General features: G+C 41.9%; 2 protein-coding genes across 3 annotated transcripts; one reads left to right on the top strand and one right to left on the bottom strand.

Annotated features, from left to right (window-relative positions):
• Positions 1 to 21,311: 21,311 nt before the first annotated feature.
• LOC133928650 (uncharacterized) lies at positions 21,312 to 29,886 on the bottom strand. Of its 2 annotated transcripts, XM_062375072.1 has the most exons (3): positions 29,686 to 29,886; positions 26,395 to 27,744; positions 21,312 to 21,362 (listed from the first exon to the last, which is right to left on the bottom strand). In XM_062375072.1, exon 2 carries the CDS (start codon positions 27,740 to 27,742, stop codon positions 26,633 to 26,635), a length of 1,110 nt encoding a protein of 369 aa, XP_062231056.1. In that variant the 5' UTR covers positions 27,743 to 27,744; positions 29,686 to 29,886; the 3' UTR covers positions 21,312 to 21,362; positions 26,395 to 26,632. The 2 variants fall into 2 exon arrangements, with proteins under 2 accessions (XP_062231056.1, XP_062231055.1); XM_062375071.1 differs by lacking the exon at positions 29,686 to 29,886 and having other exon boundaries at positions 26,395 to 28,306.
• A 43,343-nt stretch (positions 29,887 to 73,229) lies between these two features.
• Positions 73,230 to 135,862, top strand: LOC133929732 (probable metal-nicotianamine transporter YSL3). The gene is made up of 6 exons (XM_062376519.1): positions 73,230 to 73,737; positions 73,917 to 74,083; positions 75,225 to 75,322; positions 75,419 to 75,553; positions 109,112 to 109,298; positions 134,682 to 135,862. The coding sequence occupies exons 1-6, from the start codon at positions 73,407 to 73,409 to the stop codon at positions 135,810 to 135,812; spliced, it is 2,049 nt and encodes a 682-aa protein (XP_062232503.1). The 5' UTR covers positions 73,230 to 73,406; the 3' UTR covers positions 135,813 to 135,862.
• Positions 135,863 to 144,179: the final 8,317 nt, after the last annotated feature.

Here is a 144,179-nt window from a genome sequence, read left to right as displayed (position 1 = left end):
CGTCGTCTCGGCCTACAGACCCGAGGACATGTTTTGCTCTTTTGATGTCTTCTCAATCTCTTTTCTCTCATGGCTTTTTGTATCTGCATCCCCATGTCTTGCGCAAACTGAGTACGGCAAGAGCCTCTACTAATGAGGAAACTCAAGCTTAGGGACAGCAGTGAGCTGAGAAGACCGAGTGAGAGAAGGGGTGTGTCTCAGATGGACCTAAGAACACAAGAGATCTTACCAGGATCAGGCCTCCTGGTCGGATAACAACCCTACGTCATGTGCTTTTGCTTATGGTGTGTATCAACTGGTTACAAGAGGAGTTTTTACATTTGATCAGAGGAGAAAATCCTTCCCCAGGGGTCTGCTCCTTTCACCTCCCCTGTGAGGCTTCTCTTATAGGGAGAAGGAGCAGGAGATATTACTACCCTGCCCCTAGGATATTATCCCACAACCACGTGGACAGGGGGGTTTTGGATCCTTCATCCTTGTACACACCACGTGGTAGCAGGGATATTATGCTTCCTACAGTAATACTACAGTTCACCATATAAATATTTCAGGCTGGGGCATTTCCCCCAACAGCAGTTGTATTAGCTTTTCCAGTAGCACAAAGCTACTAACAGGTAACAATAGAGCTATTGGAATACTAAAGATAATTTTCCACAGCAGAAGAAGAAAAACACAGCTGCTAGTAGATAACTCCGCACGATTAGAACAAAACAGATTCACATACCGTTATGTAATAATTTGGATCTAAGTTACCACGTGAAAGCACCAACAGCTGATGGATTTTGACTTGGTAGAATTTCTAGAACATCACCAATTTTATAACTGATGCCCTAACATTAGAGAAATGCAATTATCTTTCAATTTTTCAAGTACCACACTTCATAAGAATATTGTGAGAAAATTACAGAATATGGTACAAATAACATACAGAACATGGATCTTCCAATTCAAAGTGGTGAACATCTGTGTCGGAACCCTCCTTAGTCAAACGCCGATTTGTTATCTAAAAAGTGTTATCAACATCATTAGCAACAAAAGCTGAGAAATAAACATAATAGTGCTTAACAATCTATCATATATGGTCGTCACAGATGGACCATCAACACAATGACCATCACTTGCCCCAACCTCCTTGTTACCTGTCAAACTGTAGTCGATACATTCATCAGTTAGTTAATCTTAGACTTTTCTTTTTTCTTTTCAAACATCACACAACGCCAATCAAACCTATTGGGTAAAATTTTTTATCAATTTATGATGTAGAATTTCAAATTGAATTCATTGCTGCAAAGAGAGTGGTCAGCTTCTCACAGAAAAGTTGAGTGCTTAAGTGTCCATAGAAACTATTGGTTACAAATCCAATTCTAATTTTATACAAATAGCAGGAAGTTCAAATCATACCAACACTGCCATAGCGATTTAATCACAGGTATGCAGGGATTTTGGAGGCACATGCCTTTAACCACTAATAAATTCAGTGAGCACTCCAGATGGAAATTTCATTAAGCAAAATAAAGAGTACTCTAAAACCGACCAAGAAGTTCCATAGGAATGAATAATTAAGTACATATCCATGCTTAGAAATGGTCAGTAAGCTGAATTTCTTGATATAACAATTTCAATCAAAAGCAAAAAAGGTGAAACCGATAAATTAAATAAATTAAGATTAACTATTGATGACAAAAATAAAATCAACAGTGATTTAAGTATATATTGTAAGCTACATGAGTTCTTGAGACAACAAGCAGCTGCACTGAAAATTTAGAAAAACACCGGGTGGTTTATTTTAGATGAGTTCTAACATGGAGTAGCTAAACTAGCGAGTCTCGGCCTAACATGCACACATATATCATGTATTCGTAGCACTTATTGAAAAAGAAAGACACGCGTATGAATAACAAATATAAAAGTTATAATGAATTAAACAACCAATGGAACGAGTTTTTTTTTCATTGTGCAGTGTTTTACCTAATTGTTATATTCAATGTGCAAATTTGCAAATATCTATGGGAGCAAATATCCATAGTGAAAGTACATAAATAAGAAAAGTGGGTTATGCATGCATAAGACTCAAATACGATAAATGCATGCCGCGGAGGGGAAAGCACAAAGACATAGTAATAAAAATTAGATATTTCACAAGCATCTAGCTTAGGCTACTTAAACAAACTGTTTTGGTCGAAACCCAACGCCATGCCTTAAACAAGCATCTAGCTTAGAATGCTATTTTAATTTTAGAAGTCCAAATTGACAGCTTGTCCAGTTTGATTAATCAATTCCAATCTGGTCATGTGTGATCATAAACAAATACAATTACCCCTTATGAACAACACATGTATATGGTGTATTGATAAAAAGGTGGTATGTATTAGTCTAGCTATCAACAACATGCATAAGGCTTGGAACATACCTTGTGATTCTTCCAATGCTAGCACGTTCTTGGAACATATTGCAAGCTTTCGGGTAGTCACTCACAATGCTAGTATCCCTTCCAGAACTTTAATAACACTCCTTAAGTAGTTACTCAAATGTACTGCAAACATTAGTATATGAGGTTAGCGATAAAAAAAATTGTATCTTGCACAAAGGACCACTTATCTAATTGAGGAATAACATTTCCATGATGTAGACCACATGTACAATTTGGAACGTTTACAAAAATTCATAAGGGCAATTCATCAAAAAAAATGTAGCAGCCAAGAAAAAATTAATGCATCCAAGTCAAACTATCTCAAAAAGCAAAACTCAAAGGCTACATGTAAAATGTAAACAGTAGCTATCACATTTAATAATTCACAATATCTGGATTAAATTCTACAAGTATGCTGATAAAGTTTGCCCAGGCTGTACAACTATCTAAGAAGAAATTCAGCATTTGTTTAGCCCTTTACTTGTGAAGAATTGCACTTCACAGGTGTCAAGTGGAGAATTTGATAATCAAGAGCTGGAACATGCTCACCAGTTGCAAAAAAAATCGATGGCTAAGTTAGATTGAAATGACTAACCATAGCTGGCTAAGTTCTCCATCTTATCATCATTCAGGGCAGAACCATAGCTGGCTAAACTACAATAATGCATCAATCTGTGGAAAAAAAATTCAATTGAAATGACTAAATTGTTGGGAAAGTACAGAGGTTTTCATACATTGACACCAGCCTTTTGAAAATGATTTCTCATACATCTAAGAAATAAAGAGATATACATGTAAGAAATAAAGAGATACAAGTGAAGGTTATGATTTGCATCACCAAACCTAATGCTAAATTCATAGCCCCTGATGAACATAGAACAGGTTTGAAACTAAGTAAAGCTACCAATGCAAGACTCACAATATGCCATATTGGATTGATGCTAATCGATTTAAATCATATAAAAGCAAAGCAGATAGTCCAACAATAGACATAACATGAAACAAGAAACCTTATCATGCGGTTCGATATGCATCACATGGAATAGGAAAAGCACCAGGTATTCGATTGAGACCACCTTGCGATTCTAGTGCGGAGAGCAAAGGAAAATGGATTCTAGTGCTACTCACCTCGTGAGACGACCGGATGATGAGTACTCGCCGAGGCCGTCGTGGTGTTGCCCTTGACGCTGGGGTATTATAGGTGGCACGGAGAAACTGGAGGGCGGAGCTGGCGGTTGCGGTTGGGGCGCTGTGCAATGCGGTGTCTTCGGTGGTGATGGCGGCGAGGAAATCTCCATGGGCCCTCGACGGTTTGTCAGGGGGGGGGGCGTAGAAGGTGGGGGCCCTGGAGAAGCAGGGGACGGGGCTGGCGATAGAAGGCTCTCCTCCTTAGGACCACATGGTGGTGGGAAAGCTGTGGCGGCGTATGAGGATGGGGGTGGGGGCGATGAGGATGGGGATGGGGCGACGATTTTGGGAGCATGGTCGCAGGTGGAGAAGCCAAAGGTGAGGAATCAGGGAGAAAGGGGTGGGGTGGTTGCGCAGGTTGCGGAGCATGGGCACGGGCGTGCATGCGTAGTGACGACAGAGGAATCGAAGGAGGCAGAGGAATATTCGGCGGACGGAACACGCCTTCCTTCTTTTTTAAGTAGGAGAGATTATATGTATATAAATAAAAGTTGCTTGAATTTTTTGAGTGCTTATGTGTGCTTATATATATTAAAAGTATATATGCTATATATATGTGTGAATATATGTATATATATAAGTATAGGATTAGAGAGAGAAAAGACGAAATAGAAAAGGAAAATAGAAATGAGAAAGTCACCTCAGGCCTAAATCCAGTAAGCAGCTCACCCTCACCCTTCCTCCTCTCTTTCTCCCTTCCGGCCTAACAGCCTGAACCGGCTTGCTCTTCTCTCCCCTTTTCTTTCCTCCCAATTGGGTCGCACCCGGCCGACGCAGCCCAATCACCTGCGTTAGCCTAGCCTCCTTCCTTACCTTCTTCTTCCTCCAGCCCCCACCCTCCTTTGCTCCAGTTCGGCACACCGACGACAACAGAGACCGCACGAAGAAGACATCATGCCTGAGGCGGAGTATGCCTTGTGAACATCAAAAACCGTCTGCCTGACCCTTGGGAACGCGTGGCCCGCACTATCTCCCACCGACCTTGAGTTGAACTTGAGATCGACCTCGAGCCCAAATTACTGGCCAACTAAAGTCCAAATCGAACTCAAGCTCAATCTGCATGTGAAATCCTCTAGAAGATGGTATGTAGAGTCCATATGCCTCCGAGAACCTTTTGCCTATTTTATCTTCAAAGAAGCACATCCAAAGACGGACTTGTAACCCTAGTTGACTTGAATTAGGACTCTCTGATCACCGTGAGTATAAATAGAAGCCACCAACAACCTCCCTAGACCACACCACTTCATTTGCCCAACTAACCGAGGCGAATTAGCCATCGGAGCACGGCCTGCATCGAGCTCTGAAAGCATCTGCCATCACTCGTCAAGTTTAGGCCCCAGGAGCTCAACTCCGGCAATCACGTTAGAGCTGTGGATCTGCAGCCATCGATCGTGATTAGATGTAGATGTATCAGTTTGCTCAAATGGATGTAGATCATCAGATCTAGATCAAGCAGCTAGGACTTAATGGATCCAGATCCTCTGACTGCATGGCATAGGACTAGAACTCGAAACTTCTTTTGGATGTAAAGTTTATTTAGCACGTCAGTTATGTATCAAGAACTTGAAATTATTGAAAATTATATTTCAACTAAAATGCCTGTGTATGAGTTGGGAGCTCCATGAGTGTGAGATACTGAAAGCGTTTGATGACTTATCGTGTTTAGCCTTAATCGCTTCTCCTTTTGATTAGTTCAGGAGACATTAGTCACTATTCGGGGAGCATATTATGGTCAGCCTGAGATCTTACTTGAGTGGAAAGCGTCGTGGCCTTTGGGCACTCGAGAACATGATAAGAAATCTTTTCACAACTCCAAAGTTGCGACTTAGAACAACATCCCCTCTTATTGGAATCCACTTTTGTGCATACATAATATGTCCTTATTAGGTTTTAGTACCAAGTATCTGTTAAGCCCCCGACTGGTTATCTGGGAAGAGTTCTCGGATATGCAGTTTAAAAAATAAAAGGCAAACATGCTGGCCACATGGATTTAGATACCTAGATGGGATAAACAATGTAAATAAGTAAGACCTCATACTGCCCTTTAGCCATAGAAAACCTTTTCTAACTTGGGGTGCGCATTTGGGTAAAAGCACCCGTTAGTGGCTTATCTTTATGATACAGATGTAGACTTAGTACTAACACATAAACTTACGAAGCTAGTCAATGTTCCATGAGTTATTGAGGACTCAACCATCTTCCATTGCTAACCTATACGATGCATGATAATTGAATTCAACCACCATATAAGGACCCTCCCATTTCGAGGATAGCTTGTTACTATTATGTTGGTTCCGAACAAGTTGTAGAATGAGATCCCCGGATTGCAGGGTTCACTTTCAGACATTCAAGCCTTAGTAGCACTAGAGAGCTTGCTGATGGCATGCTAATCGTATTATCACTTGAGTCCTCTTTTCCTTGATGTTGTTGAGGTCATGCTCTCATCTTAGAATTTCATCTTCGTCGGCGTATAACTCGACGTGGGTAGATTTGACCTTTAGTTCACAAGGGAGCATAGCTTCAACCCTGTAGACTAGGAAGAAAGGTGTTTCACCCATTGCCTAGCTAGATGTTGTCCAGAGTGTCCAAAGTACATTCATCAACTCGAATGCCCAGGCTTTAGAGTAGGCGGATAAGTGGTTGAAAAGGTGGGTCTTGATTCCTTGTAGCATGACACCGTTGGCCTACTCAACTTGTTCATTTCTCTATGAATGATCCACTAACGTGCATCAAACCATAATACCTAGTCCTTCACAGTAATCGATGAAAGCCACGCTGGAGAACTGAGTATCATTGTCGGTGATGATCCTACTCGGGATGCCGAACCTTGTCATGATGCTCCTCATGATGAACTTCTTGGCTGACTTCTAGGTGATCCTCCCAACTGGCTCAACTTCAATCCACTTGGTGAAGGAATCGATTGCGATGAAAAGGAACTTGAAGCCTTTGGGGGCTACCGGGAAGGCCCCTAAAATATCCAGCCCCCTGTTGCGAATGGCTACGATAAGGAGCTCATCTGTAAGGCCTGGGCGGGTAGTGCACATGCCCACTTTGGAATTGGATGCTGGCGCATGTTTTAACCATCTCACTCACATCACTGAGGGTTCAGAAGGAAGTATGAGCTCTGCACACTCCTCCATGGATTTCTTCGAATCATTCTCTTCCCTGCTTTTGAGAGATGCCTGAGCATTCCATGAGCGTCTCTACAATAGAGGACACCGTCCACCAAGGTATACATCTTGGATCGATGGAAAATTATCACACCTGGTTTTAACGGCCAAAACCAGATGCGACTTATGTATTCCCAGGATGTTCAACACACATAAGGATATCACAGGTGAAGTAAAAAAAGCAATACTTTCTAGAATAAATGTTAAACTCTTACAGCAATTGACATATATTGTCTTCTATGAAGATATCATCAGCGAAATAGAAGCACTGGTGCCTAACAACACAGGAGGCAACTGACTGGGAGACACGCGTCTAGAACGTCACAATCTTGTCTTGATAGTTTTCAACATCTTCACTCACTCAGCAGCAGCACACATGTCGCATGGTATAGGGAAAATAGCAAGTGTGAGCACATGACGCGCTCAACAAGTGTGTGAAAGATAATGATATGTAGACTTATATCAAGAATAGGCTAACACATGGTATATTTGCGTAAATGTGAGTAATGAAAACATATTTGGACTCAAAAAGTATTAAACAATTATTAAGTGAATGTAACTCATACAGTGCAACACCCAGCATACAAGGCTCCCCACCTCGCACACCATAATCGTCCAATACTCCCTGTACTATAACCAAAACCATAACTAAACCCATAACCACAACCCATTAATCATGTGAGGATCCAAGTCTCTCATAACCATAACCACGACTGTTATAATAGTTTTTTACATTCTACAGAGATTGTCCAGCTTTCCCCACGAGTCAGTGAATTCTATGTTGCTGTGTTTGCAAGACACTTAATACACGCCAGTGGTGTGCTGTCAAGAAATCACTAAATGACATTGTCCAATAACCAGAGACTAATCCAGGATGCGTCTGCCCACTAGGTTTCACCGCCAGGATTTACATGAGTTCAACTCCTACGCAGAAGCCCCCTTTTATGCTAACACAACACACACTGGATAGACTCTAAGTAGTATGTCACGCCTTACCCATATCAGCTTGTGGTTGGTACGTTATTTCTTGGCTTGTTGCTCCACAAATAGGTCCTTACTTAGGTTACTTGAACAAATACTAAACCAACATCAGAACCATGACAAACATCAAAACCACTTTGCTCAAGGCCTAAGGTTCCATGTTGCTAGACCATTAAAAAATTAACGACCATTGTTGCGTAAGTTCATTAATCAAGATTATGATACTTCCCAGTATCACAAAAGCATGGCTAACCAATCTACCCACCAAAAATACCTAACCATAAACCACCTAGGTTTCAAGGGATGATAAGGGAAAATCTAGGGGAAACCCTAATATAGGTGACTACCCATCATATTGACAGACACTGCATGCAATTTTGTAAGACAAAACAGTTTAAATCATAGGTTCAAGATGATCAAGGACACTTGACTTTGACCCAATGCTACTCAGTGTTGTCGAAATCTTGGTCTGGAAGTCCCTCGATCTGCTCCGGAACGTTATTGACTAATCATGAGAACTATTGACAAACAACACAAAGGAAAATACTAAGAACAACATACCAAACATCATCAAAATACTTTAAGAATACTATGGTTGGATAGGGATGATTTTAGAAACATTTATATGCAAGAATCACCTATATCGGAGTTAAGATGAAAAGAGAACAGCTTTCGAGAAATGGATTAGACTGAAAAGGAAATGCTGATTTTCTGGAACTATCTTCCTATGGGAAATGCTTTACTGCACAATCACTATGTTAGACTTGACAATATTATTACGCAAGATTCAAGAAGTGTAGGGCAGACCAGACTTCACTGACTAGGCTAAGGAGAATGATGTGGCGCTGACTTGGCATGCTATGCAAGTACCATCTTAGATTAAAGAAGGGATACGGGGAGATCTAGTCTCGACCACGTATGATGGATCAAAAAGGCCGACGGTTGTGCTTCTAGGTTAAGGATACTACAGGTGACTCTATGTAGCTGTGGTGGTTCGGGTTTCGTCAGAGATGGCGATCGGGCGTGTGGCCACTGACATCGATGTCGGGCTTTAGTGGTGTTTCAGTGAAACGAGGGAAGCATAGCGTAGAACGCGGAAAGACTTACTCAGCGGTATGGTTGGTTTTGGAAGGGGTCATCCAAGATAGCGGCAAAACAGCGATGACTACTGCTAGGTTTGGTGGTGACCGCAAACAGATGCAGGAACGAAGACGCTCGCGTTCCAGGAGATTGGCTATGAAATTTGAGAAACCGTTTGAACAGACATGTTCATATATCTCGGGAACACAATGTTATGGCATAGTTTTAGGTAGATCATCAACTGAGAGGAAGAATAATCAACGGAGATGAGATGGGTGATGGCTGCGACGTGCTGTGGTTGGCAATGGCTTCCTGGTCGTGTCGCTGCATAAACGGGGATGGGCTCCTAGGGACACGTAGAGGATTCGATGGGACACTGTGATGCAGTTGGTGCATCCATACGGCTTTCAGATTGACGGGGAATGCGAATGCAAATCCGGTGCGTATGCAGAACGTGTGCAGAAACTGGACAGCGGACATGTGGACATTGATTCCGGTGGTTTGGCTGCTCTACTGGCTGACCTGGTTGGTGAGGGCATGGGGAACATCATGGGACATGCACTGGTGGAACAGCATGGCGAACGGTGCACTAGTTGGCCAGGAACGCCGATGCCAATCGGCTACAGCTTGGCGGTGTAGATTGAGTTTTGACCAGGGCTAGTGCTTGGCTAGGGACTTAGGATGATGTTAAAATAGTTGTAAGGGAGGAGAAGAAGGGGTTCTCACCTAGCTTTGATGGTCAATGAAGGAGGATTCGCGGAGAAGACGATGAGGTAGCGCATCAGGGGCGACGGCAACGGTGACTCTGGCGAACGGCGGTGCACGGACAGGGCAGGAGTGACTTCTAGGATTTGGTGGTATGGAATGGGGGTATTAGAGGGCATGCGACTCATATTTATAGGGCTAGGAGCGGCTGGTTGAGGTGGAGTCCAAGCAGAACACGAATCGGATTCGAGTTCGAGTCGGTTACGGTTTCTTTTTTTCTAGCTCTCTATTTCGAGGATGATATCTACATCGTCTGGACTCCAAATTGGCCATTTCTTGACTCTAAATTACAGTACTCGAAAAGATCTACAACTTTGGTATTCATTGGAACTTCTGACAACACCATCTTGATTTCCAAAAAATGCACCACAAGATAAACTATTTTAACTCGGACTTAACTGCGTAGTACTGTTTTAGGGGGCCATAACTCCTAGCTCCATTATCCAAAAGGGGACTTTGATAGGTTCAAATCGAAGCTCTCAATGAGACCTACAACTTTGGTATTGTCAAGATTTGCATTTGAGGCTGTTTTGGGATCCGAAACTTCATGTGAAGATGAGGCTGTCCAGAACTCTACAAAAATTTACAGATTTTATGGATCCTTTGTTGGGTCATCTAGAAGACATGGCTAAGGGTTTGGACTTGAGCAAGATTGAGGCCAAAGATACTTTAGGTATATCTAGGGTTTAGAAAAAACATTTGCAGTGAAATTTGAATAGAGTTTGAATTTGAATTGAGATTGGAGTGAATTTAAGATAAACGAAAAAATGAGGTTGAACAAGAATAGGAGTAGATAAGGAATTTGAATTTGGATTTGGGTAGAATTTGATAAACAGGAGAGATTGGCTTTAAATAAGGATTTGAATTTAACTAGAGAAGGATCAGGTATAATGAATGATTGAATAAATGATGAATTCAAAGACTTTGAATTCCAACCATTAAGATCCTTAACTTATTCACTACTGAGTTTTGTAAAAACCTTTTCAAAATCTTTTTCACTCAAAACACCAAAGAAAAAAAATGAACTCTAATGCATTTACCTAGCTCCTAACAAAACTAAGCATGCAATGCACACAAAATAATAACCTATATTGTTTAATTGATTAAGAAAATTGGTTTTAAACCTATTCTACTAGTGTAGCTATTCAATAATCTTAAAAATTTTAGAAATTTGAGAAATATGAAAATCAGGGTGTTACAGAAATCTACTCGGATAGTGCATCGTTAGTAGGAACAACTCAATCTTGACGACACTTGTAGATTGGATCCATCCATCCATCCTTGTATTCAAGTGAAGCTACAAGTTCCCCTGACTACTTTGGGAGCGTCAATTCCTGGTGATCCCTCGAGTTGGTATCTCAGGTTTAAGGATCCTGCAGGTACACCATTTGAGATAACAACTGATGTCACATCATAAATAACAATCTCAAGGTGGGTCTATCCAACATCATGTTCTTTAACATAAATATCCACATTATTTACCTGGTATCTCTATACTTATGATCTATGAAACGTGATCATCAATCAATACATGTGCTGGTCTTATGTATCATCACAATGATATATGACCAGGGATCGACTAAGAATAATATAATGATATAAACAAAGAGTTTCATGAACAAGTCACATACTTACCAATCAATGTAAACGATAGTCATTCTTGGAATAACACATTATTCAGTAGTACATGAACATAGACATGTTACAATCATCTCTATAATTGCCTCTAGGGCATATCTCCTTCAATCTTCCACTTGCACTAGAGTAAATCATGTAAGTATCTAATACCTATAACTCTCATGTGCGCCTCATGCTTAGGCCGTGGGAGTGGATTTGTCAACGGATCAGAAATACTCAAGTTGTGTGCACCTTGCATATCTTCACATCACCCCGATCTAAAATCTCTCAAATAAGTTGATGGCACTACAGTATGTGCTTGGACTTCTGATGTAACCTAGGTTCTTTGGCTTGTGCAGTGGCTCCACTATTGTCACAATAGAGATCCACTGGACTAAAAGCACTAGGCACCACACCTATCTTAGAAACAAACTTTCGGATCCAATCAACCTCCTTTGCAGCTTCAGAAGCTACAATATACTCAACCTCCATCGTGGAATTGGCCATCATTTCTTGCTTGGAACTCCATTGAGGCAAAACACAAAACCAGATTGCGATCTTGAATCGTCCTTGTCGATTGGGAAGCTAGCATCAGTGTAATCATTTACAATGAGCTCTTACTCACCTCCATAGACTAGGAACATATCCATAGTTCTTCTCAAGTACTTGAGGATATTCTTTACTGTTACCTAGTGAGCTTCAGGCGGGTTTGATTGGTCTCTACTCGTAACACTTAGAGTATAGGAGACATCTAGGCATGTACAAAGTATGGCATAGATGATGAACCCAATAGCCGAAGCATACGGGATTGCACTCATCCTCTCGAGCTCATCAGTGGTTGAAGGACACTAACTCTTACTGAGAGTGATGCCATGTGACATTGGCAAGAAGCCTTTCTTGGAATCCTGCATATTGAACCTTTTCAATACCTTATCGATGTATGTAATCTGGTTTAATCCGATTAGCCCTCTCGACCTATCTCTATAGATCTTTATGCCCAATATGTATGCTGCCACTCCTAGATCTTTCATTGAAAAACTCTTTTGCAACGAAGATTTGACAGCATCAAGCATCGAAATATCTTTCCCGATCAATAATATGTCATCTACATATAAAACCAGAAACACAAGTGCGCTCCCACTAGCCTTTTTGTAAACACAAGGCTCTTCTTCATTCTTGATGAAACCAAACCCTTTGACCACTTCATCAAAACAAAGATTCCAACTCCGAGAAGCTTGCTTCAGCCCATAGATAGACTTTTGTAGCTTGCATATCTTCCTAGTATTTTTTGGATTGACAAAACCTCCAGGCTGTGTCATGTACACATCCTCATTTTGGTTTCCATTAAGGAAAGTCATTTTGATATCCATCTGCCATATCTCATAGTCATAATATGCGGTAATTGCTAGGATGATCCGGATAGACTTTAGCATTGCGATGAGCGAAAATATTTCATCATAATCAACAACTTGAATCTGCCTGAAATATTTTGCCACCAATTGTGCCTTATAGATGCGAACATTTTCATCAACGTCTATCTTTTCGTTAAAAACACATTTGCACTCAACTGCTTTGACACCATCAGGTCAATCAACCAAGTTCTAAACTTTATTATCGTGCATGGATTCTATCTCGGATCTCATGGCTCCAAGCCATATCTTAGAGTACGGTCCCACCACCGCTTCTGAGTAAGTCTTAGGTTCATCATTGTCTAACAATAATATATCGCGCTGCTCTGTTGTTAGGAACATAAACCTCTCAGGTGCGTGACTGATCCTTTCTGACCGTCGTGGGGCTGGTGTCTTCACAACATATTTTGTAACATCCAATTGTGGTTCAGTAGGAGTTGAAATATTTTCTGATGGTTCCCGAATCTCTTTGAGTTGCACCGTGCTCCCACTGATGTTCCTTGAGAGAAACTCTTCCAGAAAAACACCATTCCAGGCGACAAACACTTTGCCTTCTTCCTAGTTATAAAAGTATTATCCTTTGGTTTCCCTAGGATACCCCACAAAGAAGCATTTATATGATTTGGGAGTGAGCTTATCAAATGTCAAACATTCTACATAGGCCTCACAACCCCAGATCTTAAGGAAAGTCAACCCGGGATGCTTCCCGATACATATCTCATATGGTGTCTTCTCTACAACTTTAGATGAAACCCTATTTAAAGTGAGCGCAGTAGTTTCTAGAGCGTATCTCCAGAAGGATAATGGAAGATTAGATTGGATCATCATGGACCGGACCATGTCCAACAAAGTCCGGTTCCTCCATTCGGACACTCCATTCCATTGAGACGTCCCCGGTGGAGTCAACTGTAGAATAATTCTACATTGCTTTAGATGATCACCAAACTCATGGCTCACCTCCACGTTCAGATCGTAGAAATTTAATTGTTTTGCCAAGTTAATTTTGTGCTTCATTCTGAAACTCCTTGAACTTTTCAAAGGACTCAGACTTGTGCCTCATTAGGTAGATGTAACCATATCTACTAAAGTAATCGGTAAAAATAATAAAGTACTAAAAACCACCTCTAGCGATAGAGCTCATTGGTCTACATATATCAGTATGTACAAGGGCCAACAACTCACTCGACCACTCTCCTTGACAGGTCAAAGCGCCTTAGTCATCTTTCCATGTAAACAAAATTCGCATGTATCAAATGATTCAAAATCAAATGAATCAAGAAGACCATCTTTATGGAGCCTCTGCATGTGTTTCTCATTTATATGACCTAAGCAACAATGCAAAATAAAAGTGGGATTCGAATCATTAAACTGAGGCTTCTTCATATTAATATTATAGACAGGGACATCCTCAAGATCTAGAATATATAATACATTCACCAATGGACAATTACCACAGAGCATACAATTTAAATCAATCAAACAACACTTGTTCTTTATTATGAAATCATATCCGTCTTCTTCCAAACATGAAGAAGAGATAATGTTTTTTTCCAAGGCAGGAATGTAATAACAATTATTTAATTCCAAAACTAATCCTGAGGGTAGCGATAAGGCATAAACACCGACGGCCAATGCAACAACTTTTGCACCATTGCTGACACGAGCATCCATCTGCCTCTCACACACTTCCTAGTCCTTTTCAATCCCTGCAACAATTTGCAAGTATGAACCATCGATCCGGTATCAAATACCCATGAATTATTTGGATGAGTAGCTAGATTAATTTCAATAACATTTATACCTGAAGTGGAAGTCTTACTTCCCTTCTTCTTCTTGAGTTCTTCCAAGCATAGCTTGCAGTTCCTCTGCCAATTGAAAGGCTTATTGTAGTGGTGGCAAGCATCAGAAGCAGCAGGGACAGCCTTGGACTTTCCAACAGGTTTAGCCTTTTAGTTCGAGACCTCATCTGACGCTTTAGCCTTAGCCTTACGCTTTCTCTTCTTGCTATCTTTCTGAACCATCATCACATGACTAGAGTTTTTCTTAATGTTTTCCTCAGCAGTTTTAAGCATCCCATGCAATTCAGCCATGCTCTTCTCCATGCTATTCATATGAAAATTCAAAATGAATGGTTCGAAGCTCGCAGGGAGCGACTGGAGAATTAGATCCATAGCCAACTCAGGACTAAGGGAAAAACCAAGTTTTTCCAGGCTCTTAATGTAACCAATCATCTTGATCACATGAGGACTAACTGGACTGCCTTCTGTCAACCTGCACACAAACAAGGAGTTTGAGGTGTTGAACCACTCGGCTGTAGCTTGGTTCTCAAACATGCCTCAGATTCTCACAATCATATCGTGAGCATCCACGTTTTCATATTGCTTCTGAAGCTCTGAGGACATAGTGGCAAGCATGAGACAGCTAACATCGAGTGAATCATTGGTATGCTTCTTGTAAGCCCTCCGATCAGCAGCAGATGCATTATTAGCCGGTTCATTACGATAGGGAACCTCTAGAACATACTCATTTTTCTCTTGTTTAAGAATAATTCTCAGATTTTATACCAATCAATAAAGTTTGTTCCAGATAGATTTTCTTTTTCAAGAATCGAATGCAAATTAAAACTGGAATTGGCGTTAATAGTAGGTGTCATGATCTAGAACAGAAATAAATATGCAAAGTTTAGCACTATGTTTATGTAAACCTTTCATTAAATAATTTAACAAAAGATACTCCTACTATATGTTTTGAAACCGTTTCACTATAACGACATATAGTCGAACAAGATCCATATTCAACTCGGTTCTAGTGAGCTTTGGCATCACTGCTAGAAACTTAGGTGACATAGGTACGCAACATCTTTCTAATCACATCCATGTGTGACTCTTGTTTGTTAGGTGGCATCGATTGCCCCGGCCCCAACACTATGCCCTAAAGCCTAAAACCGTTTTAATAGCTTTGTTAAGTAAACCAACATTATGCGTGTGGATGTCCGACATCCACCCTAACTAGTTACGATAAAAGATGGAACCCTGGTATGGCAGACCTACCAAACAATAATTAAAACCTAAGTAGGTGCAGCTATTGGAAGGTCATCAATTATTCTTAATTTTTATAACAGAATCTATTCTATCATGTAAACATATCCATCTCATAGAAAACATAAATAAAATAGCATGATAGGAACATAAATAAGCATCATAGGCAATCATATTAATTGTGACATAGTATGACCCCTTCACATGGTGATCTCTATCGCCATGGTCCCTCTCGTTCGATTCATCATACTTCGAGTCTTCATGGTTATGTATTAGTCTATTACACCTAATAGCACTAGACAAATTACATAAGAATATGAAGCATCACATGTCGGCACGCAAGCCGTTATACAATAATATGACAGCCTTGCGCTATAATTAACCATGACACACAGGTCATGAAAATTACAAACATGCATCACATACATAATAAGGCCATACTAGTCACAACATTCTCTGCAACAACGAGTTAAGCGTGGAATCGAATTCTAATGCCGCAACGTCAACATGTTATCTTTATAAGCCCTAGGCTCGGACAGCACTGTGGTCTTGATATGAAAACCTCTCAAAAATTCATATATTGTATCTATGAAATCGCTATGAAAATATCATCGGATTGATCATATCAAGCCAATTCCAAGTCATTCACAATGCCTCAATTTTCATTGGATCAATCATATTGATCATCACGTGAGGTTTTTGGAAACGATAACAACATGTACAACCTCGATCTGCTGTTCTCTCGACCACTAAGAGACACGCGCTGTTAACCCCGATGGTGATTCCAGCCGGTAGGGGCAAGTCGCATGCGTGGCTAGGTGGGAGATTAAGCTAATATTTTTTGTCGTATGGTTCCATTGACTCACACCTCATCCAATCCTTCACATGAACTGATCACTAAAATAATAGATCCAATCTATTACTACCACCATATATGACCGATCCATATAAAAAACTGTGCAAGATGACTCTGATACCACTGTTGGGGAACAGGCAGGCTACGCTACCATAAAACAATTTTTTTCTACCGCATTCACCTAGAAAATCATGCTAGTAGGAGATCATAGATCGTTACTACTCGACGCACAGTGGAACGAAAGAAGAGTTGGAGTAGACTGATCCAACGTCGTACGCGTCAAACTCCTCAAGCAGCTTCTCGATTGGACCCGCGTAGGTGGTCACGCTCCTCGACCAACTCCAAGCAGGTGGTCGTGCTCCTCGACCAACTCTGAACACATCGTGTTCAACTCGCCAAGAAGATCAGCGCCACAATAGCTGCAGTGCTTCTAAAGTATCCACACGTACTGGGCAGAAACGCCAAGCACCGATGTGCTAGCACTGCATGCGCAGCTAGGGTTTTGGGAGATTGTGTGGAAGGCCGTGGCTAGGGTTTCGAAGTGGCTTAACCCCTTCGCACGCCCTACCCACATCTCTCCTTATATAGAGCTCACTAATGGGCTCCCACATTGGAAGTCCTTTAGTTTCGAAAACCTTTTCCAAACTAAAATAATAGTGGTCCCTAGCTGGACATGTTGACTCCCGAGCATACACAAAAGATCATATTGGCTGGACCTTGATATATACATGCACTGATCCCTTCCCTCACGATACCAGTCAAGCTCAAGGCGAGATGCATGCCACCCTTGTGATAGCCCGACTATTCTTGATCAAATAGTGGATCCATCATGATTAACTCTTTAATCATATTGGCATGGCCATGTACTTTCTCAATCCAACTACCACGAGGGGCCCAGAGATATCTCTCCCGTTATCAAGGAGGGACAAATTCCATCTTGATCGCACAAACCCCACAACATGTTTCTTGATAAAACCGAAAACTACCTTTATGACTACCCAGTTATGGAATAACGTTTGGTAGCCTCAAAGTATGCCACTACACATTCTAGGAATCAATGAAAATCTTAGGTTTAAGGATCCTACAAGTACACCATTTGAGATAACAATTGGTGCCACATGATAAATAACAATCCCAGTTGTATCTCAAGGTGGGTCTATCCAACATCATATTCTCTAACATAAATGTCCACATTATTGACCTGGAATCTCTATACCTATGATCCATGAAACGTGATCATCAATCAATAATGTGCTGGTCTTATGTATCATCACAATGATATGCGACCAGGGATCGACTAAGAATAACATCATGATATAAACAAAGAATTTCATGAAGAAGTGACATACTTGCCAATCAATGTAAACGATAGTCATTTTTGGAATAACACATTATTCGGTAGTAAATGAACATAGACATGTGATACAATCATCTCTATTATTTCCACTAGAGCATATCACCTTCAATATCTGACCTCAAGTACGATGAATTTGTTTTCTAGCTTCCTCACCTCCGCAAGGTAATCTATGATTGTCTTATCCGAGGTTTGGTAATCCTTGCTTCACCACCAACTCTGAATCCCCTTTCATGAGAAGCGGTGGATACCAAGTGTAGAAGCTACTTGAAAACCAACTAGTAGACCCTCATACTCGGCTACATTGTTTGTTGCCGGGAAGTCTAGCTACAAAGCATATTGCAGTCTTTCTCCTCTAGGAGAGATGAGTATTATCCCAGCCATCGAGCCTTGGACCGTCAGCGACCCATCAAAGAAGAGAGTCCATACAATGAACATGTCACTGTGGTAGTTCTGGGGTTGATCGAGTTCTGTCCACTCAGTGACAAAGTCAGCGAGTTGTTGCAACTTGATTGCAGTGCAAGGGGCAAATCGAACGTCGAATTCCCCGAGCTCAGCCGCTCAATTGGTAATTCGTTCAATGGCATCTTTGTTGTGGAGCATCTCTCTGAGTGGGAAGAGTGATGGTATGGTGATCTTGTGAGCCTGAAAATAGTGTCTTAGCTTGCGAGACACCATTAGTATTGTATATAGAATCTTCTTTACTTATGAGTAGCATTACTTAGGACCATGGAGTACTTCCCTAACATAGTATACCTGAGCTCTGGCTTTTCTCTCACTTGTCGGGCACTTCTTGTTCCACCACTAATACTCCACTCATGGCATGTGGTCTGACTGCTATGCAGAGCAAGAGTTCCTCTTCTGGGTTGGGAGCGACTAGTACAAGGTGAAGAAATATACCTTTTGAGATTTTGGAATGCCTATTTAGCCTCTTTAGACCATTCGAACTTGCCATGTTGACATAGCAACTTGAAAAAAATAAGCCCCTAACTCCGAGATGGGATATGAAGAGATTGAGAGCTGCATTGCACCTACTTAGTTTCTAAACTTCATGTATTGACTTGGGAGGGCCCATTTCTTTGGTGGCCTTGACCTTGTAGGGGTTGACCTTGATTCCTCGGTACGATACCAGGTACCCAAGTAACTAAAAGCACACTTTTATGGATTCAACATAACTCGATGCTTACGTAGATTATTAAAGGTTTCTTGTAGGGAGATAACCCCCCCCCCCCCCCCCCACTTATTTTTGGACTTGATGACAAGTTCATCGATGTAGGCTTTGACATTTTGACCAATTTGGTCGTGAAGAGTTATTTGCATGCTGCATTGGTATGTAGCACTAGTGCTTTTTAACCCGAAAGGCATATTTACACCACAAAAGGTTTTCTCCTCACCCTCAGGACACATACTAATCTGGTGATAACTAGAGTAGGCATCGAGAAGGTTTGGATAGTCACACCCAGAGGTAGGGTCAACTATCTTATCTATTCAAGGTATAGGGAAGGCATCATTCGGGCAGGCTTTGTTGAGGACAGTGAAGTCCAAGCACATGCGCCTCTTGTCGTTTGACTTTTTAACCATGATGGGGTTAGCAAGCCACTCGGGGTGCACCATGTCTCTGATGAATCCTACCTTGAAGAGCCTCTTGATATCTTCCTTAATTGCTTCCTTCTAGTCGGAGAGGAACCACTGGAGCTTCTGCTTGACAGGCTTGGCGTCAGACCAGACAACTAGCTTGTGCTCAATCACCTCCCTAGGGATACCAGGCATGTTAGACGGTTGATATGCAAACACATAGATCTTTGCTCAAAGAAGGTTATGAGCTCAAGTTCCTATTTTTGGGTTAGGTTCGAGCTAACTCACACGGTCTTGGATGGCTCCGCTAGGTCCAGATGAACGGTCTTGACTTCGTCGTTAGACTTCATGGTCACTTTGGCTTCGCTGGTCTCCTTGTTGGGTTGGTTCTGTGCTACAATATTGAAGCACCGTTGTCGCAACATAGACCTGTATTGGTGCAGTCCCAGATGGTGATCACTCCCTCGGGCCCTAAAATCTTCACGCATTGTACGTCATCTCAAAATCGACCACGTTAAACAAAATTTTCTCCATTTGGAAGTTGTCGGGCTTCCTGAAGTTGATGGGGAGCATTATTTAGCTGATAGACCTGGCCAAAGATCTGGGTACTATGCCGTAGAAGGCCTGAGAAACTAGCTTGATGGAAGATAGGGAGCTCTGCTGTGTATCGAGTGCACCCATGAAGAGGATGTTTATAGAACTTCCTCCATCGATTGGGTAACCTTGCAGTTGTTGATCGTAGGATTGACCACTACAAAAAAGTGGCCTTGTCGTACGAAGTTCTCTGGGTAGTCGTCTTGGTCGAAGGAGATTTTGATGTTTGACCACTTGACGGCCTCGTGGTGTAACACCCCAGACACCGCGAAAGCCTGGAATGTTACTACAAACTACTCTACTTGACTTGCCAAAATTATAAAATTTCGGCAGCACCTCCTCTAAACTCGAGATAAAGCGGAAGCAACAACATAGATATAGGGTGCTTAAATAAAACCGCACACTAACACATAAGTATCCTAGCAAAACCAATGCATTAAGGCATTAAATTTTTGACCTCCAACAAAGTAAACTAAAACAAGTTTACCAACGCTAAGCAACACTAAGAGCTAAACAACTCCAACACTTGCATTATTATTACAACACCACTACTGCATTAATATGTGTGATTATAACATGTAGAAGTGCTGCTACTCCCATCCTGTCCAAGCAAGCAAGCATCAAGCATCTGGAAAGGTTATTAAGAGGAGTGAGATATAAAATCTCAGCAAGCAAACTGCTTTAACAAGATATTTAAACTACAAGTTCATTAGACATCGATTTAAAAGAGAGTAACAATAGCATAAAAACAAACCAAGTTAGACATCCAAGATTATCATAAACCTCATCTAAAAGATTAAGCCACATCCTCATATCTTCTGGAGAGGCATTCGCTTCTCAACATCCACTTCAAGAATAGGAAATAATTCAATTAAGTATTGCAAAATGCAAATGCATGTCCACTGCCTTTACACCCAACAAGGTGTAAAGCTGCACCGTACCCCTCCTCGGGTAACGTACGGCGCGTACCGGTACAAGTCGCGGCCAGCAAACGGTGACATATTACTTCATATGAGGTGCATATGAAACTGTAAATACCACATCACCTCATAGCCTTCATCAACCACATACACCACAATAATAACAATCTTCATGGATATGAGAGCCTAAGGCAACATAACCACATATAAACAAGTAATCGTGTCTCACCTCATCAAAACATCAATTAATCAGGTCATATTAATTGGATCATGGTTCTGAACATAAAATTTAGGTGGAGGTAGAATGAATAGCAAGTTAAAGCTAGAAGCAAAGCAACCTCTACGTTTACTTGCCTTTTTTCGATACAACCGACAACCTTCAAACACAATCAGGAGCACCACCACCTGATTATGAATCACACATCAGCAAAACATTCATACAAGCATGCACATACAATAGGAAACACGATCCTAACACCCCAAGCTGTCGCTCAAAAGAGAATCACAAAAACAGCATATACATCCTTCTACTGATAAAGCAGTAGGGCTTCACATTTTCATATCCTTTTTTTCTGCAACTGATATCATAGCAAAAAAATATACTTCTGGAAACTAAACAACACTGGCTAAATCTTTCGTGCAGAAACCATATTTTTATCAGGTCAATATGAGCCTCTAATCTGCTGTTGAAAACAGCATTGAAAACTGTCCCAAAAAGTCTGACAGAAAGCTTCACATTTTTCCCGTAATTAATACACAAATCCAACAATTCTAAAAAGTTCACAGAAGCTATAAAAATCCATTTTCTACCACTTTCTAGTTATAGCTTTTTGTATTTGAAGCACCTAAGGTGGCCAAAACACACACTGAACATGACTGAACTTTCTGACGATGAAACAACAGCAGCAACGTTTAAGAGGCCATAACTGGAGTTCTACTCATCCTATGACAAAGTTCTTTGCACCGTTGGAAAGATTATGAAACACTCTACAACCTTTCTTCAAATCAAATCCTAAAAATATTCCAATATGATGGCAAAAAAACTGGTTTGATCTACTACTGTCCAGATTCTTGACAGAGAAAATCAGTCAAGTTGAAACGATGATATATCTCAAACTACAGATGCTATGAGGGTAATCTCGGTTCCAAAAGAAAGCTATTGAAGTCTCCTACAACTTTGTCCATGGTGGGAAATTTGTTTTCGGAAGCTAACATGCCCAAAAACGATGTTGAACAGGGACTGCACAAAACTGACGGTATTCAGAATAGGGAGGAAACAGATTTCGACCAAACCTCAACCTAAGCCCCCTCTAAACTCGAGATCTAAACCACAAAAATCAACCCAAAAGGAGGGGATTAGGGTGGAGAATCCTCACCTAGGGCAACCACGAGCAACTTGACAAGAGCTCAGGATTTTCCTCTTTCTTCTCCTCCTTCTCCTTCCCTTCTTCTTCCCTTCTCCCTTTCTCCTCCTCCCTTGCTGCTGCACAGACCAACAGCTCCACAATCCACAAGATGCAGATGAGAGGGGATGGGGAGGAGCTCAGCACAAGAAAAATAGGAGAGGAATTCCTACCTGGGAGTGAGGGGCACCGGCCCCCTTCTTCCTCCTCCTGATCTCCTCCCCCTTCTTTCTTCTTTTCCCTTCTCTTTCTTCCTTCTACATGCAGTATAGAAAAAGGTAGTGTGGCTGCTGCTGTGGGGAGGGAGAGAGCAGGACTCTAGGGTTAAGAAGAAAAGGATGGTCTCTATTTTTTTTCTCTTTGAATCTCAAGCGTCCAATTCGCAGCTTCATGTTCCGAAGTCCGAAGATAACATGTGAGTAGTCAAACGGAATCGTTTCGACGAGCCCTAAGCATCCGTGGTCTCCGATCATCTATCCGAGTGATGGGTCAAAAGGTCAACCTTTTGCATCTTCTTTAAAATGTTCGATCAACACTTATTTATATGATTTTTGGGGCATTACATTCTCCCCTCCTTCAAAAGAATTCGACCCCGAATTCTACCATTCCATAACAACAAAACTTAGACCATAAAGTAGAACTCACCAGCTTCAAAGAGCTCTGGGTACTTCTTGCGCATTTGCTCCTCAAGTTCCCAAGTCGCTTCACGTTCTGACTGATTAGTCCATAGGACCTTCACGTATTTGATCATCCTCCTCCTCATGACTCGTTCCGACGAGTCCAAAATACGCATTGGGCGACACTCCACAGTCAGATCCTGCTCCACTGTTATAGGCTCGAGATCAATCTTATGCTCTGGATCCCGCAGATACTTCCTCAACATGGATACATGGAAGACATTATGCACACCACTCATAGAATCCGGTAACTGTAGGCGATAAGCCAAACTGCCAACTCGAGTTGTGATAGCAAAAGGCCCAATGTACCTCGGGCTAAGCTTCCCTGTAGTGCCAAACCGAACAACACCCTTTGTGGGTGATACTTTGAGGAGAACCTGGTCACCCACTGCAAACTCCAGCTCACGTCTCCTCACATCTGCATAACTCTTCTGTCGGCTCTGAGTGGCCAACATGTTCTGCCGTATCTCCCGCACTTTCTCGGCGGTTTGCTGAACAACCTCGGGACCAAGCAAAGCCCTCTCACCAGACGAATCCCAACACAGGGGAGAAACACACTTCCTACCATACAAAGCCTCATATGGAGCCATCTCAATGCTAGCATGATAACTGTTATTATAGGCAAACTCCACTAAGGCAAGGTGATCCTCCCAACTGCCCTTCCAAGAAAGGACACAAGCGCGTAGCATATCCTCCAAAGTTTGAATAGTCCGCTCCGACTGCCCATCCGTCTGAGGATGGAAAGCGGTACTCAAAGAAAGCTTAGTGCCCATAGCACTCTGAAGACTTTGCCAAAACTTTGACACAAACTTGGCGTCTCGATCTGACACAATCGACTTAGGCACACCATGCAATCTCACCACTTCCTTGATATACAAGGGAACCAAATCCTGAGCTGAACTCATCGTCTTCAGAGGAATGAAATGCGCGGACTTAGTGAGCCTGTCCACCACAACCCATATGGCATCCTGCCCACGAGGCGATCGAGGTAAACCAACCACAAAGTCCATAGTGATATGCTCCCATTTCCACTCGGGAACCTCCAGAGACTGAAGCAACCCTACAGGCCTCTTATGCTCGGCCTTTACTTGTTGACATACACCACAAGCTGCCACATACTTGGCAATATCCACTCTCATCCTCTTCCACCAAAAACTTTGCTTAAGATCTCTATACATTTTGGTCTCACTAGGATGAACTATATATGGAGTCCGATGAGCCTCTCTTAAGATATCTTTCTTCACCTCTGACTTCTGGGGCACACAGAGACGTCCCCTGAAACGGACAACACCCTGCTCATCAATATTGAACTCTCTAGGACTGCCCTCTGCAATCCTCTTACGAACCTCCTGTAGCAAACGATCATGCTGCTGAGCCTCCCGCACACGGTCAAGAATAGAGGATTGAATGAGCATCTGAGTCTCCTCACGAGTAGTCCCTGTCAAACAAAAAGATACACCCATACGATCCAAGTCTGCAACCAAAGGCATAGCGGCCTTAGGAACGCCTGTCCTGCTAAGAGCATCAGCCACCACATTTGCTTTTCCCGGATGATAATGAATCGTCAGATCATAGTCCTTAATCAACTCTAGCCATCTCCGTTGCCTCAAATTTAGCTCCTTCTGAGTAAAGATGTACTTGAGACTCTTATGATCAGTAAAGATATCACAGGACTCACCATAGAGATAATGTCTCCATATCTTCAATGCAAAAACCACCGCAGCCAACTCTAGGTCATGTGTGGGATAATTCCGTTCATGTTTCTTCAACTGCTTGGAGGCATAAGCGATTACCTTGCCATCCTGCATAAGCACACAACCAAGTCCAACACGGGAAGCATCTGTATACACTGTGAAGCGCTTGCCACTCTCGGGCAAAACAAGAATAGGGGCATTAACTAACTTATCCTTCAGAGTCTAAAAACTGGCCTCACAATCATCGTCCCATACAAAAGGAACACCCTTCTCAGTAAGTCTCCCATTGTTTTCTATGGTTGTAAATTAATAATCCTGGTCATCGGCTTAGCAATGATAGAGAAACCCTGCACAAAACGCCGATAATAACCAGCAAGCCCAAGAAAACTCCGAATTTCAGTCACATTAGTTGGTCTTTGCCATTCCACCACTGAAGCAACATTCTTCAGATCCACAGTAAAACCATGCTGATTAATCACATGGCCAAGAAAACTCACTTCAGAAAGCCAGAAAGCACATTTCTTCAACTTAGCATAAAACTTATTCTTCCGAAGAGCATCCAAAACAAGGGCGAGATGAACCTCATGCTCCTCCTCAGACTTAGAATAGACCAAGATATCATCAACGAACACCACAACAAAGATATCCAAGTACTCATGTAACATCCTGTTCATGGCTTCCATAAAAATAGCAGGGGCATTTGTTAGTCCAAAAGACATAACAACATACTCATAATGCCCATACCTCATGCTAAAAGCAGTCTTCCCAATATCCTCCTCCTTAATCCTTATCTGGTGATACCCAGAGTTCAAATCAATCTTAGAAAACACCTTAGCACCTCTTAACTGATCAAAGAGAGCATCAATACGAGGCAAAGGATATTTATTCTTGATAGTCACCTGATTAAGGCCTCGATAATCCACACAAAGCCTCTTGGTGCCATCCTTCTTCTCCACAAACAAAACAGGAGCAGCCCAAGGCGACGTGCTCGGCCTGATAAACCCCTTAGCAAGGAGGTCATCCAACTGCTTCTTCAACTCCACCTGCTCCACTGGAGCCATCTTATACGGAGTCCTATAGATAGGTTGCGTACCAGGAACCAACTTAATCTGAAAAATAGGCTCTCTTCGAGGAGGCAAACCTGGAAGGTCATCAGGAAACACATCAGGATAGCGGCAAACCACACGAATATCCTCCACTCGCAAAGCAACATCCTGACCATCCACCATAGCTAAGAGAATACCAGACTTTCGCGTCCAGCGGTCAGGGAACAACTGGCACAACAGCGAGAGAGAGTACTTCATAGCACTCCCTTGAAAAACCACCTCTCGACCAGATGGTGCCTGCAAAGAGATTGTCTTCCAGAAGCAAGAGATAACAGCTCGATACTGAGAAAGCCAATCCATGCCAAGAATAACATCAACAGGCTCCAAAGGAATCACCACGAGATTAGCAACAAAATCCTCATCCGCAAGGGAGATAACGCAACCAGGGCAGATAGAAAAACTGGATATAGAACCTCTAGCAGAACTGACCACAACCGCCCGACTAATCCTCTGCACAGAAAGACCAGCACAACCCACAAAGACCTCCGAAACGAATGAGAAGCTAGCGCCAGAGTCAAAAAGAGCATGTGCATCAAAAGAATCAACTGAAATGGTACCTGTCACCACATCTCCGCGCTCTCTACCGTCCGAAGAGGGCATAGCATATGCCCCGGGAGCACCAGAAGAAGAAGCTCCGGCAGCATGGCCAAATGGAGTAGAACCCCACGGTGTAGGCGATGCTGAAGAAGTAGCAGTCTGGGGCAGTCGAAATGCCCCAAGCTGAGGCGTCGAAGAAGCCATCGGTGTAGCAGGTGGCATCATTAGGTACTGCTGAGGGAACGGCGCAGGCAAGTACTACTGCGGTGTGGGTGTGGGCAGAGGCACCAAAGAAGGAGTAACGGCCATCATCTGAACAGTGCCACCAGAATTCGAAGAAGTCACTGGCTCCCATCGAAGCTTGCCGTTGGCATTCCTCCTGCAAACCACGTCCTTGTGGTCCTGACCACAGATAGAGCACTTGCCAGACCACCGGCACTCACTCCTACGGTGAGCATCTCCACAACGGAAACAAACCATCCCCATGCCGGGCTTAGGGATGGCACGGTACTGTGTAGTACTCCCCCCTGAAGTGCGAGAACGTCCCAAACTGCCACGGTAAGGCTGGTGACGCTGGAACTTCCTTTTCTTATGAATAGGACCACCAGAATGGCCCTTCCTATCAATCTGACCCTGTATTTGATCTCCACCAGATTTGCGCGCTTCCTCAGTGTACACCTCCTGCATCTCCACACCCAAGGCCTGCTCGACCATGGTGCGGAAGTCCACCACCGGAAAAGCACCCAAAGTGTGACGGATTGAAGGCTTGAGGCCCTGGCGGAACTGCCTCGCCTTCTCTGCCTCATCATGAGCCACATGCGGAACAAAACGAACAATCTGGTTGAAGCCCACCTCATACTCAGACACTGTCCTCCTACCCTGCACATAGCTATGCAGGTCTATCTTCATCTTGTCCAGAAAGGTCACTGGGTAGAACCTCCTCTCGAGCTGCCTGACAAAATCAGGCCAAGTCAACGGTCCATGTGCAGCCGTGTGAGCTGACTGCACTCCCTTCCACCAGATCTGGGCCTCACCCTTTAGCAACTGAGTGCCATAGCGAATACGGTCCTGAGCCAGCACATCGAAGACCTCCATCTTGTCCTCCACGTAGGACAACCAATCAGCGGCCTGAACTGGAGTGCCACTGCCATCAAAATGATCCAACTTCATCCCAATCCACTGGATTAAAGAAACACCACTAGGAGGGCCATCAGCAGCAATAGCACCCTGCTCCAGAATAGGAGCATCCTGATTCCTAGCCTCTCTCAACGTCCTCAGCTCATTCTGCATCGCCTGCATCGCCGCTAGCAGTTGTGCATTACAATCATTCGCTGTGGCCTGAGCCTGACTCCGCCTCTTAGGTGGCATAGCTGCAGCCACACAACAAACAAACCACACGCATACATCAACTTCAAGTAGAACATAAACACAAGATAGAACAAGCATAGCAGAGTAAGCATAAAATAAACAACCCTTCTACCCATCTTACATGTGCAAGTGTGTCAAATTAAGCCTTATTTCGCCTAGAATCTAAAGCCTAGGCTCTGATACCAACTGTAACACCCCAGACACCGCGAAAGCCTGGAATGTTACTACAAACTACTCTACTTGACTTGCCAAAATTATAAAATTTCGGCAGCACCTCCTCTAAACTCGAGATAAAGCGGAAGCAACAACATAGATATAGGGTGCTTAAATAAAACCGCACACTAACACATAAGTATCCTAGCAAAACCAATGCATTAAGGCATTAAATTTTTGACCTCCAACAAAGCAAACTAAAACAAGTTTACCAACGCTAAGCAACACTAAGAGCTAAACAACTCCAACACTTGCATTATTATTACAACACCACTACTGCATTAATATGTGTGATTATAACATGTAGAAGTGCTGCTACTCCCATCCCGTCCAAGCAAGCAAGCGTCAAGCACCTGGAAAGGTTATTAAGAGGAGTGAGATATAAAATCTCAGCAAGCAAACTTCTTTAACAAGCTATTTAAACTACAAGTTCATTAGACATCGATTTAAAAGAGAGTAACAATAGCATAAAAACAAACCAAGTTAGACATCCAAGATTATCATAAACCTCATCTAAAAGATTAAGCCACATCCTCATATCTTCTGGAGAGGCATTCGCTTCTCAACATCCACTTCAAGAATAGGAAATAATTCAATTAAGTATTGCAAAATGCAAATGCAATGCAAATGCATGTCCACTGCCTTTACACCCAACAAGGTGTAAAGCTGCACCGTACCCCTCCTCGGGTAACGTACGGCGCGTACCGGTACAAGTCACGGCCAGCAAACGACGACATATTACTTCATATGAGGTGCATATGAAACTGTAAATACCACATCACCTCATAGCCTTCATCAACCACATACACCGCAATAATAACAATCTTCATGGATATGAGAGCCTAAGGCAACATAACCACATATAAACAAGTAATCGTGTCTCACCTCATCAAAACATCAATTAATCAGGTCATATTAATTGGATCATGGTTCTGAACATAAAATTTAGGTGGAGGTAGAATGAATAGCAAGTTAAAGCTAGAAGCAAAGCAACCTCTACGTTTACTTGCCTTTTTTCGATACAACCGACAACCTTCAAACACAATCAGGAGCACCACCACCTGATTATGAATCACACATCAGCAAAACATTCATACAAGCATGCACATACAATAGGAAACACGATCCTAACACCCCAAGCCGTCGCTCAAAAGAGAACCACAAAAACAGCATATACATCCTTCTACTGATAAAGCAGTAGGGCTTCACATTTTCATATCCTTTTTTTCTGCAACTGATATCATAGCAAAAAAATATACTTCTGGAAACTAAACAACACTGGCTAAATCTTTCATGCAGAAACCATATTTTTATCAGGCCGTTGGAAAGATTATGAAAAACTCTACAACCTTTCTTCAGATCAAATCCTAAAAATATTCCAATATGATGGCAAAAAAACTGGTTTGATCTACTACTGTCCAGATTCTTGACAGAGAAAATCAGTCAAGTTGAAACGATGATATATCTCAAACTACAGATGCTATGAGGGTAATCTTGGTTCCAAAAGAAAGCTATTGAAGTCTCCTACAACTTTGTCCATGGTGGGAAATTTTTTTCGGAAGCTAACATGCCCAAAAACGATGTTGAACAGGGACTGCACAAAACTGACGGTTTTCAGAACAGGGAGGAAACAGATTTCGACCAAACCTCAACCTAAGCCCCCTCTAAACTCGAGATCTAAACCACAAAAATCAACCCAAAAGGAGGGGATTAGGGTGGAGAATCCTCACCTAGGGCAACCACGAGCAACTTGACAAGAGCTCAGGATTTTCCTCTTTCTTCTCCTCCTTCTCCTTCGCTTCTTCTTCCCTTCTCCCTTTCTCCTCCTCCCTTGCTGCTGCACAGACCAGCAGCTCCACAATCCACAAGATGCAGATGAGAGGGGATGGGGAGGAGCTCAGCACAAGAAAAATAGGAGAGGAATTCCTACCTGGGTGAGAGGGGCACCGGCCCTCTTCTTCCTCCTCCTGGTCTCCTCCCCCTTCTTTCTTCTTTTCCCTTCTCTTTCTTCCTTCTACATGCAGTATAGAAAAAGGTAGTGTGGCTGCTGCTATGGGGAGGGAGAGAGCAGGACTCTAGGGTTAAGAAGAAAAGGATGGTCTCTGTTTTTGTTTCTCTTTGAATCTCAAGCGTCCAATTCGCAGCTTCATGTTCCGAAGTCCGAAGATAACATGTGAGTAGTCAAACGGAATCGTTTCGACGAGCCCTACGCATCCGTGGTCTCCGATCATCCATCCGAGTGATGGGTCAAAAGGTCAACCTTTTGCATCTTCTTTAAAATGTTCGATCAACACTTATTTATATGATTTTTGGGGCATTACACGTGGTTCTTAGGGACAACTACCAATACTGCTCAGGCCACCGTCTTATACTGCCCTTTAGATTCATAGGACGCTAAGCCACCAAACATGTGGTCAAAGGTCCTATCCTCTTACTAGTAAGATAGTTCATCTGAGACATGCTAGAGTTGGAGTACTTACTCTGGGTTGTGACATGGGTCTTCTTGCCTTTAGCCTTATTGATCTCAGCCTTGACCAGCTTTTGGAATATGTGGCATTGCTGGAGGTTGTGGCTGTCGGTTTGATGGAAGTTGCGCATGTGTTTTCTAGAGCGTTCATGATTGCCCGCTTGATTGCCCAGGACATGTATCGGGAAGATCTAATAAAACTTCATCAATTTTAGTTTTCTTACCTTTGCCTCCCTTTGAGTTCTTCTTTCACTTGTTCTTCGATGAGTCATCATCTAGTTCGGGTTGAGGGCGGTGGATGCCTTGGTCCCTTTCTTTGATAAACAAGAGAGCCTCCTCAACATTGGTTGTCTTGTCGACAATATCCATTAGCTATTTGACTGTGGTAGGCTATTCCATGGCGATGTCCTCAGTGCACTAGCGACTCCTAACCCCTCAAATAAATGCCTGGATGATGTCATTATCAGTTATTTTGGGATGGTGTTCTAAGTGTTGCAGAAGCATCGAACGAACTCACACAAGGTTTCCTTCTCTGTCTGAACAACACAAAAAAGGTAATTCTTCTTGCCGGGATGAACATACGTGCATTAGAAGTTTTCTCAGAACAGGTCATAGAGCTACTCCCATGAGTAGATCGTCCCTAGTAGTAGGTTCATTAGCTAGGTCCTGGCTAACCCTTCAAGAGATGTGGGGAGGTAGTTGGCCATAACCTTGTCGTACCCCTCAGTCACCTAGAGAGTTGTAGTGTAGATTTGGTGGAACTCAATAGGATTTGTGGTCCCATTGTACTTCTCAATTGATCTGGGTCAGAACTGAGCCCACCTGTTAACCTTTCGGAGATTTGGAGAGAAAGCCTGGCACCCATTGATGGCACCCTGATTGATCCAAGTAGCCACGGGCACTCAGACAAGTACCCCATACCCAGACCGAGGACCGATTTGACCAACTTACCGCAGCTCAGGGTTTTTCGAAGATAGACTTAAGGTCAAGTTTTCACCAATTAATGATTCTGGCATTAGACATAGGAAGACAGCCTTTATCAACCAGATATGGACTATATGAGTTTACGGTCATGTCATTAGTTTGACTACTACCCTGGCTTATTTCATGTACCTCAGGAATAAGGATTTCCTAGAGTATTTTTGATAAGTTTGTGGTGGTGTTTATCGATGACATACTGATTTACTCCAAGAATGAAGAAGAACATGAGGACCACCTAAGAAAAGTTTTGGGAAAGCTTAGAGAGCATCAATTGTATAATAAGATCAACAATTGTGAGTTCTTGCTAAAGGAAGTGCCATTTCTTGGACATTTCTTATCTACTAGAAGAGTTACAGTGGACCCAAGTATGGTGAAAGATGTGTTGAATTGAAAATCACATACAAGTGTCGTAAAAGTATGAAGTTTCCTTGGTTTAGCCGGATACTATCATCGCTTCATAGAAGAGTTTTTGAGGATAGCCAAGCCACTTACAGAGGTGCTCAAAAAGGAAAAGAAGTATGTGTGGACTACAGTTTATGAGGCAAGTTTCAAGGAGCTAAAGAGGAAGCTGAGCACAACCCTAGTGCTAGTGTAATCCTAAAGAATTTTGACATATATTGTGATGCATCCCGACAAGGACTTGGATTTTTTTTTTTTGGATGCAAGCAGGACAAGTCGTGGCATATGCTTCGAGCCAATTAAGGACTCATGAGAAGAACTACCTTGACTCATGGAGTTAGCAACCATAGTGCATGCTCTGAAGATATAGAGACATTATTTCATCGATAAAAGATGTGAGGTGTATATAGATTATAAGAGCTTGAAGTATATATTTACTCAAATGGATCTTAACTTGAGACAACGTAGAAGGTTGGAGCTAATCAATGACTATGTTGTGGGAATCCACTATCATCCTAGAAAGCCAAACATTTTTGCAGATGCGTTAAGTCACAAAGAAAATTGCAACATGACCATGTTACAAGAAGCTCAACTAGCCTTATGTGAAGAATTCGAACGACTCAACCTAGGGTTTTTCACGGATATGGAAGCAATGTCCATAGAAGTGAAACCTACTTTGGATGAGAACATTCAAAATGGTCAGGTAGAAGATGAGAATATCAAGGAGATCAAGCAAAATATCAATGTAGGAAAGGCCCCAAAATTCTTGGAGGATGGGAAAGGCATAGTATGGTTTGGGAAGCGTATATGTGTACCAGACTAGAAGTAGCTTAAGGAAATATGTCGAGACTAGTCTAAGGAAAAGACAAATCTCATCTTTGTGCTGAGCCCTAGAATCAATCTCAATACATAGTGACTTCATAGATGAATATCATTACAATATCACACTTAATCGTTATTAAACATCTTACAAAATTGACCTTTGAGGGCCAAGATCCTATAATCCTTGTAGCTCCTCTGAAATGTTAGCATCTACTCGCAAACATAGTGAAATAGGTAACACATAAACACCAAGATCTAAAAAGAACTAAATATCACACAACAAACATCATCACACATAAGGTCACACTTTTTCGGACAACCCGACAAAAGAATGGGTCAAATCGGAGCTACAATTAACAAGTTACATCTCCAAAAGATAAAAACATGACAAAAAGATTAACTATAGATGAAATTATGTTATTAGCAATTTTTCTAGAACTTTCCCGAGTCATGTATGATTTTCTAGGATTTTTCTAGCATTTTTTGAATTATAAACATTATAAAATGTTAAATAGAATTAAATAAAATTATTAAAATATTTCCTAATTTAGTCCAATTTTTAGAATTATTTTTATGCTAAAAAACCATTTATTGCTTAATATATAGAAAATATGATGCCATCACAGTATTTAAATAAACAAAAGAAAATGGATTGCTAACTGTGCATGCCACATGAGCATGCACATCTGACGTGGTGCTGCCATGTGTGCTCAAAGGCTGATGTGGCTGGTCTATGTGGATGTTGACATGGTGTTCTGACAATATCACGGCCGGTATAACGGCTCCGTTAGATGCATTAAACCTCGGCCATCCAATCTATCACCAATGATCCTCATCTAACCGATCAAATCGGTACATTTCGATCTAATCTCGACCGTACTCCTCTGATTCAACGGCTAACACACGATCACACCTGTCTCTAGTGTGATGGACAGCGGCAGCTTTAGGACGAAGGAGCATGGTGGGCATCTCGTCGGAGTTAGGACCCCGGGCCTAAACTTGACTATGAGTGGCAGAACAGCATCAAGGAAGGATGGAGAACTCGCCTAAGGCACACGTCGACGTTGGCAAGGTCCTGGTGAGGCTGGCGACATGCAGCTGTGGTTTTCCCTCATTGAGCTCATTGGTGATGGGGCTCCGATGCTAAATCTATCTCGAGTGATTGGGAAAAATGTGCGGGAATTCGAATAGATGCTATAGGGCTTGGTATTTGTACACGGAAGAGGGTAGGGACTTGTAATAAACTTGGTTTAGGGTTGGGTGGAGTCTGGCTGCCGTACAAGCAATCTTGAGCTCAAATCGAGTTTCACCCGGGTTTCCTTGGAGATAAACCAAGCAAAAGGTTCGCAGGATGCACTAGGATTCTCTTGAACACCTTCGAGAAGCTCTCTTTCACAAATTCATCTCGGATTTGATGGATTTGGGTCCAACCAGCGGTTTGAGTTATAGGTCAAATGTGAGCTGGACTAGGGCTTCTTGAAATCCGGCTCAGGCTCTAGCTTCACAGGTCATAGGCGAACTCCTTTGGCTCTTCTCCATGCGATTTCGTAGCTTAGCTCGGCGGTTTCCTTGCAGTCTTCTTTGTAGCTGTAGTTGTGCTAGATAGGTACATACATAGAGCAGAGAGGAGGGGAGAGTGAGGAAGAAGAAGGAGAAGTGGGCCAGACCAGATGACCGATGGGCTAAGAGAAGGAGAGGGAAAGAGAGAAGGTGAACTAGAGAGTTTTTATTCTTTTCTCTTTTTCCATTTCTTTTCTCTATTTATTCTTTCATGTATTTCTCACATATACATGTATATACATATAATATGTATTCTTATACATACACATATAATAGAACACATATCAAGCAAACGATTTCAAGCAATATTTATTTATAGATATATACACTTATATACTTTCATAAAAAGAAAAGAATATCCCTTTTTCATATATCTATATATATGTTTATACATATATAAACAAATATCCATATATATATATATACTTAGGGTTTATTTAGTTTGCAAAAAAATTATTCCCTTTATAAAAATAGTTTTTATTTCCTTTTTAGAAATTGGGCTATTACAAATAATTATAAATGATGCTCATGAGTCAGCTTACTCTATTCATCCAGACAGTACTGAGATGTACTAGGATCTGAAGATCATTATTGGTGGTCTCATATGAAGTGAAAATTTGCCAAGTACGTGGCATTGTGTGACATACGCCAGCGTATGAAAATAGAACATCATCAACTAGCCGGTTTGCCACAACCCTAGAAGATATTTGAGTAGAAATGGGAAAAAATTGGTATGGATTTTATAGTTGGTTTACCACGTACCCAGCCGGGCTATGATTCCATATGGGTCATTATGGATTACCTCACTAAGGTAGCTCACTTCATCCAAGTAAAGACTACCTATAATGGAGCTAAGTTAGCAGAGCTATACATGTCAAGGATTATATGTCTACATGGAGTTTTGAAGAGAATAGTGTTAGATCAAGGTACCCAACTCCCTCAAGGTTTTGACAGAACCTACATGAATCACTCGATATGAAGCTGAACTTTAGCTCAGCATATCATCTGCAGACGGATGGACATACAAAAGGAGTAAGTTAGATACTTGAGGATCTGTTGCGAGCATGTGCTCTACACAACCTTAATAGTTGGGATAGGAACCTACCGTATGCAGATTTTTCGTATAACACTAGGTACCAATCTAGTTTGTAGATGTCTCCATTTGAGGCATTGTATGGAAGGAAGGAATGCCTTTTCATTGGAGTGAAACTAGAGAAGGCCAAATGTTTGAACCTCAGATACTTAAAGAAGCAAAAGAGCAAGTATGAGCAATACGAGAGAAATTAAAGATTTCTTAGTCCAGATAGAAGAGTTATGTAGATAATCGTTGTCGAGAGTTAACATTTGAAATTGGAGATTATGTGTATCTCAAGGTTTCGCCTTTAAGAGGACTTCGTTGAGTCAAAGTTAGAGGCAAAGTAGCACATCGGCATATTGGACCTTTTAAAATAATTGCTAGATGTGGAGAAGTGACTTATCAGTTAGAATTACCATCTAAGCTACCAGATGTGTGTATCAAAAATGGCCCTATTAGACCATGATTGTGATTTTGGTGATTAATAACAATATAGTCATTGGAACTAACATGCTTGTCAGTAATATATATTAGTAAGCCACCACACCAGGATAAAGTTTGATTGAATTGGAGAAGTCCTACAGAAATTGTTCTAACCGAATAGTTCAGTGCAGAGGAGTTTGCACTTACTGGAGTATTTTTGTCTAGAGGCTGTTGAACTCACTAGATGGTCTGGTGATAAAAGCTTTGGCAATGCAGGAGTATACTGTCAGTGGCGTTCAGTGAAGTTGCGCTCATGGGAAGGTCTAGTGATGCCCTGGTGAACACACCGGAGTATTTCTCATGGAGAGTGAGGATCACCTCACTGGATGGTCCGGTGTTAAAGAGAGTGTGAACACCGGAGCATTTAACAGAACATAGGATTTTTTTAGAGGAGATGAATTCATAGCACCGTATGGCCTAGTGTTGAGGAGTTCAACACATCGGGGAATTTTTCACTTGGTGTCTCGGTGAAGGAGATATGAACTCATTGGCTGATCCAGTGTAGTGATTTGAAGATCACCAGACTAATTGCATAGAGAAGAAGTGGCTCACCTTGGCGCAAGAAAACACACCGGATAGTATGATCATGGAAGTGAAGGTTACACCGGAACATCTGGTGTTTAGAAGAAGTTTGAGTGGAGTTTCAACGGCTAGTATCCACTGATGTACATACCAGATGGTACAATGTTTATACTACTGTTATCACCAGATTATCCAGTGTTTATAGTAAAGTTGAGTCATTGGAGCAATAGCTAGTCCGCGGGGTGCAGGCTATAAATACCCCTCCACTCAGTAATTTGAAGCTGCTAGAGTCCAGAGGAAGCTCATACACACTTGAAAAGAGATACAAGCCATCAAAGTGCTTAAAGTGTTCATCCAAGGTGATTAAGCACACCATTAGAGAGTGATTAGTGTTTATATGCCTAGAGAACAGTGTTGCTAGGTGCTGCAACCTAGAGAGTGGATCAAAGAGTGATCCAACCGTGTACTAAGAGGTACTCCAGCGCCTTGGAGTCTTGGTGACTCAATGGTAACTTGTTGACTCTCCGACTTGATGTGAAGTGGAGGTAAGAAGATTGTGTTGGGACATAGAGACCCTTGTCTTTGTGATTAAAGCTTTAAAGTGAAGATGGCATACAAGTGAATAGAAGGGAAGTTAGTGGTGAGACCTCGCCTCGGTGGCTTGTTGGCTCATCGTGATTGAGGCCTTGTCTTGGTGAGTTGATAGCTCAAGAGCTGTGACCAGAAGAGACTTGACGACCGAGAGTATATCCTTTGTAGAGCTCTAATGTAGATTAGGGATGGCTTGTATGCCATCGATACCATGGAATAAAATTCTCTTGTGCCGAGTTTGTCTATCTACCTTATTTACATTTCCGCATTTACATACTTACAATTTACATTACTAGAGTAGGTTGTAATCCTCTTGAGCGTTAAAGTAGACATACTAGATAAACCTAGAGAACATTTAGATAGAAATTGTGATAGGTTTATTTTGTGATGTTTTTGAAGCCATTAGTTTCTAAGTATCCTAATTCACCCTCTACCCTCTTAGGATGTCTCTGATTCTTACAATTGGTATCAGAACTAGAGCTCACATTTAGCTCCACAATTGGTGTTAGGGTCTCACACATTTCACAAAGTTTCACCAATTCAAGTGGAATTTGAGCCTTAGTCTCATTGTGATCGGTGGGGCTTTACATCCTAGTGAGTTATGATGTCCAGGTTCGGATGGATATTGGTAGTGCTCTACACTTTGACGATACTAATTTTCCTTGTTGAAAAATTCTAATGATATGTTATTTACAAGCCAAAGGTTTATATGTTTTGAGAGTCACTGAGGAGGGGATGAGACATCGTCTCAAAAACAAGAAGAGGCAACCTGATGCTATGGAGAAGAGTATCATTTTATCATCTCTTAGCATCGATGCATTCAATAGAGTATATTCTCTCACCAATGCACATGATATTTGGGCTAATCATTGAAATACATGAAAGTACAAAGGATGTGCGCAATAAAAAATATCATGTGCTTGTTACTAAGCTCAATTGCATCAAGCAATTTACCCATCAAAGTGCTAATGACATATACTTACGTTTGAATATTCTTGTCAGTGAGATCAATAGACTAGGTTTGATGTAAATTTAAGGTGCTCTCTCTTCTTCCGAAGTACAAGTTGATTATCTTTATCATCAGGCCTAACCGTGTTGTGTCAAGCCGGGCTGCCTATTTGGATAGCTTTACTTGTCCCTGTGCAACTTGGGGTAGGAACCGCCAGGAAATATGCAAAATGGAGTCCCAGGGCCGAGCTCAACCGGTTGGTATTGGACAGTTGGTTTTGGCCAGTGGGAAGCATAACCACCGCTATTACAGCACCTCGGTGGCCAGCCAGAAGAAGGATAACTGTCATGTCCTGGAGTCGGTCGTTGGGAGGCTGGTTTAAGGTGGGTGTAGGATCGATTATGTGTAAAATGTTCAATTAGAGGAGGTTAATTAATTATTGTGGAAGCTAAATTTAAATTTTAAATCACCCTAATAATAGTTAACTTAATCTCGAAATCAGTTTGAGACAGTGACTGCTATCATATCATAAAAATGATATATAAAAAAATCCGACGGTTCGATTGCCCTCAAATTTTTACTGTAGAAATTAGACAACCATGCTAAACAATTCCGAAAATAATCAAATTAATAGGATCTCTAGATCTTAAGTTATAAATTTGACCAGCAGACTAAGATAAACCGTGACAAAAACATATAATCCTAAATTGATAATTATGCAAGAATTGCAAAAATTTGAACAACCAAACTTTTTAGAAATTTATCTTGATACTTTAAAATAAGTGTAGATGGATCAAACCACCATAAATTACAGCCACTAGGCTGGCCGAACTACCTGGGCTGAGTCACCACGCCACCAACGGAACACAGTGCCCGTCTCCTTTTTAATTCTCTTTCTTTTTATTTTATAGCATACACGTATGTATGCTGTATAGAATAAAAAATTATTTCGCACCATATGGCATGTGATCCAAATCTCTACTACACCATAGCCTATATATATCCCACTTATCTCTCAAGCTATGATCATCTTCATATGCATCACTTCCTAGTTTGAACATCTCGTATGATCTCTTGACCGTCTTGATCACATTTCCTTCCTGAACCTAGTCCTGATCCTGTCACTGACTACGTTCGCCCTCAAAACAACGTTTGCACATGAACTAAACCAACAACCAATTCCAAACACAAGTTTTCACAAACTTAATTCATATCAATCCGCACAACACCACTCACATTAGCGTATTGCACATATAAAAGTCAAAAATATTATTATGCTACCACGAGCATATCAAATCAATATACTATATTCTCATGACCATATTAGCAACACATGCATATCATCACTTGCATATCATAACAAGGTTATTTTATTAATTTTTCAGCGCACATGATGTCATAGTGGGGAATGGAACAGAAGGTCCCTGTGGATCTTCGAGTAAGAGGAATTATGGCGATGATGACCAGGCCAGCGGATCCACGACTCGGAGTGTGTGAAAGATACAATTGGCTGCAAAGACCCCGATCGGTCCCTCCATGTTAATATAGGCAACGAGGATACAGAGTTTGTTACAAGGATCAGGGAGATCATGCAGGATCAGAATAGAAAATAGAGATTACAAAGGAAAATATCCTATTGCCGTATCTTTGTCAGATATCTACTGATCTTCAGGATTTCGGTTGGAGATCTGTAGAATCTATCTCCAGAATATTTTTAACTCACCCCCTCAATCTCAACAGACTGCCACAAGATTGAGATTGCTAGTGATCCGACCAAACGGAGGTTATGGTAACGCCTTTGTGAAGATGTCTGCAAGTTGATATGACGAAGAGATAAACCTCACATCCAAAGCACCTGAGGTAACCCATTCTCTGACAAAATGGAAACCTACTTCAATATGCTTTGTTTGAGCGTGAAAATATGGATTTGTAGCCAATTATCACGCCACAACACCGGAGGTTTGCTCTACTGAATCCCGAGTTCTTTCAGCAAGGACTATAACCATAGCATCTATGGAGTAGCATTTGCCATTGATTTATATTCAGATTCTGTGCTCGATCAAGACATGGTTGATTGTTTCTTGGAACTCCATGACACCAGGTTTGAACCAAGAAAGATTGCAAAGCCATTTGTAGATCATTGGTCCACTGCACACTCAGCCCAATCGGCATCTTAGAAGGAACTGAGCAGGAAAGAACCTGTCTTCTGAATATATAGCCCTGTGGTGCTTGTTCCTCTTATATATCTAAGAATCCGCTTAACAACTGCCCAATGTAAGTCTGTTGGTGTTTGCAGAAACTGACAAACACGATTTATTGCAAAAGATATGTCAGGTCTAATTAAGGTCAAGTATTGCAAGGCACCAACAGTGCTTCTGTACTTAAGTACCTCTGAATCTGATAACTCTTTGCATGCATCCTTTGTCAGCTTCTCTATACTTGACATAGGTGTGGATATTGGTTTTCACTTCATCATATTTGCCCTCAACAGAAGATCATTGATGTACTTTGTTTGACTTAGAACAATTCCTTTCTCTACCTTGTTCACTTCAATACCAAGAAAGTAATTTAACTCTGCTAAATCCTTAATAGGAAAGTCAGCAGCCAAATTTTGCATCAATTTTGCAGTAGCATTAGATAAAGAATTGACAATTATAATATCATCAACGTATACCAGCATGAATATGGTTACCTCTTACCTTTGTAAAATGAACAAGGATGAATCTGCCACAGAAGAAACATATCCGAGATCATGCAATTTTGCAGTCAACCTAGCATTACTAGGCCCTTGGAGCCTGCTTTAAACTATATAGAGCCTTCTCAAGCTTGCACACATAATGAGGATATTTTTTATCCTCAAAACCTGTAGGTTGACGCATATATACTTCATCCTGCAATGTGCCAGGTAAAGGCATTGTTGACATCAATTTGATGTAGTTTCCACCCCCTAGCAATAGCAATGGAGAGAATTGTGCATATGGTTGTGGGCTTTACAACTGGACTGAAAGTGTCATGGTAGTCCATGCCATGCTGCTGACTGAAACCTCTAGCCACTAACCAAGCTCTATGTCTATCTATGGAGCCATCTGACTTATACATGCTTTTAAAAGTCCATTTATAGTCAACAATATTATGCTTTGGCTGTTTGGGTACAAGTGTCCATGTTGCATTTTCTTGTAGTGCTACAAACTCTTTTTCCATAGCTTCTCACCAAACTGGTTCAGAAGGAGCTTCATTGTGAGATGTAGATTCAACAAGGAAACCTCTCTTTCTAGGATCATATTGTATGGCGGTGGTTTGCTGGAGACGGAGCCGATGACTGAGCCAAGGGAGGTAACCTGCGACCCCCTAGTCCTTTATCCATCATGAGGCTCTGGAGGCAGAGCCATTCAGAGCCTGGCAATGGTTTGCCAGAGGCGAAGCCAACTAGTGGACTGAGGGAGGCAGCCTGTGACCCCCACAGCTTGGCAATGGTTTGACAGAGGCGAAGCCGACAAGTGGGGCGAGGGAGGCAGCCTACTACCCCCTCAGCCCTTTAGCCACCATGAGGCTCCGGAGGCAGAGCCATTCAAAGCCTAGTGACGGTTTACTGGAGGCGAAGCTGAAAAGTGGGCCGAGAGAGGCAATCTGTGACTCCCTCGGCCTTTAGCCGCCACGAGGCTCCAGAGGCAAAGCCATTCAGAGCCAAGTGATGGCTTGCCAGAGGCGAAGCCAATGAGTGGGCTGAGGGAGGTAGCCTGTGACCCCATCAACCCTTTAGCCACCATGAGGCTCTAGAGGTAGAGCCATCTGGAGCCTGGTGCATTTGTCAGAAGAAAAGCCGACGAGTGGGATGAGGGCAACAGCCTATGACCTCCTTGGCCTATAGCTGCCATGAGGCTTCGGAAGCAGAGCCATCCAGAGCCTAGTGTTGGTTTGCCGGAGGCAAAGCCAACAAGTAGACCGAGGGAGGCAGCCTGCGACCCCCTTGGCCTTTAGCCACTATGAGGCTCCGAAGGCAAAGCCATCCGGAGCCTGCCGACAATTTGCCAGAGGCAAAGCAGATGAGTGGGCTGAGGGAGGTAGCCTATGATCCCCTCAGCCCTTTAGCCGCCATGAGGGTTTGGATGCAGAGCTATTAGGAGCCTAGCGACAATTTGCCAGAGGCAGAGCTGACGAATGGGCCGAGGGAGGCAGCCTGCGACCCCCTTGGCCTTTAGCCACCCTGAGGCCCCAGAGGTAGAGCCATCCGGAGCCTAGTGATGGTTTGCCAGAGGCGAAGCCGACGAGTGGACCGGGAGGCAACCTGTGACCCCCTTGGCCTTTAGCCACTGTGAGGCTCTAGAGGTAGAGCCATCCAGAGTCTGGTGTTGGCTTGTCAAAGGCGAAGCCAATGAATGGGTCGAGGGAGGCAGTCTACAACCCCCTGGTCCCTTTAACTACAACGAGGCTTCGGAGGTAGAGATATCTAGAGCCTAGTGACGGTTTGCTGGAGGCAAAGCTGACGAATGGGCCAAGGGAGGTAGCCTGCGACCTGCTCGGCCCTTAGTTGCCACAAGGCTCTGGAGGCATAGCCATCAGGAGCCTGGCGATAGTTTGCCGGAGGTGAAGGTGACGAGTGGGCCGAGGGAGGTAGCCTGCAACCCCCTCAGCCCTTTAGGTTCTGTAGGCAGAGCCATCCAAAGCCTCGCGACATTTACCAAAGGCGAAGCCGATGAGTGGGCCGAGGGAGGCAGCCTGCGACCCCCTTGGCCTTTAGCCGCCACGAGGCTCTCGAGGTAGAACCATGCAGAGCCTAGTGATGGTTTATTGAAGGTGAAGCCAATGAGTGGGCTGAGGGAGGCAGCCTGCGACCCCCTCGGCCTTTACCCATCATGAGGCTCTAGAGGTAGAGCCATCCAGAGCCTGGCGATGGTTTACTAGAGGCAAAGCCGACGAGTGGCTGAGGGAGGTAGCTTGTGACCTCCACGGCACTTTAGTCACCCGAGGCTCCAGAGGAAGAGCCATCTAGAGCCTAGCGATGGTTTGGCAGAGGCAAATTCGCAGAGTGGGCCGAGGGAAGCAGCCTACAACCCCCTCGACCCTTAGCCACCGTGAGGCTCTGAAGGTAGAGCCATCTGAAGCCTGGCATTTGCTGGAGGCAAAGCCGACGAGTGGGCCGAGGGTGATAGCCTGCGACCCCCTCGTCCCTCAGCCACTGCGAGGCTCCAGTGGGAGAGCCATCCGGAGCCTAGCGATGGTTTATCGGAGGCAAAGCCAATGAGTGGGTCGAGGGAGGTAGCCGACAACCTCCGCAACCCTTTAGCTGCTGCATGGCTCCGAAGGCAGATCCATCCAGAGCCTGGCGACGGTTTGCTAGAGGTGAAGCTGACGAGTGGGCCGATGGAGGTAGCCCATGGCCCCCTCGGCCCTTAGCCGTTGTGAGGCTCTAGAGGCAGAGCCATCTGAAGCCAGATGATGGTTTGCTGGAGGTGAAGCCGACAAGTGTACCGAGGGAGGCATCCTGTGACCCCCTTGGCCTTTAGCCGTCGTTAGGCTCCAAAGGCAGAGCCATTCGGAGCATGGCAACGGTTTTCCAGAGGCGAAGCCGATGAGTGGAGCGAGGGAGGTAGCCTATGACCCCCTCGGCCCTTAGCTGCCATGAGGCTCTGGAGGTAGAGCCATCTAGAGCCTAGCGATGGTTTGCTGGAGGGTGTAATTGCTTCGGTGGCTCTTAGTGGCATTGGATTATATTGTTGAGGGCTCCAGCTGTGTCTCAGCTGTCGAGGATGTCCCTTGGGTGTGTGGTATCTACACTACCGAGGCTATGCCATGCCTTGCAGGAGACTTAGGCATACTTTGCCTTCTAGGTGACCTAGGCATGCTACGCTTGTAGGTGCTTCTCCACCACGAGGATGTACCTCTGGTGCTTGGCATCCACACTATCAAGGCTATGCAATGCCTTCCAGGTGACCTAGGCATGCTGTGCTTGCAAGTTTGTAGGCTCCACCGCCAACCGAGGCTATGCAATACCTTCGAAGAGACCTAGGATCGATGCCTTCCAAGTGACCTAGGCATGCTGTACCTATTGGTGTGTGGGCGTATCTACCACCCGAGGATGTCCCTTGGGTGCGACACATCTCCGCTACCTAGGATGTCTCTCTGGTGCATGACATGCACACTACCAAGGCAATGCAATGCCTTCGAGGTGACTTACACATACTCTGCCTTCCATGTGACCTAGGCAATTTGTGCCTATAGGTGTGTAGGCTCCATTGCCTGCTGAGGATATGCAATGCCTTCCAGGAGACCTAGGCTTGACGCCTTCCAGGTGACCTAGGCATTATATGCCTATGGGTACATGGGCGTCTCCAGTGCTCCACTGCCTACCAAGGATATGCTATGCTGTAGCGAAAATGGCTCTATTAGGCTATGATTGTGATTTTGATGATTAATGACAACATAGTCCATGGGACTAACAAGTTTGTCAAGAATATATGTTAGTATATCTCATGGATGCATTACATGAAGAAGCCACCGCAGCCGGGACAAAGTTTGATTGAATTGGAACCCAGGAGAAATGAACTCACCAGATGATCCAGTTTCAGGGCGTTGAACTCACCGCAGCATATCTGACAAAGGGAGAGAGATGGCTAAAAACCTCACAGGAAGGTCCGGCAATTAGCAAATGTGCTCACTAGAGCACTTCTTCCAGAGAAGGGTACTGCGCTAAAGAATAAAGATAAGCTGACCGGATAGTCTGGTGATGAAGGGTATAAAGCACCGGACTAATTCTTGCAGAGAAGAATTCAAGCACAGAAGAATGAAGATCATCTCACCAGAAGGTCTAGTGCCTGTGTTGTACAAACCGGATGCTTCACACTGGAGTATTTCATGCAGAAGCATTTACAAGAGTTGAAGATCAAATAATACCTCACCGGATGATCCGGTGATATGTCTTGTGTACTCTGGAGGCTTACACCAGAGAAATTTACACGGAGAAGCTACAAAGGTGCGGTATGGCTTAGGATAACTCACCGGATAGTCCGGTGATTGGGATGAAGTGTACACCAGGTGTGCAACGTTTAGGATGACTTTGAGTGGAAGTCCAATGGCTAGTTTCTGAAGATGTACTCACCGGATTATCCGATATTAGTACCACTGTTAACTACTTTTCTGAGCCATTGGGGCTAGTGCATGGGTTTGATGCTATAAATGCCTCTCCACTCAGTCCTTTGAAGGTGTGGCATGCTGCTAGAGTCTTGAGAAGTTTATGTACACCGGAGAAGACATCCAAGCCACCAAGATTCTTAAAGTGATCATACAAGACGATTAAACACAAGATTAGTGAGTGACTAGTGCTTATAGGCATTGAGAGAGTGTTGCTAGGTGATCGCTACCTAGATAGTGGATTAAGAAGTGATTGAAGCTTGTACCTCGAGGTACGCCAGCACCTTGGAGTCTTGGTGACTCACCAACAAGCTTATTGACCCTCTGACTTAGTGTGGAGTGGCGGCAAGGTGATTGTGCGGGGACGCGGAGACCCTTGCCTTTGTAGCTCAATCTCTGAAGTGATCATGGTGGCAAGGGACTAGAGGAGAGGCTTGTGGTGAGGCCTTTCCTTGGTGGCTTAGTGGTTCATCCGGGTTGAGGCCTTGTCTTTGTGACTTGGTGGCTTAATAGCCGCGACTGGGTGTCGACCGGGAGCGTATCCTTGGTAGAGCTCTAACGTAGACTAGGGGTGGCATTCATGCTATGATACCACGAGAAAAAATCCTTGTGCTAAGTTTGCTCTCTCTCTACCTTATTTACGTTTCCGCATTTACTTATTTGCAATTTATCTTCTTAGATAGGTTGCAATCGTTTTGATCAGTAGAGTAGACACACTATATAAAACTAGAACACTTTTAGATAGAAATTTACATAGGTTTATCTTGTATTGTTGTTGGAGCCAATTAGATTCTAAGTGTCCGAATTCACTCCCTCTCTTAGGACGTCACCGAACACTTCAATTAGTATCAGAGCTAGGTCTCACATCTAGCTTTTTAATTTATGTTAGAGCTTCACACCTTTTACAAGGTTTCACAAATCCAAGTGGTATTTGAGCCCTAGTCTCATTGCGATTGGTTAGGCTTCACTGCCTAGTGAGTTGTGACGTCCAGAGTTAGGATGAATTCCTATAGTGCTCCACTTTTTGATAGTACAAACTTCTCTCGGTGAAAAATTCTAATGACTTGTTATTTGCAAGCCTGAGGGTTAGATGTTTGGAGAGTGACTGAGGAAGGGATGAGTCAACAAAAAACCAACAAGGAGAGAAAATTAGATGCATTGGCAAAGAGTATCCTTTTATCATCTAATGTGTTAATGCATTTAATCATGTTTATTCTCTCACCAATGCACATGATATTTGGACTAGTCTTATGTAAATACATGAAGGCACAAATGATGTGCCCAATGAGAAATATCATGTGCTTGTTAGTAAGCTCAATGGCATCAAGTAACTACCCCATGAAAGTGCTAATGACATGTACTCACGTTTGAATATTCTTGTCCATGAGATCAATGAGTTAGGTTTGACGCTAATTGGAGATGATCAAATGATAAGAAGAATACTTCAAGCTCTTCTTGCAAAGTACAAGTTGATAGTCTCCATCATCTATGACAACAGTAATATCAAGAAGATAACTCCAAGTCAAGTGCTCGGCAAGATCACCGCCTATGGAATGACAATGAACATAGGGGTGGAAGCTTCTTCCTCATTTGACACCAAGAACCTTGCTCTCATAAGCAAGCAAGCTCAATGCCAACACATGAAGGCAAGGATGAAGAGACAAGAGTAGGAGTTAACCTCAAGTGAAGATGGAGATGAAGATGAAGAGAGCTATGAAGAAGATGAACAAAGCTCCTCAAGTGATGAAGAGATGGATCCCAAAGTTGCCAAGCTCATCTCACAAGTGGAGAAGAACATCAAGAAGATTTGTGTCAAGATTGATCACCTAATCTTCATGAAGGACTTGGTCAAAACAATTGATCATACTAAGAAGGAGAAGAAGAAAACTAAAAACAAGAGGGAGACAAGGGGAAGAGCCAAAATATTCGTAAGCATAGGAAGATGGGTGAGTGACAATCAAGATTCAAGCTCAAGTGATGAGAACCTCACCATCCTCCCCTCCAAGAGAAGCTCTTCCTCAAGGTCATCATCACACAAGACATCACGCAAGTTATCACACAAGTGCCTCATAGCCAAACGTATGGATAGCAATGTAAGTGATGATGAATCCGATGAGAATTCTCCGATAATGAACTCCTTCATTTGATCAATAAGCAACCAAAGGTCCTTAACAAACAATCTAAAGAGCTTAAGAAATTCAATGCATTTAATGACATTCATGTTACTTTTGTTTCTAATTATGAACAATTATTATGCAAATCCAATTTGCTAAACAAGGAGCATGAAGAGCTTAAAGCTAAATTTGAGTGCATTAAATCTCAAACTAAGGACTCTCTGAAAAAATCTACCTCTCTATTTTATTTTAATCCTAAGGTGGATGCTTCTACTTCTTATGATGATTTAATTTTTTTATCTAGATCACACTTTTGCAATGAGATTTGTGTTGAGAATGTTGTTGTAGAATCATCTAACAACCTTATTGTATAAGAGAATGATGATCTTAAGCAAGAAGTGGAGAAGCTTATGAAGGATTTGGCTAGACTAAAGGGCAAAGAACATGTCCAACCTCCTCAAGATATCTGTGCTACTATAGTGAAGAAGCTTACGAACGGGTCCACCGTGACATACTTCAAATGCTATCAAGAAGGTCATAAGTCCTTCTAATGCAAGCAAGCCAAGAAGGAGAGAAAGGAGAAGAAGAAGATGGAAAACCTCTCCAACAAGACCTCTAACCTATACACCAACCCCATCTACAAGAACAAGATCAAAAGCAACCACTATAAACTCAAGAAGAAGAACAATGACAATATGGTTGCACACATGGTTGGGAGAAAGGATTAGAGGTGGAACCAACCCATTTGGGTGCCTAAGGAAGTCATCACCAACATGAAGGGGCCTAATCGATTTGGGTTCCAAAGAAGACTTGAAGCCCGAGGCAGCTATGAGATTTGGAGACTTGTCTCACAAAATAAAGTGAAGGTTCAAGTATAAGATTGGGCGCTTTGATGAAGATCATGATCATCACATACCCAAATACCCATCCAAAGGTAAAAGAGGTAATGAAGCTACATGCAAAATCCTTTCATTTGGTGTAGGTCATTTACCTCATCTAGGATTGCATATGCATATTTCAATTTATTGTAATACCTAGTACATGATATGGTAGGTTGCTTGTGTTTCTCCCTAACCCATGAGCAATCTACATGGTTTATTAGTTGTAGGTTACTTACATGGCACTAGTTTTACATTTGGTATCTTTTATGTGCCATGATCTAGTGTATAAGATAAATCCCCATTGTTATTGATAACAAGTGCATATGCCTCACAAGTATTCAAAACTTGTATGCACACATTTAGGGGGAGTATATCCTATAGGTTGTGATTTTAAAACTAACATGTGTTGCAAGTTACATCTTTTGCCGTCTCATGGAGAAAACTACATGTTCCCGGAGGTATGCAATGATTAAACGCTTCAATTGGTATCATTGTCAAATCTTTTATTCATTTAAGCTACCTCCATGCATAATATAGCTTAAACTTACTATCTTGACATATTGTATAGTTGTGCATGTGTTTGTTTCTCATCATATGTATGCACACATATAGGGGAAGTTTAGACTATATTATGTGAGTTTTATAAATTATGATCTATGTGCTTTCATAGCCTACAACTGCTATCATTCATTTGTAGTGATATCCATACAATTGGTATCCTTTTAATTGGATCATGATTTGTGAACCTCTCTCCCCTGTACTCTAATATTTTTCCCTTTGAGTTCAACATGTGCATATAGCTTTTTTGGGAGATTGTTGACAAAGGGGGAGAATTTTGATGACCAAAGTAAGATGCAAGTTTGCAAGATGAACAATGTGGAGGAGATTGTGGAAACTAGTAAGATGTCTAGGAATACCGAAGTTGACAAAGGAGGAGGAGAAGAAGAAGCACTTACATGGCTCAATCAAGGGAGATTGTGGCGATGTACAAAAGGGGGAGTAAAAAAAAAGGGGACTAAGTGGTAAGAACATGCATCCAAGTAATGTGGTAAGATTTTGTACTCGCTTATGATTTTTATATTTAATATCATTTATTATTTTCCACTTGCTTTAGTTATGTTGTCATCAATCATCAAAAAGGGAGAGATTGTAGCAAAAATGGCCCTATTAGGCTATAATTGTGATTTTGGTGATTAGTGATAACATTGTCAAAGGGACTAACATGTTTGCAAAGAATATATGTTAGTAGGTCTGATGGATGCATTACATGAAGAAGTCATCACTTCGAATCGCAGCGGTAATCTTTGCATCACCTCCTACTAGCTCTGAGAACACCTTCAAAACTATGGCATACCGCTGGGACGATCAAGGTGGACTGATCCACACCGATATCATCAAGCCTAGCCCATTGGACGCATATCGCAAGGTGTGACACCTCGATTGAGATTCGAAGGAGCCTAACGTTCTTCAGTTCATGGACACCAATAGCGATGGTGAAAGTCACAAGAGTGGTGATGATGACTTCATCGAAGGCCAGAGCAACCGAACAGATCAATTCATGTTCATGGCTGGAGCCCACGTCACACCCATTGAGTAGAATGTAGAAGATTTGAATGCTATGGTAAACAGTGGTGTAGAAATCCCTGAGGATCCAGCAACGGCAGCCGTTGCCCAAGGTACCGATGTCATCGGAGGGTTACTGTAGGGACATATGTAGCTGGAGCCTTGCAGGTCCCTGAAACCACGCATCATCGACAAACTAAGAAAAGTCAGGTGAATCCTAGTATTCAACGGTGGTCATAGGAACGCCTATTGGTCAGGTGATGACTCCACCAGCAACAGTTCCAAGATCGAGGAACAACCCCCCCCCCCCAAAAAAAAAAGAATAGCGATCACGGAGCAACATCGGCTAACCAACAACCAAGCCTTGGCAGTGGTGTTTTCAACACTCTGAAAGGCAACGTCCAGGGTGCTCATCTGATTCTAGGATCCTTTCCTGAATTGGATCCAAGGAATCCTTTAACCCTGATGGTCAATCATCTCAAGACTCAGCTCAATGTCTCTTAGATCTAAGATGCTTGGGTAAACAACCCTAGTGAATCTAGGCACCCCAGCTGGAAAGGTACTGGTTCGAGGAGCCACAGACGTGGACATCTCTGAGTTGAGGAATCGCAAATGGGAAGCTTGGGTGGTCAAGTTCGAGCATAGCCCTGCATGCCGAACTGTAACTACCCTATCGATAGATCTTGAAACAAAGAAGACCTAAGGAACCGCATCCCTCATGATAGGCATGATTTATGGGAAGTGATTGACAACCGCCGTGATGAGCACCATGAGGACGATCGTCGTTATAACAACTACAAACCTCCAGGATGAGACAGTCGATATGACTCCCCTATCTGAAGGAACAGGCATGATAGTCCTTCCCCATCTCCTCCTGATTATTGAACATGCCACCCTACTCGATTTGGTCGTGGGTTGAGTTGAAGCCTCATTTCACCGCCAATTTCTAGGGTACGTTCGAGTGCCTAGGAACAGAAGACGATCTCCATCACCTGAACCAAAGAAAGGACAAATCTCTTCGGGACATCATTCGAAGGTTCAACAACAGGCGTAATATGATCCCAAACATCTGCAATGGGTTAGTCATCATTGCCTTCAAGAGAGGCGTCAAGGACAGAGATCTGGTCAGGAAGCTAACTACCCGGAAGATCCATACAATCAAAGAACTCTTTGAGCTGGCCAACAAGTTTGCAAAACTCTCAGTCTAGCAAGGACAAGCCTAAGTCTTTAAAGAATAAGGGGAAGAAGAACAAGTCTAGTGACAAGCACAAGGGTCTATACATGATTGTAGCCACGGTCGATAGAAGCAAGTCACACAACACTGGAGACAATAAGGGCTAGAGCCGTGGTGGTACGTTACTTCTTGGGTTGTCGCTCCACGAACCGGTCCTTACTTAGGTTACTTGAGCAAACACTAAACCAACATCATAACCATGACAACCATCAAAACCACTTTGCTCAAGGCCTAAGGTTCCATGTTGCTAGACCATTAACCAGTTAACCACTATTGCTGCATATATTCATTAGTCAAGTATATGACACTTCCATGTATCCCAAAAGCATGTCTAAGCAATCTACCCATAAAAGACACTTAACCATAAACCATCTAGGTTCCAAGGGATGATAAGGGAAAATCTAGTGAAAACCCTAACATAGGTGACTACCCATTATATTTACAGTGCATGCAATTTTGTAAAACAAAAGATTTAAAAACAAGGTTCAATATGATCAAGGACACTTGCCTTTTTCCCAATGCTGCTCAGTGTTGTCGAAATCTTGGTCTTGAAGTCCTTCGAACTACTCCGGAACGTTATCAACTAATCACGAGAACTACCGACAAACAACACAAAGGAAACACTAAGAAAAACAACATACCAAACATCATTAAAACACTTTAAAAATACTATGGTTGGATAGGGATGATTTTAGAAACATTTAAACACAAGAATCACCTAAATTGGAGCTAAGATGAAAAGAGAACAGTTTTCGGGAGATGGATTAGACTGAAAAGGAAATGCTAATTTTCCTGAACTATCTTCCTATGGGAAAGGTTTTATTGCACAATCACTGTGTCAAGCTTGACTACATCCTTATGCAAGAATCAAGAAGTGTAGGGTAGACTAGACTTCACTGGCTAGGCTAAGGAGAATGATGTGGCGCTGACTTGGCATGCTATGCAAGTACAGTCTTGGATTAAAGAAGGGATACACTGAGATCTAGTATTGATCACCTATGATGGATCAAAAAGGCCAAAGGTTGCGCTTCTAGGTTTAGGATATTACTGGTGACTCTATGTAGCGGTAGTGATTCGTGTTTCATCGGAGATGGCGATCGGGCGCGTGGCTACAAACATCGATGTCGACTTCAGTGGCGTTTCAGTGAAACGAGGGAAGCATGGCGTAGAACACGGAAAGACTAACTCAGCGGTATGGTTGGTTTTGGAAGGGGTCATCCGAGGTAGCGGCAAAACAGCGATGACTGCTTCTAGGTTTGGTGGTGACCGTGAACAAATGCAGGAACGAAGACACTTGCGTTCCCAGAGATTGGCTATGAATTTTGAGGAACCGTTTGAACAAGGATGTTCATATAACCCGGGAACACAATGCTATGGCATGGGTTTTGTTAGATCATCCACTGAGAGGAAGAACGATCAATGAAGATGAGACGGGTGATGGCTGCGATATGCTGTGGTTGGCAAGAGCGTCCTGGTCGTGTCGCTGTATAAACGTGGATGGGCTCCTAGGGTAACGTAGAAGATTCCATGGGACACACCATGACGTGATTGGTGCATCCATACGGCTTTCAGATTGACGGGGAACGCTAATGCAAATCCGGTGCGCATGCAGAACACGTCCAGAAACCGGACAGTGGGTATGTCGACCTTGATTGCGGTAGTTTGGCTGCTCTACTGGCCAAACCGTTTAGTGAGGGCGTGGGGAACATCATGGGACATGCACCGGTGAAAGGGCTTGGTGATTTGACCCCTGATCTATTGGGAACATCAATGCCAATCGGCTACAGCGCAACTGTCATTTGGCTGTCCGCGACGGTGACGACCATGGCCACGTAGATCGGGCTTTGGCCGGGGCTAGGGCTTGGCTAGGGACTTAGTATGATGCTAAAATAGTAGTAAGGGATGAGAAGAAGGGGTCCTCACCTAGCTTTGATGGTCGAGGAGGAGGATTCGTGGAGAAGACGACGTAGCGCATCATGGGCGACGGCGGCGGCGGCTCCGGCGAACGGCGGCGCTCTGGCGAAGCACGGACAGGTCAGCAGCGACTTCTAGGGCTTGATTGCATGGAATAGAGGTAGGAGAGGGCGTGCGACTCATATTTATAGGGCTAGGGGCGACTGGATGAGGTAGAGTCCAAACCGAACACGAACCGGATTTGAGTTCGAGTTGGTTACGATTTCCTTTTTCGCAGCTTTGTATTCCGAGGATGATATCTCCATCGTCCGGACTCCAAATTAGACGTTTCTTGATTTTAAATTGTAGTACTAGAAAATATCTACAACTTTGGTAGTCATTGGAACTTCTGAAAACGTTATCTTGATTTCCAAAAATGTGCCACAAAATAAACTATTTGAACTCGGTACGCAGCACTGATTTCAGGGGCCATAACTCCTAGCTACATTATCTAAAAGGGGACTTCCATAGGTTCAAATCGAAGCTCTCAACGCAACCTACAACTTTGGTATTGTCAATATTTGCATTTGAGACCATTTTGAACTCCGAAACGTCATGAGAAGATGAGGCTGTCCAGGACTCCGTGAAAATTTACAGATTTCGTGGATCCTTTGTTGGGCCATCTAAAAGACTTGGCTAAGGGTTTGGACTTAAGCAAGATTGAGCCCAAAGACACTTTAGGTATATCTAGGGTTTAGAAAAGAAACTTTTGCAGAAAAATTTGAATAGGATTTGAATTTGAATTGTGTTCGGAGTGAATTTAAGAGAAATGAAAAAGATGAGGTTGAACAAGAATAGGACTAGATAAGGAATTTGAATTTAGATTTTGGGTAGAATTTGAGAAAGAGGAGAGATTGACTTTAAACAAGGATTTGGATAAAATTTGAACTAACCTAGAGAAGGATCAAGTATAATCAAGGATTGAATAGATGATGAATTCAAAGATTTTGAATTCCAACCATTAAGATCATTACCTTATTCACTACTGAGTTTTGTAAAAATATTTTCAAAATCTTTTTCACTCAAAACACCAAAGAGAAAGAAAAGAAAAAGAACTCTAATGCATTTACCTGGATACTAACAAAACTCAGCATGCAATGCACACAAAATAATAACCTATATTGATTGATTGGTTTAGAAAATAGGTTTTAAACCTATACTACTGGTGAAGCTATTCAATACTCTTGGAAAATTTTAGAAATTTGAGAAATCTAAAAATCAGGGTGTTACACCACAGTTTCACACCCAGGTCATTACATGTTTGTGGTCCAACGTACTATCCTCAACATCCAGGTTTTTAGAACTTTGGTCGACGGGGGTAGCTCGCTCAACCTCATCTTCGGTAAGAAGTTAGATAAAATGGGAATCCAAAGTTTGGAGCTCAATGAAAGAGCTGAGCCTTTCCACAGTATAACTCCAAACACATCGACCATGCCCCTTAGTCAGATCGAGTTACCAGTCATGTTCGGCAAGCCTGACAACTTCTGCACAAAGAAGTTGACTTTTGACACTGCGAACTTTGAGATGGCATACAATGTGATCGTAGGCTGCCTAATGCTAGGCAAGTTTATGGCCGTAGTGCATTATGCATACCAGGAGCTCAAGATCCCAGACTCTAAAGGAGTCATAACAAAGGGAGATCAAGGTGCAATGGTCAAGTGCGATAAGCAGAGCCTGGAGATGGTTGAACACTTCTGCCGAATGGTGACTACCTAGAGAGGCACAAAGTCTAAGTGTCAGAAGCATCAAGTTGCCACCAAGAACAAGGACAAGGCCAAGGACTCCAAGCTCGTGAGTCTTGCTGATGCCTCCATGTCTGACAACATCACCAAAGGTGAGACTAACGACGATGCCAAGAACAAGAAGGCTAGTGGTGGTATCAAGGCAGTGCCCCTTGACCTGTCAGAGCTGGCCAAGATGGTCAAGATAGGGATTGACCTTGATCCCACATAGGAACTTGAGCTCATCATTTTCCTCAAGGCAATCGAAGATGTGTTTGCATGACAACAATGCGATATAACTGGAGTCCCTAGGGAGGAAATCAAGCATCAACTAGCTATGAAAGTTGGCACCAAACTTGTTGTGAGGAACCGTCCAAATAGTATTCTAATTAATCATCAGGAGGATCATTATTCATAATCACAACCTCGACGATTAACCAGAATACCATTCCGGTAGTCCCGGCACGTGTTTTGTGCCCAGGATCGGAACACATGCCTTCCAACTCAAATATCACAACACAGTTTAATAGAGAGCAAGTAATTAAACTGGATTACAATTATTAAACATGCAACTGCTTCCACAATTTACAACAAAAGAAGAACAGCAACAACTAAGCAGCGGAAGAAAAACCTATACAACAAAGAGTATGGAGCCGTATGCCCTTAGGCTCCATACCAAAAGCGTCGGAGTTCGGAGTAGAATGTGCTACTCCTGCCCGCCACCCGGATCGGCAGGCAAAAAGTAGCCGAAAACTGCCTCTTCCTCGCCGACCTATGAACCTGAAAACAACATAAGGGCAGCACCCCTTAGTACGAAGGTACTAGCAAGTCTTACACAGTATGAGTATATATATTCTCGACTCCAAGGATCATGCATTTAAAGCTGTAGCAAGGATTAAGACATGTTTAAGTTCATTAAGCGGTAAGCAACCTAGACTCTAGGTGTAGGCAACTGACTTAACCAACCACCGACTCAAACTCTGCCAACCAACTGACCACAACAGATATGTAAACAACAAGTGTATAAAAGTAAACCATTACCACCAAACCACCGACCACATACCGACCAAACCACCCCAATCCAACCATGCCACAACCCATATCGCAACTCTACGACCAAAATATGGTCGCTCGGTGGAGATAAGCGATAGCGATGCTCATAACCGAGAGCGCGGCAGTTCGAACTGATTATACACCCTGCAGGGGGATACTCCTGGACCCACACGACACAGGGACCATACGGCTTGTGCCACCCGCTAAGATGCACACAAGGGGGTACCCGTGACAACCTTTCCCAACCAGGCCCAACCATGTGGATCAACCATAGCTCGGCGAGGCGGTATTAGAACTACTCCTCGAGCAAACTAATACCGCTAAAAGCCCGGACTCAAACCGGACTCACACCGTCTATGACGAGGCCCACATGACCACGTCTGCGAAGGTAATCGGCTCGCCTACCATTATATCAGCATGTGGTGAGTAAGATAAGTGCTAAAGCCGACTACACCGATGATCGGTGCTTAACCGGTACAAGCGGTCTACGGTGTCCGGGTTCCCTCCCCGAACTGCCTGAGGACTCCTCGTGAGCAGATGACACCCCTAACACCGCCCACACCTCGTCTCAACTCACCACTCAACAACCGACACATCATCAACATAACCACAAATGTGAACAGGTAAAAAGCCCTAGGCTCGCGACAACGGTGGACGCCGTCGTCGACTTCTACCGGAAAGCCTAAGTACCACTAAGCATAGCGAACTAAAATTAGACCGCGATGACACCACTAGGCTCCAATGGAATAACACATGACACGTGACCGAAATGGAAGAATGCATAGGCATAGGTTCTACCCAACTCGGAACCCGACACATGCAATGCATACTTAAGCGTAGATAACATATTAAATTTTCAAGTAGATACGGTGCAGTATGATAGATGCTTGCCTTGCTGCCCTAGCTGCTGCTCACAGCTACCCGAGTCACGATCACCACTGCGGGAACCTCCGGGGACAGCCTCGTTCGCCTCGCTCGCCGGGTCGAAGTTCCCTAAAAGAATCACGCATGCAATGTAATGAATATGAATGACATGCAACGAAAGATGCTTCACTATAAGACAACAGTGGAGATGCAATGCACTTATGCCATGAGTTAAAAGCCTTAAGGATTTCCTAATCTGAATTATTATTCAGCATTTAACAACTTCCTAAATTGATTAAGCTTAACTCTCAGTTTAAATCTAAAAAGAAAACTAACTATACTTAACATGAGGGTGACCCTTTTAAGGAAATAGGGAACCCACTAATATAATTTACACAACTCTATTTATAGACCAACAAAACATGAAATGTTGAAAGATTGAAACCATTTTGACAACTCACCAATCCTCAGTAAGCATTTCATAAACCCTAGCACTTTTACTGAACATGGCATAATTTAACAAGATTAACAAAGCTGGACTTACAAATTTTGGACTCATCAAAAATTGTTTATGAATTATTGAAGATTAAACACATTTCATTAATTGAACAAATTTAATTATACATTTCACAACACCTAGTATTTTTCATGTGCAGAGTATGATGATACAAGGCCAACAAAATTAGATTCATCAATTTTGGAAATACCAAACTTTAATTATAAATTATCAAAGCTTAGACATATTTTATTAATTCAATAATTCACAGCACACATTTCATGGCCACTGGTATTTTTAATGAACAGATCATGATACAACAAAACCAACAAAATTGGTTTTAGGAAATTTGGAGCTCTACACAATTTCCTCTGCACTTTTCAAGTTTTCAGCCGATTTATCAACTAAATAAATATTCATTTCGCAATTTTCGATTTTTTTTTAATACTTAAATACCCTAAACCTTTTTCCACTCGGGTTCGGCCAGCCGCTGCGACTGACAGTGGGGCCGGCGTATTTTGACCTGAGTCAAAATCGACTCGCGCCCAGGACACTGCGCAGCGCGGCCGGCCGGGGCTCGGTTCGTGCCCGCCGGCGGCGAGCGGCGCAGGTCAGGTGGCCGGGAGGGACAGCTGCGGCACCAGCACGAGCGCGCGGATCCATTTGAGGCCTACGCGGTCGCTGGCGACGACCGGAGGATGGTCAGCGGTGGCGGACAGCGGGACTTCACGGCGGCGGCACGGCTTTGCCTCGCCGTCGGCGAACGGCGGTGCAATAATCCTAACCGAGCACCCTATGCATTCTACGCAAGCACGTGGACCTAACGGCGCGTTTGCCAGCCGACGAGCTCGACGACGGCACGGCTGGCGGCACGCGCGGGGAGGCGGCGGCGGCTCGGTCATCGCGGACACACGCGTCGGTGACGGGACGGGAGGAAAACAGCGCGCGCATAAGGTGTACAGGAACACGGGGAAACTCACCGTGCAGCAGGTTGGGCCGGAGAAGCGAGGGCACGGCGGTTCGACGAAGGGCGGCGGAGTTCGGCTGCCGCCGTTGGGGAAGAAGGCGTGGATGGCTCCAATCCTTGCGGGAAACGGCCGGGGAAGGAGGGGAAACGGCGGAGGAGCTCGGGACGCTCTTCCCTGCGGCTCCACTGGGCTCGGGCTCGAGGGAGCTTGCCGGTGGCGCGTCGGACTTGGCCAGCGGCGCGGCGCAATGCAGCTCGGCGCTGTGGTGTGCTGGGCGACAGGAAGAGCAAGCGAGGGAGAGAGAGATATAAAGCAGAGGCGAAGGAGGAGATAAGGCCTGGGCCGATCTTTTGGCCGGCGACGTGGAGATGGCCACCGAAGTCAAGGATTTCGGCACCGCCTTGCTCTGTGAGAGCGGGAGAAGGGGGAGCAGAGGCTGTCTGAGCGAAGGGGATGACAGGTGGGGCCGACGAACAGTGACCGCCAGGCAAAAATATCTTCACTACTTTGGTTATCAAGGTGGAGGTCTTACTGTGGTCTAAAAATTGTGGAACAAATTTTGTTGGCTTCTATAAATCATGAACAATCCATTTTACCTTGTTTGGCCCAAAAAGCTTGCACCAAATTCAAATGAAAATTCTCTAAAGAGGCAAGCTTTTCTAACTTGTTTTGATTTTTATGCCTTTAAAACAATTCCCAAAAATTTGGGAAAATTCATTTATATTCTCCTCCTGACATCTATTAATTTCTAAAATTGTTTCCAGCCCTATGTTGTATAGCAATATGGTGAGTTGCTTGACAACGCATCAACTAATATTGATTTTTACGATTTGTTTAATTGAAAATTGAAATGCCTAAAATTGCTCAAAACCAAACAAATGATGCTAATGACACCCATTAGCACTTAACTACATGTTTTAGAAACTCTGGGCCGTGACACTTGTGGTGTAGAAGTAGCGAAGATTTGCGGAGGATAGAAAAAAAGCTATCCAGGACAAGGTTGGCAAACTCCTAAAGGCGGGCTTCATTCAAGAGGTTCATCATCCCACATGGCTTGCGAATCCTATCCTCATGAAGAAAGCTAGTGGTAAGTGAAGAATGTGTGTTGACTTCACCGACCTCAACAAAGCTTGTCCCAAGGATCCTTTTTCTCTTCCTCACATCGACCAAATTGTTGACTCTACGGCATATTGTGTATTGCTGATTTTTCTAGCTGCCTATTTAGGGTATCACAAAATTAGCTTGGGGATAGAGGATGAAGAAAAATCTGCTTTTATTACTCTGCTATGTAAAGATGCCTTTCTGTTTGAAGAGTGTTAGTGCTACTTATCAATGGTGTATTCAAAATTGTTTATTGCCCCAGATGTGGCTCAATGTTGAAGTTTATGTCGATGATATTGGAGTCAACTCTAGAACCAAAGATGCATTGATTGATGACTTCAAGGAAACAATTAGCAACCTCAAGATGTATCATATGATGCTTAACCCCGAGAAGTGCACGTTCGGCGTCCCATCCGGTAAGCTTTTCGATTTCCTAATGTCAAGTCAAGGCATTGAGACAAATACGGGAAAAATCGAGGCTCTCAACCAGATGCGGTCACCTCAAACACTGAAGAAACTTCAAAAACTGACAAGATGCATAGCAGCCCTTAGTTGATTCATCTCCATGATGGGCGAGTGAGGGATGCCTTTGTTCAAGCTACTAAAGAAACGTGACCAGTTCGAGTGGGAGGAAGATACGGAGAAGTCTTTTCCAGACTTGAAAAGGTATTTATTGCCTCCGTTAATTCTAACCCCACCTAACAACAAGGAGTTCTTTTTGTACATTGTAGCTACCCCACAAGTTATAAGCACGGTCCTGGTGGTCAAACGGGAGTGTCTTGAGAAGAAGGTCAAGATCCAGAAGCTGATTTACTATGTGAGCGAAGTCCTACATGATGCGAAGCTACGATACCCGCAAATACAGAAGTTGTTGTATGTAGTCTTTTTGTCTTCCCGGATGCTCTGACATTATTTCTAAGCGTAAAAGGTCACTATCATGATGACATATCCACTGAAGGATGTTATACGCATGAGGGAGGCTACTGGACGAATCGTACAATGGACGGTTGAGATCAATGAGTTCAACGTGGACTATGCACCACAAGTGTTAAGTTGTCAACCATGACAAGACATGGTTGACCTCACCAAGAAGGCTCTTCCTACCAGCGAATCGAAAACACAAGAAAGAATAGGTAGATGTAATCTGAATATTGCTGATTACCAGTGAAGTACTTGAGTTGGGGTTCAACAAACTGATAAACGATGAAACTGTCTAAAATAGAATAATCTAAGCTAAACCGAGCATAAACTATGACAGCTACTATATATTTATAGGGGGACGTGAGGATGTCGACCTCGGGTTGTGCAGCCATGGAAAGAGGAGTACACAACCTGGAGTCTGACCCCGACACGATTACAAGACCCAACTTGGTCCAACACAAGGCGCAACACATTATTTCTTTGACTTTGACTAAACTATAAGGAATATTTGGTCGAGCTCATATCCATTGGAAATTTCTCATCGTAAGCTTTCCAGGATGTCCAAGATCACCTAAAATAGACTTCGTATGAGAGAGTTATGCCTGTTTTACTGACATGTTGTCCTGAGACTCGACCACGACCACAACCATGACTTCGACCATGACCATGGTTAGAGCTCAGCCTCGAGTCCGAGTAGACTTGGCCTTCGAGGGGTGACATTCCGGTAAGGTTGTGGTGCTTTTCCTATGTTCCTAAGCAATAAAATATCACAAGAATTTAGTAGTAATCCATCCATGGAAGCATGAATAATGAGAAACGAGTTCACCTGGTGGTCTAATTATCATGCACGTGCTCTTGTAATTGGACCTTGTATGGTTTAAGGATTATTGGCGATACTGATCATATCCGAAGGAGCCATGGGCTCATCATGAACCAAATTGGATGACCCCATTCTAAGCCTATCTCATAGTTTGAGAGATTCTTGATGATGATACATCTAAACAGAAAATTGCTCATAAGCCCAAGCTATACAATCTGGTAGATGACAAGCTCTACCAAAAGGGGAGTAACAAAATCTTAATGAAGTGCGTCACTCAGGAATATGGCAATAAAATATTGCTCGATATCTGTGGAGGCACGTGTGGTAATCATATGTCTTACCACACCTTGGTCAGAAAGGTTTTATGCTAATGATTTTATTGGCCAATTGCTCTCTAGGATGCTTCCAAGCTAGTGAAAAAGTGCAAAAGCTACCAATTTTTTGAAAGGCAAACAACTTGACTAGCCCAAGCTCTGCAAACAATTCCTCTTTCTTAGCCTTTTTCTATCTGAGGCTTGGATATCCTGGTACCGTCCCCAAGGGCGCAAGGTGGTTACAAGTTCCTATTCATGGCTATTTACACATTCACTAAGTGGATCAAGCTTGAACCCATAGGAAAGATAACCGTAGAAGTGGCTAAGAAGTTTATGAGGAGCATAATTACTCGATACAGTGTCCTGCATTGGATAATTATAGGCAATGGTAACCAGTTCAGAAGCAAAACATTTACTGCGTTCTGTGAAGAATTTGGCATCAAAACTTGTTTCGCTTTAGTAGCTCACCCTCAAAGTAATAGTTAGGTTGAGTGCGCCAATGGTATAGTCTTGCAAGGTAACAAAACTTCGGTTTTCAATAGGCTAAAAGATTACTCAAAATACTAGGTGAAGGAACTTCCCTCGATACTATGGGCCATTCATATCTCGACTAATAGGGCCTCCAGTGAAAATCCTTTGTTTTTGGTCCACAGAGTAGAGGTAGTGCCCCCGACTGAACTACAGTTTGGCTCGTAGTGAGTGGAAAGTTACACGGAAGAGGTCCAGGAGCAGATGCAAGTGGATGGTATCAATCTACTTGAGGATTATCATGATCGAGTATCCATACAAGCGACTAAGTATCAACAAGCGTTGTGCAGATATCACAGCCAAAAGATACAGCCTAGGAAACTCACTATTGGGGACCTCGTCCTACGCAAGGTGCAGAAACAAGCTAGGCGCTATAAGTTATCACCTAAGTGGGAAGCACCCTATATAGTAGTCGAAATCACTTAACTTGGATCAGTGTGATTATCTACTCCAAACAACGAAGTAGTCAAAAACTCATGGAATATAGACCAACTCTGGCAATTTCATTCATAGGTAAGGTAACTTGAAGGTAAGTGAGTTACATTTAATCAGACTAACTAGTCTATTACATACTTTTTTTGCTCCTTCCAACCTGTGTGGCTAGTAAAAATTGATAGAAAGGATTCGCCTAGCTCTTGCAAACAGTGAAGATCCTACAATACTCGAATGAGTCAAGGAAGCTCTTCTACTGGATCTATTGACCGGTGCCAGTGATGCCGAAGGATCCTCTGAGGGACGCGAAGATGAACTGTCGGTTGTCGATGAAAGTGACAACCGCACTTTCTTCACTACCAGTGACTCAGGGGCTCCATCGCTGCAGACCTCATCATCGACTTGCTCAATGATCTCATCAAGATCACCACCGTCTTCATTTCCCTCCTGTGCAGCCCGCATCATCGGCTCCCACACCACTCACTCCATGGCATCAGCATAGAGAAAGCACCGGAGGTGCCGGGTAAAGGGTCGACAACCCTTTGATGGACATTCTATTCTCTCTTCTCCTAGGCCTCTCACTCAATTCCTACTCCTCTGAGGAAATGATGATGACTCCTAGTGGAACCATGGCGAAAGGCTTTGGGGTGAGAGATCTTACTTCTTCAGTTTCTGGGCATTGCTTGGGAGAAGATGGTGGAGTGGAGGCCATGGTTTCAAGTTCTACGAGCACTACTAAGCAATGCGCAAAGAAGAATAGAAGGAGATTGGGGTGAAAATGAACGGCTTGACCTAATTGTGTTTCCACTCAATACTTGGAATAGGGCTTTTCCTGCTCAATTCTTTCGACTACAAGCTTGATCCACCTTACTCAACCAACCCTAGACTTGGCAGTACTCGAGTGGGCACTTACGGAAGCCCTCCCTACTGAGCAGAGTTGGGGTGCTACTATCGAATATCTAACTATAGGGTATATACACATAAAGAGTACACCGTATATTGACAGGGTACATCGTACACCTACTTAACAACTCCGAATATTGTGGACCCAAACTCGATGATCACGAAGACATATTAGGAAGGTCTTCATTGAGTTATCCGACTTGAGTACGACTACTATCCATGCTGGATTCGGCTGCCTTGGCTTGTTGACAAGACAAAGGACTCCCTATCAACTATAGCTAAAAGAAGGTAGTTTCAGGACACTTATATAAGGTGGGGACCTAGACCCTAGATATAGGAGGAACACATATGCAACTCACCGCAAGCAGCACTAAGACCCTAGCAATTAGAGATATTCGGCTACTTCAATATTAGATTAGTCTAGACCTAACCCGCTCCATTGTAATAGGTCTAGCCACATTGCTTGTACTCGAGACAACCCCTTATATACATCATCATCCACATAAGTTGAAGGGTATTACTCCATACTAGGGACCCGAACCTGTACACATCATGTGTCTTCTTTTCTACTTGCTCCATGATCTTGATGGTACCCCTGTTCAATAACAAATATATTGTCAGGAACTAAACTTCGACATACGTCAACTTGCTGACCGACGACTCCATGCAGCCAACACCTTCTAGTCCATCCGCAGCCCCTGAGGCCCCAGCACCAAATCCACCTCCTACAGATCCAGTGCCGGAAGTGAGGACTGGGACAGACAACCCCAAGAAGATGGGTTCAAGAGGCTAGCATCCATCCTAGTCCCGCTAAAGTCCTCCCTGACTAGGAAACGATCTAGGTATGCATCATCGCCATAGATGTCTTTCCTATGTTGATAGGAGCACACGTTTTAGATTATATTTCTTGCAGGTTGCTCTGAGCGCTACCTCTAGTCCCTTAGCCCCGACCTCCTCTGGTTCCAATCATCACATCCTCCAAGCCAAGCCTAGTGAGCCCTGAACATCATTCGTCGATAGCCAAGAAGAGGAGCTTTTGCTTCCCCAAGCTCTTTCTCTAAACTTAGTGCATAGGCTACTTAGAGATTTGACATGGAGGGAAATCATTGAAGGTCCCCACGGCCAAGACCTATATAACTTCTTCACCTTCTTCTTCACGGTGAGTGTTTTCCTGCAAAACAGTCGCTTAGTTAATGGAAATACATGTACTAACTTGACATCCTATAGCTATACAAAGTACAACTACACAGAGTTCGCAAGGAAGCTTAGAATGCAACCACTCGAGTAGCCCAACTCGAGAGGGAGGCCACTAAGGTGCATCGCCAACTTTCCTGGGTAGCCACCGACAAGGATGAGGCATGAGCTAAGCTGGAGGGCCAGACGAAAGGTAAGCCTTCGAGAACCCAAACATGCCACTTCTTCACATTGTCACTCTAAACATGATGATTCACAGAACTTTTTGAGACCCGTGATGCCATGGCCAAGGAGGAGGCCTGGATGTCTGTCATTTAGTAACATCTTGTCTCGACCCTCAACGTCTTCTCGGAGGTGCTCGCCGATGTTGGGATCTAGGTGGAGCCTGCGAGAGATGTTGACGCCACCGGACTGGCCACCCAAGCAACTAAGCTTGGTGTAGCCTATGGGAGGCTCTAAGGGAAAGTGGTCGAGCACCTCTTGACCCAAGCCAAGTAGGGCACAAAGGAAGTGATTGCCTTTGTGTGGGCCATGTTGAAGGTGCACTATTCGAACATCGGGGAGGAGTCAGATGAGTCACCGACGTAGAAGGTGGAGGAGGTGATTGGGCTGGCCAAGGCTTTTGTGGATGCGATAGACTTTGGGGTTGGGTCTCCGCTCTAGAATTTTTATCTTGTAGTTTGTAATAAAGAACTTGGTAGCTTGTTGGACTTGTAGGAATTTTTTTTATCTTAAAACCTTTTGAATTTGATGAGAGAACTCGGTATTGGACGCATTCGATAGCATATAGTTATTCCCTTACTTACTTCTTCATTTGATTAGTTCAGGACATGTTAGTCACTAGTCGAAGTGCTTATTATAGCCAGCCTTAGGACCGCTTGAGTGGAAGGCGTCGTAGCCTCGAGTTAGTTATGGAATACGATAAGGAGCCTTTTTGCAACCCTGAGTTCACAACGTAATGATCCTTTCTAGAGTCGACCGCGTTGAATATAATCTTCTCTATCTGAAAGTTGGCATGCTTCCTGAAGTTAATTGGAGAATTATATGGCTGATGATAGTGACCAATGACCTGGGTACTATGCCATGGAAGGCTTGCTTAACCGGTTTAATGGCAGATCGAGAGATCTGCATAGCTTTGAATGCACCTGTGAAGAGGATGTTTAAGGAACTCCCTCCATCGATAAGCACACAGGAGACTCTGTAGTTGTTAATCGTAGGTTTGATGACTATCAAGAAGCAGCCTGACCGAAGGAAATCTCAACGCTTGACCACTTAATGGTCTGGCGACACTTGGGGACGTAGCTAAGACTTCTCCGGCCACCGTCTTGTATTGCTGCTTGGACTCCTAGGACACCAAACCACCGAACATGTGGTCAATAGTCCTCTCATTCAGCTTGAATAGCGCATCCGCAATTGTCTTGATAGCCGAGTGGTTCGAACTCGATGACGTAGTCCTTGGCGCATTGATCCATGAAGCTACTTACCTCATTACTAGAATCGTCGCTAGATAGTTCTTCATCGAAGTTTACCTGGTCGATCACCAGTTTATCGAGGGGAGGGGTGAACTTGTCGTAGAACCCCTCATATGAGAAACGGTCCATGGTGCATGCTTTGGCGATGTCGATGGCATGCATGTGCAGAATCTTCAACACCTATTGTCATAATCTTCATGGCCGGCACCAGTTGTTGATGATTGGTGAACCACTGATCTTACAAACCTAAAATATAGGGGATGCTTTGAGTAGATTAATCAAAGAAATGCATAGAGGGGATTTTATACAAGTTCGGGCCTCCCTTAGGATAATAACCCTATGTTATATTTGTCTTGTATTAGTGTCTGAGGCGGTTACAAGGGGGTGCTTGGCTAGATTAGATAGATCTAACCTAGTCAAGCGGTTTCCTTGCGTTCAGTCAAAGAAGAACTAGCTGCGAAAGGCTTGGTGGATGCAGAGATTCCTCAGGCATGTAATATCTTAGAATTGTCTCTAGATAGTTCTTCATCAAAGTTTACCTGGTCGATCAATGGTTCATTGAGGGGAGGGGTGAAGTTGTCGTAGAACCCCTCATATGAGAAACAATCCATGGTGCAGGCTTGGGCGATGTCTATGGCATGTCATGTGTAGAATCTTCAACACCTATTGTCATGATCCTGATGGCCGGCGCCAGTTGTCGACGATTGGTGAATTGCTGATCTTACAAACTTGTAGAAAAGATGGGGGATGCTTCGAGTAGATTAATCAAAGAAACACATAGAGGGGTTTTTTATACAGGTTCAGACCTCGCTTAGGATAGTAACCCTATGTCAGATTTATCTTGTATTGGTCTCTTGGGCTATTACAAGGGGGTGCTTGGTTAGACTAGATAGATCTAACCTAGTTAGGTGGCTTCCTTACGTTTAGTCGAAGAAGAACTAGCTGCGAAAGGCTTGGTAGATATAGAGATTCCATAGGCGTGTAGTATCTTCTAATGACTCGTAATCATCTATCCTTCGTATGGTCCCAATTCTCAGTATATATTGGGGGCATCGTACATCCTCTGTAGTCTTTCTTCCGATTCTTGGAGATAAATTTCCCTTTTTACAAGATATCCTGGGTTCCTATAAGCAATTTTCATTCATCCAGGGATATCCTTCCCAGAGATAGAGATATGCCCCGAGAATAACGGAAAACCCTAGAGTGCCATACATGGTAGTTACTCACTAGTCATTGTCACCATGTGTCTTTTGAAATGCTTTTCGCTTAAATTTAACTTCACCTTGTGGCTTACTACCTTGCCACTCATTCCAATTGCATAATCCTTGAGTTGGGTTATTATATGTCCCATAATTAGTAAGACTTGTGAGTACCTTCATACTCATGATGCTATCATTGAAGTTTTGCAGGTGAGGATGAGTTAGTCTATGGCCACTTCATACCCGCCGATGTTGGTGACAGGCAAGAGTAGTAATGTACTACTTGTGGTGTTTTGGTGGTGCCTTAGGGCAAATGGCACTGCCTCTTTTGCTTTTTTTAGTTGATATTTCTGATGTGTATTAATGATTATGTGCTAGGTTATGAACTTGATATAATTTGCTTAGTCTAGCACTTATTAGTGTATGTTGAGAGCCTGAACTTGTTTATTGGCTCTCTTTCCTTTAGTTTCAGTATCTAGTACTTTAAATTGTGGAACTTATAATAACTCTAAAGACTTGTAATACATTTAACTTACTTGCTCTTTATTATATCTTGATATGATGAGGCTTGTTGCATAGGTATGTGTTTCGATCGTGGACATAAAATAAAATACATACTAGGGCTACCGGAATTATATTCGCTTTAAACATTTGCGTTTGCAATTGTAACTTTGAGATGTGGGTTAACATATGGCATGTCGAGAGATGGGCGTGTGCTAGCTCTCATCTTATTGGACAAATCGCCGATTTCATTAGTTTGAATACGATTTGGATAGTTCTCACACTTTTCCAGTGATGTAAAACATGACAAGAAGGATGAGATTAGGCTATCTTCTTCTAATGCTATGTCATGCAAGATTTTCAAATGGCCAACAAACACAAGGAAGAAAATATGCAAGAAGTGAAGCCAGCTGTATATTTGGATTGGTTCGATGATGGTGACGTGCATGGCATCTAAATATGATAGTAATATGTTCTATGACTTTCCAAGGATGTGTGAGGCTTCCTATTATTGTCCTCCTTGGATTCAAGTCAGACCAAACTCGGAGTTTAAAGATAATGAAGTTTTAGGTTGTCTCGGATTTGGCTTGGTACCGCCAGATAGGCTCAGACAAAAACTTGTGTAACTCCCACATACGAAGTCAGTTTGGGTTGCATGAATACTTGTTTGAAAGCCTATTTCGATCCTTTTATGTGCTTCAACTTGCATTTTTTTGCTGACGATGTGTCTGCCACAAACTCTACCTTAACTCCTTCCCCGTTAACCAAGGTGACTACCCTTCTGGTACACTGTATTACTCATTTGAACTTTGCTTCCCAATCCTTTCTAGAGATAAAAAGTTCTTGCATTGCCAGATTTGCGGAGAAATCTACCCCCTTATTTAAGGTTTTCCTTAAGGCAAGTATTCATAAAAGGACTTAACTCATTTCTCCACCCATTGAACTTATTCCTGTAGTCATTGACTAACTTAACTCCTTGTCTCCAATTATGAAACTTCTTCCTTATCATAGTGATTGCTTCTTCTCAACAGTTCTTGCTCTAAGCATCTATAGCTAGTGATTTAGTGGTGTAGGAGAAAATTAGTGGCTTTGTCCCTATGAATTTCTCCAACTTGGACTAATTGTGGTGATTGTGTCAGGTGTTGATTATTGGTCATTGTCTATGACATTCCTTGAGGATTCTGAGTCTTCATCACTATAAGTTGCTCTATGCTCATTAGAGGTGAAGCACAGTTGTTGTTGTTCCTGGAGTTGCTCCTTGTGTTCTCCATTTGGTTTAGGAGGGTGATGAGCTAGGTACAGGGACATGAAATTTTGAAGAGGGTATGATCGGATAAACTTGATTTTCAAAATGCCGGTTGGTTCATTCATTATCTTTGTTTTCCTAACTTCTAAGATGCGATTGTGGATAGAGTGCCCAAAGGCAGTCCTGCAACCCACACCTAACACTCACAAACAAGAAACCAAGAAAAACCAAAAATCAGAAAACAACCTAAAGCGTTCACTAATCGATCATTGGCTTAAAGGTCTAACCTAAATTCCTAAAAATTACAGGTACCTGGGGCATAACCCAAGGGTGAATTGCTTCTAAAACCTGAGGTGATAATGCCATAAGCGGAGAAGGCTTAACTTTAGATCCTTGTTGCTTTGGATAGAGATTAGTGGTGATGGATATCCTTGAAGTTGGTGTTCTTGCATTTGTTACTTATGTGTGGTTGTTCCTACAATTTGGGTAAGTTAATATTAGAATCCCGTAGAGTGGCATCTCCTCGAGTCTTCAAGATGCTCATACTTCCCAAAAGCATCAGTAGCATAGCTTCGGATTCCCAGGTGTAAAGAGGGTTAGGGAAGTGAAAGAAATATTGTGATGAGGATTCTTTAAGCACATATTTTAATATTCCAAGTTTCTCTTGTTTTAGGGCCATCTAAACTATCTAGGGTCATGTTCTAGGTCGATATACCTATGATACCACCTCTGTCGTGACCGGTCTAACAAATAAACCAATCTTATCTATGTGTTGGGCTGAAAAATTAATCCCAACATATAGTGACTTCATTCATGATAATCATTACAATATCCATACCTACAAATGAGACCTTCAAAGGATGAAGAACCAAATAAAACTCTGTAGTAGATCCTAGACATAGTCTTCATCTTCACTGATAACTCCACAGGCAATCGATGTAGAACACCTCCCTAGAGTGCACCTTCTTCCATAAAGTCTTCAAAATCTTTCCCAAATGAGTATTTTAGTTATACCAAGTGTGAGCACATATCATACTCAACAAGTTGTGAGGGAGTGATATGCATATGAAGGCTTTAACAAGATTAAGGCTGATATGGCTCTTTTGCAGAAAATAGTATTTATTTCAAAAGCAGTTGAAAAGTGAGTAATAAATTCAATGAAACACAATAAGTAAACATCTAACCTCACGATTCCAGCCATCTTGACCAAACCATCAACTGACCACCTCAACCAAGGTTCTCACCACCAAGGTTGACCAACCAACACCTCAACCATGGCTCCCACCTATAGAGAAAATGGCCCTATTAGACCATGATTGTGATTTTGGTGATTAATGATAATATAGTCAATGAGACTAACATGTTTGTCAATAATATATGTTAGTAGGTCTCATGGATGCATTACATGAAGAAGCAACTGCAGCTGGGATAAAGTTTTGTTAAATTGGAAAAGTTCTAAGAGAAATAAACTCACTAGATGATCCGGTGTTCAGGGCATTGAACTCACCGGAGCATATCTGATAAAGGGGGAGAGAGGGCTGAAAACCTCATCGGAAGGTCCAGTGATTTGCAAATGTGCTCCAATGTGGACTAGGGGTGGCATTCATGCCATCGATACCACGGGAAAAATCCTTGTGCCAAGTTTGCTCTCTCTAACTTATTTACGTTTCCATATTTACTTACTTGCAATATACTTTCTTAGATAGATTGCAAGAGTTTTGATCGGTAGAGTAGACACACTAGATAAACCTAGAGCACATTTGGATAGAAATTGATATAGATTTATCTTGTTTTGTTTTTTGGAGCCGAATAGATGCTAAGTGCCCTAGTTCACTCCCCTTTTAGGACATTACCAATCCCTGCACCACCACCAAGGTTTACCAACTACCAAACCAACCTCAATCACAGTTCCCACCACCATGATTGTCCGACACCTCAACTATGGTTTCCACCACTACAGTTGACCACACTGACCAAACCATCAAGTTCTAATCATGGTAGATTTTGTATGCCACTCTTAACCGTGAGCATGACTGATTAACTAGCTTTACACTCTACAAAGGTTGTACATTTTATCCAGAAGATGTTTCTTCCTATTTGTCGAGCATCCATTAGCCGACGGAAAACTCTTACACACTTTCAAGGTGTGCGCTAGGAATTCACTGCAAAGCCTTTTCAATGCCCCTCTCAGTACATGTCTACCTGCTAAGGTTTCACCGCTGCATGAATACACCTCAACAACGGAAGCCCCCCACTTGCACCTTTAAGATCCTAGGACATCTCATCCATTCCGTGCTCTTCTTCCTGGTCCACACTATACTAAGAGTAAAGTAAATTATTTGGCTAGACCCGTTCCATACCAGGCTTGTGGTTGCACTGGAAACACATAAAGGTCACCCCATGAAACGGTCCTCAGATTTGAGAAAGACTACCACATTTTCATCCGTACATCATGTACCAATCTCCTCATACCACATGCTCAAATTCCTATGCCATATTGCTACAAAAATTATTCTATCTTCTTTTATCATTGCTGCATAGGACAATTATAAAGTTTTCATAGAGCAATTATCATGATTACCTTCCCAAAGCAAGGCTAAGCATCATCTATCTTTCTAAAACCCAAAACCAAACAATATCTACAAGGATGATAAGGGAAGACTAGAGTAAAGCTTAACTCTTGGGATTCATGAACAGATTATTAGCGTACATATTTGTAAAACAAAACATTTTAAAAACTGAGATAAATATGATCAAGAACACAACTTGCCTTCGCTCAATTCAGTTGGGTCTTTGAAGTCTTGTTCTTGAAGTCCTTCTAGCTTCTCTAGAATGTTGACGTCTACTCGTGAACATACATGGAAAAAGCAACACATAAACGCCAAGATCCAAAAAGAACCAAATATAACACAACAAGCATCATCACATATAAGATCACACTTTTCCAGACAATCCAGCGAAAGAACAGGTCAAAATGGACCTATGGTTAACAAGTTATGATTTTCTAAAGGTCAAAATAGGATAAAAAAGATTAACTATAGATGAATTTATATAGCTAGGAATTTTATAGAATTTTCTAGAGTCATTTATGATTTTCTAGGATTTTTCTAGAATTTTCTACCATTTATTTGAATTATAAAACATATAAAAGAATTAAATAACATTACAAAAACAATATAAAAATCATTAAAACTATTTACAAATGTTTATCCTAATTTCAGAATTATTTTTATTGTGGAGAATATATTTGTTGGAATTATTCCACTAGGGAAACATTATATAGAATTATTAATAATTTATTTATCAAAGAAATACTAATATACTACTAAAAAATATATTACTAATTTTCCAAAACTATTGTATTTATGTTTACTAAAGAAAATATTTAAACATCATTATAACTATTATCTTTAATAAAGAAAACATTACTTAAACTATTTACGAATTAACATAAACAATTACTATTGATAAAAGATTATATGAATTATTTATCTACTGGAAAATAACCTTTACTTCGTTAGCCCTAGCTTTTATGACCTCAGCAGAACAATAAAACAAATAAAAAAGAAACGTTGAGTGGGCTTGCTTACTCAGCAACTAACGCTAACATGGAATGACACGTTGGATAACTATGCCTATGTGGCTGCCACGTCATCGCTGACTGAATTAAAAACGAAGGGGTGTGAGTGATCTAATCCTAACTGTTAATCTAGATCAGACAGCTGGCATGCGCTCACTCACATCTCTAGCAAAACAGAAGGCAGTGATGGGCTACCGTGGCAGCGCACGGCCAGAATCTCGATGGTGAGGTGTTGTTGTGGTCTTAAAACTCTGGCGAGCGGCAGAAAAGCATCTGGGAAGCATAGTGAACTCACCTATTGCACATGTCGATGTCGGTGATGTCGCATAAAGGCTTGCAGCTATCAACGACGATGGCGGCTCTCGGCTGATGGTGGAGGCGAGGTTCTAGGCATGCTCGAGCTCCAGCGACTTGGGCAAAAGATTTGCGATGCTTGGAAGAGGCTCTGGGGCTACATATTTATACTCTGGCAGATGTGAGGGATTGTAATCAAGTTGGGCTCGATTTGGTGGTGGTGAACCAATTAAGCAAAGATATATAACAAGATTAGAGCTTGTTTGGTAGAGCTTTAGCTTCAAATTTTTTTGAGCAATGTATCCTTAGCTATAGGAATTGTTGGTATAGATTGTTGGTGCTTGTGTGACTCATATGGTTCCCATTTTAAAATAAAAATCAATTCTTTAATTACTTCATTTTGGCCTTAGAACTCCTAATCACGCATGAATCTAGGAGTTGGAGATCTCCCAAATAGACCATAAATCTACTATTTCCTATTTTACTAGTTTTCATATAGGCAAGCGTCCACATATATGGTAAAACTTGACCATGTCGCTACAACAAATTCTGAAAAAGAAATAAACATCGGGCCCTTAATAGATGGGCCCTAAATACAAAGGAAAATATTTATAATTAATCTTGTGGTTCTATCTTTTACTTAGAAATGATTTGAATACAAAAGAAAATTGATTGATTTTCACTATCCTAGAGAATATATGCATAATTAAGTTGAGTCTATGGGTTAGTTGGATATATAATAGACAATAACTAACCCTATCTGTAAGCCAGTGTGTATGAAAATTGCGACCTATTGGCTAACAGAGTTCTAGCTACAGAGACTGCAAGTGTGTACATGCGCTGCATGCTTACATACCATCTGGCTCCGCTGTGTTTGAACTTTCAGTTTCCTTCCGCGGTCACACAGCCGCCACGTAAACACCACATGCCCCCCAAGTCCCCAACCAAAACGAGCTTCGCATTCTATTTTTACTCTTCCCCCTGCTATACTTCCTCCCGACCTCTCAACATTCCCAACAGGCTGCATATGCTCGTAAAAGAAATTTCTCCATCAGAATTAGAAACACTAGCAAAATCGCAAGGAGAACTCACTCATGCTCGAGATAGCAAGCACAGTTCATCATGGACGCAACGATTGGAGAGTGTTCACCTTCTGTGGAGCGGTCATTCGAGGGGCAGCCACCTCCTGGGTTCTGGGGGCAGGTGACGATGCGGTCCATGGCTGTTGCGGTGGTGCTTGCGGCCATCTTCTCCTTTGTGACACTGCGGATCCACATGACTATCGGGATTGTGGGAGCGCTAAACATGCCCACCAACGTCCTCAGCTTCTTCTTCCTTAAGAGCCTCGTCACCGTGCTGCGACGCCACGGCATAGCTGCAGTGCCATTCACGCGCCAGGAGCATATCTTCCTCCAGACCTGTGTCATCACCTGCGTTAACATTGCACTCTCAGGTGAGTATTACGGGCTGGTAATTTTAGAAATTATCTTGCTGTCCTTGTGTTAGGTAGAGCTGTCTATGATAATAGATAGTGTCAAGAATAGGTGCGTGCCCTTATTTATCGGATTGTTTTGCTTCACGTACTAGTGATTTTTCCCCTTGGAAGTTAACCGAATGTCGGTGGTTATCTAGGTGGTTTTGCAACGTACATTGCAGCAATGAATGATGAAGTGGCAAAATCTCTTATAGATGATACAAATCCAAGAGACATTGTTGACAACATATCGACTGGACAATATATGCTATACCTTTTCGTTACTGGTCTGATGGGAATATTGTCAATTCTGCCTCTGATTCAGGTAATTCATTTTCAATTAATTTATCCCTGTTATATTTCTACTGCTAACTCTCAATACTTTGACAAGTAACTGTTTGGCAACACTCCTTGAATTATATATATAAACCCTCTATAATCTGGGGGAGGGAAAAAATGGATAAAAATTACATATATTACTCCGATGAGAAAACATCCTCATAGGAAAATTAATGAATTATAGATACATAGAATTCAAGTATCAATACAAAGAAAATATAACGTTGTTTGTCTACGACCACTAAACAGACAACACTGCAAAGGCAGAACTGGTCTAGATCACAAGATCACGGTGAGCAGAAGAATACATGATCTCACATACATAGAGACAAAATGTCCCAAATGTAATTACTATACACTTTCACAGCATCAATGCTTTGCTTAATTTACAGTAGTAAACTATTTAACAATGTAGTGGAAAACAATTGTTGAAGAAAAGAGTGCATAGGAGTCGAGCTAAATTTATGCTGCCCAATTTGCCTCTGTGAAAGCATTCAACTACCAGTGGAAAGATTGAATTTTGTGAAGCAGAGTAGGCATTATTATCTGCGACTTTAAGTTCTTGGGAACCAGATCGCCATGAAAACAACAATTCGTTCTCAGTCTTCTCATTCAAACGATAACATAGAGTGATGATTTTAAAAAATAACCGCAGACACTTATTTGTTAATAAAATTTCTAGATTGCCATGTGTTTCATATGTTTCTGAAATGTTATCACAACTCTCATCTGGATCTCATGACTATAGAAAGTTTGGGAGTGATATACTTAGAAAAATTTCCATTAACATAACCATTTTCAAACATGAAACACAAGCTAAATTATGGGTTATCTTTATAGAGAAAAGTGGGAAAATTTTCCATTACATTTGCTGTTGTATGGTTAAATCACTCGACCACTTCAAAGATATGAAACAGGGGGAACATGAAAATTGAAATGCATATACCTTTATTTCTCTGTGTACTATAATTTTGTGAAACAAAAACTGACTTTAATGGAAGGGATACATCAACAACAAATATTCAAGAACTCTCTCTCTCTCTCTCTCTCTCTCTCTCTCTCTCTCTCTCTCTCTCTGTCTCTCTCTGTCTCATACACTCCACTGATGGTTTTTCTTTTCGCCACAGGTCATGATTGTTGACTACAGATTGCTATTTCCAACAGGTTCAGTTGTAGCTCACCTTGTCAATAGTTTTCACACCCCTCAAGGAGCTTATGTAGCAAAGTAAGTAAAGTTCTATACTTTCAGAATGCAAAATCAATATCATGAAATTTATTTGTTCTTTTCAGGTGTTTTTACTATTGTTCATCATCAGTTCAGGTTGCAGGTTGCCACTATATTCAAAACGTTTCTGGGCAGCTTTTCATGGTCCGTGTTCCAATGGTTCTATACTGGAGGCGGTCATTGCGGATTTCAGTCATTTCCGATGTTTGGACTAGGACTATATCAGCATGAGTAAGAAATCTATTCCAAATTATTTCTCAAAAAAATATTTGTTTGTATTATTGCTACCACATTTCACAAGTAATATCCCCTCCGTTCTCAAAAATAGATATCGTTTTAGGCTCCAACACAAGGTAGAAAGGAGTTCTTCTACTTATGCCATGTTTACACATTGATTGCTCCCATCCCCAACTAAAGTCGCATAATCCACTACATTTGATTATCTAAGAAAAATCAACTGCACTTACTCAATGTCAACTCTAGTTCCCAATAACAGTAATGGGCCTGTTTAGAAAAAAACACCCTACACAACCTAAAATGGCATCTATGTGAGAAAAAAAGAAAGTTTATATAATAATATTTATGTCAGAATTGAGGGACTATTTTCTAACTATGATTGTTATTTTAGTTAGAAGTGTAAGAAATAGTTATAGCATAAATAATATATCATTGATATGTTGGGACATGAATATTCCCGTATATGGGGCATGACATATCTGTTCCCTGTACATATATAATATATATATACACACACACACATACATATATATAGAAAAACTAATATGTAGAGTATGAATATATATATACATATATTCTTTTCTTCCAACTGTCCTGGAGTTGGAATAATCACAAGCTTAACAAGTAGGATAACTATGGCACCTTCTTCGAATATTTCTTTAGAGTCCAAGAGCATTTTTATTGCTCTGGCCGCTCTCATTCTGAAGAATGGACCAAAAACGTTCCGGAGTTTACATAGCACCAGTGGGAGCAGCACAATTTGAAGTCTAAACACAACGCAACATCCATATGCTACCTCTCTTCTCACCAGTAACAGACCCATCCTTTCGTAGCCTTACTGACTCGTCACCCAAAACCATTCTACAACACAGATCATTAAGCCATTCTATAGTATCTCCTTGACTTCATCTGTCCCCTGATTCCATCTATCACCATATTCCAGCAGCTTATCACCGGCTTCATCCACACAGTATCCTCGCTGGTTCCATGAGTGCCCCCGAAATATTTGTAGAGTAGTGTTCCAGCTATTCCATCTTCTCCCTTGGGCAACTTCCTAATAACTGGATTCTATTTGCTTACCAACCATTTCTGATATTTCAGTCCATATTTGTTTACTAACAGTGCATTCAAAGAATAAGTGATAAGCAGTCTCAGCTTCACCACAGAATGAACAAGTTTTATAACTAGCTAAACATGTCGTAACTAATTAATTATAATCTACCAGCAGGGGTCAAAAGTGTAACACCCAGGTATCCACATACCTAGACTGCTACCACACAACACCTGAAACTTGCTAAGTCTAAAATTTACAGAAAATTACGGCAGAGTTTCCCTTATAAATACGTACATCCAGGACAACAAATCATTTATTAACCACAAGCATATTGTATAAACAATAATTAACCATTGCAGCCCAACCCAAGGATCCAGAAAAGGCGACCACTCTGACCAGAAGGCTGTCACAACCATACAAATGTTTAACTTAATGAAATTAACAAATAGTGTTCTATTAATTTAAGATGAAGGACAAAATATGGATATGGCTATGTGTGTGCTTAAATCAATGGTGCTACTCCTTCCCCATGCATCTCGTGATCATGTGGTACCTTGAAACATGGTACCTAGAAAGAAAATAAAATACAAGAATATGTAAAAACACTAAACAAGTACGATTCGTAACTAGAAGAACACACCATTAGAATCAATGAGAAACAAGAAAAAACATATTCTTTTCTTTTCATTGAAAACATCAAGGAAATAGTAAAGCAGAGCAAGTGGGGCTAGCACTTGTTCATGGAAATATAAATATAAGAACCAAACTGCATATCCATGGATTGGAAAAAATCCCGGAACCACTACTACAGAACCCCGCATCACTGTGGGTTCAAAAACTGCTTTACTGCCGATTTTTTAACCGAAAATGGTAATCCATAATTACCACAGTAAGCTACAGAATTGGCATTGATAATATGTATCACTGCTGGTTAATGGTACAAACCGACAGTGATAATCCAATTATCACTATCGGTTCATGTAATAAACTGACAATGATAATTGGATTATCACTTCTGGTTCATGTAACAAACTAGCAGTGATACTCCCTACCAATCCCAAATCTAGCTATTGTTGAAAACAATATATTCAAAAAAAAACAACACATACACAAGCATATATACAAACACAATTCATCACAGATCTTTCTAGCTCGACACATTTCATTCACAAATCACATATACATATACAAGTCAATTCAACCTCTCTTACTACCTGAAGTTGTCAATCTAGGCAGGTATCGAGTGCTGATTGAAGGTTGTGCTCTATATGCCGGCTTATAAAACTCGCCTTTTGGACTTATCACTTCATTATTGATGAACCCGATAAGTTGTTCTTGAAATGCATTGATGTGATGTTGCAAGAGTTTACGTGTGTTCAACTTGATTAACTATCATTAGAAAAATTCAAGAAATCAATCCTAAAAAACGTATAGAAACTAACAAGTACACATAAATATGTATTTACCTCTGCATCATCTTAGATCACCTTGTCTCTAGTGAATGTGTGCATGAACTCACATACATAGAAGCCACATAAATTATTGCATGACTCTTGCCTCTTACACTAAAAAAAGATATAAAACATCAATGGTATAGAACTAGTCATTTAGTAGGAATTGAAGACATGGATATTTCGTATGTACTAGAAAGCTGGTTCAGACATTGAACTCCTTCGTGTGTGGATGGTATCAAACATTATTGTTAAAGTATTTTGTGTATGCCCTATGCGTGATTATGAATAGTATTATTAGACTTAGATTTAATTGAATGGAATATTACTAGAGCGAAAAATAAAATGATCAACTTAACCTATTTAGCATGTATATTACAGGTTGAAATTGTATTTGTGATCTCTTTTGTGAGTCAAATACAACGATCTTGCTAATGTCTGGCTGGATAACAAGGAGGATCTAGTGATACCTACAAATATATATATATATATATATATATATATATATATATATATAATATGTGTCTGTATGTCACAATAGCTAATTAGTCCCAACATCAAGTTGTGCATAAAAGAGTAGGACGAGTATGTAGGGAAAAACATAAATAAAATTATAGGGTAATAGTCTGTATGTCTTGTACTGTAGTTGGACCATAGCCTTCCGCACATAGTCCTCGACTTCAACTGGAGTATCTCTCACAAGCATCCCGTTGACAACTGTTGGGTTGAGGAAACCTACTTTGTAAAAGCACTCTTTCCTGCATTTTTGTACCTTCATTCTACATAATAAATAAATTAGAGATTCAATTAAATGGTAGAAGAATGTAAACCATTAGTTATACATATAAGACACAATGTCCAACAATTCATAATAGACACGTCGAGGGCATCTTATGGGTACACGTTATAAATTTCCTTGAATTCTAGCCATAATGTGTCATCGTCGTTGAGGAAATCTTCATTTTTGACTTTGGTGGCGAACATTGCTCTATACTTGCTCGACTCTATCATGTACCACCGATATTTGATAGGATAGGATGTCCATCATATTTGTCTTGACCAACGCTTTGCCCAACTAAAATGGCCATCTAAGCTCTGCAATGCCAATCGGGGCATCCCCTGCAACTTGGGATTCTATCAGTTCGGCTTATACAAGAAACTATTGAATCATGGTCTCTTTCATGTAAGAATTATCCCTAATGTGCTCCTAGTTCAACTTAGGCTTTGGATCTGGCGCCCCATCTTTTTTTGTTTCGTCATGGACATGAAAAACTTCTACACTGAAGGATCAACTGAATCCTTTTTCTTAGGCTCAGCTGGTTTGAAGTGTGCAGTTACACTGACATTCATTATCTGCCTTAATTCCTCATGAGTTTGTTTTGATTGTTGAGGTGGTATTTTTCACTTCGAAGCATAGGTGGCCTTCATCTAAAAGAGTCACCCCCTCGCGTACAAATAGTGTTTCGCTCGTGGAATACTGAGCCATCACAGGTGTGACACCGTTGTGAGCTAGTTCTTTTTCCTTCTTTTCCCAGTCAGGTAATTTCTTCACATACCCATGCATGCCTAATCTGTGGTAGTAAATGTTCTTTTCAGAGTTGGTTTTGTTTGCCTCACTTTAATTAATTGCTTCCTCCAACTCCTTGTACTGCACGAATTCATTCCAATAGTCTTGCACCTTAGGGTATATGTACAATGTTCAGTGTTCGGTCCTTCTTCACATAGTCTATGTACAATGTACCCTTGAAATTCTTAAACGAGTTGGCCATTATATTTAATGCACGACCCTTCACTTACTCAAGGTTGCACCCTTCAGGGAACTCAAATTTGTCTATCAACTTTTTCCACTGGTCATCTGGACAGCCTCTCTAATTTTTGTAGCTGACAGGGACATGTTCCCTGACAAGAACCCGGTATGTTGTCTTATATGGTCCCATTATATGCGATGGCATCGTAGGCTCCCCGATTGAATCAAGCTCCGTGATGACAAAACATCCCATAGGCAACTTGCTAGGACCTCAACCACGCTATCTCTACTCTTCGAACATCGGAGCATATATAGCATCAATCAAGGTTTGACCCTGTGGAGCTTCAATGTTATCCAAGTTGAGGTACTCACTTAGTCTTCCACTACTTGGGCTATCATTTCTCATATGTTTCATGTCCACGTGCCTATCTTCATCCAAGGTTTCACCCTATTCCGAGGAGGGGCGACTTGCTTTTGGAGGTGTCATTCCTACATACAAATTTCCATTTTATGAATTTCTTCATGATAGCAAAAAAAATATATTTATGAAAACTAAGACCAAAGAATGACACCACAATGTCCATAGGCGGTTTCACTTGACATATGCATACCATTGTGTTAAATGTGAACATAAATTACAAAAAATACAATACAAATTTATTAAAAAAAATGTCTCCTAATATCATAAATTCAACAAATAAGTTCAAATTCTATATAAATTACAATATAAATTGTTCAAATATGAAATATGGTCTTACATAAATAGGAGATTGCAAATTCTTCACTTCGCACTTTTCATGGCTGTGAAAGTCTCAATTATGTAATCCTTACTTACTTTGGAGAAAATACCCTACTCATTAAATGTGATTAAGCCAAATAATGGTTCAAAGTTGCTCCATTTGAAAATAATACTCCAATGATATAATGCGGGGCCCAGATGGGTTTAATCCACTAAACCAATTGCAGGAAATAATACCATCATAGACATCTTTCATCATCATCCTAATTGGATCATCTTCTTCTATGTAAGGTGGCATTTCCCAGATTTTTCTAACTATAGTTTCTAACTGGAAATCATAAACCCAAATTACCATTATTTAATAAAGATGATGAAAGTAAGCATTTGACACAATTCAATATCAAATTAAATTCTCAATGAATGAAGGCGGGAGTCAAGGTGGCAAGGCACCAGGGTAGTGGGTGTCATGGCATTAAGACATTGGTGCAACTGCAGTCAGGCATCATGGCGGCAGTTGGGGTTTCTGGGTGTTGCAGCAAAGTGTTGGGGTCACCAGGGTAGTGGGTGTCATGGCGTTAAGACATTGGTGCAACTGTGGTCAGGCGTCGTGGCGGCGGATGGGGTTTCTGGGTGTTGCAGCAAAGTGTTGGGGTCACCAAATTTATACTCGAACGTATCATTACCGTTTCTATTAAAGAACCGGCAATGATATCTTTTTTTGCAGTTTATTAAAATAGTATTTAGACGCATATTTTAAGTTTATTCATGTAGTTTCTTAAATCATAGTATTTACATTAAAGTATATCCTTAATATTTTGTATAGTATGTTTTTACAGTATTCATATAGTTTATTAAAACAGTATTTACATTAAAGCATATCCTTAATTAATACGAAATAGAATAGCATTAATTAATACATATTTTAGCAAATCCTTAATGAATACATCAAATCTTTTTTCAAGTAACAATTAGACCTTCGTTATGATCGTGGCATATGCATGTAGCTTCCTTAGTGTCTTCTATTTGTCTTAGGCCAAAAGGAGAGAGGTCATCAAATTTATTATAGTCTTCCTTGTCGATAACATTTTCAACTCTGATAAACCTTCTTTTTCCTTGAAGAATCATGTGGTGCTCCTTGTCAAGTGGGTCATTTACGTAGAAGACTTTTGTAACATCATTGGTAAGTATGAATGATTCTTCTCTATGACCGACGAGTTTGAGGTCCACGGTAGTAATACCGTACTTGTCGATGTTCACTCCCTCCTGGGATATTGACCCATTAGCACCGAAAAAGAGGGACATTCAACGGTCCATACTAGAGCTCCTCTATGAATCTATAGTAGGTCTCCCTATTGCCATTATTGTCATAGGCATCAATACGTACACCGCTATTTTGGTTGGTGCTCTTGTCATATTGTGCTCTCCTATAAAATGTAAAGCCATTCATATCGTATCCTTAGAATGTTAGAATTGTTGTTAACGGTCCATGAGCAAATAGTGTCAACTGAGTATCCTCTATATCCTTACGAATCATGTATTTACATAACTAATCACCAAGATGATCTATGTGCTCTCTCGTGATCCAATCTTTTGACTTTGTTGGGTTTGTGGTGTATACCAAGGTCACGTGCATATTTACGTATTAGCCCACTACAACTGATTGTTGTAGAACTGTGAAATGTGATTGAGTGAATGAAACATGATCGTTGGTATGGACTGATTTCTCACCTATTGCACCTATCCCCTGTAGCCTCCCCTCATGGCGAGATACAAGAACACCAATCGGTTTGAGATTCATGTAGTCAATGCAGAACTCAACGACCTCCTTGGTTCCCCACCCTATGGCAATGCAACCTTCCAGTCAACCTCAATTATAAACATATTTCTTTAGAACCCCTATCGATGTCTCGAAAGAGTACATCTGATGAAGAAACACGGGACCAAGGATCTTTATCTCTCTTACGATGTGAAAAATGAGATGGCTCATGTTATCTAAAAAAGATGGAGGAAAATACATCTCGAGCTGGCATAAAGTATGGACCATGCCATCCTACAACTTTTCTAGTTTTAATAGATTGATGATCTTCTATTAGATCATGTTGAAGAACGAACACAACTTTATGATCGAGTATCGGACTTTCTCCGACAGAACACCCCTTATTGCCACTGCAATCAACAGTGTCATCATCATGTTGTAGTTATGAGACTTCATGCAACCCAATTTCAAATCTTTCATTAAGACTACTCTCTTTACGTGATGGAGTATCTGGATGTAACTTTGATTTCATGCAAGCAACTGCACAGGCTGAGATTCTCTTGCTTGCTCAAAGTGTAGCAAGCCATAAGAAGCCACTTTTTCTCGTTGTCCAGTTCTTTAGGATGTAGGTCCTTACGGATTTTCATATATTTTAGTTCCATCAGTGCTTGGAGTGTATCTTTTGCTTTGTCTGATATATCTAGCAAGGTATCAATCAAAGTGTCAAACAAGTTCTTCTCAATGTGCATGACGTTGAGTGCGTGTTGGAGCTCCAAGTCCTACCAATAAGTCAGGTCCCAAAAATTGATCTCTTTTTCCACATAGGAGCTCCTTTTCCACTCAAGAATTTTGTACTTCCTCACCCCTTTCCATGGACAACTCTAATATTCTTTACCATCGCTAAAACTTGTATGCCATGGAAATGATAAAAAAAAGCTTCCATGCTACTAAAACCTTTGGGCCACTACAAACAATATCGTATATCCATATTCAGTCCATCTACAATTTTATCAATTAAATAATTATAAATCCACTGAATTAATATTAAATAACTATCCATTTAAATAATTATTATCTTCAAAAAAGAATATAATCCTAAATAATGATAAATAAATTCATACCTAGAATATGAAAACCTAAAATTGATTATCTTAAATTCACTAAGTAAATTGGAGCTTTAGATCCTTCAAAATTCATTATCATGGAAGAAGCACCTATTTTCAAACGCTAGAGCAATCTAGCATGTAAATCTAAGCACAGACGAAATGTAGATGAACTTACTAACCTAGATAATGTATACCTAAAATCAATTATCTTAAATTCACTAAGTCAACTAGAGTTCTAGCTCCTTAAAAATTCATCATCATGGAACAAGTACTGATTTTCAAAATATAGAGCAATCTAGCAAGTAAATCTAAGTACTAATAAAATATAGAATAACTTACTAACCTTAGAGCACCTAGCTCATGTGGATTCCTTCAAATTTTTAAGCTTCACTGTGCAAGGTCATCAGAAAGAGTCACCACCAAGCAAAATAGAGCTCCTCTGTTCTACTCAGTCTTGGGGGCCAGATAAGTGATTATATATTGTGACATATCGCTGCCGATTCTAGGCACCAACTAACAGTGATAAAGAAGTATCACTACCAGTCCATGACACCAACTGATAGTACTTCATCACTACCAGTTCTAAGAACCAACCTCTAGTGATACCAGAAGTATCACTGTCGGTTCATCACACCAACTAGCAATACTGTATCACTGCCGGTTCGTAACACAAACCAACAGTGATAGTGGGTATCATTACCGATTCTTAACAACTCAATGATTGATCGACCATTGAAGCTTGTGAACTGGCAGTGATACCTTATTATTGTCGGTTATTTTCAAACTGGTTTTGAAAAGGGGGCACGAATGACTCGTTCTGTAGTAGTGAACATGAATGATGTGAAAGGACAATATGTGGAAACATGAATCATTAACATGAACCACATGATGAAATCTTGAATTAGGAAATCAAATGAATACATATATCATGAAGAAATTAAAAACTGAACAAGAAGAGAAAACCAATCCATACAGCACACATCAATACAAGTCCAACATCCACATGCCTAAACCGTGGCGACAAACCGGCGTCACACCCTCTATGCCGGAATTTTCCAAACATGTGGATTAAAACTACCAATATCTATTGCACAATATTCACATGTCTATAATCATGATAAAACATGCGATACTTGCAACCACACGCTTAAACCCGATTTTCCTTGTTGTCTAAAATGTCAACTTAAATATCTGATCACCCGATATTATGTCTATCACATCTAATCCCCTTGACCAAATACAGGAAATAATAAATCTGGACTTGTAACAAACATTTCCTACAACTTAGCTATTTTGGATTTGGGCGAAATCTTCCTCTAACTAGGTAAAGAAAACAGAAAAATAAAATATTGCCTAGATTAAAACTCGCTGGACATCAGCACTGGTTTTATAATTTCTCATAAACCACTTATCATAATTGAAGACTAGTCTTAGAAAGATAACGACGATACCTACAACTTTCATTTTGCCCCAACTAATACTAGATATTAATTTAATATCTCTGCTAGCAAATTGGACTACCGATCCTGCATCTAGAAATGAGTTCAACAAGTGAAACTCATCTACGGCAATTTAGGGACTACATATAGGCTACCCTTTCTGTGAAGAACAGCAACCACAGCTTCCTCCTCTCTGCTCCGGTTGGTTCCATGCTCCTGGCTGCACAACAGCCCCAGCCATCCCCAGTAGCAGACCGCCTAGGGCAGCAGCCGCCCACTGCCAGCAGCCACCATAGGCGTAGGCCAGTAGCAGTGATAGACCAGTGGTAGCTAGTGAGGGACCCGGCCAGGGGAGGAACAGGTGTCCATCGGTGCACTATGGCAGCAGTGATGTAGAGGGCATTGCTCGGGTGTACTAGGGCTAGGAGTGGTGGTTGCATAGCAGGTAGGCTAAGGCCTCCCTATGCCCTAGACCCATATTTAAATGGGCGGCCTAACCAAGTTAGAATTGTGCTCGGCTCGGTCAGCGTCTTTTTTATGATCCAATGGTTTGAATTTATTGTCCACCATAGATTCACCAGGTGTCCAAATGCCCTGGAGGCGATTGAATAGTCTTATGGAATCGTTTCGATGAGCTCTATGTATCCGCAATCTCCAATCGTCCATCGGAGCTATGGATCATAAAGTCAATGTTTCGCCCACTCTTAACTTTGCCTGGTCAACATTTTATTTTCACAATATTTGGGGTATTACAAAAAGCCTCCCTCTCCAACCTGCTGCCCTTTTAATCATCTTATCTACTACAGGTTGTAAGTCTTCTCTTCTTAATTTTATGAAATGCAAAGGTACACCTAGATACTTAATTGGGAAAGAACTAACTGTACAAGCTAATATATGAGAAGCGTAGTGAACCTTATCTTCTTGCCTATTCAAAGGAATAATCTCACTCTTATGATAGTAAACCCTCCTACCAGACATTTTCTCAAAACATGCAAGTACAAACTTCAAATTTTGAAGATATTCTACTTTATTCTGATAAAACAATATTGTATCATCAGCGTATTGTATTGTTAAAATACATTTAGGCTAAAAAGCAGTAAATAACCCTTTAACTAAGTTATTCTGTGAGAATTTCTATAACGTTCTTGCAAAAACATCACCCACTAGTTTGAATAGCAATGGAGATAAAGGATCTCCCTGCCTGAGACCTTTTCCTGTCCTAAAGAAATTACTCTCAACTCCATTTATTTTAACACCTACATATCCATTTTGAACTACTTGTCTAATTCGAGGAATCCACTTGGTACAAAACCCCTAGAAACTATTACTTCATCCAGAAAATCACAATGTACTCTATTATAGGATTTAATTTAATTACTAAACTAGATTCCTTAGATCGATGAACTTTATGAATATTTCATGAGCTATAACTACACTCTCTAAAATATACCTACCTTTAATAAAAGCACTTTGATTAGATGGTATCAACCTATCACATATAAAACTGAATCTAAGTGTCATTACTTTTGTAAAAATCTTAAAGCAACAATTCAATAAAATAATAATGAGCCCAAATTTGTTCTTACATCTAGTGTGATATTCTTTGGGTATAGAGTTAACCTAGCATAATTGAACCTATTAATTTGTAGCTCCCCGTGTTCAAACTCGATAAACATATTCATGAGATCATCTTTAATGATTACCCATAAAATTTGATAAAATAAAAGGCGAGACCATGAGGTCGAGGTGCCCCTTCAGCACAAGAGGATAATACAGTACTCTTAACTTCGTCCTCACTAAAAGGAGCCTCTAGTATCTCATTTTCACTATCAGTAACCATTTCATCCCTAGACCAAAAATTATCAGATAAGGAAAAGGAACCTTTATCTTCCAGCCAAAATAAAAACTTACAAAAATCAACAGATATAGGTAAGATATCATTAACTTATGTGACCGCCCTTCAGGTCCATCGAGAATTGCAATATGTTTCTTCATCCTTTGATTAGCTACTGCCTGGAAATAAGCAGTGTTCTACTTCCTTCTTTAATCACTACCTCAGAATGGTCAATCACAAACATGTTTTAAACCCTATCACATACAATTTTGGGTTTTGTATCTGCAAAAGTGTCTATGATATCAACCTTGTTACAGACAGTTACCACTGCATTTGCAGAGATACACACAAACATATTTTCTGAAAAACTGTCTGTGACTACTAAAGGTTAACGACGGATTTTCTAAAAAATCATTTGTGAGTAGTAAAGGTCACATACGATTTTTGTTGAAACCCATCTATATAAAGTGTCATAGACAATTTTTTTTAAAACCGTCTATTGTACCCTTTCCCTCTTGAGAAACAATTTTGCTTTCTAGCTGCCCTCATGATATGGCATACACACTTTATGATACACAAAGTAAACAACATCACATGCATTTATATATCACAGATAATAAGAACAACATACATTGTTCAGAACATCATCACACACATTTACATATCTCAAATAATAAGAACATCACACATTGTTCAGCATATCACACATTATTCAGAATATAAACCTAGCTAGATATACACAATCCCTAATTGTATCTTGTGCGGTCTTCTAGAAGGACCAGATGATTGACATCATTGGATGACGCTGTCTTCCAGAAGGATGAAATGATTGACATAATTTCAGCTGCCTTCATTTCATCACAATACCAACCCAAGCATCATCTTCAATCATCATCTCATTGTCATCCAGATCAGGCTCTATCCTGACTAACTTAGTCATGTGCCAGAATCAAACTGCATTGCTACTAAATTGCCAGCCATGGTTAAGCAAGAAATAAATATTAAAACAATTCTTCAGCTCATGAAAATGTCTCCATTATGAAGAACAACAAAAAAGAAAAGGATGCACAATGCGATTAACAGCAATAACTAGGTCCACTGAGGGGCCCTTCAGAGCAGCAAAGAACATGACCGAAATCGATGCCAAGCATCTGAACTGTGGAAGTTGGCATAGGGATAACCCAATCCTACTAGCGCCTGATGGTAGTGAACAAAGACATTGCAGATATGTGATAGAAACACCACATTACTATCAGTTACACAGATAGAAGCAAACCCTAACAAAACAACGATGGATACCCTATGTTACTCACCTCAGTGCAGGGAAGGGGATTTGGCACCTAGATTTTGCTCCTCCGACACGAAAAAACCCTAGCTAACCATCGCAGAATGGGCTCTTGGATAGCAATGAGGAAAGCGAGGAAGATGAAATTTTCATCGATTTATATTCAGTGAGCAAGGGGAGACAAGCGGTTATGTGTATGGGAAGCCAAAGAGCGAGGGGATATGAGCGGTTTGTGTGTATGGGAAGCCGAAGAGCGAGGGGTCAAATTTAAAACAATATCTGAGTCTTTAATTATAGATGGATTTTCAGAAAATCTATCTGTGTCTATCATACACACTCTGGTGGATCTTAAAAGAAACCATCTATGACAATAGCATAAATGCTTTTTCAAAAACCGTTTGTGTTGTATGATAGAAATAGACAGATTTGTAAAACCGTTTGCGAGTTATGGCACACCCAGACGACAGTCATGTCACCGAGACATCTGTCTTAACAACCGTCTGAGGGTATTTTGTCAATGATGGGTCCTAAAAAACCATCTATGACACTCTGTCTACTTTGCCTCTCCTCCCTCCCCTCCTCCCTCTCTCTGTCCTCGCTGTACTCCCTCTCACTCCTCGATCTCTCCGTCTCTCTCTCAATACATGCATACAATGATACATATATTTAATGTAAAGCAATAATAAATGCACCTCATTAATACATAGTAATGAACACATATTTCGAGTCATAGGCATCGACAAACACACATATGTACATAATAGTTCTCACATGTCACCCCTAAAAAGTCGATCGAGTTCGGCCGGTCCACTATCCCTCTACCTGTACCTCTACTTCCTCTCCCGCGATAAGGACCGTGTCTCCGCACTGTCGACTGTCGGCATGTGTACATCCTAGGACACGGGGGGGGGGGGAGGGGATGGTGGTGGAGCGTTGGACCCGGCCACGCCTGATCGATCGCAGTATCGCCTAAGCTCTAGGCTCACCAGCGTGTCAAAGACATTAAAGTCTGACGTCTGAATGCCTCTACAATTTGAGCCTTCGGCCTCCTCCATAGCACACTAACGGGCCACCCTCTCTTCCTCGTCCTCCTGGGTACGCTTACGGGACGCAGCTTCTTGCTCCTCCGTGGCGCACAGCTGACGGGCCAACCTCTCATCCTCGTCTTGGGCACACTTCCTGGCCGCTGCTTCTTGCTCCTCCTTCGCATCAACATTGGAAGGCCATCCTGTCAATACCAACTTCGCACCATACATAGTAATTCATATCATTCATTAATAAATTGTAATTAATAACATACATTAATATCATGTCATTTGGCGAAATATAATACGTTGTCAAGCCCCTTGGTAGCCTTCCTCCTCGTCGCATACTCTTTACTAGAAGGAATGGTGTCATATGAAGATTTGTGACGCGTGGACGACATGATTGGTTCATGAAACTCACCGTTTGGGTTGATAATATGTTCTAAGAAGAACCTGATGATCTATTCTTGAAGGGCATGTATTTCTGCAGGTTATAATGCATTTGTGCGTAGTTTCGAGCGATGCGTTTGAAGAATCGAAAGAATTAGTCCTTGAACACGTATAGAAATTGAAAAGAAGGTATCGATATGTTATTAATTTCATACCTCAAGATCATTGAACGTAACAGTGTCTCCGTCCGGGCTGAATGCGTGCATGTTGGTAACAACATAAAACACGTAGAGATTGTTGCTGGCTGGCTACCTCATACACTTCAAGAGGGAAGGATTTGTTAGTGGAATGAATTGAACCTTTTTATTCAGTAGGAAATGCAAGACATGAATATTCTCTGCGTTCCAAAAAGTCAGTTTTTACATCATATTGCTTCCTGAATGGAAAGTAGATGATACTCTTTTTTCAGTATCTTGTGTATGTCCTGTACGTGAATATGAATACCAATTAAACATAGATGCAATCATCAAGAAGATTAAATGATCAAGTTAACCTATTTAGCATGTCGATGAGGTGTTGATAAGTCGTCTAATCTCTCTTTTGTGAGTCCAAGACAATGATCTTGCTCAAGTTTGGGTGGATGATAAGGAGGATCCAATGAAAACTATAGAATATGTCACCATAGCAAATTAATACTTGAATTGAGTTGCCCATAAAATGAGAACGCCCTGGCGCGCAAACACGTACTCATAATTGTAGGGTAAGAGTATGAATTTCTTGTATTGGTGGTGAAGCAGACACTTCAATAAGTAGTCCTTGGTGACGTCTGGATTCTCGCTATTAAGTTTCTGGTTCACAAGGCTAGGATCGATGAATCCTACTTTCTTATCTAAGTCTTGTCCGCATGCTTGGTTCTCCATTCTACGAAAGAGAGAAGTTAGCTATGTAATTTCAAGATACAAGATCATATAACGTGAATTATATGCATAAGTCACTTATAGAGTCCACACTCTGACTATAGCCACATCAAGGGCATCTACCTTATAGAATTCATACATGTCTTTGAAATACACCTAAAGGAGCCATCCCCGTTGAGGAAATAATCATCTGTATATCTTACGGGGAACGCCTGAAAACCCTGTCTGGAATGCTCCAAGTACCATTGATGTAATCGACGCACTTGAGTTGTAAGGTTTATTTCTATATCTGGTTTGACCAACTGTTTGGTTAACTCAAACGGCCATGTAACATCCATCTTTTGGATATCTGCTCCCATAGTAAGCCATGCTAGTTCCTCTGCTGTTAGTCTTGATTCAGCTAGGAAGTCCGCAATGCTTGGAGCATCCTTAATGATTGGGCCTGACTTGCTCTTCGCCTACTTCTTACTGATGCGTTCATAGTTAGTCGACAGCTTTCTTGAAGTTGCCAACTTCTATTTATCTTTGGCCATTTACGTGAAAAATTTCACGGCATCTTCAGGCACAACATGCTTCGGTGGAGGTGGTGGAGGATGGAAATGAGACGTAATACTGGCATCCACAATCTTTTTGGTTTCCTCAGCAGTGAGTGAATAGACATCCTTGGGTTCCACCAACTTCTTAGATGCCACCAACTTTTTAGATGATGTCGTCTGCTTGGATGCTATGGAACCTGATCGTGTTTTCCGAGCTGATGGCTGGGTTCTTAATGGTGCTGGCTTCTTGAGCGGTGGACTTCTTTGAGGCGATGGCTAAGGAGGTGGACTTTTTCTAGGAGATGGGTGAGGAGAGGGAGATCTATGAGGCGACGACAGCCTGAGGTGTACTAGAGAGTAGAAGTTCTCGGGAGTTGTCCCTAGTGAAAACACTATGTAGGCCTTCTCCCACGCGATGAATGTGTACTCGTTCTCTCCTACAGTGTTCGCCCCCTCTTCTACGGGGTAGTCCACCTCAACATGGTAGTACTGGTCAACTGCCTCGTCTACTTCGACAACAGCGTAGCCCTCTAGTATTGGACGTCCGTGAAATTGTTCATGGGAGCCACGGGGATAAGCCATGCCGGAAGCCACTTGATGGTAATGTTCCTAGCACCAATGTGTAGTTCACACGGTGTCCGGGCTGTGATGAGGTCCACATGATAAGTGATGAATTCAGCTCCTGGAACTCCCGTAGATGCACAACTACTCCAACAACTACCGGGGCTGGAGCGCGCACCATCAGGAGACGGTCGTTCCTGTTCACTCACAATGGCACCCTGTTGATGCATGAGGGCTTGGGACACTGCTTGTGCTATTTTTTCTTCTGTATGTTGCCTCTCCTTTTTTAGCGCTTGTTCAAGCATTTCCATCGTTCTAGCTTGTTCTACCGCTTGTTCTACATCTCGCACTGCTTGGGATCTCTTTCAACTCTTGTAACTGTTGACATACCTGCGAATCCAATTTTCCAACCCATCACCCCAATGTCTCGTGTGCGACCACCGTGCTCCTTATTTCCCAGGGCCAAGGTGAGCTCATCCCTATCCCTGTCTGGCTTGAAAGAGCCTTGTGAAGACTGCTCGTGGGCTTTCGCAAGCTTTTTTTGAAAGATCTTGCATCGCTTCCACGTCTTTGGAGGTCGTAAAGGATAAACTTTCATTAGACAAGTAAGAAGCACCCCTCCCAAAAAGAAAGTGTGTCAATTGTTTGCTCCAGCCCTCCGTCTCAGACGTGACACCTCTCTCTCGCAGTTCATCTAGCTGTTGTTGCCACTGCCTTTCTTTCGCATGTACTCACGACTGCCAACTCTGTGGGGGTACAGGTTCTTCTTCGAGTTCTTTGTTCACCTCACTCAACCTCTGTGCTTCTTCCGATAACTTGTACTTCGCAAAGGCTTGCCAATGATCTTCCAGTTGCGACCGTTTGTGAAAATATGGTGTTGTACCTTTCTGCACATACGTTCTATTCAGTGTCCCCTCCTAGTTCTTAAATGAAAGGCCTATGATCATTAGTGTCTTATGCTTAACTACTTCCATATCTGTCTCTTCAGGGAAGTCGAACTTCTCAAATATCTTGAGCCACAAGATGTCGTTCTTGATCGAATTAGGAACCACAAGTAGATCACCTCATTCACCAGTCCACAATCTATAGCTGATGGGCACGTGATCCTTAATAGCAATCCCACAGACTGACTTGTACGGCTCCAAAACTCTCTCTGGTGCAGTTGGCTCCCTTGCTGGTGAGACCTCCGTGATCACAAATCACCCCGTAGCATCTTCGAGGGACCTCAGACACGATGCCGCTCTTGGGATTACTCATTGTCGTGACCCTCCGGAGAGTCAAGCATCTGCGCATAAGCAAAAAAACTATTGGGAACCTATACGATAATATGTACAACAGATGCATTCATCTACTTATGAATTACCTCATTGCCTCCACATGCGTCTGTTTGGTCCAGGTTGAGGTAGTGGCTCGGGCTACCTTCTTCAATGTTTGACGGCGGCACTACATCTCCTTCTAACACCTGGCCTGGATTGGCGGTTGGTGATGTCATCACTTCCTAGGAGTTCTGCATATGATGACAACGAGCGCTTGATTATTCTACATATAAAGAGCAGAGGAGGAAGATAGAGATAAAGCCGATGAGGGAGGGCGGGAGGTTGTCGATAGAGTGAGATAACCATGAAGGAATCGATAGGTTACAACCACATTTAAGAAAAAAAAAGTTGCATCTTACAAAGCAAAATAGGCATAAAGGTACTGACAATTGACACATTGATCTTACAAGTCACATAATCTTACATAGAAAAATAATAATGATTACACATGAAATCACATTTCTTATTATCAAAGTTAGCCAATTTTAGCTCGGCTTGGATGAATTGACTGTTGTATGCCGCAACAGCTTCATGTTTGGACATGTATCCTTTGCAACATGTTCATTTGAATCCATTAACTTGTGCGTGACATTCCTTCCAACTAGAGAACACAATACTTTGCTGACCACGATGAACAACATACCATGTCATAGCAGTCCTAAATTTCAGAGAATATGCAAAAATGATATACTACAAACCACACTAACACCAAAAAATTTTACTACGAAGAAAATATAGTGTTCCTATTACATTACAGCATAGTGGCTCTAGCAAATGGCCTTATTAGGACTTCAGAACTAATTACCTGTTTGGAGAGAAAACATTTTTCTCAAGTCAGCATTTATGCGCCAGTCCTTCTAGTTCAGAGAGCAGCTTATCTCAAGACGAGCTGGATGCCCTATCTGAGATTGACCTCAAGAGTTTTATTTTAGGTCGGGCTAAAAGAAAACTCTAGAGGTCAACCTCAGATAGGGCAGGGCGTCTAGCTTGTCTTGAAAGAAGCTGATCTCTGAACTAGTAGGACTAGCACATAAATGTTGACTTGAGACGAATGCTTCCTCTCTAAACAGGCCATGTTGAAGCATCCTCGAGCCATATCATCATCGCCACTATATATATTTTCCTATCATCGTGCCACCCTCTGTATTCCTTCTATTTTTTCTACAAGCATGACTCCAGCCTTGTGCAATGGGTACATGAGTAGTATGCAAAGCTTGGCAATGTGATAATAGCATGCATCAAGCAAACATTAGTCATAATTAAATACATGTGCTACAAAAATAATCACAATGGATGAAAATAAACTGCATCAGTGAAGAACAAACTGCATCAAGCAAACTGCCTGCTGGTTTTTGAAATGTGAGCGTAACATACATGGTGTTATTTATTAATACAAAAAATGTTATCTCTTCTCTCTTAAGAACATTTCAGTGAAATAACTAGAATTTCTATTATCATGGTTGCCCAATTATCATCATCGATACATTGCTATTTACTTGGCATGAAGTTATAATTGGTAAGCATGCATCTCAGGTCGTTGTTTTGTTTTCTTTGTTAGGTTGATACTAGCATATATAAATCAAGTCCAAAAGGCTCTATTCATTACGAGATTACGAAACCCTCATGTAGCTTCAATAGAATCAATTTAACAATAATTTAGGCACCAGAAGTAAGTCTATGCTTTATAAATGCAAATATAAGTGCAACATTTCTTTAACATGTTGGGTTTGTTTTAATACTAAAAGCCTACAATTGCAGTAATTCATTTTTCTAGATGGTTTCCTTCTACTGATTAATAGCCAAGCACAAGTATCACCACCTCCTATAACCAAAAAGGCATATCTTAAATTCTTTCTTCCAAAATTCGGAATGCCAAATATCTGCACCCTTGCTCCACCCAGAACTACCTAACTGAAGAATGTGTGTGCTCGATATGCTCTAGAAAGTATGCACTGCCCAAAGTCAGATGCACATGAGTAGTTCACCCAATACCAAGTTCACCCAATACCAAGCTCCAAACTAATATAGTTCACCCAATACCAAGCTCCAAACTAATAGCTATCAGCGAGGCACCCAATACCAAGGAGGGCGGGGGATATACCTTTGCTCTATCGGTCGACGAGGCGAGCGGTCACGGACGATGACGCCATGAGCGGGACAGCGGTGTAGGGGACAGAGATGGCGGTGTAGGGGATGGGGGCAGGAGGGACGGTGGTGTAGGGAACGGAGACGGCGGCCTCAGCTCCGGGACAGGGACGGCGGGGCTCCAGGGACGGCAAAGTAGGGGAGGATGCGGCATGGACGGTGGTGTCGGGGAGAATGTGGCAGGGACAGTAGTGTCGGGGGGAGCCGGCGGTGTCGAGGAGGCGGCAGTGCCACGGAGGGCACAGGCAGGGCTCAATTTTTCTAACTGTCAGAGTGCAGGCATCGAGCAAGACAATATAGGGGAGAGCTTTCACTGCTGGCTCAATTCGAGCACCGGTAGTGAAAGGGTACCTTCACTGCCGGCTCAATATAACGACTGGCAGTGAAAGGGTACTTTCACTACAGGCTCAATTTGAGCGTTAGCAGTGAAAGTGTACCTTCACTCCAGCTCAATATGACGATCGGCAGTGAAAGTATCAATAACTTCACCGGCAGTGAAAGATGTTTCACTGCCGGCCTAATATTTCCACCGGTAGTGAAACCCCTTTCCCTACTGGTGGCTTGGGGTGCAATTTTTTTTTCAAAGTTTCGCGCGCACGAAGAGACTCGAATCCATGACCTGCATAAGTAAGACCGAACAAACCGCTACGCTACTCTAGTGATTTTGATTTAATTTCTACCATCTATACTTATTAACATTCTGTTGACCTAAAATCCTAATACATATTTATTTAAATTTGAACTTGCTATATACCAAAATTATATTTTGTATATACCTAAATTTCCTGGTTCAATTTTCTAATACAATAAATAAATAAAATAAATATGTTCATAAATAAAATTGATTATTCAAAATCAAAAATAAATATGCTCAATAATAAAGACATCTTCCACCATAAACTAGAAACTAAAGGTTCTATAACAAAAGTGAGGCATATTAATTGCATCTAAAACAAATTCATACATAGTAATTAATACAATTTAGCTACTTTGTCTTAATGATTCGCCCTTCATTATGATCACGATGTACATAAGGAGGTTCGTCGGTGTCTTCCATGGGACCTAGGTTGACATCCTCTCCGAAAGGAGGTAGAGCGTCGAATTGATTGTAGTCTTCCTCATCAACAACATTCTCCACTCTGACAATCCTTCTTTTTCCTTGAAGAACCACATGGCGCTCCTCCTTGTTAGCCGGGTCTGGGTCCTTTATATAGAAGACTTGCATAATATCGTTCGCAAGTACGAATGGTTCTTCTCTGTATCAAACGAGTTTTTGGTCCACTGTAGTCATACCGTACTTGTCAATCTTCACACCCCCTAGGAGTTTGACCCAATGGCACCGGAAAAGAGGAACCTTTAACACTCCATAGTCGAGCTCCCAGATCTCATCTACGAATCCATAGTAGGTCTCCCTATTTCCATTGTAGTCGTAGGTATCTATACAGACACTGCTATTTTGCTTGGCGCTCTTATTATCCTGAGCTCTCGTATAAAATGTATAGCCATTTATGTAATATCCTTGGAATGTGAGGATTGTAGTTAACAGTTCGTGAGCCAACACAGTCAACTGAGCACACTCTATCTTCTTATACATCACCTGTCTACGTAACCAGGCGCCAAAATGATCTCGGTGCTCTTGCGCGATCCAAACATCGGATTCATGTAGTCAATGCAAAAATTAATGACCTCCTCGGGTCCCCAGCCCTCGGCCATGCAGCCTTCCAGCTGATTTCGGTTATGAACATATTTCTTCAGAACTGTCATGAAACTCTCAAAAGGGTACATCTAATGCAGAAACACGGGGCCAAGAATATGTATCTTTCACAATGTGAACAATGAGATGCACCATGATATCAAAAAATGATGGAGGGAACAACGCCTCAAGCTGGGATAGAGTCTAGACCACGTCTTCCTACAGCTTATGTAGCTTGGTCGGATCGATGGCCTTCTGTGATATCGCGTTGAAGAACGAACACATCTTTATGATTGGGTTTCGGACATTCGACAGTAGAATACCTCTAATTGCAACTGGAAGCATCTGTGTCATCATCACATGAAAATCATGAGACTTCATGCAAGTTAATTTCAAATCTTTTATGTTTACTAGTCTCTTTATGTTGGTGGAGTAACCCGATGGAACTTTGATACCATGCAAGCACTTGCACATTGCAATTTTCGCCGCCTTGCTCATACTGTAGCTAGTGGGACCAAGATATTTGTCGCCTTCTTCCGTATCTTCGGGATGTAGATCCTGTCTGAGTTTCAAACATTTCAGGTCCTTTCGTGCTTGGAGTGTATCCTTTGTTTTGCGAGGTATGTCTAGTAACGTACCAATCAAGCTATCACACACATTCTTCTCAATGTACATGACATCGATTGCAAGTCGAACCACCAAATCTAGCCAATAAGCTAAGTCATAAAAATAGATTTCTTTTTTAACATAGGAGCTCTAAGATTAGATTTCAGAACCAGTGTACTCCCGCGTCCCTTTCCAAGGATAACCCTAAGTCCCTTTACCATGTCATATACCTGTCTCCCAGTGCGATGCTTAGGAGGTGATCGAGTCTCAACTTTCCCATCAAAAGCTCTCATGTTTCTACAATACGGGTGATTCTTGCGAAGAAATTTACGATGTCCTAGGTACACCATTTTTGGCTATCCTTCATCCACAAGCTCTCTGTTTCATCCAAGCAATGCACGCATGTGTAATAGCCTTTGACAGTCATACCCAATAAGTTGCCAAGGGCTAGCCAATTCTGGATTGTTACAAACAGCATTGTGCCTAGGGTGAAGTTCTCTCATTTGTATGCATCCCATCCCTGCACACCATCATTCCACAGTATTACAAGATCTTCCATTAATGGTTTCAGGTATACATCGATATCGTTGCCAGGTTGCCTCGGCCCTGGTATCAGCACCAGCATCATAACATACGTCCACTTCATACACAACCAAGGAGGAAGATTGTAGATGCATAGAGTCACAGGCCACATGCTATGACTACTACTCATGTTGTCGAATGGATTCATCCCATCCGTACTCAACCCAAATCTTATATTCCTCACATCTTCTGCAAAGGGCTCCTTGTATTTTCTATCGATATTTCTTCACTGCGTAGAATCAGCGGGATGCCTCAGCATTCCATCATCCTTGCGCTCCTCGGCGTGCCACCGCATCAGTTAGGTATGCCTTTTGTTCGCGAATAAACGCTCCAAACGGGGGACTATAGGAAAATACCAACTTGACAGGAGGCCTTTTATTTTTTCCTTCACCATCGTTATCATCCGGTCACGCTTGTACCGTGATGCACCACAGACAAGACACGCTTTCAAGTCTACATGCTTTCTGCAATACAACACGCAATCGTTTGGACATGCATGGATTTTCTGCACTTCCAACCCCAAGGGGTACACAACCTGCCTGGCCTGGTACATGTTTTCTGGTAGCACATTTCCCTTTGGAAGCAATTTCTGTAAGAACAGTAACAACTCTGTGAAGCTTTTATCTGACCACCCATTACCTTCAATTGTAGAAGTGAAAGCACGGTACGCAACTTTGTGTGCTCCCTTTCGCAGCCCGAGAACAATGGCGTTTTAGAGTCCTCTCCCATACGCTGGAACTTTTGAAACTCTCTTTCACTCATGAAGTTCCCCTCCCCATCGCGCAACATCTGCTCCAGATCATCGGTGTCAGTGTCGGCCAACATCTCCTCTAAATCATCATCGACCAACGTATCTCCGACAGGGGGCATATCGGTGTATTCGTCAGTTGGCATATCAGTGCAGAAGTCTTCATCTTCTCTGCCAATGTATTGCCCTTCCTGTACGATCTCAGTTTCACCGTGCTCGGTCCAACGAGTATAGCCAGGCATAAAGCCCCTTGGCATCAAGTGGGAATGTATCTGCTGGGTGGTGGAAAACTGCTTCTTGTTCTCGCAATCGACGCATGGACAACACATGTATTGAGAATGTGTATTTGACTTGTGCGCCGCGGCTTGTACCAGGAAACAATCCACGTCGTTCTTGTACTCTGCGCTCACACGTCCCGCATCGTACATCCATCTTCTGTCCATCTACAATTATATCATTATTGTAAATCCAAATTTATGACATCTAAAAATTTTTGCGACCACCAACAAATAAATTACCTCATCATCTCTTACCGGCAATTAGCTCAGGTTGGAGGAGCCACCTTTTATATGCTTTCGCGTATGCTTCCGATGAGTATTTGTTGGTGCCATCCCTAGAAATTTTATTATTATTAAACCCTTTTATACGACTAATTAAGTAAAAATAAAAAATGCTCAAACATAAAGTTTATATATTAGAGCTTGCTAATCAAATAAAATATAAAACATAAAATTAGATCTTGTTACATACCTAAATATCTGGGAGACATTTTCTAATTCTTAAAAATCATAATAAATATGCTCATACCTAAATTTTTCATATAGAGCATGCTAATTAATTAAATTATAAAAATATAATTGGAGCTTGCAACATACCTAAATATCATGGCTATATTTTCTAATTCATTATAAATCAAAAATAAATATACTCATACCTAAAGTTTCTATATAGGAGCTTGCTAAATTAATTAAAAAATAAATATGCTCAAACCTATAGCTAATGTAAATCAATAATAAAGACACTTTCCACCATAAGCTACTAATTGAAGCTTCCGTATAATAAATGAGATATAATTGCATCTACATTGTCTTAAAACATCATGGTCATAGGTGCATCTCCATCTTTTCAAAATCTAGAGCAATTTAGTAAATAAAATTCAACTAGAAATGAATTGGAGATGAAGTTACATACCTTCGAACACCTAACGCATGAGGATTCCTCAAAATTTTGAAGCCACTAAAAACTTGGTGACCAAAAATGACCACCACTGAGCAAACAGAGCTCCTCTCTATTGTGTGCTCGGGCTTAGGAAAGGAGAGGGCGACTTTTATATAGTCGAGATATCACTATCGGCTCATATAACAAGCTGGTAGTGATACCCTGCTATCACTGCCGGTCGGTGGATTAAACCTGCAGTGAAGATAGAGATAGGTATCATTGTCAACTCAAGCCAACAGCTGGCAGTGATATCCTTATCATTGCCGGTTCGTAAGCTACGATAACTGTAATTTTTTCGCGTGGCTTATGAACCGGTAGTGATTCTCCATCACTGTCAGCCTATTAGAAACCGACAGTATTGGACCGATATATATAGGGGTTTATGTAGTAGTGATTACCAATCTTTATACGCACTTGATCTTTCTATCCACCTTACAACACATCATGTCTCCACGAGGTCCGCCATGGGAATCAATGATGTAAACTTGAGAATCCGCTTAAGGATCCCTGAGCCATCATAGTGGTAGAGTAAGGAGTGAACAGAAGGGCAAACAAGATTGTAGTTGAGGCTGCGATTGAAGATCTAGAGAGGGAAAAGCATGATCCCACTCAGTGTGCGCAGAGAGAGCTTAAAATTATTGGCCCATGAGCGCATCCTGGTTGGTTTATTGCCTGCTCAAGCTGTTGCTTGCATGATGAACTCACAACTAGCATCGGAAGATAGGGGAGATAGGTGGAAAAGCTCGTATGATATGATGGGGGAGGGGCGCATCAGATCCATAATGACATGGTGAAGTAGGAAATGGGGATCAAATAAGAATCCGATGGAATGGGGAATGCAGGGGAAAAGCTAGGCATTTTCTGCGGTTTCCTACTAATGAGTCTCCAGATAGAGAGAAATCTTTCTATGCAACTGCACATTCATCCCACCCTAATATGGCATTGCAAAATGTCGTATCTCGTGTATGCCATTCAGATGCAAAACCTTACCCTTTTATACCATTTTTGATGAAGCAAGCGCTAGCAGAAGTATGAAAAGGCCAAATAAAATGCCCCTCGCTTCTTCCTCGGTTGTTTGCTTTCTTTCCTTCTTGGTCCTCAGTTCATCCGTATCCAACCAAGCACGAGCACGAGCACAAGCACATGTCCAAACCGACCAAGGACATGTACAAACCCATATCCAAATCAACCAGGGATAAGCACGAGCCACGAGTAGCCGAGAGGAATAGGCTACCGTCCATACGCTGATGGCCGAGATCGCCATGTCAATTACACAAATTGAGCGCGTCGTGGCCCCATGTGCCGCTGCTCCTTGCCGTCGTCCGCCTGATCCACGCGCTGCCAGCCAAGCTCGCCGCGGGGGGGCCACACATTGCATTGAACACATTGCTGGTGGCAGGCACGGTATCATCTTGATTCTGCCATAGCACCGCGTCCACACCCTCCACTGTGCCCCTCCCACCGGCCGCCACTCTGCCCACACAAGCCGCCGCCGAACTGAAGGTTTCATCACGCCTGAAGACACAACTGTTGCCGCCACAGCCTTCTCCATAGGCGTCCGCGGTGCCGCCCACGGTGGATGATAACGAGGGCACGACGGCTGGGTGCTCGCACTTCTTGCTGGCGAGAGAAGCCATCAATGGATAATGGAGAGAAGACAGCCACGAACAAGAGGAGCTAGTGCTGCTCCTGGTGTACTAGCCAGACGAGGATGGTTTGGGCCATACGAATAAGTTTTAACAGCATAATCTAATGAACTTGACGCCGTGGCATCAAAGGGAAAGTTTTCGTAACGGAAAGGCATAGAAGGAATAAGTTGTGGAGTGATGGCAAATCAAGGATCTAGGAAAATTGCAATGGCATAAATTTTTTTGGCCCCTCTAGATTTGGCCATCGCTGGCCGGTTCCAGGAGCGGAGCTGGGACAGTCAAGTGACTGGAGGCGGCCCATGGTACTACTACTTGTTAGATTTTCTGTCCATTCACATGAGTATATCTTTGACTTACCTCTTTACATCTTTCTATGCATGTATGGATGCATGTACGGCGTGTTCACACTCTTTTACGTGATAGTTTGAGTGCTATATATTTGTAAGTTATAACCCTAAATATTCAAATAACAAAGATCGTGTGATTAATTCTACTATCATGGTATCAGATAAGTTCGCTTCTGCGACCTTGATTCCGCCCCTCTAAACATTCGCCGGTGACATTCGTTCGCCGGTCCTCTTCCCCGTCTCATTGCTCTCCTGCACGAGACACCCATTTTCCACTCCGCCCTGTTCTTTCTGCATGCTTTCTTTCCCCTTCCCTTGTCTTTCTTCCACTTGCTGCCATGGTTCTGACTGAGGCTAAGCGCACTGAAGCTGCGCGCGCCGAGGCTGCACGACGTGTGGAGGCTAAGCGCCATGTTGAGGCCGCTCGCACCGAGGTTGCGCGCCTAGAGAAGCAACGTCGCCTCGATGCTGAGGCCGTGACCATCCGTGCCCTCACGCTCGCTAACTCCACGGCAGCCATACACGCATAGGCCGTCGCTGTGCAAAACTTTAGTGCAATGGTCCCCATCATCCTCGATACCAGCTCCACCAACTATAACCACTGGTAGGCCTCTTCATCAACACCGTCGGCAAGTATGGTCTTGCTGACCACATCCTCCCTGATGACGTTCTAGACAACGAGTAGTGGCGCCGCATGGACTATACTGTGAACTCGTGGATCTATGCCACGGTTTCTCCCGAACTTATTGAGATCATAATGGTCCTCAATGCCATTGCTAGGGAGGTGTGGCTTCGTCTTGAGCAACAGTTTCTTGGCAACTAGGAGACATGTGCTCTCGTCCTCGAAGCCAAGTTTCAAAACTTTTTCCAAGGGGATCTCTCTGTGACAAACTATTGCCGAAGGCTCAAAGCAATGGCCGATGCTCTCGCTAATTTGGGTGAACCAGTCACCGACTGAACACTCATGTTCTCCGTTCTTCGTGGCTTAAATGAGAGGTTCTCTCATTTGGCCTCAATCCTCAAGAGCCAGCGGCCCTTTCCCACCTTCATTGACATGCGATCGGATCTTCTTCTCGAAGAAATCACCATGCAGAGCAAGCTTGGCGCGCCTTCTACAACTTTCATTGCCGGCACCGGTTTGGGCTCCAAGCTTAGCCAACCTGGAGCCAACCGCTAGGGCTCCTCGTTCGGCCACGGCACAGGCGACGGTCCGCCCGGCAACCTCGATGCCCAATCCAACTCCACCAGCAGCGGCCAATACATCTCCGGTGGTGGTGGCTCAAATTCTCGTCGTAACCGCTGGCGTGATCGACGTCGTGACAATGGGGTTGCCAGCTCCAATTCCGCCCCTGGCAACACCCATTTGGGAGGCTCTCCTCCTGGAGACCCAGCCCAGTCCTGGCCTTCTCTGTATAATCCATGGACCAGAATCATCCAGATGTGGCCCGGTCCGGTGCCACCCTCTGCTGGTCTGCTTGGGCCCTGCCTACAAGGTCAAGCTGGGCTGTATCCGCCCACCGGACAACAGCAAGCAACCGACTTTCCCCGATATCCATTTTCATTCCCGTGCCCTCTTCAGTAACAATTAGCCGGGCCCATGGTGCCTGCTCCCAACACTGGAGCCTATTTCTTCTAGGACCAGTTTGAGCTCGCCAACTCGTTCAATACCATGACCATCACCCCACCTCCGAGCGGTGCATGGTACATGGATTCGGGAACATCCACGCACATGTCTTCCACCAACGGTAATCTTCAAGTTTCCTCCCTACCCACCCCCTCTACTCCAACCAACATCATCATTGGCAACGGGTCTCTCCTTCCGTCACATCTATTGGTTCAACTTCTTTTTCTACCTCTCAACATCCTCTTCATTTACGACACGTTCTTGTCTCTCCACATATTATTAAAAATCTCGTTTCTGTCCATCAATTCAGTACTGACAACAATTGTTCTGTTGAATTTGACCACTATAGCCTCTCTATGAAGGATCTACAAACCAAGAACGTGATCATTAGGTGCAATAGCTCGGGCCAGCTCTACCCCTTGTTTGAATCGTCGCCTCCTTCGCATGCACTCCTTCCTCTACTGTCTGGCATCAACGTTTGGGTCATCTTGGTCGTGAGGCCCTCTCCAAGCTCACCCCTGTTGCAGGCATCTCATGTACTAGATCATAATCCCTTTGTCATGCATGTCAACTTGGTCGCCATGCGCGTCTTCCGTTTCCTAGCTCCAACTCTAGAGCCATCCGGAATTTTGATTTAATACATTGTGATCTTTGGACTTCTCCTGTTACCAGTATCTGCGGTTATAAGTATTACTTAGTCATTATTGATGATTGCTCTCATTTTCTTTGGATGTTTCCTTTGCGACTAAAATCTGACACTTTCTCTACTTTCTCACATTTTTTCTCCTATGTCTCTACGCAATTTGGTTGCACCATTAAGAGTGTCTAATGTGACAACGACCAGGAATTCGATAACTCCTCCGCTCGTTCCTTCTTCCTCACTATTGGTGTCCAACTGCATCTCTCATGCCCCTACACCTCCCCACAAAATGGTAAGGCTGAGCGCATCATTCGTTCTATCAACAATATTATTCGCTCCCTTCTCTTTCAAGTTAGCATGGCTCCCTCCTATTGGGTAGAAGCACTAAACACCACCACCTATCTCATCAATCACCACCCCGTAAAGACACTCCATTTTTCTACACCATATTTCCCTTTACATGGTTTCCAGCCCACATACTCTCATTTACGTGTCTTCGGGTGCAAGTGTTAACCCAACCTCTCCGCCACTACTCTCCATAAATTGTCACCTCAGTCCACCCTCTGTGTTTTTCTTGGCTATCCTTTGGATCACAAAGGATACAAATGTCTCAACCTTTCTTCCAATCGCATCATCATCTCACATCACATCGTGTTTGATGAGTCCTCTTTTCCCTTCTCCGAGGTGTCTTCCCCACCTTCATCCGACTTTGATTTCTTGACCGAGCTCAATAGTATTTTGCCTCCCTTCTATATTAACTGTGCAAGTATACTCGGAGGTCCCTCCCACGGTTCTGTTGCCCCTACTAGTTTCCCACCATAGGCTGCTGCCAACAGCACCAGCGCTACACCAGGGGGCGCTTCTACTACTGTATCAGGCGAGGCGGGCCTTTCTCCTGCTGCCCCTGTTGGTCTCTAGCCGCAGGTTGTTGCTAGCCGGTCACAGCCTAGCCACCCACCTGATTCCCCCCTCCCTGGCTAGCCAAACTCACATTCCTCCAGCCCATCCAGTGGACACTTGCGTTAGCCCTGCTTGGGTTAGACCGATTGCAGCCACACCCCAGGATGTCAGACCAACTGGTGGTGCTGATCCACCCCTGGCGCCTGTGTCGAACGAGGTACAGGTGCCCATGCCTGCTCAGGCGGTCGTGCCTATTTCCTATTAGGCGCCAGGTCCCATAGCCCCTCTTTCTGGTTTGGTTGAACTGGCAAGGAAGTTGCAATCTCCATTCCACTGGTGGCCAACCAGCACCAGATGGTCACTCACGACAAGACTTGGTTTTGTTTCTCAGTTAATGGCATGAACCTTCATGCCTTCACCCTCTCATCGATTCCTAAGACATACCGTGGCGCTCTGTCAGATCATAATTGGCGCGCTACTATGACTGAAGAATTTGAGGCTCTCCAGGCAAACAACACTTGGGATCTCATTCCGATCTCATTCCTCGACCTCCAGGCACAAATATTATCACTGGCAAATGGGTCTTTCGTCACAAGTTTCGACCGGATGGTTCTCTTGATTGCTACAAGGCTCATTGGGTTCGTTTCACCTAATGTCTGGCATTGACTTTGATGAAACTTTTAGTACTGTCCACACAGTTCTCACATTGGCTCTGTCCCACGCCTGGCTAATTCATCAGCTCGACGTGAAGAATGCCTTCCTACATGGAACACTTTCTGAGACAATCTGTTGTGCACAGCCCTCTAGTTTTGTTGACGCTGCTCAGCCTGATGATGTGTGTTGATTGAACAAGTCACTCTATGGACTCAAGCAGGCACCTCGAGCATGGTATAGTCGATTTACCTCCCACCTCCTATCTCTTGGTTTTGTGGAGGCCAAGTCCGACACATCGTTGTTCATTTTTCAGCGTGGTTTGGATACTATCTACCTGCTCCTATATGTCGACGATATTGTCATGATAGCTTCATCTCTGAGTCTTCTTCGTCACACTATTCAGGCTCTTCAGGAGGAATTTGTGATAAAGGACCTCGGATCTCTTCATTATTTTTTGGGGATTACGGTTAATCATTGTGATGGCGCTATTTTTCTCTCACAGCGACAGTATATCCTAGATATCTTGGAGCGGGCAGGGATGTCAGCATGTAAGCCCTGCAGCACCCCAGTTGACACACATGCCAAGCTCTCCAGTGATGGTGCTCCCGTGGATGACCCGACTCACTATCGCAATCTGGTAGGTGCTCTGTAATATTTGACATTTACTCATCCGGATATCGCTTATGCCGTACAGCAGGTTTGCTTATTCATGCACGACCCTCGTGAGCCTCATCTTAATTTGGTGAAATGCATTTTGAGATACCTTCAGGAGACTCTTGATTATGGTCTTGCTCTTCACCGCACCTCCACCATTGTTTTGACTGTCTACACCGATGTTGATTGGGTTGGTTACCCTGACACTCGGAAGTCAACCTCTGGCTATGTGGTCTTCCTCAGAGACAATCTTATCTCTTGGTCGTCTAAATGGCATAATATAGTATCCCGGTCCAGCGCTGAGGCTAAGTACCGTGCTGTCACCAATGTCGTTGCGGAGGCTTGTTGGCTGCGCCAGTTGCTCATGGAGCTCCATAGTCCACTTCAGCATGCCACTGTTGTTTATTGTGACAATGTCAGCGCGGTCTATCTTTCCAGCAATCCGGTCTAGCATCAACATACCAAGTATGTGGAGATTGACCTGCACTTTGTTTGCGAAGGCGTCAACCTCGGCGACGTCCATGTTATGCATGTCCTGATGTCCTCTCAGTACACCAACATCTTCACTGAAAGGCTGCCTACTTCGGTCTTCCAAGAGTTTCGCTCTAATCTCAACGTTCGGCAAGCTCCCTTCTCAACTATAGGGGAGTGTTAGACTTCTTGCCCGTTCGCACACGCATCTCTTTGACTTCCCTCTTATACATCTACCCATGCATGAATGCATGCGCAGCTTGTTCACACTCTTCCTGCCCGTTCACACAAGCATCTCTTTGACTTCTCTTTTTTACATCTTTCCATGCATGCATGGTGTGTTCACACTCTTTTACGTGATAGCTTGAGTGCTATATATTTGTAAGTAGTAACTCTGAATAACAAAGATTGTGTCATTCATTCCACTATCACTGCTCTTGAGCTGAAATTTGCCACGATACAGAGGGAGGGCCTCTTGTAAATTTGGGCTACACTTACTCTTCGTACCATCAACCGCCACAGGTTGAAGAAAAATGAGAAGGGAATAGTGTTGATAATATGCGCAAAAATCTAATTCCAGATTCTATACAAAGGCATATTTTACAATCTATAATAGATGAACATACTTCTAACCCTAGCAGTAAGCAGCAGTACCAAAAATCCATCAGTTTTATCAAGAACTCACAGTCGGGTTGATGAAGGGATGAAGTTGATGATGTGTCGATCCACTGCCGTGCAGATCGTAGATGAAGCAGTGCAGAGCGGTCGCGCAGGTGCGCTGCCCAGAAACCTTATTGTTGTCCCTCGTGCGGGCTTCACGACAGCAGAGGCTCGGAGATACCACTCAACCTCCAACCTTGTGCACGGCAAGGAGAAGGGCCGGCGAGATCCGACAGCACAGCACACAAGACAGTGATCTGGATGGGCCGAGAAGAAAATGTGGAGCAGAGAGATGTATTCTCAAAAGCCTAGACGTCTCCAGGATTTATAGGGAAATGGCTGCCCTCTTGGAGCCGTTTTCTCTCATAACATGCCCACTAATTGCTGCCTCCATAACTCACCAATTACCCTCAGAATTAAGGCATTGATCGCGATTAAAACGGCTAATAATGGCATTGATCACAATTAAAAAGGGAGAGCAGCAAAAGGGCTTCCAATTTTGTGCTGCCACGGCCGCGCGTTGCAAGTCACAAGTCACGCAGATATTCACGCGAAAAATACGCGAATACACGCGCGTGCATGTGAATATAGCAAAGTATACTCTCTCTTTCTCATTTTCTCTATTTCAAAGAGGTCAGAGAACTCAAGTATTTAAGTTGGTCTACATCCCCTTGCCTGGCAATACGGGACTAAACCTTCTTGCTTTGCATTATCATGAATGGGCTTTAAATGGGCCACATTCCAACAGATAGATAAACTTTGGGAAAATAGTTATTGTGCAACACTTTAACAAAAAGATGGATGTCCATTGCATTTCTTAGCTTTTGTGGCAATTCAGATGCTGTTTTAAAGTGAACCGCAGTTGCTATAATATTCTCCAACTCTACAATGATACAATAGCATGGACTAAATTTACTCGTCAAATATGATCTTATCAATGTGCTTCGGAGTTGTTCTACTCTTTTTTATTTATTTTTTACTCTTGGAAACTCTGTCGGCAAAAAAACAGCTTCTACAAAATGTTTTTTTTATCTTCCAAGTATAAATCTGAATTTCGCTTATAAATAACTCTTTAAAACATACATAACGCAACTACAAGGTCCAGCTTGGATAGGCATTAGGATCCAAATCTTATGGTCTATTTCAAATCAAAGAATTACGATATCAATCCCATCTTTCCGAAAAATTAAAAATATTAAAAATTTCTTGGTTTCCTATAATTTGTTATTGGAAGACCAAGACTCGATGCAAACTGAAATAATAAGCTGTGACTCATTCAAAACTAACAAAAGGTGCCAGTCCTTAATAAGTTACCTTCCAGTATCGATCTGCATGTTTGATTTAAGGCAACAAGTATACTAGAAACATGTAGTCATTCTGTGGACAAGTTAACGAGTAACAGGTCCAAGAAGAAAGATACAACGATTATAAAATACAGGAGACATTATATCCAACTGAATAAAGTTATACTGATCTAGATACCAGAAAATAGACATTTGATAGAGTATCCAACACATATCTTTAACCTTGTAGAGGAACCCTTATGACAAATCTAAAAAAAATCATTTTTCATTTAACAAAAATAAATTATAGCACATTGATAGCACTATTTTAAAAATGGGTATTGCCCATATTCTCTAGCCTATAGGATAACATGTTTTGAGAGCAAAAGAGAATATATATATATATATATATATATATATATATATATATATATATATATATATATATATAAAGAGAGAGAGAGAGAGAGAGAGAGAGAGAGAGAGAGATCGAAGTACTAATATACGTTGTTATACCTGCAGATTCTACTTTGATTTCTCTGCAACATTTGTTGGTCTGGGTATGATTGTCCCACATATTGTAAACTGTGGGTTGCTGTTTGGAGCCATCGTCTCTTGGGGGTTCATATATCCTTTTCTTGGAAGTAAGAAGGGTCAATGGTATCACACCGACAGTGATACAAGTTTGAACGGATTGAACGGGTACAAGGTATGCATGACTAATGCATCTGTATATTTATTTGAAACATTTTTTTTTTTGCTTCCCAAACACAGATGGTGTACAAGATGCACCCATGTGCTACTAGGAGAAATCATAGCCTAGAATCCTTTGTTGATAAAACCGTATCGGACCCTTTTTCGTATGCAGGAGTTGATAAAACCATTTCAGGAAACAATTATCAATTCCCATCTAAACCGGGGGAAAAAATCTTCTGTTCCAAATATTGCCTAAAAAGCATATATAACCTTGAAGTGGGATGCATAAACTAGTTCACCAGCACAACATATAAATCGCCGCACAACTATGGTGGTGAAATTAGTCAAACACAAATAAACCTACATTGTCTGGTCATAAGGCAGTAACTAGCAAGGTTACATCACATACAATAGGCAGTGACTTAGGGTTCATATGTCTAAGTTAACCAATTGTGCAATAAGTTGAACGTTTATGCAATTTTCTTTGCTCACAAGGCTGAAGATGAAGCATTTCATATTCACCTTCCCATTTACTCTCAAGATATAAGCCCCCCTTCTTCCCTGTCCTCTCCCGACTTAATGAAAAATCTGGACATCAAGATCCTTGGGCTTTTCTTCTCTGGATCTAGCTTTTGTTCTGCTTTAATTTTATGTTATTGCTGATCCTTAAGTTCTTGATTGTTCAAACTCTTTTCTTTACTTACATGCTAAAAGGACAAAAACATGTAATACCTTAAATCTGATTTTCAAGTATATCTAGATGCTAACCTGGTCTTGGTCCCATCAAATCGAAAGAAAATATTTTTTAGGACCAAAAAAATGTAATAACATAGATCTGATTTTCATTCATATCTAGTTGCTAACCTGGTCTTGGGTCCTTCAAATCGATAGAAAACATTTTTAAATCACAAACCAGAGGAGTAGAGCCAAAAAAAAATCTAGTGCTCAAGAGCACAAACAATTTTTTTCACAGTCTACTGCTAAAGTGGGCCGGCTTTATTTCGTCTCCCCCGTCACCAAGAAACACATAAGCACACATTTTCTTCAAGCAAAGGAATTTTCTATGTAGGAGTCGACAAACATGTTATCTAGACTTCAACTGGTTTGATAACCATTGTATGTCCTCCTCGATTCGAGTATGCTGCATGCTTGTGGCCCCAACGGCACTGCAGTCCGACGGACTACACAAAATGCCCCGATCACACTGTGACATAGCAGTAGAGAAAATTGCCGCACACAACTAATCAAACAGGTAAATATGGGTAGTGTCATGCGGCTGGTTGGATGGGGGAGTCACGAACACGAAGGTTGTAGCTGTGGTAGGTGATGGGACATAGTGGTGGAGACCTTGACCGGCTGACTTATTTCAATGGAGATACATCTATTCTCTTTCTATAAAGAGACTCATAAGACTTACACTCGAGAAATCTAAAGATGGAAGATTATAGATATGCTCCATCCCTTTCCTATTACAAATTTAAACCCCCTTAATCTATTAAAATAATCTGCCTAATAATTTTTCTCTAAATGCATGCGAGCGAACGACTCACTAGCAAGACGCACAAGCGCTACCTTGCCAGTCTGAGGTTCGACTCTCCGGCGTGCACCCTCTTTTAAGACCTCTAATATAGGCCCCGGAAAAAGGACCCGGCTGTAAAAAATTATCTCTAATTTTTCTTATTTATTCATAACTTGCCAAAGACTGGGGTAGAGAAGAGGGTGCAGCTGCAGCCCTAGGCTTGGCACCCTCGCTGGTGGTGGCAGCAGGGAGGCAGCATCCATAGCCCTTGCGGCTGCTGCCTTCAGGTTGGGCTAGCCCAACGGGCCCATGGGTCACCGACCCATAACGTCCCTCGCCCTTTTGACTTCCAGCACGTCGGTGCATTGATCACCTGGGCATTTGGGCATATGTAGTTCACCAAGAAGCATGTCGGTGACGAGGTTGCACCTAGTTATGTCAATGATCCACATGAAATGAAGTGATAGGACAAATTGTGGATGTACCCTCGCATATTAGGATGAGTGTCATTCCCACGAACAGCTGGAGTGTGCAGCAATGAGATGGCACAGGATGATAACATCCAAGGAGAGGGTCGCCTCCGAAAGTGGAATGGCAAATCGGTGATGGTGAAGATCCTCCCGAGGAAGCAAGTACACATTGAGAGAGAACAAGAATGTGTCTCTAGATGTCAGGTGTATGTCGGTGAGGTCAATGCTATGTCCAAACAGCACATTGGAGTAGCTATCTTCAGGAGGAGAAACTGGCAGATGCCAAAAATGACTCGGTAGTGAACTATGAAGAACTCACAGCCCGAGTGATCAACAAAGAGCACATCTGTAGAAGGAACCATTGTGTGTGGCATTTGTTGGAGTAGAAGTACCGACATTGGAAGATAGCAGGGAGCGCCCACAGTAGAAGGCATGTGTACGGTCATTACTAGAAGGCACAAGAGCTCCTTTTTCTGGCAGCAAGTATTGCGTCGATAAGGCAGTTGAGCAAAGGGGACAATGCTAGCAAGTAGATGCGGCCATCAAAGAGAATGATGACATTTACTATGACCGGGCCCAAGTACCATCCTGAATACGCGGGCTAATTGTTCAGGCTTGTTCCGAACTGCAAAGCTGGATTTTGTCGATCGACGATGCCCAAGTTTGGAGAAACACTACTGTAGAAACTCCATTCACTGTCGGCTCTAAAACATTTTCACTATCGGTTTTGGAACTGATAGTGAGCAACGAGCAATGATAGTCGAGGACTATCAATACCGGCTCAGTGGACCGGTAGTAAAGGGGTTTATCACTGCTGGCTGAAGCTTTCGGTCGGCAGTGATTCATCGGAATCATTGTCGGCTGAAGGTTTCGGCCGGCAGTGATTCATTGGAATCATTGTCGGCTGAAGGTTTCGGCCGGCAGTTTTTTTCCTCTCCTCCCTCTCTATGTCCTCTTTGTACTCTCTCTCTCATCGACCTCTCTATACTCCCTCTCAATACATGCATACAATGATACATATATTTATTGTAAATCAATAATAAAAACAACTTCATTAATACATAATGGTGAACACACACACACATACATATATATATATATATATAATAGTTCTCATAGGTCGCCCCCTAAAAAGTCGATCAAGTTGAGCTAGTTCAGTATCCCTCTACCTCTTCCACGATAAGGACTACGTCTCCGCACTGATGACTGATGGCGTGTATACATTCGGAGATGCTGAGGGGCCGATGGTGGTGGAGCGGAGGATCCGGCCACGCCTGATTGATCACAGCGTCACCTATGCTCCAAGCTCGCCGGCATGTCAAAGACATCGAAGTCTGATGCCTGACGCCTCTACAATTTGAGCCTTTAGCTTCCTCCACAGCATACTGGCGAGCCACCCTCTCGTCGTCCTCCTCCTGGCATGCTTATGGGACACTACTTCTTGCTCCTCCATCGTACACAGCTGACAGGCCAGCCTCTCCTCCTCCTCCTGGGAATGCTTGCGGAACGCAGCTTCTTGCTTCTTCGCAGTGCACAGTTGACAGGCCAGCCTCTCATCCTTCTCCTAGGCACGCTTACGGGCCGCTGCTTCTTGCTCCTCCTTCGCATCATTGTTGGAAGGCCATTCTGTGAAAGAGTCATCAGATGATACCAACTTCTCATCATACATAGTAATTCATTTCATTCATTAATAAATAGTAATTAATATCATTCATTAATATTATATCAATTGGCAAAATATAATACGTTGTCAAGCCCCTTGGTAGCCTCCCTCCTTGTCACATACTCTCTACTAGAAGGTACGGTGTCATCTGAAGGTCTCTCACATATGGACGGCACGATCGGTTCATGAAACTGGCTGTTTGGGTTGATAACATGTTCCAAGAAGAACCTGGCCATTTGTTCTTCAAAGGCATGTATTTCTGTAGGTTGTAACACACTTGTGCGTAGTTTGAAGCACTGCATTTGAAGAATCAAAATAATTAGTACTTGAACATGTGTAGAAATTGAAAAGAATGTATCAATATGTTATTTCATACCTCATGATCTTTGAACCTAACAATGTCTCCATCCGGGCTGAATGCGTGAATGAAAGTAAGAACATAAAACGCGCAGAGATTATTGCCGAGTGGCTGCCTCATATACTTCAAGAAGAAAGAATTCGTTAGTGGAATGAATTAAACCTTTTTATTTAGTAGGAAATGCAAGACATGAATATGGATTGTGTATCTGAAAGTCAGTTTTTACACCGTACTGCTTCTTGAATGGAAAGTGGATAACACTCTTTTACAGTATCTTGTGTACGCCCTATATGTGAATATGAATACCAATTAAACTTAGATGCAATCATCGAGAAGATTAAATGATTGAGTTAAACTATTTAGCATATCGATGAGGTGTTGGTAAGTCGTTTTATCTCTCTTTTGTGAGTACAAGACAATGATCTTGCTTAAGTCTGGGTGGATGACAAAGAGGATTCAATGAAAACTGCAGAATATGTAACCATAGCAAATTAGTACTGGAATCGAGTTTCCCATAAAATGAGGATGCCCTGGTGCGCAAACAGGTACTCATAGCTGTAGGGTAAGAGTATGAATTTCTTGTATTGGTGGTGAAGCAGACATTTCAATAAGTAGCCTCGGTGAAGTATGGATTCTTCGTTACAAGTTTCTGGTTCATAAGCCCAGGGTTAATGAATCCTACTTTCTTATCTAAGTCTTCTCGTATGCTTGGATCTTCATTCTACGAAAGAGAGAAGTTAGCTATGCAATTTAAAGGTACAAGATCATATAACGTGAATTATATGCATAAGTCACTTACAGAGTCCACGTTCTGACTATAGCCACATCGAGGGCATCTTCCTTGTACAATTTATACAAGTGCAAGAATTCCAACCAGCAGAAGTCGTCCCCGTTGAGGAAATATTCATCTCTGTATCTTACGGAAAATGCCTGAAAACCCTTCCTGGACTACTCTAAGTACCATTGATGTAATCGGCGCATTTGAATTGTAAGATTTCTTTCTATATCTAGTTTGACCAAAGGTTTGCTCAATTCAAATGGCCATGTACATCCAACTTTGATATATCCACTCCCACAGTAAACCGTGCTTGTTCCGCTGCTATTATTCTTGAATTAGCCAGGAAGTGAGCAATTTTGGAAGCATCCTTAATGATTGGGTCTGGTTTTCTCTTGGCCTGCTTCTTGCTAATGCGTTCATAGTCAGTCGGTAGCTTATTTGAAGGCACCCTCGTCTGTTTAGCTTTGGCCCTTTTTATGAAAAATTTCAAGACATCTTCAGGCACAACAGCCTTCAGTGGAGGTGGTGGAGGATGGAAATAAGACGTGACACTAGCATCCACAATCTTTTTGGTTTCCTCAGCAGTGAGTGGATAGACATCCTTGGGTTCCACAAACTTCTTAGATGCCACCGACTTCTTAGATGATGTTGTCTACTTGGATGTTGCAGAACCTGATCTTATTTTCCAAGTTGATGACTAGCTTCTTAATGGTGCTAGCTTCTTGAGCGATGGACTTCTTCAAGGTGATGGATGAGGAGGTGGACTTCTTTTGGGTGATGGCTGAGGAGAGGGAGATCTTCAAGGCGACAGCGGCGTGGGGTGTAGTTGAAAGTAGAGATTATCAGGAGCTATCCTTGTTGGAAACACTATATAGACCTTCTCGCATGCAATGAATGTGTGCTTGTTCTCTCCGATAGGGTTCGCCCCCTCTTATGCGGGATAGTCGACCTAAACATGGTGGTACTAGTCTACTGCCTTGTCTACTTCGACCACGGTGTAGCCCTCTGCTATCACACATTTGTGCAAGTGTTCATGGGAGCCGCAGGGATAAGCCACACTAGAAGCCGGCTTGATGGTAATGATCCTAGCACCAATGTGTAGTTTACACGGTGTTTGTGCTATGATGAGGTCCACAACATAAGTGATGGAGTCAGCTCGAGGAACTCCTGTGGGTGCACAGCTACTCCAACGACCACCGAGGCTGGAGCGCGCAATATTAGGAGATGTTGCCGGCCATTCCTGTTCGCTCACAATAGCACCCCATTCACACATGAGGGCTTGTCGTACTGCTTGTGCTATTTTTTCTATATGTCATCTCTCCTTTGTTTTAGTGCTTGTTCGAGCATTTTTTTCATTCTAGCTTGTTTTGCCTATCGTTCTGCATCTCGCTCTGCTTGGGATCTCTTTCGACTCTTATAACTGTTGACGTTGCCTGGGAATCTATATTTCCAACCCATCACCCCAACGCCTCGTGTGTGACCACTGTGATCCTTGTTTCTCAAGGCCAAGGTGAACTCATCCCTATCCTTGTCTGTCTTGAAAGAGCCTTGTGCAGACTGCTCATGAGCTTCCACAAACTTTTTTTGCAAGATCTTGCGTCATTTCCGAGTCTTTGGAGGTCGTAAAGGATAAGTTTCCATCAGACGAGAAAGAAGCACTCCTCCCAAAAAGAAAGTGTGTCGATCGTTTGCTCCAGCTGTCCGTCTCAGGCATGACACTTCTATCTTGTAGTTCATCTAGCTGTTGTTGCCAGTGCCTTTCTTTCCCCACATACCCAGGACTGCCGATTTTGTGGGGGTACACGTTCTTCTTCTTCGAGTTTGCTTTGTTCACCTCACTCAACCTCTGTGCTTCTTCTGACAAATTATACTCTGCAAAGGCTTGCCAATGATCTTCAAGTTGCGGCCATTTACAGAAATCTATCGTTGTACTTTTCTGCACATACGTTATGTTTAGTGTCCCCTTCCAGTTCTTAAATGAAAGGCCCATAATCATTAGCGTCTTACGCTTAACTACTTCAATATCTATCACTTCAGGAAAGTCAAACTTCTCCAATATCTTGTCCCACAAGATATCATTCTTGATAGAATCAGGAACCATGTGCCGATCACCTAGTTCGCCAGTCCAGAATCTGTAGCTGATAGGCACGTGATCCTTAATAGCAATCCCTCAAACTAACTTGTATGGCCCCAGAACTCTCTCTGGTGCATTCACCTCCCTGCTGGGGAGACCTCCGTGATCACAAATTGTCCCATAGGCATCTTCAAGGGACCTCGGACACGATGCCACTCCTAAGATTGCTCATTGTCATGACCCTTCAGAGTATCAAGTATCTGCACATAAGTGAAAAAACTGTTGGGAACCTATACGATAATATGTAGAACAGAAGCATTCATATATTTATGAATTACCTCATCGCCTCCACAAGCATCTATTTGGTCTAGATTGAGGTAGTGTCTCAGGCTTGACGGTGACACTACGTCTCCTTCTAGCACTTGGACTGGATCGGCGGTTGGTGATGCCATCCCTTCCTAGGAGTTCTTCATATGATGACGGTGAGTGGTTGAGTATTCTACATATAAAGAGTAGAGGAAGGAGCAAGATAGAGATAAAGGCGATGAGGGAGGGAGGGACGCAGGTTGTCGAAAGACTGAGATAACCATAAAGGAGTCGATAGATAGAATTCATACACATATAATATTGTAAAGGAGTACGTTACGACCACATTTAACAAAAAAGTCACATCTTACATAGCAAAATAGGCATATAGATACTAATAGTTGACACATTGGTCTTACAAGTCACATTATCTTATATAGAAAAATAATGATGATTACAACTAGAACTAGGATTATGATATCTTTACACATGAAATCACATTTCTTCTTATTTTCTAAGTTAGCCAATTTTAGTCCGGCTTCGATGACTTCACTGTTGTATGCCACAATAGCTTCATGTTTGGACTTGTATCCTTTGTAACATGCTCGTTTGAATCCATTAACTTATGTGTGGCATTCCTCCCAACAGCAGAACACTCCACTTTGCCAACTACAATGAACAACATACCATGTCATAGCAATCCTAAATTTCAGAGAATATCCAAAAATGATATACTACAAACCACACTAACACCAAAGACCATGCATACAGAATTCATGGGCCAGAAATTCTAATTATAAAACAACCTTGAAAAAACTGCACCCTATCCACAGCCTAATCAAATAGTGTCAGCAAAGGTAAAACCATTTGCTACTGAAGAACATGAAACTAACAAGTCGTGCGTATGTTCCACACATAGAAAAACAAGAAATAATACAGACAACCAGGAGTCTATATTAAAAACACATTCTTTTAAGTTAGCTATATCCATACATGTTGAACTCTCTTTTGGACTAAATCAACCAATATATTGCATTGGTGATATGCATGTGTAATTACATTGCAATATCGATTTATATTGCCATATGACTGATTCTATTAAACACATGAACTCTCTTTACAACTAAATAAACCAATCTCTCTATCCACCTAGCAATACCCACACATTATTTCTCTCTTCGAATATGTCAACGATGTACCAATGTTATACCATTTCATAGCACACCAACAAACCTGAAAATAAGATAGATAATTCAGTTATCCCAACAATCACCACTGGAACCCCCTCTCCTCTCCTCCTCTAATCCAACATTCCAAGCTAATGTGGTTCTCATGATCGACTAGTTACCGCAAATCGGTCAAATGCAGCACACAATTAATGCTCATAATGACCGGTACCTGCAAGACAGCAAAGGTGTGAGCGGCAGGGTGTGCAGGCTGGGCATCAAGGAGGACGGGAATGGCATTAGGTAGGAGGACGGCGACGGCACCAGGGAGTAGGAAGGCAGCGTCGAGGAGGATGGGACAGCGAGCACGAGCTTGTCGGTGCGGGCTTGTGGTCCTCCAGCGGCATGGGATCCTTGGTGTCGGGAGGCGTTTCAACGGAGTGCACAGGGAAGGGAAATTTTTTTCTAAGTGTCAAAAGACGTAGGGCGTCGAGCTATTTTATATGGGAGGACTTTCACTGCTGGCTCAATATGACCACCGGCAATGAAATGGTAGCTTCACTGCCGGCTCAAGATATGACTTAAAATTCTTACCACTACTTATTGTCTAGATATACATATATAGCTACATTCCTATAAATGGTATTCACAAATGGGTCTCATTAGGACTACCAGCAGTGAAACTATTTTCACTTCCGACCCAATAATCCACCGGCAGTGTAAGTAGTTTCACTGCCCGCCCATTATATCCACCGAGAGTGAAACCCCTTTCACTGTTGGTATCGTGGGGTGCAAAAAAAATATTTTAGCTTTGCGTGCGCACAGAGACTCGAACCCAGAACCCGCACCAAGTAAGACCGAACAAACCGCTGTGCTACCCAAGTGATTTCGATTGAGTTTGTACAATCTATATTTATTAACATTATGTTGATCTAAAATCCTAATACATATTTATTTAAATTTGAACTTGCTATATACCAAAATTAAGTTTGGATATAACTAAATTTCCTGGTTCAATTTTCTAATTCAATAAAAAATTAAAATAAATATGTTCATACATAATTTTCTATATTAGGGCTTGCTAATTAATTAAAAATATAATTAGAGCTTCTTATATATCTTCATTTCATCGATAAACATTTTAAATCATTAAAAATTGAAAATAAATGTGCTCATAACTATAGGTAATTAATTAAAAATAAAAAAATAGTAATACAAAGCAATGGTGCTAGCTTGTGCTATTGCTAATTCATTATTAAAACTAAAAAATCAATATGCTCAATAATAAAGACATCTTCCACCGTGAACTACAAATTGAAGCTTCCATAACAAAAATGAGGTATAATTGCATCTAAAACAAATTTATACATAGTAATTAATACAATTTAGCTACTTTTTCTTAACGATTCACCCTTCATTATAACCACGGCGTACATAGGGAGGTTTGTCGGTGTTTTTCATAGGACCTAGTTCAATGTCTTCTCCAAAATGAGGTACCGCATCGAATTGATTGTAATCTTCCTCGTCAACAACATTCTCCACTCCAACATTCCTTCTTTTTCCTTGAAGAACCATGTGGCGCTCCTTCTTGTTAGCCGGATCTGGGTCCTTTACATAGAAGACTTGCATAACATCATTCGCAAGTACGAATGGTTCTTCTCTATATCCAACGAATTTTTGGTCCAATGAGTTCCCAGATCTCCTCTACAAATCCGTAGTAGGTTTCCCTATTTCCATTGCAGTCGTAGGCATTTATAGAGACACCCCTATTTTTTTTGGTGCTCTTATTATATTGAGTTCTCGTATAAAATGTATAGCCATTTATGTCATATCCTTGCAATGTAAGGATTGTAGTTGATGGTCTATGAGCCAACACAATCAACTGAACGCACTTTATCTACTTATACATCACCTGTCTACATTACCAAGCACCAAAATGATCATGGTGCTCTAGCGTGAACCAAACATTGGACTTCCCTGGGTTTCTGGTGTGCAGCATCTTCTGGTGTTCTTCGATATATGGGTCCACTACAACTGATTGTTACAAAACTACAAAATGTGCTTGCGTGAACGAAACGGGGCCAAAAATCCGTATCTCTTTCACAATGTGAACAATGAGATGCACCATGATATAAAAAAATGATGGAGGGAACAACACCTCAAGTTAGGTTAGAGTCTTGACCACACCTTCCTGCAACTTATCTAGCTTGGTCGGATCGATGGCCTTCTATGATATCACGTTGAAGAACAAACACAGCTTTATGATTGGATTTAAACCAGAATACCTCTAATTGCAATTTGAAGCATCTGTGTCATCATCACATGACAATTATAAGACTTCATGCCAGTTAATTTCAAATATTTCATGTTCACTAGTCTCTTTATATTGGCGGAGTAACCAGATGGAACTTTGATTCCATGCAAGCACTTGCACATTGCAATTTTCTCCACCTTTCTCAGACTGTAGCTAGCGGGACCAAGATATTTGTCACATTCTTCCATATCTTCGAGATGTAGATCCTGTCTGAGTTTCAAACATTTCAGGTCCTTCCGTGCTTGGAGTGTATCCTTTGTTTTTCCAAGTATGTCTAGTAACGTACCAATCAAGCTATCACACACGTTCTTCTCAATGTGTATGACATCGATTGCATGTTGAACCACCAAATCTGGCTAATAGCTAAGTCATAGAAACATATTTATTTTTAAACATAGGAGCTCTAAGATTAGATTTCGGAACTGGTGTACTCCCGTGTCCCTTTCTAAGGATAACCCTAAGTCCCTTTACCATCTCATATACATGTCTCCCAGTGTGATGCTTATGAGGTGATCGAGTCTCAACATTTCCATCAAAAGCGCTCATGTTGCTGCGGTACGGGTGATCTATGCAAAGAAATTTATGATAACCTAGGTACACCATTTTTTATCTATTTTTTAGCCACAAGCTCTCCGTTCCATCCAAACAATGCACGCATGCACAATAGCCTTTGACAGTCTGGCCCAATAGGTTGCTAAGGGCTGGCAAATCCTTGATTGGTATGAACAATATTGTACATAAGGTGAAGTTCTCTCGTTTCTATGCATCCCATACTTGCACACCATTGTTTCACAGTATTACAAGATCCTCTATTAATGGTTTCGGGTAGACATCGATATCATTGCTAGGTTGTCTCGGCCGTGGTATCAGCACCGGCATCATAATATACTTCCGCTTCATACACAAACAAGGAGGAAGGTTGTAGACACATAGAGTCACAGGCCAAGTGCTATGACTACTGCTCATGTTGCCGAATGGATTTATCCCATCCGTACTCAACCCAAATCTTATATTCCTCACATCTTCTGCAAAGATCTCCTTGTATTTTCTATCGATGTTTCTCCACTACGTAGAATCAGTGGGGTGTCTCAGCATTCCATCATCCTTGTGCTCCTCGGTGTGCCACTATATCAGTTCAGCATGCCTTTTGTTCGCGAATAAAGGTTCCAAATGGGGGACTATAGGAAGATACCATATCACCTTGATGGGTGATCTTTTATTCTTTTCTTCACCATCGATATCATCACAGTCACACTTGTATCGTGATGCACCATAGACGAGACACGCTTCCAAGTCTACATGCTCTCCGCAATACAACATGCAATCGTTTGGACATGCATATATTTTCTGTACTTCCAACCTCAATGGGCACACAACCTTCTTGGCTTGGTACGTGTTTTCTGGTAGCACATTTCCATTTGGAAGAAACTTTTGCAAGAATAATAACAACTTCGTGAAGCTTGTACCAGACCACCTGTTGCTTGCCTCCAATTGTAGTAGTGAAAGCATGGTACGCAACTTTGTGTGCTCCTTCTTATAACCCTGGAACAACAGTGTTTTAGAGTCCTCTACCATACGCTAGAACTTTTGAAACTCTTTCATTAGTGAGATCCCCTCCCTATCACGCAACATCTGCTCTAGAACATCAGCGTCGGCGTCTGAGTCGGTGTCGGCCAACATCTCCTCTAGATCATCATCGACCAACGTATGTCTGGCAGGATCGGTGTATTCATCAGCTGGCATATCGATGCACAAGTTTTCGTCTTCTCGGTCGACATATTTCCCTTCCTATACGATCTCAGCTTCAACATGCTTGGTCCAACAAGTATAGCTAGGCATAAAGCCCCTTGGCATCAAGTGTGAATGTATCTGTTGGGTGGTGAAAAACTGCTTCTTGTTCTCGCAACTGACGCATGAACAACATATGTATTGAGATCATATATTTGACTTGTGCGCCGTGGCTTGTACCAAGAAACAATCCACGTCGTTCTTATACTCTGTGCACACATAGCTCGCATCATACATCCATCTTCTGTCCATCTACAACTATATCATTATTGTAAATCCAAATTCATAACATCTACAAGATTTTGCAATCATCAACAAATAAATTACGTGATCATCTCCTATCATTAATTGTCCCGGTTTGAGGAGCCACATTTTGCATGCTTTCGCATCCGCTTTCGATGAGTATTTGTTGGTGTCATCCCTAGAAAATTTCTTTATTATTCAACCCCTTATCTATGAATCAATAAAGAAACATGAAAAATAAATATGCTAATACATAAAGTTTCTATATTGGAGCTTGCTAATTAAATAAAATATCAAAAATACAATTGGATCTTGCTGCATACGTAAATATCATGGAGAAAATTTCTAATTCATTAAAAATCAAAACAAGGGATAAGATCAACTTTGGTTTTAAGGAAACATTTTGAGTTAAAAAGCTAAATATAGGATTAAACTTGGGGATTTCAACTTACTTAAGCTCAAGAGCCTACTAGAAGCTTGCTTGCTGTTTGGGAAAATCTAGGGTTCACTTGCCAAAAAAAAAATAATGAAAAGGCAAATGAGAAAATGGAGAGGAAAGAAGGGATTTTGTTTGGATAGCTAGAGAGAGCTCATCTAGACCTTCTTCTTGATCAAAAAATAAGCTTGAGTTGTGGGGGAATCGAAGGGGGAGAAGGAATGAAGTGGGTGCTACCATGTAAAAGTTTGTGAGGGGGAGAGAAAGTTCTGATCGAAGTGTCTATTAGCTCGAGCTTGGAGAAGGTGGGGAAGGGGGTATCACTGCCGGCTCATTTAACCATCTGGTAGTGATGTTATGTTATTACTATCGGTTGGTAGATTAAGCTGACAGTGATGAGGGAGCAGGGCATCACTACCGGCTCAATCTATCGGTCGATAGTGATAACACTTATCACTGCCGGTTCATATGACATGTTGGCTGATTCTTCTTTCGAGGCTTATGAACCTACATTGATGCTACATCATTGCTGGCCCATTAGGAACCGGCAGTGATGGGCCGACATATAAGCCTACTTTTGTAGCAATGAGAACAATGTAAAAGATTATGGTGAGAAGATGAGGACCACCATCCATGGATAAGGAGGAGCTAGGTGGATCCACCCTAGTGGCTAGGAGCTGTGCAATAGAAGCCCATCGTGCTACAGGAGCAGTGGGAAGTAGGACTGGGACATTCGATGAAGTTTTATGTGTAGCATCAACGGTAGTATTGGTAATTTGGAAGTCCCCAAGAAAACCATGGTCAATCATGAGAAATCTCACTTAATGTGTCACACCCTGATCCCAGATTGCAAATTTCTCGAATTTTTCAAGATTAGATTATAGGTTAAATACTTAGAATAGGAAAAATCCTATTTTCTAAAACCAAATTCAAATTTGAATAAGGTTATCAATTGGTTGAATGCATTCATGCTGAATAGTAGACATTAGGGTTTTATTTTTTTGGAGTTATCTAGATTCTATTGGATTTTTATTTGAGCTCATTTGGTTTTTATTTGGTTTCATTTGAGTTATAATTTATTTTCCGAAAGACCAAAATGTTTTTATGAGTTCAAAATATTTTTGTTGTCTTATAAATGTTTTTAAAAGCTTGTTGGGATTTTCTAGAATTCTTATGTTTCATTTAAAGTTTTATTTGGGTATTATTTGTTTTATTCCTTTTTGTGGGAATTCCCAATTCTAAAGAAAAGCCTAATCCTCTCTCCCGAGCCGCCCCTCCATTCGGCCCAACACCCAGCTGGCCCGGCCTGCCTTTGCCTCCCTCGTAGGCCGCACCCCACGTCCCAGCCTGGCTCAGCGTACCGCCCGCCCGGCCTGCTCCCGAGTTACCAGCCCACCTCCGGGCCAGACCACTCCACCTACCGTAGCCAAAGACACCCGCCCAGTTCCCGCCTCCGCCCCGCGTCGTCTTCTTCGTCTCGAACTCGAACCCACCACCGTGACCGAGTGGAAGTCCATCGCCGCCCGAGAGTCTTGCTGTGCCTCAAGACCCTCCTTGGCCGCCTATATAATCACTACCACCCCTTGGCCCTTTTCCCATCGATCCAACCCACCGAGATAACTCAAGTCGTCAAGATCCAATCACCGTCATTGCCATAGTTACCGCCTTCAGTCAATCTCGCCGCCGCGCCGTTCTAGTGCCGTGGAGCTTCACTCGAGCCATCCAGCAGAACCGCCTACCTTCGCTGAAGCTCGAGCCGCCATCGCCATTGCTTCCCGGTCATCAGAGCTGCCCCTCCAATGTGGTTCTGAGTTGCTTTGCCGCCTCCATCGTTGACAACACCTTTCTGATGCCTCATCACCCTCGATAAGGCCTCAATCGAGATCCCCATGAGCTTCTTCATCTATTCTGCCACTCGCCGTCGTGCTCCAAGGCCAGCGACAAGGTTCTGGTCATCCTCCAGCGAGACCGACACTGTCCCCGAGCTCCCTCCGCCTACCTCCGGCCGCCCAGCCTCTGCCCCATCTCTTCTCGGCTGTCCGATCCAAATCCAAGCACCCATATTAGAACACAACCTACCTCTTCAGCAACCAATCACAAGCCACCACGTGTCACCTCCATAATCGCAGTCAGCAACTTTGCCTCGTCAGCAAGCCACCTCAGCCGCCATGTCACCTCTTTGCTGATGTGTCAGCCCAATCAGCGCATACACAGTAATTCAAGGTTTTTCAATAAAAAATAAATCTGATAATTCTAGGAATTAGGTAATTTTGCACTTTAGCTCCTGTACTTTTTCTGTATTTGCCAAAAATCCCTTACTTTTAACAGTTTAGTCCCTAAACTTTTCATATTTACAACAAGATCCCTCTATTTTTACAAAAAAGGCCCTACCTTTTATATTTTATTCAAAATAGGTCATTTACCTTTATCAGATCTCACATCTCTATAGTAGTTATCCCTCATTAACATCTAGATCCCTACAACATGAAAATATTTTGATTAGTAAATATATGGCTGCTACAATGGCATATAGGTCATAGCCAAATCTACATGTCATTGTATCACAAATATAGGCTTATGATATTAAAATAATATATTAATTTGCATGACATACATGTTAATGCTTCAGTTAGTCTTTCTTATCATTTCATGTGAAGCCCTAGTTCCTATCTCTTCATCTTTCTTCGAAAGAAGTCCAGTCAAATTTGTTTTTCTTGCCCAGCCCAATCATAGATCCCAGTACATCATTATGTTTCTCTTATTGTTGCAATTTGGAGTTTATTTGGTGTTTATTCGATGTTGCTTTTGTTTGTCGATAGAATCCACGATTAGTTGACAACGTTTCGGATCTGTTCGAGGGATTTCAAGACCAAGATTTCGTCAATACTGAGCAGCATTGGGTAAAAGGCAAGTGTACTTCTTGATCATCTTGAACCTATGATTTTAAATGTTTTGTTTTACAAATTGCATGCAATGTCTGTCTATATGATGGGTAGTCACCTATGTTAGGGTTTTCCCTAGTCTTTCTGTTATCATCCCTTGGAACCTAGGTGGTTTATGGTTAGGTGTCTTTTATGGGTAGATTGGTTAGCCATACTTCTGGGATACTGGGAATTGTCATAAACATGATTAATGAACATATGCAACAATGATGGTTAACTTGTTAATGGTTTAGCGACATGGAACCTGAGGCCTTGAGCAAAGTAGTGTTGTTGATGATGATGGTTATGTTGTTGGTTTAGTGTTTGCTCAAGTGACCTAATTAAGGACCAGTTCGTGGAACGACAGCCCAAGAAGTAACGTACCAACCACAAGCCATTATGGGGATTCTAACTTAATAATTAGTGGATTCCAGTTTGTGTGTGCCAAACAGTAGGAGTGGATGTGTTTTTGGTCAGTGGTGGTGGATGTGTGGGGAAGTGATCCTGGATCCTGTGAACCATCTGGAGCAAGAGGGGGCTTATGGATTAGAAGGGAATTCTGTAAACCCTAGTGGTGAAATCTCAGCAGGCATACACATATTAGGAGAAACTTTGTAACAGCCTTGCAGTGATCTCCTGACTGCACACCTTAGGTAGTGTGATATGTGCCTGATCAGCACTGGCAGAATAGAGACAATAGTCACTTGCTTGCAGGTGATGAAATAACGTCTCATGGGAAAAGTTGGAAAACCTCTGCAGAGTGTAAAATCTGATATATTAGCTATGCCTGTGATTATGGGAGACTTCGATCCTCACATGACTAGTTGGTTATGGTTTTGGTTATAATACAAAGAGTACTAGATGGTTATGGTTTGCAAGATGGGGAGTCTTGTATGATAGTTGTTGGGTTGTTTGGGTTACACTCACTTAATAACAGTTTAATGCTTTTAAACTACATTATTGTTTCTTTACCTGCATTTACATAAATATCCCATGTGTCAGCCTATTCTTGTTATAAGCATGTATATCATTATTCTCTTGTACACTTGTTGAGCGTGTCATGTGCTCACACTTGCTATTTTCCATATGCCATGCGACATGTGTGGTTAATCGGTGAGTGAAGATGTTGAAGATTATCAAGATGAGGTTGTGACATTCTAGGCGTGTGTATCTCGGTTGGTTGCCTGATGTGTTATTCAGCACCAGTGCTTCTGTTTCGCTACAGATATCTACATGTTAATTGCTATAAGAGTTAACGTTTATTCAATAAAAATATTACTTTTTTTTACTTCACATGTGACGTCCTTATGTGTGTTGAACATCCTGGACAGACATAAGCCACATCTGGTTTTGACCGTTAGAACTAGGTGTGACATAATGGGACCCAAGCTGCAAGACCAAGGCATACCATATAATATGTCGAGGTCATTGCCCAAGTTTGTTGTGTGATTGTCAAACGAAAAGAGCTCGCTTCCAATCGTGAGACACTACTATAGAAACCGCCATCACTGTCGGTTTTTGAACCGACAGCGTAATAGGTAGTGATAGTTTGGGATTATAACTGTCGGTTCCTAAACGAACAGTTATAATAGGCTACCATTGCCGGTTTGAGCTATGAACTAGTAGTGATAGCCTAATAATTGTACCTGTTTGAGTCACGAACTGGCAGTTATGTCTGCATTATCCCTGCCGGTTTGAGCCAAGAACCAATAGTATATCACCATTGTCTGCCAGTTCATGACTCAATCGGTTGTGGAGATAGTGATATTACTGTTTGTTCATAGCTCAAACCGGCATTGATAACTGCAAACCCACAAAAAAACAACACACATGGTTCACATGTAGTTCATCATCACATACCACATATGGTTCAATATAGGTAATCATCACTTCTCACATATGGTTGCCATGCAATTCATCATTCAGATATGGTTTCATCTTAAATTCCAAAAAACTATAAATTCAACTTAAATACCCAAAAAGATACAAGCATCTATCACTTGGGATTCTAAATTCAACTTAAATTCTCCTAGGGCCTCAGATTAGGGCACAAAACACCATAGCTATCATGTATATGTAGACTCATAAGTTGCACAAGCAAAATAACCTCTGTATCACCATTGTGTACCTTCTTTTTTTGATCTCAATGAATATATCATCTTATGATTACAAAAGGAAGATTCACAGTGATAATATTGGTGCAAGAATAGCCACATCATGCTACCCCACCCTTTGCCTCATCATCATTGGCCCAAAACATAATCATCTACTATCACTGCAAATTCACAATTAGAACTAGCAATCTTAGTCTGAAAACACATAGTGCGGGAAACAAGGTGTCGGTGAAAATCTATCATTGTCGGTTGATAACTAACAACCCTCCTGATGATTAAATTATGCTCAATATCGTCTACCCCATTCTAAAGCCTGATGTGGCTGACAATGATGAACTACATACTATCTTCATCAATAGTGTACATATGATGATGCAGATACTCAGCATCCCGGACAGAGAGTAAGCAATTATTGTTGCGAGTATTGAAGGCAATGTAGAAGGCATTGTTCTATCCTAGGGTGTCCTGGAGAGTAGCAACTACGGTGACCACCAACTTTGGGTTGGATGAACTTGGTGTTCGGAGATAATGAGCAATCATTCCTAAGGTCCTTCAATGAGATCTAGGTTTTGAGTCACCATCTAACTGGCCCTGACCCTCCTTCCAAGCAGGGAGGCCATCAAAATGACACTTCATTAATGATAACAAAACAATATCATAAATCTTAACATAAATTCATTATTACGAAAGGGGGACCTTCGAGGGTCAAAATGCAAATAAAACTACAAGTAGCGTAGTCTTCATTCATTCCTAGTGATTCCATAGGCCATCGATGGAAAGAACCATCCAAAGTATGACAACCTCTGGATAATCTTCATATTGTTCCCTGATTGAGCATCATTTTTTTATAGGGAGTGTGAGTACAGATCGTTCTCTGCAAGTTGTTGTAAATAAAATGAAAATAAAGCTTACATATAAGGGAGAAGGTCAACAGGGGCTTATTTGCACAAAAGCAACATTTATTTAAGAATAATAATTTAACAGCAAGTAAACAAAATTTAATGAATAAATTAAATATACAACCTCAAGAATATCCCCTCTTGACTTAACCAAACTTACTAACCACCACAACCACGGTTCCCACAACCATGGGTGACCCAACATAAACTGTTACATCAATTCTAATCATGTGTGACATTCCTCGCCGCTAGTGACTGTGATGATGGATAATTTATTAGTTTTACACTATGCTAAGGTTGTACACTTTACCCACTAGTCATGATTTCTCATTTTGCCCGTGTGAGTTAAACACTACCATAATTCTGAGTTGTGCGGCTAGGAATCACTACAAGGCCTTTACAAAGCCTCTCCCAACATGTGTCTATCCACTAAGGTTTCACCACCGTGTGAATTACACCTCATCTCTGGAAGGCTCCTTTTGCGCCGTACGAATCCAAAGAAATACACCATTATGTCCTCCATAGCACCACCTAGTCTACACAATGTTGGAACTAATGCTAATTATTTGGCCTGCACAATTTAATCTCAAATGCATAGTGTCATTATCACATTTCATTGGACAATTAAAATTACCAAAATTCACCAAAGCAAGGCTAAGCAAAATCTACCCTTCCCACATTTCCCATGAAATCAAGGTGACAAGGAAAAAAAAATCAAAGATATAGCCTAACTTTAGGTTTCCTAGCAGGTTATTAGCATGTAATTTTGTAAACAAAACATTTGCAATAATGTGAGCAACATGCTCAAGGACAACATGCCTTCTTGGTGCTCAGTGTGTTCTTCAAACTCCTGGTCCTGAAATCCTTTGAGCTCCTCCTCCAGAATGTCAGTCTCTAAATGTGAATAAAGATAAGGAAAATAAACACTAAGAGCTGAAAGAACCCAATAAGCATAAAATATCTTTATTAGTTGAGTTAGGATTTTTATTGAATTTAAGGTGGAGGAAAAGATCAAATGAAACTTACAATGGTTGAAAATGGGTTCACAAAATATTAGTTAATGCAAAAATGAGAAATATAGGATGATATTAGGGAATTATAGATTTTTTCAGAAATTTCCGGAGTTGTTATTTCCCTAGAGTTCTTGGGATTTATTAGGGGCTATTTTAATTTACTAAGAACTAATATGGGCTACTAAAAATTAATTTATAATTAATAAAAATTATTATGAGTTGAAAATGGCCAACAGGAATTTTACACGATTTATATGAAGTTTAACATAATTCTTTACTAAGGGAAAACTCCATTTAGGTTATTAGAAATTTTTTAACTATTCTTAAGTTCTCCCAAAATATTTTTGTATGAAAAAAGGATGGATTTGATGTAACACTGAGTGGACTGCCATGTTGGCAAAAAAAGATGATGTGATGCTGATTGCAGAAGCCAAATTCAAATTTTAATTCATCCTAATAAAAAACTCAATTTAATTTGGTATTCAGTTCGTGACAGACTACTATCATGTCACTAAAAACGATGTATACATAGATCCAATTGCCATCAAATTTTAATAGTAGAAACTAGACAATATTACAAAACTATTCCAACAAAAATTAAGTCAATCAGATTTATGGATCAAGAGTTATGGCCTTTGCAAGAAGATTGTGATAGATGGCGACAATAATAGATTAATTCCTAATTTCATGATTATGCAAAATTAAAAAAACTTAACAAACCAAGATTTTTCGAATCTTATTTAGATGCTCTAGGATGATTTTGAATGCATCAAAGTAAAATAAATTACATTGATCCAATGATCCACCAAAAGAGAACAAACAAAACAAAAAAAGAGAAAAAACGAAATTACCAACTCATCAACTTTTAAAATTTAATCTTCATTTTATGGATGAGTTCACAAGATGCATTTCCACACCATCCCTACAGGAGTCTCTACAAAATTCTAAACCCTAGATGGTTCTCCCTTTTTGCTAAAAAGAAAAAAAAAACCCATTCTATCTCTCTCTGCCGGGTTTGTTCTTACAGTACACCGATCCTTTTATTTTCGTTTAACCAACCGTGTCCAACACAAACTCGACACTAGGCATCCAGCCGTCGGCCGCCGGAGCCTTTACACGCCCTACTCGGATTGGCCTAAACCGCGTGTGCCAGGCTCCCGTGTTTCCTTGGGCTACCTGCCCCCGCAGCGTCGCTGCCTGGGCCTGCTCAGCTGCACGCCTCGCGTCTGGCCACCTGCTGGGCCTAAGCACGCCCATATGCCAACTCGACTGGGCCTCCCTAGAGCTCCTACCGAGTTTTTTTACTTTTATATTTTCTTACATTAATATTTAAATAAATAAATTTTTGATAGCAAAAAATTACAAAACTAGACATATACAGCCATCTCTCTTACTGCCTGTGTATTGTAGGGGCTAATAGCTCTCTGATAGGGCGGTTACGCCCGATTCAACAGTGTTTTGTTGAAATCACTGTTTTGATTCAACAGTGTTTTGTTGAAATCACTGTTCCGATCCTTAAAACTTTTTGAACGTGTTTTATAATTCATGTATAACCCATTTTAATTAGATTCGACTAAAAAGCATGTGTAAAAATTAAACTAAAATTCTCTAAAAAAATTACTTTTATATCTTTTAACAATTGTAATTGTTAAGCCTCAAATAAATTTTTAAAAATCTGGAACAGTTCACTAATATTAATCTTATGTGATTGACTAATTTCTAAAATTATTTCTACCCTAAGCTATATGGTGAAAAAATTAGTTTCTTTGTAATACTCTATTTATATATATTTTTATTATTTCATGTGAATAGAGTATTACAAAGAAACTCACTTTGTGGGTCATTGGTTCTTGACCGTCTTACATTCTTCTCTTGTTCCCTTAATGAATTGGACCCTAGTCTGTGCCTTGGATGTTGAAACAAGCCTTTTTGTTGCATAGGGGACTTGGAGAGCCACAGCTGCCGTATCTTGATTGTTTGCCGTTTTTCAATAGTGTTTAGCAAGATGCAATCCTTAGCATTGTATAGAAAAAATGTACGTACTATGGTTTATTTTATAAAATAAAATTAAATTTATTTGAATAATTTTCTTTTAGGGCCACAATTAAAATTTAGCACATGTTCTACAAATTGTCAAGGACGGCCCTAGAAAATACAGAAGTTTTAGGAACCGTTTGTGGGGTAATGTACAATGTCAATTTTTGCCCATGAACCATCTGCGATAATCCTTGTCCAGCTGAGCTATGGTACCCAAACCATCTGTGACAATGAGTATCACAGATAGTTTTTACGTAAATTATGTGATATTGTCATTATTGTAGATGGTTCTGTGATAGACTTATCACAAATAGTTACTCACATAAATCATCAATTATTCTAGACATAATCATAGATATTTTTATTCTTAAACCATTTTTGATAGTCCCACACCACCACTAAGAGACCTAATGACGCCATAAAAATCCTGTGGATCAATCATTGTTTGCCTTCAGTTTCAAAAGTTAAAAACACACGGAATACAACTTTGTATATTTCTCCTTTCAACTTAGGAAAAAATATTTAACTGCTCTCTCACTATAATTCCCTTTGTTTCGTGTAACATTTGATCCAAACTGGAATCGTACAACCTATCCTCATCAAAACCATAATCGATGTCATCATCAAGGATATTGTTGACTCCGTCGACGATGTTACTACCTTCCTGTAATATGCACCTCATTGTGCTTGGTTCATTAGTGCAATCAAGTATGCTTGGATCAACACTCAATTGAAAAAAAAAATATTCTTACAATCAATGGATAAATCTTAGTTCCTTCTCGAGCATATCATCCTCATTAATACTTATAAATGAAGATGTGCCATCGCTACTAAAAAGTGCCTTCACTGCCGGCTATAAAAATGGTCTTCACTGCTAGTTTTGGAGTCGGCAGTGGGCAACATGCACTGATAGTCCTGACTATCACTATCAGCTTGAGGACTAGTAGTGAAGGTGTTATCACTATCAGCTGAAGGCTTCAGCCGGCAATGATAGTAGGTCATCATTGCCGGCTGAAGCTTTTAGCCGGTAGTGACAGTCTATGTCCGAATCAAAATTTTTTGGATAAAAAAGCGATTTTTTTTTCGCCTGACTAGGCACCCATTTGAAGATTTTTTTGGTCATCACAGTGAAGATTTTTCACGCAAAATACACATGTGTGCGGTTTGTGGCATTCAAACCTAGGATCACTCAGCTTGAGCGATATGTCCTTACCATCTCACCACATAAGTGCTTGTGATAACAGTAGCATATGCAATCTTTTTGGTCTCTACTATTTGAAACTTTAAATGATTATTTGGACATTTAAATGACTTCAAATGAAAAATTCAAAAACGAGTTTCAATGAAACGTTTCAATCTTCCGAAACTAGGCTTTGCTGAGACAGAGTGTGTCCACCGTCTCAGAGATCGCGAACTTATATTATCTATACCATTTTGATTTGAGTTTTCAATTACAAAGTTGTAGTTCTCGTCGAGTGCTATAATTTTAGTATAGAGTTTGTCCCTATCCAATTTCATATGAAAAAATTATAAGTTTTTAAAGATAAACTACCATCCATCACTGCCGGTTTGTAACACGGACTGATAGTGATACCAATTATCACTTCCGGTTAGTATCATCGACCAATAGTGATACTTGACAAACTACCACTACCGGTTCTAGCTAGAGCCGGCAATGATAGTCAACCTATCACTGTCGGGTCATAAGAAGGACCTACAATTATAGTATCACTACCGGTTCGTGACTAAATCCAATAGTAATAGTCAAGTTTCACCGCCGGTTGTTTTCGAATGCACCTTTAGTGCCGGTACTTGATACGAACCGACAGTGATACTCCATCACTGCCGGCTCGTAAGGAACCAGCAGTGATGAGGCGACATATAAGACCTATTTTGTTGCAGTACATCAATAAAGTTGTCACATGCATGATTTGCAACGTGCATACAAACATCAGTCCATCTACCCTTTGCATGTATAAAAATTAGTGTTAAAATAAAACAATTTGTATGAAACATGAAGTAATTTTTATCATGAAATATAGGTTCATCATGAACCAATATTTTGTATCATCGTGAACCAATATTTTCTAATCCAACAATTGCATCATGAACCTATATTTTCACATCATTTCATATAACTTGAAACTAAGTTGGCACACGTGGAAGTTAGATAAGAGCTTCGATGAGTGCACTTCATGTATACAACATGTGGATAATTTTTGGTGCTTACACATCACATATATTATTATTTTACCATGTTCTTACTAGTTTTATCTTTTTTTTATTACTTCAGGAGTTCTAGGTATTCCTATAAGTGAAGCACCATGAAAGGAGTCTAGCTCAATAAGTTATGAATTCCAAATTAGTTATAAAATAAACTTGGCACTTAAGTGACTTCAAATAAAAAAGTTGTCAACTACAAAGTTGTAGATTTCATCGAGAGGTATAATGTTCATATAATTTTTTCTCTGTTTAACTCCATATGAAAAAAGTAATTAAATTCCAAAGAAGAGCTGTAAACTTACAACCAATAGTGACAATTCATTATCAGTGATGGATTTCTATAGAACCGATATGTAATAATACTGCCTCTATTATTATGGTTGGCTCTAATAAGAACTGATAGTAATAATTCAATTATCACTGTTGAATTTTTAAAATAGACAGTGATAAATGTGTTTGATGTTTTTTAAACTAATCGGCGGTAATAGACCATCGTCTATTGATGTTAATATATAGTACTGACACTCACTCGACTACCGATGTGCGCACATGTGTGTGGACTCACAAAATTGATGGACTCTGGAGCCAATCCTAGGACTTGAACTCAGGTAGGCTGCATAGCAGCTCTCTTGACCATCTCGCTGCTAGTCACCTTCCGTGTGTGTAACAAATCTAGTGGATCCTTCTGTGGGAACCAACGACACTCTTGGTTATGGAACATGACGAACAGAAGAAGCACAAGAGGACACGAAGGCACGACGATTTCTATACGCGGTTTAACAAGCCACAGGAACGTAATCACGACTGTTTTGTTTGTATGGGGGTTCATATATATATTTGTCACCTATTATGGTTGCATTTGTTCAATAATATACTTTTATACCTTACATATCCCACCCGCCACCCGACAACAAAGCGGTCCATGTACATGTGTAGGTGCTAGAAGCTTCACCACATAAATGGAGTTACACACACACTCATAGTGGTCGTCGTATCCAATTATTTGAATGTGATGATCCATTTGGTAAGCTTTTCATGAAAAAGAAACACTCACTCTTCTATGTTATATTCCAGGTGTTCATTGGCGTAACAATGATCATCACCGAGGGAATTTTCAACTTTTTTACACTCCTTACTACAAGCTCAATCGACTTCTACAAGAAAAAGCATGAAAATGATTCAGGGCTAACTAAATATATCAAGAAACACCCCAGCCTTAACTATGATGACCGTAAAAGGCTTGAGGTATTTCTTGGTAATCATATCCCTATTTTTGGACCAGTGGCCGGATATGTTGCATGCGCAACAATCTGTACAGTTGTTATCCCTTGGATCTTCAATCAGATTAAATTCTATCATGTAGCCATATTGTACATCATTCTTCCGGTTTTTACCTTCTGCAACACCTATGGAACCGGACTCACAGATTGGTCAGTTGCACCAACTTATGGCAAGTTCATGATCTTTATCATAGCAGCATGCATTGGCGAGCCTGGAGCGATTGTTGCTAGCCTTGCAGCATGCGGGATAATCAATGCAGCTCTTCATGTTTCGTCACAGGCCATGGAAGACCTCAAGGCAGGTTATATGACACTGACTTCCCCAAGAGCTGTAGTCGCTGGTCAGATCTACGGTGTAATTATTGGTTCTATTATTAACCCATGCATCTTTCTTGCTTTCCAAGCAAATGCCAAAAACACTGCTCCCATTGGATCAAAGGATTCAGAGTACCCATGCCCCTCCGCAGGACTGTATCGTGCCATTGGGCTAATTGGTATGGGAGGAGTGAAGGAGCTTCCAGATCATTGTATCACCTTTTGTTTGGTTACCTGCTTCATAACATTAGCAATCGAAACACTTAGATTGGTGTCCCAGAGAAAAGATTGGAAACTGCAAAGTTACATCCCTTGTATGACGGCAATAGCATTACCATTCTTCACTGGAGCTAGCTTCACCATAAGTATGAGCCTAGGTAGTGTACTGTTGATCATTTGGACTAAAGTTAATAGACAAAGTGCAGAATTATTGTCGTCGGCAGTTGCAGCAGGCCTAATATGTGGAGATGGAATCTGGTATTTACCAACAGCAATACTCAGCATCTTCAATGTGCATCCACCGATCTGCATGAAGTTCCTTCAGAGTGGAGAACAGGTGAAGGTTGTGGATTCATTCCTAAATACTTTGGGCACACATGCAAAGACATGAGAAATATAATCGGGGATCAATCTGTAGAATCATTTAGAATTTATTGTAAATGACGCATATATATAATGTGCGGCGTAGCTTCATGTTCGATGTAAAATGATATTTATATACTGAATTTTTTTTGCCTAGATGCATGGGAAACATATACAATATCGTCATTTATTGCCACACAAGGAGTTGTGCGTATCACAGCTCACTGTCGGTTATGCAAAAACCGGCAATGAAAGTGTATCATTACCGGTTCTTACCCTCCCGCGCTCGAACCATGATAAAATTGCTAAGAACCGACGCTGATATGGACTATCAGTGACAGTTTATAATCAAAACGGATACTGATAATATCAGTACCGGTTTTTAATACAAATCGGCACTGAAGTCTAGCCCGGACCCGAAATTCTAATGGAATAGCATTTTGGCTCGCACCTCTCACGTCCGTCCGCTCGGCTCGGTCCTTATACTCACACGCTCAGTATGGCTGCCTTATCCTCACACGTGTGCTCACAGTCCCTCCCCCATCTCCCCCTCTTCTCTCCGACCACCCACCCGATGGATCCAGCGCCAACCGCTTACTTGTTCTCTTCGGCCGCCAAGATCTTCTCCCTCATCTCATTATGACTCCACTTCCTCTTCTCGTCAGCCGTCAAGCTTGCCGAAGGAACTGCCTAGCTGCCAGCCACATGGGCCCTGGCACCCGTCTACGCCATCGGTGGGCACGCCGCAAGTAGCGGGTGACGCCAGCGGCGGGGAGTAGGACCACGTCGCCATCGGTGTTGAATGTGTCGAGGGGGTTGGAGCCAAAGCAGGAGTCATAGTCGATCTTGCTCACCTCTAGCACGGGCGGCGGCAGGATCCATTACAGTGGTGGGATCCATAGGGGTGCAGCGTGGCGGGATCCACAGTGGCGTAGCATGGTGGGATCCACAGTGGCGACGGCGGCCAAGCATGTGCTGTAGTGGCGGCCTTTGGGCCGCCGCATTATATTATTGTGTAGGATCCTGGCAGCAGCGGGAGCGATGCCCGACGGGAGCAGCGGGAGCGATGCCCGGTGGGAGCAGCCACGAGTGTGGGATCCGAGCTGGCTCGATTTCGAGCCGACTCGATCAATTTTTTTAGCTCCCAGAACACCTATCACTACCGGTTCTAAAATCGGCAGTGATAGATATTCACTTTCAGTGCCAAGAAAACACTGTCGGTACCAAAACCGGCACTGATGTGGTTTTGAAACTGGCAGTGATCACCCTTTTTGCAGTAGTGGCTGCATGTACAAATGTTTCAGAACACTTATCTATGTTTTAAATATTCTATCTACTGCCCTAACAAATTCTACATATATACAACAACTGCTGTACAAAAGTACAACCATATTCAAGCATGGAACCCATTGGAAAATATTGCAATAATATTTCACATGAGCTGGATTGATGTCTAACGAAACAAGCGTTTTAGACCATTCAGAATTAAGGTTAAACAACTAATTTTGAGTGAATTTTTTGGAATTCTCGTGTACATTTATTGAATTTTAAAGCCATCTATAAATTTCATAAAAGTCATTCACTACTACAGAAATGCCCGTTATAGACGGCAGATCACATATGGTTTTTTGTGAACCGTCACTAAGAAGGACATCAGAGACGGTTTTTTTGCGAACTGTCACTAAGAAGGACATCACAGATAGTTTCTAAAAAGAAATGTATGTGGTAGAATGTGTCGTCTTTGATTTTTGCATACCTCATAAAAACCATCTAAAGGCCACATACGGTTTAATAGGAAAAACCGTTTGTGGTGAAGTTACAGACAGATTTAATGTAGACTTGTATGAAATCTTATAGATAATTCCATCAAAAACTATATGAGGTCATATTGGAGACGGGTTTGGATGTAAACCATATGTCCTATATTTTGCCACACGCCAGCTAGTGTCCTAATTTTCACGTTGATTGTGCGACTGCTTCCTGGGTGGCTACGATTTTTCTGCCGCACGAGAAGGGAAAGGGGATTGAGGGTAAGGGAAGAGAAGGGATAGGGGAGGGGAAAAAAAGAGAAAGGGGAGGGCTGCAAAGTAAGGTGAGGTCGGGCCAGTCTCGCCACACAGAGGCTGACCCGTTGTCCAAAGCTACGGCTACATGTTAGCTAGCTCTTATCAATTAATTAGCTCTTGTCAATTGGTTCCCCACTAAAGTAGAGAAAATCAATGCAAATGTACTGCAACTAGTGAGATTAATTAGTTAAAAAAATCTTGACGGTTGATTTGCTATCGATTTGTTAGCTATTTTGTAGCAATTTTTCAATTAAGTTTTGTAATTTGGAAATTATAGATGGTTGACCCTAGTTGGATGTACTTGAAGAATTGTACTTCTGACGAGTACCTTAATGGAGTATATGGATTCATGCATGCTGATGAGGCGGATATGTTGAACAGGAATCAGAAATTTATGTGTTGTCCATGCATTGACTGTAGAAATAAGAGAAAGTTTTAAAAGGCAAAAAATATACATGCATACTTGATTATGTGTGGATTTAAATATAAATATACATGTTGGACCAGTCATGGTGAATAAGGCATGAATGACCCCGATGGTGATACGCATGAAGAGGGTGCCCCTGCCTGTGATGTGGATGCAGTTATTCCTAATAGGGATGTTGAGGATATTGCTGATGATTTCATAGACCGATGATGCTATTCTTGAGAATTTGTTGGAGATGGTTCGTAATGCTGAGGGATCTGATGAGTATAATGATAGAGAATTTACTAAATTCCAAGAATTTGTGCGACAGTCCAAGGTACCATTGTATTAGAGTTGTAATAGGAGACACATGTTGTTGTATGTGGTTCTTCTACTTTTGAAATTGAAGGCAAGCAACAGGTGGTCTGATAAGAGTTTCACTGCATTGTTACAGCTGATATCTTCATTGCTTCCCAAAGGGAACTTGTTGCCCACATCCACCTATGAAGCTAAAAATATTATTTGTCATTTCGGAATGGAAGTGGAGAGAATTCATGCTTGCGAGCAAGATTGTATTATTTACCGTGGAGAGTATGCAGACTTGATTGAGTGCCCTGTTTGTGGAATCTCTCGATACAAGCGCCGAAAAGATGGGGGAAAAGGACTGTCTGCAAAGGTAGTGTGCTACCTTCCTGTAATTCCTCATCTAAAGCATTTGTTTGTCAACAAAAAGGAGGCTAAATTGCTTCGTTGGCACAAGAAGGGATGTAAGAATGGTGCCCTCATGCAGTGCCCTATTGATAGTCCGCATTCGTGAAACATCGATATGAAATTTGAGGAGTTTGCTACAGAATTGAGGAATATTAGGTTTGCTCTGAGCACAGATAAAATGAATCTGTTTGGTAACATGAGTAGCACACATAGCACCTGGCCGGTAGTTCTGTGCATATACAATCTTCCTCCTTAGCGTTTTCAGAAGAGGAAGCACCTTATGATGATGATTTTAATCCAAGGTCCTAGGCTACCAAGCAATGACATCGATGTGTAGCTTAGACCGTTGGTGAAAGACCTTAAAGTGCTATGGTCAGAAGGTGTTGAGTTATGGGATGCGTATATGTGAGAGTACTTTAGACTACATGCCATGTTGTTTTGCGCAATCAACTTGGGTGGGTTGCCTACGGTACCTCGTACAGTGAGGAACCATTTTTGGAAAGTATGTGGCCTCATTGCTAGAGAAATGGTGTCGCTACTCCTTGAGAAGTGGAAGTCCTTGCCCCTGTCAAAAGTGGATACCTTATTGGAGATCCCGAAGAATATGGACAAGCATGTAAGAAGAAAGCTGTTGCCCTGATTGCGAAGGCATGGAGGACACACAAGAGCATCCTTGTGAGGCAATACATTACAAAGGGTCATGAGCCCTTTGATGACTACAAGCACATAACAAGGTATGGTTGGGAGGTATTTGTGAGGAGCAAGAGTACTCCTTAGTTTGAGGCAGAAAGCGAGAAGCATAGGGAGATTCAGTCAAAGAACAAGCACAACCACAGGTTAGGCACAACGGGGTATGAGGGCAAAATCCTCTAGTGGTAGCAGGAGGGTGAGAAAGTAGAGAAGGAAAGTCACCCAGTGCCATTTGCTGAGTATCCTGAAGGGCGCTACCGTAATTGGTTGTAAGGTAGGGCCAAAGTGTCTGAAAGTGGCGAGGTCAGCTTTGACTTCAAGGAGACTCATGATGTCTCTGAAAGAATAAAAGAGAAGCAGCTATAAGGCAGCCAAGGGGAATGCACCCTACCAGAGAGAATGACATCCTCACCGCTGCCCTACAGAACCCAAAGCATTCAAGGTGGGTTTGAGGCATCTCTAGCTATGAGGGTTGGTTGCATGGGTGGCCTGAGGACCTAGGGATGTATAAGAAGAGGAATGGTGAGCGCATGGATGTTGACTAACTGGCATAGAGAATTTAGACATAGGTCACTTTGGATGTCATCGCATCATTTCCTAGCATCCTAGAGTTTGTGCCAGTCACTTAGAGCTAGGTGGCACTAGGAAAGAGTAGCAGTGTGTCCCAAAATATTGTAGATCCGATGTAGCCACCCCTAAATGGACTAGAGGATCCCATGCAGTGCGCACTGCTTGTTAGGCCAGATGACTTAACCATTGAGGTTGCTTAGGGTGTCATGCACCCACCTCAGAGGACATTGCATTCTATTGGGCTGACCCCAAGCTACATAGTTGTACATGTGGACCATGTGTATTCGAACTTTTTGGTCCACAAGTTAGTGATCCCCCCGAAGATGAGATCACATTGCTAGGGGTGTAGTGGTGCAGAGGATTCAGAGGAGGAGGAGGGACATCCAGCTCAACCCTCCAACACTCTACTTGTCGGGTTTGAGGCAGTCCATTGCACCCCCTCCGCCGTTATTGGACCAGGGCAAGAAGTCAAAAGCAAAATCACCCTCTAAAGAGAAGTTGCTCATTTTGGATGAAGAGGTAACCTAGAGGTAGCCTAAGGAGTAGCCAAAGGAGCAGCCTAAGGGAGAGGCTAAGAAAAAAGTGTACAGGGAAGTCCAAAACCCTAATTACAAGTATGTCCGGCCATTGCTATCGTCTAATGACATAACCAAAGCAGGATCTGCATGTGTTGCTCCACATAACTTCTGCACATAGGCATGCAAAGCCAAGCAAACAAGCATCTTGGTCAAATTTGCGACGAAGCATTTCCACACTGACGTTGGCTACTTCTTTATGGGGTTCAATGATTTGTATGACCTCTACAACCTTGATAGTTTGGACATGTCGCTCCTAAAATTCTTCACACTATAAGTTTCAATAAAACCCAACAATTATACCATCATAGGACCATGTATATTACATCTAACTTTTTTTCTTATACGTAGACACATGATACAAGATAATCGGGCTGCGAAGAAGCATATTGCATATCTAGACCCCGGGCCTCTATCTCTACAGAGCATTAATTCTAACGAGCAATTTGGGAGGAACTATATTGCAAGGATCATTGGTAACAAGAGCTATGTTATATTTGCCTACAGCCCGGGTGATCACTAGATTCTAGTGGTCCTTGCTCCAAAGGTCAAGCTAGTGTGTACTTGAAATCTATAAATCACATGTTGAGTTGGCAGCTCGCACGGGGAGGAGGGAGTGATGTGGGAGGGGAGACAGAGCCACACACGTCGCATGCCTATTAGCGAACAGTAGCTATAATGTGCTGATGCCCTAAGAGGCTGTTGATTCTTGGTCTATTAGAATATGTAATAGATGCCTTAATTTGATATTAGTTACCTTCTTTTATAATCCAGGCTTTCTGCGCAAGGAAGGTGAGGTCTTGGGCTTGGCCATAGCTTGTCAATGTTGATGGGGGCGTTTAGCACGTTTCTCTAATGTTTCCAGAACTTGTTGTTGGTTTCTTTGTTCAACCTTCTGAATTCGGCAAATCTGGTCTTGCTACCGAAAAAGGAACAATCTCTCAAGGTATCAGATTTTCAGCCAATAAACCTAATACACAGCATAGCCAATATCTTCTCAAAAATTCTTGTCAATAGGATAGTGTAATACTGAATTTTTTGAAAAAAAAAAGAAGAGACAGAGAGTTGACCAAATATTGACTTTTTGATCCGTGGCTTGTATGGACGATCGGAGACTGTGGTTGCGTTCATCTCGTCGAGATGAACCCATTTTGCTATTCATATGTCCGTTTCTGGGCACTTTGAGACACGTAGAGAGCCCAATCAATTTAGACCATTTGTTGTTTTAATTAAAAAATAAAAAAAGGATAAGTATCGGATGGATCGGTCCTCAACCCGATCCATCCAGACACTTTGAGCCGCTCGCTTTCTCTCTCTCTCTCTCGCGTCTTTCTCTCTCTCTCTCTCCCGCCGCCGTGCGCTGCTGCTCGCTCTCCGCCGGCCGCCGGCGCCGCTGCCTGCTTCTGCGTCGCCGCTGCACTGTGCTGCGCCGCCGGCCGTGCCTTGCCGAGCACCGCGTGCCTGCGCCGCTGCTGCTGCGCGCGCGCCGCTGCCGTCGAGAGCTAGAAAAAAAACAAGCACCGGAAAAGAAAGGAAAGGAGAGAGAGAAGAAGAAAGAAGAAAGAAAAGAGCCGGCCGGGAGAGAATCCAGCAAGAAGAAGGAAGAAAGGAAAAAAAAAGGGAGAAAAAAAAGAAAAGAAAAAAAGGGGAAGGAAAAAAAAAGAAGAAAAAGGAAAAGTTGGAAATTTCGGAATTTCGTCGGATTCGCCGTCAATCTTTCGAAGGCGAATTCTCGGTAATTTCTGGACGTTTGTGGTTGGATTAAATCAAATCAAGCAATTCGTGTCGTATCATTTCATGTGATCAATAGTTTGATTCGTTTTGATAATCGTTATTGATTCGAAGATACGACATCCGAGTCGAAGTATTCAATTCATCGAAGTGAAGTCTATTTAATGAGAATTTTAGTTCGACTCTGAATTGGAAATAGTGTATCATTTCATGTGATACAGTTCTCTGTTCAGTTGTCCGGAATATCGGCGTAGACGCGACGTTTTTCGACGTCGGGTTGACGCTTCATATTTTATGTGTTTTAAATGTGTTTTAGTGCTAATAACATACCTGTACATGTGGTACCACTTCTGGGCGTCCGTGATCGTTTTTGCTTCGTCGCTTTTGGTAAAAGGCAAGTAACGTGGGGGTGTGGTTCCGTGCTATGTTTATATTCATGTCTTACTTCTTTGCAAATAAAATTGAAGTATATGGTTTTCTTTTCTAATTCATTCAAATCATGGATGTCGTTGCATTCGATTATTTAAATCAATGCTTCTCTTAATGATTTGGATTGTACCTTTGTCTTCATGAATCAGTTGTGGTTTTTATCATGTGCTATTCAAAAAGGAATAAATAATTGACGTCAATTCACATGCATACATATGCATTTATGCACTTCATATGGTGATAAAAGGCTGATCACTGCCATCGCGCATGATTTGTACCAGTACATGGAGTTGCATGAGATGTTGGCATCGTCCAGCTCTCAAATGGAGTTGCATCATGGCATTTATACATTTTTTTATGATATCTGGAGAATTCAGAATTTTGGGAGTTGAATGCCATATTTTTTATGGGAGACTGGGTTGAAGTTGTCGTTACTTTCTCGACAAATATTCTGAAATGATGATCTCCTTAAAACCATGTGTTTTTCTTATTAATGTGAGAAGAATGTTTTATTCCCAAATACTTTTGAACTAAGTGAGATGTGTTTATATTCATAGCTGTTACTTGCTGAGCTCGTCTCACCCCCCTGTTAAATCTTTTACAGGTATGTTTACCTGCTGATGTGAATTTTGGGGTTGGATCCGAGTAGTTGCACACACTACCTCATCACGATGTTGATAACTCAACCGGTGTTTAGGAGATGTGCTTGTGGTGGCCTGTCGTTTGTTTTTTTTTTATGTTGTGGTAGACGCTGGTAGCGTCATGACAGTTTCTATATATATGCTGGTTATATCTGTTTTTGGCTGCCTGTGAACTTTCTTTTGGTCAGTTATACCTCTCTATAGAGGAAATGCTGCCAAAATTTACTATTTTCTTATAAATAGGCTTAGTTGTAAAGTAGGGTGCTACAGCTTGGTATCAGAGTCTAGGCTTTTGGTTCTAGGGTAAGAAGTTAATAACTTGACACACTTGCACATGTAGGATGGGAAAGGGATTGCATATCTTTTCATATGCCTTGTTCCGCTATATTCCTTTTAGTTTATTTGTTTGAAGTATGTTTGTAGTTTAGTGCTGGTTTACTTATCCGTTGTGGTGTTTGTAGCTATGCCGCCAAAGGTGCGAGGTTGTGGTCGAGGTACCAAGGCAGGTCGTAGTCGTACAGCAGCCCCAGGTCGTGGTGATGCACAGTTATCGGCTGCTAAGGTTGAGTCCTCTCA

This window comes from Phragmites australis, chromosome 9 (genome assembly GCF_958298935.1).
Source record: "Phragmites australis chromosome 9, lpPhrAust1.1, whole genome shotgun sequence".
NCBI lineage: Eukaryota > Viridiplantae > Streptophyta > Magnoliopsida > Poales > Poaceae > Phragmites > Phragmites australis.
This window is presented reverse-complemented; position numbering and strand designations above follow the sequence as displayed.

What these genes read in the sequence shown, in the direction of transcription:
- LOC133928650 (XM_062375071.1), bottom strand. Translation starts at nt 27,820, where the DNA reads ATGCTTGTTCTATCTTGTGTTTATGTTCTACTTGAAGTTGATGTATGC.
- LOC133929732 (XM_062376519.1), top strand. Translation starts at nt 73,407, where the DNA reads ATGGACGCAACGATTGGAGAGTGTTCACCTTCTGTGGAGCGGTCATTC. An exon ending in CAATTCTGCCTCTGATTCAG is followed by an intron (nt 74,084 to 75,224) that starts GTAATTCATTTT and finishes TTTTCGCCACAG; the next exon opens with GTCATGATTGTTGACTACAG. An exon ending in ACGGATTGAACGGGTACAAG is followed by an intron (nt 109,299 to 134,681) that starts GTATGCATGACT and finishes GTTATATTCCAG; the next exon opens with GTGTTCATTGGCGTAACAAT.